Raw genomic sequence first — 144,179 nt, 5'->3', positions numbered from 1 at the left:
AGACACTGAAGCTGTGAAAACCATAATGGACGCATACCTGAAACGATACCAGAACCTGAACAGCAGCTGTAGTTCGCATTAGAACTATTCAATAACCCAGAGCTCAGTAACTCGACACTTGACAAATGAAAATAATAAGAATCCGAAGAAAAGGGATGGGTTTATAAACCTACCATGTCTATGACCGGTTCGTGGCACGATCGCTCTCCGTCGATCTGCCTTAAGCCTTGTCCACCGTTCGATAGCCAGTAGAGATGGGCGCGAAAGCAAATTCACCGAGAAGTCAGACGGTAAAACCTCGAGCTCCGGGAGCACATGGCCAAGTGCCATCGCACCGTCCGCCTTGCCAACTGGACGACGCAGGGTTGAGCAGATGGTACCAAGTACAGAGGCCGGACGATCGTGATGAATGCAGGTAAGTTCGGATGTGGAAAAGATCCGAGTGGTAGCTGTTACTAATTAATGAAATTGAATTCGGTGCAATGTATGTAAGCCGAAGGTTTCGTGGTGGCAGAGTTTCAAAGGGTTATGTAATATATGCCATGTGTATATGCACAAAACATTTAACCTTAATCAATCAACCGGATTAATGCAGCGTGTAACCTTTATACCTGCCTCACGGGGATATGGTCATATTTCATTTAAGCTGCCACCTTATACATATATAGATCCGTTGTTGATGTTAACAAGTTATTATTAATACCAAGTAATGTAACATATATGTTTTGATATCGACTAATGTTTTTACCATAGTACAATGTTAAGGTAAGTGATTGCCTAGTAATATTAAAAAAAAAAAAAAAAATTATAGAGGTGCGTGACATTTGAATAGAATTGTAATCACTTGAGTTATTTTTCAATAAATTTTCCGCTAAACTTCGTGACTTTCCCAGGTATAATTTGTTGCTACCTCGATTGAGTTAAAGCTTTTCAATAATTTTGTCGAATAAATTTTTGGTTTGTCATTTTATATAAAATTATATACTTAATATATTCTTGTGGTGACCTGTCATGAAATCATGGAGGTTTCAAATTCCCTCAATAAATCAGTTCAATGTTAATGCGGATATCTGTGCATCTGAATTCATGGTTATTGTATTTTAACGATAACGAAAAGATGATTAATTTCAAAATATAAAATGGAAGACAATAAATTAGAAAATATAGGAAGAATTCATTATAGTGCAAAGGTGAAATGGTCGTTACAATGCACATGAGTGCATGGTTCACCGGCGGGGTTGCCGGCTTATTCGCGCCCCGATTTCGACTCACTATCATGAAGCTGCTCTGCAGCCATTTGTATGATCGTCAGTGTATATTGATAAATGATGTTTGATTGATGTGATGCTTATAAGCCTGAATACATGTAAATATATTGTACATATAACCTAATATATATTGTACATATAACCTAATAAATGCTTCTTCAGGGGACTAGCCACCCCTATTTTAAGAAAACAATGACATAATTTGGCGATCAATGCTGGAATTTCCAACACTGCGAGAACACATTTACAAATTCGCGTGAAGGAAGAGCAACATGAATCCACGACGTAAGGTCAACCGGTTGTACATATATTTATTACGGTGGTAAATGTGGTCCAAAAAGTTGATCGAACTTTATTTAACAACGTAAGAACTATAAAATAACATAAAGATTTACTTGATTTTATGATGTTATTCAAATTAGTTTTGTCTAAATGTTAATAGACGGTCTAGGAGTCAAAACAAGATGTGTTTTTACAGAGTGTTTTCTCTGCAAAATATGTCTTTTGATTTTCAAATACTATACTAATTTTTTAATAGCTACATACATCTAATAATCACAAAATTCTAGTAACACTAGCAATCTTATCTTCCCTGATCACCCATAAAAGGTTTTTGTAAAAAAAATGTTTTCTTTGCAAAATATGTCTTTTGATTTTCAAATACTATACTGTCTTTAATAATAGTCATATATATCTAATAATCCATAAAGTTCCAGTAACACCATCCCCAATCACCCACTTATATTTAGATACTATACTGTCTTTAATAATAGTCATATATATCTAATAATCCATAAAGTTCCAGTAACACCATCCCCAATCACCCACTTGATATTTAGATAAAAGTTCTGGTAAAAAAACAAAAACATGTGAGTCAAGAAAGGAACAAAAGACGGTTAAGTGTAATTGAGTGCAACAGTGAAAATAAATTTTGGTATAGGGAGCATTATTAATTTTTAATTACGAATTATATATATATTAAAATGATGTATTTTTTAGGTTAAAGTAAGTCATATATAAATATTTTAATTTTTTTACCAATATTTAAAATTGTTGAAAAATAATGTTAAGTTTAAAGGTTTTCAAAGAATTTATTTTTATTAAATTGTTAATTATGGTCGTTCACAAATTATAATATATGGTGATTGAAAAATTACAATATATTGGATTTGAGATATTACAATAGGGTAATAATAATGTTTTTTTAAGTTATAAAATTATTTTATATTAATGTACAATTTGTTCATATAGTTGGATTTTTTTAAATAAAACATTAATAATTTTCTTACCAAAAATTGCTCAACAACTTGCATAAATTTTGGTGGGCATTAACCATGGTAAATCTACATATTGACATTCTTACTCAAAGTTAAATTATGCAAAAAAATTGCATAAATAATAGTGGGCAATAACTCTTGGTAGATATGCTTCTTTACCTAATGTAAATAATATTTCAAATAACTCTTGCACTATTCTAGTCATTTACTCTTCATGGTTGTGCTAGTTTAACATTTTCATAATCATTACATTCATTTAATTATTTAATTATTTTTCCACAAAAATAATAGAATTTATTATTATATATTCCTTCATTATTAATACTTGTTCTTAGATATCTTATATACTAAGGTATAACATTGTATCATACCATAAACTTTTAACTATGCAAGCACTTATATACAAATAGTTATTAATGTAATTCCAAATTATCCATTGTTTCCAACTAGTATCTCTATCATACATGCATGTAATATGATAATTACCCTATTTTAGTCGTATGCTATATAACACAATATTTATCTATGCTTATTATTAATATTAGAGTTTTTGGTACTTCCATTATTGAAATCATACAACGTTAGAAACTTATTCTCTCTCTCTCTCTTTACTAATGATATTCTCAGTTTATGTTATGATAATGCTACCAACCACCTCCACCATTTACATGACATAATGTAGTCTAAGCCTACTATGTTGAGTTAGATTGATCGTATCCTTATGATTAAATCTTACAGGAAGGTTTGAAATTGATATGTGAATTATATCATCAAGAACTTATAAATGCATTAATTGTTCCTTTGGAAGTATATAATAATAACATTAAATTATAGAACCACTCAGGTTGGTTATAATTTTTATTTGATTGGTTTTATCTTATAAGGAAAATCGTGTTAAATTGTGGCAAGATTCATTGGTGAACCATGGTTAGAAGAGGTACAGGAAGGAGTGGGGCAACTAAAGGGCGCAACATGGCACCACCACAACAACCAACTCCTGCCACCCCCCCCAATGATGGGGAAAACATCACAACACAAGAACAGATACCAGCTGGAGAAGTGTTGAACTTAATGAGATCATTTTAGCACATGTCTCGAGTATTAATAAACCATATGGAACAGGAGCATGGAGGACCTATCATACAAAATGAAGCACCCCAAAATGCTACAAGAAATGATGTATGTCGAGATTTGGAAAAGGTAAAATTTCCAGAGTTTTGGGGGTCCACGAATGGTCAATCTGTAGAGGCATGGTTAGAAAACATGACTATGTGCTTTACCCTGAGAGGTTACACCTCAAACCCAAAGGCCAAGATGGGTATATTCCAACTAAAGGGAAACACACTACTTTGGTGGAAGACATTATTACCCCAATTGGGGATGGATATCTGAGAAATAACTTGGGAATTATTTGAACAAAACTTTAGAGAGAACTACCTATCGAAAGACTTCCTTAAGAAGAAACTAAACGAATTCAATGCACTAAAGCAAGGGAGTCGCTTAGTACCAGAGTATGAGGCTTGTTTCATGGAATTGCTCTGTTATGCCCCTCACTTAAACACATAAAGGCTCAAGGTGAACAAATTTGTGTATGGATTAAATGTTAACATTTGGGCCAAGGTTAGGATCTTAATGCCTCGCACCTTACATGAGGCAATTCAACAAACAATCATTGTAGAGGAGGAGATCATGAACAATGGACTTAGTAAGTTAACAAGGCCCACAGGATCAGGAGTACCAAGTGGAAATAGTATGGAACGTAGAATTTTTCAAAGGGGTCTTGTGCTCAATCATACAAAAATGGTCAACAGGAAATCAAAGAACACCATATAGGCATCCAACTCAACAACTGCACAAGGTACCTCAACAAACTTGTTAACCACAACAACATCTTCCTATGTGACAACACCAAGTCACACCACCTCAGCATCGATCCCAACAGTCTGGCTCTTTCCAGCAGAGTTCCAAGCCAAATCCTGGTTCAGTCGGTAGTAGGAGCTAAGCTTCTAAGAGGCGATGTTGGACTTGTCGAGGTCCTCAATACGAGAGGGATTGCCCTCAAACGACAGGTAATGCCAACTCAACTCAAAAATCAAATACGGTGGGGGATCTAGGGAAGGCTCATCGCATCCATGCAGTGGTGAACAATCGCCAGGTCGAACACTAGTCCACTGTGTTGGAAACCTCTAGTAATATTGATGGTATGAGTTTTGTCATTTTTATAGATCCAGGAGCTATTGATTCTTTTATTTTTCTAAATGCATTATCAAGGATTAAACATAAAGCAATTGTACAACATGATTTTAGACATGTAGAAATGGCATGTGGTATATAAAGAAATGTAGGAAGGATGGTAAAAGATTGTGAGGTGGACTTGGGTGTATGTAAGACTAAGGTATCCTTGTACTCTACGATCTTAGGAGTCTATGACGTAGTTTTAGGAATGGATTGGTTAGAACGACATGAGGCACTCCTAGACTGAAAAGATAAGGTACTATATTTCACATACTATAACGGCCAAAGAAAATCATTGAGGGGAAAGAACCGAAGGGTGTCCCTAAGGTTCATCTCCTCCATGCAACTAATGAAATGTAGGCGAAAGGGATGTCAAATGTTCATGGTGATAGCTCTAAACAATAAGGGTGATTCTGAAAACCTTGATAAACATCCAATTCTTGTTGAATTTAAGGATGTATTTCCCGAAGAACTACCTGGGCTACCCCAAAAAGGGAAATTAATTTCACCATCAACCTTAAACCAGGCATTGATCCTATTGCAAAGGAACCCTATCGTATGTTAGCTCCAGAGCTAAAGGAATTGCAAATCCAATTAAAGTAATTGTTGGAATTAGGGTTCATACGACCCAGAATATCTCTGTGGGGGGCCCCTATGATTTTCGTTAAGAAGAAGGATGGGTCTTGATGATTGTGCATTGACTATTGCCAGTTGAATAAAGTGACGATAAAAAATCAATATCCTATACCAAGGATATATGACTTGTTTGATCAAATGAGGGGGGAATCTTTGTTTTCAAAGATAGACTTGAGGTTAAGATATCATCAGTTGAGAATCAAGGAAGAAGGTATCTTGAAGACAACCTTTAAGACAAGATTTGGGCATTATGAATTTGTAGTTTTACCCTTTGGACTGACAAATGCCCCAGGTGTTTTCATGAGTTTGATGAATGGAATATTTATGGATTACTTAGGCAAGTTTGTACAAGTCTTTATCGATGACATTTTGATCTACTCAAAGACCCCAGAAGAGCATGACAAACACTTAAGGATAGTTCTACAATGTCTTAGAGAAAACCAATTGTACGGGAAGTTGTCAAAGTGTTCCTTTTACCAAACCAAGATTCATTATCTTGGGCACATTATCTTTGGGGATGGTATCATAGTAGACCCAACAAATATCGAGGCCATCATGGAATGGACAACGCCAACCAATGTTCATGAAATACGAAGTTTCATGGGCATGGCAAGGTATTATCATAGATTTGTCGAAGGGTTTTTGAAGATAGCAAGCCCCATTACCGAGCTCCAAAGAAAGAACAAGAAAATCATTTGGACTGAAAAATGTGAAGAGGCATTCCAAAGGTTAAAGGTGTTATTAATGATGGCACCAATTTCAAAGGTGCCAGATATGGAACAAAAACTTTTGGTTTGCACTGATGCCTCCAAGGAAGGGTTGGGTTATGTATTGATGAAAGAAGGAAGAGTAATAAGTTATGCATCAAAGAAACTTAGAACCTATGAAGATAAATATGTAACCCGTGATCTAGAAATGGCAGCAATTGTTTATGCACTAAAGATTTGGAGACACTACCTTCTAGGAAGGAAATTTGAACTTAGGACTGACCATTATGGGCTACAACACATATTCACTAAAGTCCACTTAAATGCAAGACAAAGACAATGGTATGAGTTAATCAGTGAATATCATTTTGATATTACTTACATAAAAGGAATGGTAAATAGGGTGACTGATGATTTAAGTAGGAGGCTTCAAATATTTTCAGTGGTTCCCTTAAAGACAAATTTGAGGGAGAATTTGCTTGACTTATAATTTAAGGACACTTGGTACCAGGAGGTTAGCAAGAGTTTGAGGGAGGACGAAATGATGATCCCAAAATATGAAGAATATTACCTTGATAGTGATGGGCTACTACGATTTCGGGGAAGGATATATGTGCCACCGAATAAATATATACGCCAGTTAATCTTGAATGAAGCAGATCACGCTGTATACATGGCACACCTTGGTGTTAAGAAGACGAGTGCGGACTTGAAACCACTCTTATTTTGTAAAGGGATGACGAAGGACATTATAAAGTTTGTAGCAATATGCTTAGAGTATCAGCGAGTAAAAGCTGAACACAGACATCCAGCAGGGTTATTGTAACCCCATGAGATACCATAATCTAAATGGGAAATTATATCAATGGACTTCATTGTGGGACTAATAATGACCTCAAGAAGACATGATGTCATATTTGTAGTGGTGGACACGTTGAACAAGAGCGCCTATTTTATACCAATTAATACTACATATAAGGCGTCGGAGATAGCCATCTTTTTTATTGATGAGATTGTGAGATTGCATGGAGTGTCTACGAAGATCATATTAGATAGGGGAGCAGTGTTTACAAGAAGGTTTTGGACCAGTTTCCAAGAATCCTTGGGAACCTGGTTGAAATTAAACACTTCTTATCACCCTAAGACAAATGGTTAGACAGAGAGGATTAATCAAATCCTCGAGGACATGCTACAAATGTATGTGATGGACCAAAAAAATAGAAGGGAGGAGTTTTTACCCATGGTGGAATTTGTTTACAATAACAGTTATCAGAGTTCCATCAAGATGACACCATTTGAGTTCTTGTACAGAAGACCTTGTAGAACATCTCTCAGTTGGGACCCACTAGAGGATTGAGTATTAATAGGACCAGAAGTGGTGCAAGTGATGGAAGAACAAATGACTATGATTAGGGGGAGGCTAAAAGAAGCACAAGATCGACCAAAGAGCTATGCTGACGCTCATCAGATAGACCAAAGTTATGAAGTGGGAGATAGGGTGTTCCTGAGAGTAAGGCCCCAAGAGAGCTCTATAAGATTTAGATAGGGAGCAAAGTTGCCTCCACGGTTTGTGGGACCTTTTGAAATCTTAGAAAGAAAATGGTTTGTGGCATATAGGCTTGCTTATCTCCATCTCTAGCGTGTATGCATGATGTGTTTCACATTTCCGTTTTGCATCATTATATTTCATATTCTTTGCAGGTTATTGACTTAGGTCATTTGCAGGTTTCAGACAAGGGAATGGCGATGGCCGAACCACTTCGCATACTGGACCAACAAACTTTGAAGCTTAAACGACAGTTAGTGGACCAGGTTAAGGTCCAGTGGAACAATTATAGTCCCAGTTCAGCCACTTGGGAGGATTTTGAGGAAATGCGTCACCGTTTTCCTTATCTATTCCAAGGACTTTGAGACGAAGTCTATTATTAAGAGGGGGTGTATATAGTGCCCCACTCTAGTTGACTGAGTATGATATGACATTAACATTTTTTTAGCCCTAAGGCCTACACTTTATTCTTTGAGGACCTCGAGATGAGACTCAAAACACATAACTCTATTATTCGAGGATGTGATGGTTATGTATGTTCTCTATTGATATTATGATGATTGTAGCATTAATGGTTATGCATGTTCTCTATTGATATTATGATGATGATAACATTAATGGTTATGTATGCTCTCTATTTATATTATGATGATTGTAGCATTAATGGTTATGTATGTTCTCTATTGATATTATGATGATGATAACAGTAAAGGATATGTATGCTCTCTATTGATATCATGATGATGATAGCTTTGATGGATATGTATGTTTTCTAATAATGTCATGATGATGATAACTTTGATGGATATGTATGTTTCCCATTGATGTTATGATGATGATAGCCATGATAGATGTGTCCCCTATGTTAGCTACTTACATTAGTTATGGTTCACAATGAAGAACGATGCAAATGACTAGGTCATGTTGATGATGTTATTATGACACTAACCAACACTAAGAAAATTTGTTACTGATGATTATTGAGTATGACAGGAAACCACTAGAGCACTCACATATGATGAGTTGACAACGCCTCATTTGATGGAAATTAATATTTTGTCTTTGAAATTCTATGTCCATTTTGAAACCTTATATATATATATATATATATATATATATATATATATATATATTAGGATGATATATTAGTGGATGTAGGCATATGTTAGTTGCTTGGTTGAATGACTCACATATGGGTGATGGGGTTGTACAATTGGATGGAACTGCATGGGAGGGGTGGGACAGTGTCCCTGATCTCACCCGCTAGCATTCCCACCGTGACTTGAGATGGAAAGGTCGAAACACCTTCACCTTGAAGATCACGATGTCGTGGGGGAAGGTCCCAAATTTGGATCGTTCATGAGGATTTTACTGGGGGGCGCGCATCAAGGCAGATTCCTTGATCCCCAGCACCATTAGTCTTACTATAGCGGGCAACATAAGAGATGATAACGATATATGTTGTTACACCTAGACTTTCCCTCGTAGCCACTTGATGATTGAAGGGAAAGTGGCATGGCACCCTTGGAACTTCAAGGGAATTTATTGAAGGGCATGACCAAATTGGCACACTTGGCATCACAAATGAACTATTAGGCGTAACAGCCTTGGAACTTCAAGGGAAGTTCTTGAAGGGCACGACCAACTTGGTACCCTTAGAATCATTAAAAAAAAAGAATTAACAAATATAATCAAGACATGAAAACCCTGCAAATTCACATCAAGTGGTAAATGACGTTAGAACTGAGGCAATTAAATCAAGAATAAAACTTGGGGTAAGGGGAGAATAGGAAGAAATAAAATATTTTAATTTTATTTCAACCAAGGATCTTCACAGTCCCCGCGCACCATATGATGAAGCCATTCAACAAATTCCATGGCGTCTTCGCATGTTGTAGGAAGATGATGTTCGGGAGCTAGCCTGTAATTTATTGAGACACACAACACTCTGAATTACTTGACAAACCAAGAAAGAAATAAGTTAAGCAGGGGGGGTTTGGTTGTTTCTGACCTCAAAGCAACCACCATTGACTTTCCAATCTGATCTACCCCGGCCAAACCCATCATAGGAACACCTTCGATGTAAATATAGAATAGAATCAATGATTAACTTTGCTAAATATTCAAATCTACCATAGAATTACAATGATCGATAAAATCTACATAAAAAATTAAAATTACAAGTCAACCATGTGTATCTTTTAAAAACATGTCTTTAAATTCAACCATAGGTTACATCTAACACTTAATTCATATGTGGATTGCAAGAGAATGTTGAAATGGCAACAAAATGTATCATATTGCAAGAAAAGTGATGTGGATGCGATATAGGCAATAAAAGACACAAACGTGTTGTCGAGGTCAAGAAAAAGATGCAATATTTTCATAAACTTCAGTGTAATCCCACTGTTCCAACATGTGCTTTCCTGTCATACTACAAAACAACCACCACCTCCTGCCCTTTCTCCACATAAAACCATTATTATAATCTACTATGGCATCATCTTCTATTGCGCATCCTTCCCAAAAACCATAGGATGACTTTCTTTTCCCCTCCCCTACTAATTTTCCATTCCTCCCTCACCAGTCTCCACCCGCTCCACATTCTCCGCCACCTCCCACCTATCCTCACCCCAACCCACCACATTCATTGCCTCGCCACATCCCCCCGCCTCCGCCTCCTTTCCACATCGCACCACCACCTCCACCACACCACAATCCTCCCTTGCCACCCCATATTCTCCCCCTCCATCCTCCTCCTCCGTGTCCACAGCCAAGCCCTCCATTTTCTCCTCCGCTCCCTCCACGACCACCACATAACCATACGATAATCATCATTGTGATTTTCTTTGGCAGTGTGTTTACATTTCTAATATAACCCCTGTGTTTTTTTCTCAGGTGTGGGAAAAGATCAAAACCTCAACCTCCTGTGTGTTCCGCCACCGAAATTGTGGAGGAAAGCATTGAAAAAGTTACAGTAGTGACAGTTGAAGAGAGAATCGAACACATTAAATCGAACAGTGGGTGTGATGAAATTATAGCCATTTCTGCGGAGGAATCAGAAAGTGTTGGGATTCAAGAGTCCGTTCATGAAGTAAAGGTGACCACTCAGTCCTCCACCACCACTGAACACAAAACCTCTGAAATGCGAAGTGAGGACAAGAATGAAAGTGCATTTAAGGAGGAAGAAGGGGATATTTTTGACATTCAGACTTTCAAGTAACAATTTGATATGAATTGCCATACCACAAAAAATATAATCACAAATTGTATGAATTGTTTCATTTGCAAAGAAAGGCAAATGTTACTACTTTCATCAATCCATTTTTGGTTATTTTTTGAAATCGAGCTCTGCAAAATTGTATCTAAATCTTTGTAATGTCTCTATGGATATAATTGCAATTCAAATATCTATGGTTGTTCAACCTTAAATTACTTTGAATTATGTAGCTTGGATTGGGATTTATTCCGTTATGTTGTATTATCAAACACAAACCCCCTTCAAAATACATCGCGTGAAATCTCCATGGGAACTCAACCACAAATTTTCATAGTCCTCGCATGCCATACGATGAAGCCATTCAATAGATTCCTTTGTGTATGCGCATGCTACAGGAAGACGATGTTCCGGAGCCAACCTGTAATTTACTGAGACGCACAACACTCTGCACTACTTGACAAACCGAGAAATAAATAAGTTAAGCGAGAGGGGTTTGGCTATTTTTGATCTCAAAGCAACCACCACTGACTTTGTGAATCTCGCAGGCAGAAAAAGCTCATGGTACCATACATGGCGTCATCGATCAAAATCTAATCGTTGGACAAAGGAAGATGAAAACTATCCTCTTTGATTGGCTAAATCTGCCCAGCCAAACCCATCATCGGAACACCTTCAAAGTAAAAATGTATGCATCTGGATGTTTCTTGCAACCATTTTAGCAAGTCCAAGAAAATGGATGAACCTTTGCTTCATTTACTCGTCTCTATAAATTTTAATGTATATCTTTGTGGAATATATATATATATATATATATATATATATATATATATATATATATATATATATATATATATACACCTATGCACTCTTCATTAGAGTTTCAATCTGTCAGAAACACAAAAGTGATTTGAATAATATTTGAGTTTACTAAAAGGATTGAAAATTTCATTTAAGTCCCCAAAGTCACTGTTGAGGAACATAATTTAAAACCTCAAACATTCATGGGGATTAATTGAATAGCTAGGGCCATTTGCAGTTGTCTTGTAGACGTAATTAATCTCATGTTAAACATAATGGAAGGCGTTATTTGACGTTCACAATGCCCTAATTCTAGAAAAAAACATAACTCGAGAAGCCTCTCTTCAAACATGTTTACATCCAAACAACAAAATAATTTGAAAACCTAAAGCAAACTTAGTTTACATTCACATGACAAAAAAATACAACAACCCAATGCAATTTGAAAGAAGAACATCATTTCAATTTGAGTTTGAACTCCTTCCCCAAACAAACACTACATTCAACATACTATTCACACATCAAAATCATTCATTATTGAAGTTGAGCTTGAAACCATTCGAATTTATGCCAAAACCAATAAATCAACGAATGTGGAAAAGTTCTAAAAAGTATATCTCCACTACCTTGAGAGAATTATGTACTCCATTTTCTTTGTAAGGTGTTGTGTCATGTTATGGAAAATTTCCAAAGCTTCATTAGATTGTCCCATCTTGCATAATGTGTCCACATTGAAATGATAACAATTGTCCTCCTTGCCTTCACATTCAAAAAAGTCTTGTTGTAAAACTCTTGTTTGCAACACCTATGATAATGGAGGTGGAGGTGAGTGTTGTAAGAAAACAAGTTCTTACTCTTCTTCTATTGCAGAAATGATAGGATACAAATTTATAATCCTTTAAGTTATTGTTCTTTCTACAAAAATGTTTGCAATACATTATTAAAATGCTTCATTGTCTATCCATGCATTGTGTAAATAAACAAAAATGAAAAATGCAATTCTTCTACACTAGGGTCCTATAGAAACATCATGGGAGGATATAGCTTCCTCATAGTACCCGTGGTGAACATAACCAATGATCCTCCCAGTCCATGACACTATACTTTGTTCAAACACTTTTTCAAACAGAGTGCATGCATCCAATATGTTGCCATTATGATTATACCCAACAATATGAGCATTCCAGAATTTGGAAACTATTTCCATCCACCAGACCTGGAAGCAGAGGACAACTGCAATCTTTTGTTTCTATTTCAACTTCATCCAAATCTGGAATGAAATCTGAATTCCAGATTTGCAGTCCCTATTTCTATATGTTATTCTCATTTTGATTTACTTTTTCCATATAGGAACCAAAATTATTGTTGGCATGCTCTCTTTTGCTCTGCATTAATTCCTCATATTTCATTTTCCTTACATTAAATTTGTTTCATTGTTGGAACTAAAATTTTCATTTTCCAATCCAATTAGGGATCACTCAATGTAACCCTAACTTGCGCTCAGATCATTTCTATGGTTTCTTATGCTTGTGTGACAATTATTTTTCCTTGTAGTGAAATTTAAGATCACACGTTATGTATGTTTGGCATGGTGGAAAGAGGCATGAAATTTCCATGCCATAGGGGTAACAACAAGTTCTAATATGGGTCCCAAGGGCGCTCTCAGTCTGGAGGGACTGTCGCCCATTAATTCTTTGTTGCCAGTTATCTACCAAAAAACCCTCGCATAGTTTATAGAATTAATGGAATTCAGAGAATAATTAGGTGACATTGAAATCATGAAGGATAAACAACATTGTTATAATTTCTATAAAACATTAGAAAGGGTACTGTGTAGTTTTGTATAATTTCTTAAAACTGGAACTAATGGCTCATGAAAGTGGCTTCGAATTAATTTTAAAAAATTGAGAGACAACTAAAATTCTAAACAAAATATCATGGAATTTGAAAGTCACTCCAGTGAAATCCGCTCTCGATTTAATCCCATTATCAACACATACTGACTTTAGTTATTTCACTTGTGCAATTACATTTTCCATATGTCAGTGCCCACTGGGACCTACGGTAATGTTTCTTCCCAATTCCTTGCATGTTATAGTTTGGATATAATATGTACATAAGATTTTGACATAGTGGTATGATTGGAAAAAAATGAACAATGGTTCGAGCAACAATTGGGTGTGAGACCATTGCAAGCCCAGTGCAATCAACAATAGTAGAAGTGTGTGGGTGATTGTTTTTTTATTATTATATTTACAAATTAAATAAAATGCTCTAAATTTGTAGATATATATGGGTATTTTTTCTTGTTTGACTATTCTCATGTGTTTGGTAGGCATTATGAGCATGCATTCAGCATGGGCTCTCTTCTTACGAGATTATCTTCTCAAACATTATATTCCTTCGATGTATCTTTGCACCTTTAGGGGAAATTGCTAATTATTATTATTATCATTTGATTTAATGCTTCACTTTGTGGACACTAAATCTTTTCCATATTGAGTGGAAATTTAAATGTTTACACTTATTTACAACTCTACAACATTTCTCCTATATTGAGTGTTGGTATTATGGCTCTAGTGTTGTCCTTGATGGCAACCTGCATTAATCTCTACCCTAGCTTGATGATTGATGCCTTCATAGATTAGAGCAGGATTATACGGTTAATGGAAGATGTTCTATTAGTATGTCCACATGCAATACTATTTGTTCATCTACAAGGAGGATTATTTGGTCACTTGTTCGTCTCTTATATGTCTCCATGATCTGAATGAAGTGTCACAATTGTTTACAGTACCTAGTGTAGGATGATGTTTTTGAATGGTTGATTGAGGTTTGGATGATATTTGGATTGAAATTACAGAGGAAAGACATGGATATAGGTGCCAAGGATCATAAGGGACCATGACTCAAAGTTTCTCAAAGTTCTGGATGACAAAAATAAGTTTCTCCTAGTCCAAACCACAATTGTAGGGAAGCAGGCTTATGCTTGCGATTGGGAGGCTTTAATCACAATTCGCCAGGCTTGTGTGTGTGAAAGTAGTTGATATTTGGTAATTCTATGGGTGCAATAAGGCTTGTAGGTGCAAAAATAAAATAAAAAAAGTTATGCACGAAACCATAGTTTTACCCACAAGAATTCGTGCACCCGATGGATTTGATTTGGTCAAACAAATTACATTGGTTTAATGGACTATGGTATTGGAAATACTTTGGTTTTGACCTAAGGTGTTGAAGGAAAAAAATTCATGTATAAAGATGATTGAATCAAAGCAATGAGCATGCAATCGATGAGGTCTTTGTGAGATATATTTTGCAAGTGCACACCAGTGGTGGATCAAAGCTCAAATCTAAAGGTGTGAATTTATGAATAATTTCTTATGTGTTGATTGCATATCTAATGACAAATGGAGTAGATCTATGTCTAAATACTTATTGCAGGAAGGAATCAGGGAGATATCACGTGTTTTTATTTATTGATTAGTTTTATGCAGAGAACTAATTCCTTTTGACAATATGAGTTTATTACTTGTTGCAATGTTTTGAGATCATAAGTAGTGACTATAGGAAGTGGTTGCATTCAACTCACAAATCGTAACATGGTATCTATGTTGCAAAACATGTGAACATCTTGACTCATCTTGTGTTTGTATAGGTATGTAATATGAAGAGGTCCTTTATATTAATGTGTGATCTCAGATTTGGTGCATAGATTGAACTTGTTGGTTTGATTGCTCCTTAGCATTGATATGCAATGGTGGTAAATGTTGATGGCAAAAGTTGTTGTAACTTAAAATATAAATGTCACTTTGGTAATGATATAGTTAAGTATTGTTGAAGTTACTCTCATAAATATATATGCCTGGACAAAGTATGCCTTGACTCTTCATATGTTGCAGAGATTTTTATGGAGATTAGAATATGTTTTGTTGAGACAAAGATATTATATGTTGCTTGTTCTTTGCTCATGATGATTTTAGTTTGATTCTTGACAATACTAATCAAATTGTTTAAAAATTGAATGACTTGTTGTGAAACTAGTTGAGATAGACTTGATTGGATTCTATTGCATTTAGAATTATTGTTCTTGGCTTGGTATATGACAAAGGTTTAGCTTGATATTTGGATCATAATGTTTTGAGTGAGAAGGGTTCTGTATGAGTCTTGTATGGTGAATTTGTACTTGTTGAAGAATAAGTTTGGCATTATTGAGACTTTTGGCCTTAAGATAGGAACATCTGTTTGTTGTTGCTTGGTATACTCTTGGACAACCGGTATGTTGAGAAATCCAGGGCATGAATAGTTAAAATATTTCTCTGCTTGATAATTCATTGTGATATACTTTTACTTCTTAGCTTATAGTCTTTTCTTCATTGTGTTGTTATTGTGTTCTTTTCATCAAGACAATTACCAATATGCACAATAAAAGACAAGTGACATAGTATGTAGTCTTGTCAGCCAGGTCCAAAACCTCTCACCTCTTGAGAGGAAAACTCGATCAAAATTCTTATTCTAAATCTTTAATTGATGAGTACCAAGACCATGAAAAAGACCCTTGACTCTAGTATCCTTACAGGAACCTTGTTACGAACCTTGATCCTCTGCCTCTTCCCTTTATCGACTTTCTTCTTGATCTCGAACTACTTTCCTCGACTCCTTTTAGAGAAACTTGGTCTCTATACTTCACACTGCTTCTTCTCGACTTCTCCTAGAGAAACTCGATCTCTATGATTTCACTGGCTTCATCTAGAGAATCTCGGTCTCTAGATATCTATCTTGGTTACCCAGGAGCAAGTATCCTAGAAGAATCCTTCCTTCACTGTCCCGGAAGAAACCTCCTCTTCACTGCCCCAGAAGAATCTCTTCTTCATTGCCCCAGAAGAAACCATTTTCGTTGTCCTAGAAGAAACTTCTCCTTCACTTGCCCAGAAGAAACTTTCTTCGCTTTCCCAAAAGAAAACTTTCTTATCACTTCATCACAATTCTCTTTGAATCCCTTCTTCTTCACACTTCTTCACCGAATGAATGTCGAGTTGCTTTTCCCTTTGAGTGAGGCCGAGTGTGGTTATATATACACTTCATCTCATGTCCTTTAGGCCGACATGATCACAAGAGTTAGGCCGACTTCTTCTAGAAATTTCTTCCATCATTGTAGGCCGACTTGAAGAAGATAAGTGACAAGGTCTTGGAGGATACTTTACATAGACAAATTTGACTCTATACAAAGTGTAACATGACTTCTTTACATGACAATAACTCTATTATTTTATGACTAGATGACAAATAATTCCTAAATACTCTTAATGGGAGTCTTAACTCAAAAATAAAATCTTTGCTCATGAAACCCATGAAGCAAGCAATACAATAAATTTATTTTTCTTCTTTACATCTCATTACATAAAATCATATTTACATGTCATAATGAAGACCAAACCTAGTTACACTTTTTAATACTCCCTCTTAACTAGGTAGGTATTCATAATGGTACTTGGACTTTCTCAATTTGAAGAATTTATCATAAGAATAATTCGGATTTGTAACTCATTTGTATAGCATCATATCAACCAACATTGTTACATATCAAGGCCTTGAATAACAACTCCTTATCTCCACGAGATCTGAGCTCAATGTTGGTGAGACCAATGATTTATAGATAGTCTCATCATTGTCTCTCTCGGAACATCCTTGCCTAGGCACTCAGGGTGTGTTCCATGAGGACTATTCTTATCTTGGACTCCCCAGCCCTCAAAAATATCGGCCCTCGACGACTAATCTCCTATTTGATGCCCTATATCATCCTCAAAGAGTATCGAATGCCAAAGGATTACCCAAACCTCCATTCTGTCTTCCCCGGTGAAGACTAGAATGACATGTATATCTGTCCCTCTCAAATAGGGAGGAAATATTCCAATATAGGAATGTACTCATTCCTACCAAAAAGGAATGTACCTAAGCTCCCTCTTGGCTTAGGAATTTCCAAGTTTCTTCCAAGTAAGAAACTTATTTTTCAGGCTCCCTCTTAACTAGAGACCTATAACAGATCCTCATGTGGAACAACCAGTTCCCTGAAGAACTCCTCTCTTCTTCAATGTCATCAATTTCTTTTGTCATGGAGTCTTCATATTTCAAGGACTTTTTCATAGGGCACAAGCCATCCATCAATTTCATCCATGAGTTAGTCATGTCCTCATTTCATCAAAAGGTGATCCATTAGTTTTCCACCTGGCTTTTCTTCATGTCATTCTGCTTTCTTTCATGCCATATTTTTCAGAAGGATCTTACATCCTTCAATATGGTTTTCTTGGAAGTCATCCAGAGATCTTCCAAATCTTCCCTTTAGCAGTCCTACATAAGCCCATCCATATTTTAGTTCAAAAATAAGAGATGAACACTTAAATCAAAATTACCTTCGTCATGGTCTTTCATCATGACATATTCCTGTAGGTATCAACATCCTACTTGTAGATTGACACATCTCCCACAAATATCCATTGTCAAGGGTCTCTATCTTTTTCCTACTTCCATCAGAGTCTCCATATCTTTCTTGGAGATATTCTAGTCAAATATTCTTGGTCTTTTGGATGTTGATTACCTTTATCATGGTTGGATATCTGACAATCTCTTCCTTCCTTTCTTCACACATTCCATTCCTAGGAGATTCCAATTAGAGTTCCTTAATTGTAGTCAACCGCCTCATACTCCATATGAGGAAATATTATGTTGATTTGATCTAGTGTGACTTATGAATTCTTGCATCCTTTCAGAGGAGGAGATCCTTTTCCCTTGATCATGCTTCTCAAGATAGAAGTAATGATCCATGTTACCTGCAAACATACGACATGACATTATCATAATAAATACAAGCATACATACCTTATTTATCTTTAGGCCATATAGGATTCTTTCATCAGATTCCTCGATTGAAAATATCTTCAAACCCTTGATCTGCTTCATCTTTTTTTTTGTCATACCATCATCCCATGAACTCCACAAGTTGGAGTTCTTGATGAAACACTTGTTTCCACTCTAGATCGGTGGATCCTCCCATGAGGGTCGCATCAGAGAATCTTGAGGATCTCACGTATCCTTATTCAACATATGTTTCCATTTTGATTTGATGTATGATGAGCCTTGCCTTGGATGACTTCTTCCTTTCCTTAAGTTTGCAATGAGGTTCCCAAGAGCTATATCCTTCATATTTGACTGCCATGATTTTGTTTTAGACATCCTTCATATTTTTTTATGGTGACGTCATGAGCTCTTGTTTCTAATGCTTCCATGATGCCATGATGCATCTTATTATTTATCATATCCATATCCCATAACATAAGATTTAGAAGTTATGACAAGGCCTTTTGTGAGGGAGACTATCTCACTCATAGTAGAGATCTCTTACTTCCTCCTTTCTTGGACTTCTTCTCTTCGATTTCCTCCACTTCTTCGGTGATATGGGATTCTTATCTTCCTCTCTTGATATTGTCTCTTTAGGACAATATTTCCTGTAATGTCCATAATTTTTCCATCCATAGAATTGAATTTGAGCTATGCTCTTTTTTCTTTTCTAAGGAGCAAAATTTTCAAACTTCCCTTTCCTTCTTGCAAATGTTTGAGTCGTTAACCTTCAACACTTTTTCCCTCAACTTGTCTTCTTCTATTTTGCATAGAAACCATAAGTTGTCGAATGAGGTAACTTTCTTATCCCCATGGACATTTGTTACCTTGTTCATCAGTTAGTGCATTTAGAACAATGATGATTATCTTCTTTATCATCTTGCCCAGATCTCGTAGTTGAGATATTATGAAGATATCCCTTCATTCTTTGATACCTTCAATTTTGTGTAGATTAGATCTAAGTCATGTGACCTTATTTTTCGCATTTTCAGAGAATATTTTTACGAGCTTATCATATACATCTCTTTGATTGCTCCAATATTGTTATATGAGGGGTCCTTCCATAAGAATCCATTTCCATGAATTCAGAGGAGACCTTTTTCATTGATGTGTTCAATGTCTTCACTTTCTTCGAGGAATATGTCTATCCTCCTTTTTCATGCAAGGAATTTCGATGACGCAACCAACTTGTAGATCTCCTTGCAAACACGAAGTCATTTTACTAAATTTGATTAAAGAATGAAAGAAACTTACTTGGCAAGTGAAGATGAAATCTTCATCTTGACCACTTCGATGATGGTGGAAGAAGATGTATTAGTGCTCCCTTTTGGACGATCTTCTTCCAAATGAAAAAGCCTTTCTTCGATAAATAAGACAATGCCTTTTGATCTATCTCCTTTTGATAATAGTGATTGATGAGGATTTCTTTGTTGCTTCCTTGGATGATCTTCTTCAAGGGCAAGGATAGTATCTTTGCTTCAATGACAGGGAACTTGCCTCATAGCTTTGAAGATGATGATAATGCATTCTCTCTTTCAAGATACTTCAACTACTTTTGGTAGTGAATGAGTGTAGATCAAAATTGCTTCTAGGGTTTTGACTTTGTCCAAGATGATGTGATCTTCATCTTTAAAGTCCTTTGAGATACCTTGATTTGTAGATAATTTTATGATGACTAGAGGATCCAAAAACTTTTGTTGTTAGACTCCTTCGATCTAGGGTTTTATTCTTCAATGTAGGTCTTGATCTTTTGCTTTGATAACCTTCAACTTGCTTGGATGCCTTTCTTGAAACTTGATCCTTGAGTGTCTCTTTGATTAGATGCCCTTTGAATTTATCACCCTAGCTCTGAAACCATGTTGAGAAATCTAGGGCATGAATAGTTAAAATATTTATCTACTTGATAATTTCTTGTGATATACTTTTACTTCTTAAATTATAGTCTTTTCTTCGTTATGTTATTATTGTGTTCTTTTCATCAAGACAATTATCAATATGCACAATAAAAGACAAGTGACACAGTATGTAGGCTTGTTAGTCAGAGCCAAACCTCTCACCTCTTGAGAGGAAAACTCGATCAAATTTCTTCTTCTAGATCTTTAATTGATAAGTACCAATACCATGACAGAGACCCTTGACTCTAGTATCCTCCCAAGAACCTTGTCACTAACCTTGATGCTCTACCTCTTCCCTTTCTCGACTTTCTTCTTGATCTCGAACTGCTTTCCTCGGCTCCTTCTAGAGAAAATCAGTCTCTATACTTCACACTGCTTCTTCTCGACTTCTCCTAGAGAAACTCGGTCTCTATGATTTTACTGGATTCCTCTAGAGAATCTCAGTCTCTAGATCTCTATCTCGGTTACCCAGAACAAGTATCCCAAAAGAATCCTTCCTTCCCTGCCCCAGAAGAAACCTCCTTCGTAGCCCCAGAAGACACCTCCCCTTTGTTGCCCTAGAAGAATCTCTTCTTCGCTTCCCCTAAAGAAACCATTTCACCGTCCTAGAAGAAACTTCTCCTTCACTTGCCCAAAATAAACTTCCTTCACTTGCCTAGAAGAAAACCTTCTTATCACTTCTTCACACTTCTCTTTGAAGCCCTTCTTCTTTGCACTTCTTCACCGAATGAATGTCGAGTTGCTTTTACCTTTGAGTGAGGCTGAGTGTGGCTATATATACACTTCATCTCATGTCCTTTAGGCTGACATGATCACAAGAGTTAGGTTGACTTCTTCTAGCAATTTCTTCCATTGTTGTAGGTTGACTTGAAGAGGATAAGTGACAAGGTCTTGGAGGATACTTTACATAGACAAATTTGACTTTATACAAAGTGTAACATGACTTCATTACATGATAATAGCTCTATAATTTTCTGCCTATATGACCAACCATTCCTAAAGATTCTCAATGGGAGTCTTGACTCAAAAATAAAATCTCTTTCTCATGAAACCCATGAAACAAGCAATACAATAAATTTATTTTTCTTCTTTACATCTCATTACATAAAATCATAATTACATGTCATAATGAAGACCGAACCTAGTTACACTTTTCAAAACAGTACATGATGAACATGATACTTTATGTTTTTACACCTGCTTGTTGATGTGATGGATAATGACTTTTTGGGATTCTGCTGAAAGAATTTTCCTTGACTTTATTTTCATTGTCAATGGTGATTAAGATTCAGTACTCAGTATTGGCATCCTTGGCATATTGAAATTGGTTCTTGACATTTGGTGATTTAGATTTTATGATTGACTTGATTTTCATTTGGTCAATGAGTCTTGACTGTATGATGTATTTAATGATTGGGATTGACATCCTTGGCATGATTTAGTTATATGGTTACAATGTGGCATTGGTAGTTTTGGTCTGATTGTTGTGGTTTGATACTTCAATGATTCAGTTAGTATTCATTGAAACAGATTTGTTGATTCTATGATACAATGCTTGGCATATCAACATTGTTTATTGTTGGTGACTTACAATGGATCAGTTCTGGCATATTGATTGGTATTGTATGAATTGATGATTTGGTAGATATTCATATTGGCACATAAGTATTCAGTATATCAATTTTCTCCAGTTGGTATTAGTATTGGTCCTCAGTGATTCAATGGTTGGCATATTGGTTTAGTATTGGTTATTCAATGATTGATTTGCTTCAAATTGATTCAGTTGGTATTCATTGCTTTAGTATTTAGTATTCAGTTGACATATTGGTTTGATCTTATTGCAGGGTGCGGGTCTAGTTTGAAAATTGATGAAAGGTGGCCTACAAGTTTTGATGATTGTTTGAGGCAGGTGGATCCAACGTGAAAGATTGTGAAACGTGGTCCATGAGGAGCTAAGGGTTGGAGCTTTCAGTGAGGGGGTAGGAGCCGGTAAATTGATCAGGGGGTTGTAGCTCCCTTCTAGCGGGTGTTGGAGAATGAGAGGAGGTTATAGCCTCCTGTAGGTAGGATCATGCATGCTAGCAAGATTCCGCGCTAATACAAGACAATGGTGTAATGCATGATTTTTCATTATAATAAGAGAAAAAGATAGAATGACAGTAGTGGCCGTTTTCTCCCACATTGGGTTTCCACCTAAAATCCTGGTGTCTTTATGTCTGATCAATATATTGATGTGTTGTATGGTTTATATGGTCATGGTTCACTGAATATTGTTCATGGTTAACAAAATAAACTCTATATAACATTGTGATCTGCTAAATGAAGTAATGGCTTAAAGACAATTGTGAATTTTTGAGACAAGTTTTCGGCAATAATCACATCAAAATTCATTTGTCGACGCGTTTCGAATCAACAAGTGTGGTTCATCGTCAAGACAAGATGAAGAACCAGATCCAAGTATAGGTTAAATAGAGAGAGATCATTCGTATGGTTAGAAAGAAACGACTATAATTGACCACACGGATAGGGCAACAACTAGATTTGACTGGTCCAAGAGTTAGTTAATTCATTAATTAATTTGTTAGATATATTTATTAATTAATTTGTTAGATATCTTTATTTTTAATTCATATGTACCTAAATAAATCTAATTGATTTTTTTTTTTAACCTAGGAACTATAATTCTAGTATTTTGATTACCCTCATTATCTTTACTAGTAATAAAAATTAAATAACTCATAACAAGATAGGGATTAAGATATTATGTTTATTCTAATTAGTTAATTAATTAGTCAATTTTATTACTCGACCTATTTTTATATAACCAAATATGAATAATTTTTATTAAAAATATATATAAACTCATAATAATTCCAACCTATGAGGAATTATGGTATGAAATTTATAAAGGATTATTAATTATTAGATAAATTGGTTAGCTCTTTTATTCAATTTATTAATTGAAAGCAAAATATAATAAGGGAACAATAAGGTATAAACTAAATGATAATCAATTAACTAGTTGATTTGCTATGATCATAATTTAAACTTATTTATTAATATATCAAATTACTAAGTAAAAAATATACTAAAGTTTTAGAACTTAAACTCAAATATTCAATAAATAATAAGGGAGGCTTTTTATTATCCACTTATTTTCAATAGATGAAAATAAGTAAATTAATATGAATAAAAACGATAAAAAAGGAAAGAAAAGGTCACACAAAAACAACAAAACAATAGAAAGGGAAATCTACACAATCAAGAAGACAAGGGAAAAAACAAAAAGGAAACAAAGGGATGAAAAGGGTTAAAAGCGGGGGGGGGGGGTGTGGTTGGGGGTGGAGGGGGGCGCAGGGGGGGAGTTAAGAGGAAAGGGCAGGGATCCAACAGTTGCTAATATTCTAGCTGTCGTCCCTATTGAGATTGCTTGACCTCCTTTCGATTTCTATGGCCTCCCTAAACTTCCGATGATGAAAATGAGAAATCTTAGCAATAACCTTAGCCTCCTCAATACATATATGATGCTTAGTCTTCTCTGCATGCTCAGCTAAGGCTGAAGTCCGGGTCCTCCCATGCTTGATGTCAATTGTGTGCTCATGAATCCTCTGATTAATAGAGCGCCCAGTTTCACCAACATAGGGGGTCCCACACGAACAGGGAATAACATAAACACCTTTCATGTCCTTGGGGTCAACCAGGTCTTTAACAGATCTAAGGGAGCTACAAATGGTGTTGAGGGGTCTAAAGGTAGAGGGAACATTATGCTTTCTGAGGATTCTCGCAATCCTGTCAGTGGTCCCCTGTATGAAAGGGAGATGCACCCCTGAGGCCCGATCTATGGGGTCTTTTTTAACCTTGGGACCTTTGCTAGCTTTGAGGAAGGATTTCAAACCTTGGTGCCTACTATAACCGTTATTAACAAAAATGTTAAGAAGATGGGCTTTCTCTTTATCAAGGTTCTCTTCATTAGAGATTCTCAGCGCACGAGTGGCAAGCGTGTTGAGAACACCCCATTTTTTAGCATGGAAATGATGAGAGTTTGCATGAAGATACTGCTCAGTATGAGTTTTCTTCTGAAATACCTGGTGGGAGAAAGAACCATCATCCTTCTTTGAAATGAGAACATCAAGGAAAGGAAGGCACCCATCAAATTCCTTCTCCATAGTAAACTTTATGGAGGAAGATTGATTGTTGAGATGTTGAAAAAATAGATCTAACTCATCATGGCCATGAGGCCATATGACACCAATATCATCCACAAATATTTTCCATAGCTTAGGCAGGAGACGGGTTGATGCCAAAGCCTTGGATTCAAAGTCTTCCATAAAAATATTAGCAACAACCGGGGATAAGGGGGAGCCCATGGCCACCCCACATGTCTGCTCATAGAATTCCCCTTCAAAGCAGAAAAAAGTAGAGGTAAGACAAATCTCTACTAAATGAGCGGTATCAGGGTCAGTGAGGTGATTGATGACCTCAATGGCCTCCTTAATAGGAATGCAAGTTTAAATAGAAACCACATCGAAACTAACAAGAATGTCCCCAAGATCACACTTTATGCCCTTTAACTCATTGAAAAACGAAGAAGAGTCTTTGACGAAAGACTCTGTAAGCCCAACAAGGGGTTTAAGCTTCAAGGCAAGATATTTTGCTAGGAGGTAGGTGGGCCCTCCTATGGTGTTGACAATAGGTCTCAGGGGGACCCTGTCCTTGTGGATCTTTGGAAGCCCATAGATCCTAGGAGTGATGGGGCTACTCTCAATAAGTTTGTGACCGAAGGAACCCACAATGTTACTAGATTTAATAGCTAGAGAGACTGTCCTGGAGATCCTTTTTAGGGGATTCTTATTAAGCTTTTTATAGCTTCCACTATTACAAAGATGATCCAACATCTTCCTACGATAATCCTCTTTGTCAAGGATAACAGAAGCCCCACCTTTATCAGCTTTTAGAATGATGATGTCCTTGTTTTGGTTCAAGGATTTAAGGGCATCAAATTCATCCTTGCTAAGATTGTTCTTAGGGGGCTTTGCCTTCTTGAGGATGACATCACAGTCTTGCCTAATAGTGTCCTTGATGTTATCAGGCAAGCCCCTAATTCCAAACTCCACGTCACACATAATGTCTTCTACAGGGATTTTTCTAGGTGCCAGGGCAAAGTTTAATCTTTTTATGGAAGAGTGAATCCAAGGCTTTGGCATCAACCCGTCTCTTGCCTAAGCTATGGAAAATATTTGTGGATGATACTGGTGTCATATGGCCTCATGGCCATGATGAGTTAGATCTATTTTTTCAACATCTCAACAATCAATCTTCCTCCATAAAGTTTACTATGGAGAAGGAAGTTGATGGGTGCCTGCCTTTCCTTGATGTTCTCATTTCGAAGAAGGATGATGGTTCTTTCTCCCACTAGGTATTTCGGAAGAAAACTCATACTGAGCAGTATCTTCATGCAAACTCTCATCATTTCCATGCTAAAAAATGGGGCGTTCTCAACACGCTTGCCACTCTTGTGCTGATAATCTCTGATGAAGAGAACCTTGATAAAGAGAAAGCCCATCTTCTTAACATTTTTTGTGAATAATGGTTACAGTAGGCACCAAGATTTGAAAGCCTTCCTCAAAGCTGACAAAGGTCCCAAGGTTAAAAAAGACCCCATAGATCGGGCCTCAAGGGTGCATCTCCCTTTCATACAGGGGACCACTGACAGGATTGCGAGAATCCTTAGAAAGCATAATGTTCCCTCTACCTTTAGACCCCTCAACACCATTCATAGCTCCCTTAGATCTGTTAAAGACCCGGTTGACCACAAGGACATGAAAGGTGTTTATGTTATTCGTTGTTTGTGTGGGACCCCTTATGTTGGTGAAACTGAGCGCTCTATTAATCAGAGGATTCATGAGCACGCAATTGACGTCAAGCATGGGAGGACTCGAACTTCAGCCTTAGTTGAGCACGCAGAGAAGACTAAGCATCATATATGTATTGAGGAGGTTAAGCTTATTGCTAAGTGCTAGTTTTGTTGGCATTTGGCCCAAAAATGGATCCAAAACACTCCCAAATTCTCCAAAGTTTGTTTAAAATCATGCAAATGGATCCAAAAATGCTCCAAAGCACTCCCTAAGTCTTCAAAAGTACTTAAGATCCTCTAAAGATCCAAACAAGCGAGGGAGGAGAGCACTTGGAAGGGTAGAAATGCACTATAGGGAGGCTAAAAACACATTTAAACAGTCAAAAAACCATTATCGTAGGCTTAAAACCAAGAATGCACAACAGTCGTTAGATCTGGCCGATCAACGGCCCAGATCTAAGCGGAAAATCGCAAATCGGCTGTCGCAGGCAGTGGCAATCGGTGCTGGACACCGTCGATCAGCGATCGCCAATGATTGGATCAGCGAGTCACAATCAACGGAGGAAAATCGGTGGTATTGGCGCAGACAATAGGGAAATTGCGACTGCAATCGGCGATTAAACGTGGACCGTCGATCGTGTGCGCAGATCGACGGCCCATGTTACATAGCTGGATCGCTATCGACAAAAACCAAAGGGGCGGGGCCTTTACATATATATGCATGCGACCCGATGGGCCGGACTCGATGGCATTATAAATGATTTCTTATAAAATTTCAGGTCCGCGCCAAAGCCTTGTTTTAATGCATTTTTGTGTATTTTGTTATACAACGAAATACAAAGGAACCTTGGGGTAGCGCTAATAGCGATGAAGCCTGGACCCGAAAGGGTTCGGGAAGTGAAATATATATATTTTTTGAAGTCCGCCAAAGGCAAATTTTCCCGTGTTTTTAGTGTTTTTCAGGGGTAAGTCAAAATACAAAGGAAGCAAGGGACCCGGGCCGAATGCGACTTGTGATAACCCTAAGGGCGAACCTGATAGGTGAATAAACCATTTTTTAGGACTTTTGAAGTCCGAAATACATAGAGAAGGCGAGATTTTTACAAAATTGTTGTGTTTTCTGTTCATAACAGAAAGTAGTCACTGTCCACGTTTTAAAGGGATTTCATAGGCCCGAAGAGCCATTCCATCACCTGAAAGAGGCCGAGAGACAGAGACAGGAGCCCAGAAAGGGAAAGAGAAGGGCCACAACACGCTGCAGCCCGAAATAGAAAGATCAGGGAGCATAGACAACGCAACACAACCAAATCAAACAAGAACAATCATGGAGCACGCTTAGCTAGCCCAAAGCATAATCGGCCATGAGGCATCAACAACGCAACTTATCCAAAACCAACAAACATTATGGGGCATCTCTGGCACAAGAGAGCTCCCAGACAGCGCAACAGACTATCCAAAATATCTGAATGCGGTTATTCCTCTGTCAGAAGGAGAAAAACCTCCAAGCCATGCTTGCCTTCAGGGAATCAAACAGTTAAACAAGACAGAGGGATAGATTAAGACCTCTCAAGCCTTAGAAGGCTCAGTATCATTGTAAACAGGCTATAAATAGCTGAAAGTAAGATGGAATACGGGTTCAACTTCTGGAGATTATTCCTCCTCTGCTCCTTCAAGCTTCTCATCTTCATTCTAGCAATAAGCTTCTTTTGCCATTATCTGTTCAATGTCCATTCTCTTTGCTGTTCTATGCTTGCACTTGAACAGTTTGTTCATGTTTTCTTTGTGTCTAAGGCCAGATAACTGTCATCTTATCTTTGCTTTGATAAATTAGATTTGCAAGCTTCTTTGCTGCCTGTAGCTAGCCATCCATATGTGGTCATATATGCATTCGCCAGTACAATCAGTATTTTCTTTTGCTACATGTAGCTAGCCATTCATTTATGTTTATGTATGCAATCTACCGGTATAGTCAGTATTCTCCATCTATCCATTGAAATTATAAATTATTGGGCATTAGTGGTCTAAAGCCTTGTATTGGTGAGAGCGTTCATGCATGCCTTGAGTGAAAACAGAGCTGAAATGGTTATCTAACTTGATTCAAACCATCATTTATTCCGATAGTTCAGAGAACAATATTGAAGATTATATGTTACGAGGCATATCCGAGCTACAACCTAGGAGAGTTTCCTGGAGTGATAACACTAAGATTGCTCGCTTTCATCACTGGAAGTTTAGGGAGGCCATAGAAATCGAAAGGAGGCTGAGCAATCTCAATAGAGACGACGATTGGAAGATAAGCAGTTGTTGGATCCCTTCCCTGATCCCTCCCTCCTCTCCCCCCCGCCCCTCCCCCTTTTAACCCTTTTCATCCCTTTGTTTCCTTTCTGTTTTTTCCCTTGTCTTCTTGATTGTGTAGATTTCCCTTTCTATTGTTTTGTTGTTTTTGTGTGACCTTTTCTTTTCTTTTTATCGTTTTTATTCATATTAATTTACTTATTTTCATTTATTGAAAATAAGTGGATAATAAAAAGCCTCCCTTATTATTTATTGAATCTTTGAGTTTAAGTTCTAAAATTTTAGTATATTTTTTACTTAGTAATTTGATATATTAATAAATAAGTTTAAATTATGATCATAGCAAATCAACTAATTAATTGATTATCATTTAGGTTTATGCCTTATTGTTCCCTTATTATATTTTGCTTTCAATTAATAAATTGAATAAAAGAGCTAACCAATTTATCTAATAATCAATAATCCTTTATAAATTTATTCTAGTTCATACCATAATTCCTCATAGGTCAGAATTATTATGAGTTTATATATATTTTTAATAAAAATTATTCATATTTGGTTATATAAAAATATGTCCACTAATAAAATTGACTAATTAATTAACTAATTAGAATAAACATAATATCTTAATCCCTATATTGTTATGAGTTATTTAATTTTTATTACTAGTAAAGATAATGAGGGTAATCAAAATACTAGAATTATAGTTCCTAGGTTAAAAAAAAATTCAATTAGATTTATTTAAGTACATATGAATTAAAAATAAAGATATATAACAAATTAATTAATAAATATATCTAACAAATTAATTAATGAATTAACTAACTCTTGGACCAGTCAAATCTAGCTGTTGCCCTGTCTGTGTGGTCAATTATAATTGTTTCTTTCTAACCGTTTGAATGATCTCTCTCTATTTAACCTATGCCTGGATCTGGTTCTTCATCTTGTCCTGACGATGAACCACACTTGTTGGTTCGAAACGCGTCGACAAATGAATTTTGATGTGATTATCACCGAAAACCTATCTCAAAAATTGGATATGGGTCACAAAAGCCTCAGTTCAATAATTACAATTGTGACTTGTAAAGAAAAATTAAATGAAATTTAATTTATTGAATGAAATAGTGATTCACCCCCTTTCAATGTTTCTAACATTAAATCAATAGTTAAATATTTACACTTATTTATAAATATTAAAAAATTTCCTATATAATAAATTATAAAACACTTCTTAACACAATTATAAAATAAAATTTAACCCGGTTAATATTATACTAAATTTTAAAATGAACAATATTTGTGAAATAAAAATAATAAAAATTTAAACCAACTATATATTATGTCACACACAAAATTTATGAAATATTAAATGTTTCATCTAACCAAAAAAAAATACCCACCATCATTTATAAAATAAAATACAATAAAAGCAAGTTGGATTTTTATTAATGTTATTTTTAATAAATTACAATAAATAATGAAATTTATCTAGAGTTCCGGTGTTTTAAATATATAAAAATCAATTGATTTCCCTTTGATTTGAAAAGAAAACATTTTATGGAGATGGAAGAAGCGCCAAGCGAGGAAGGTCGGGCAAGGGTTTTGAAAACCTAGGGTTTAATAGAGACAAAGCTGGAAGAGGAGCAGCATCGGTGACAAGGGTAGAAGGGTAAATCGCTTGCGCGCAAACAGACCTACGAAGACACAACACGAAGAGGAGGGTTAATAATCCAAATCAGGACTGAAAAAAACCATGGAAGGGGAGCTGGGGAGGGGAGAGATCCCCTCCTACAAAAATATGGTGGCGGGAGAGTCAAGTGGGGGAGGGATGCAGAGAAACCCAAAGGAGAATAGAAAAGATGCACCAGTATTGGGAAACCGATGGCAAACAAAACTTCGAGGCAGATGTCTTCCCAGAGCTCAGAAGAAACGAAGGTATGTAATACCCAACAACAAACTTGAAGAATACAGATGTTATATGAGAGATCATGCCTTTATATGCAAGTTTGTAGGTTTCTGGCCATCAAAAAGAGACCTAGCTAGGTGGATACAACAAAGATGGAAGCCGAAAGGGCATATAGATCTAAAGTTAGGGGCAAAGGGTTTTTTTACAGTGATATTTGCAAACCTAAAGGATAAGGAAAGAAATTTTGTAGGAGGGCCATATTTTATGAATAATGCTGGCTTATTTATGAGACATTGGGAGGACAGATATTACCCGGACCATGAAAGGATGCTAGCAGCACCCATTTGGGTAAGACTATTTGGTCTACCAATGGAGTTCTGGGACCCTGATATCCTGGAAGGCATAGGAAATACAGTTGAGACTTTTGTTAAAGTAGCAGATTCAACAAAAAGAGGGAAGTATACATCCTATGCAAGGATATGCATCTATATGAACATAGCAGAACCATTGCCGGAGTATATAGAGCTAGAGTACCATGATGAAATATGGCAGCAACCAATGGACTATGAGCATATACCGTTCAGATGTAGAAGGTGCCATGAATATGGACACCTCTTCAAACAATGTCCACTGAATAAAGAAGAGGAAATAACAAAGAAACAAGAAGAAGAGCAAAGGAGGACAGAAGGGACAGATGAAGGGGAATAGGGTTTCCAAGAAGTCCATAGGAAAAAAAGGCCAGGAAAGGAAATAACAGGGATGCAACAACCCACAAAAGTAGTAACAATAGAATGCCAAAATAAATTTCAGGCCTTACAAGAGGAAGAAGAGGAGCACGGAGATGAGGAAAACGCGGAGGAACCAATGGAATTTACAAAGGAGACAAAAGAACCAGACTTGAACCAGAATAGTAAAGCAAAAGGAGGAACGGAGGAGAGTATGGAGATGACAATAGAACAAACCCAGATGGGGAAAGATACACAGAAGGGCAGCGAGAACGAGGAGGAAAGAATCATGAGAATATTGTTGTAGGACTGGAAAAGCCTCGATGAAAGGTTTATCCCGGAAGCCCAAAAGAATTTGTATAAAGAAACATTCCAAAAATACAAGGAGAAGAAAGGAATTAATTTAGAAAATTGGACAGATCAAACAGGAGCGTAAGAAACTCAAAATATGGGAATGGACACTTCTGGCAAAGGAGGAGGAAAAGAGGTCGATAGACATTGAATGAAACCATTCAAGTGGTTGGGGAAATATTGGTCAACTCAGGAAGGGTTATACCTCTTTCAGAGGTATTTCAACAACCATCCAAAAAGTTATAAAATGATAGTAACAAGTTGGAACATTAGGGGACTCAACAGAAAAGGAAAGTAGAGGTATCTAAAGGAGAGGATAAAGAAAGATAAGCCCTGCATAATGATAATCCAAGAGACAAAAATTAGCTCCCAGCAATTAGAAGGAATAATCAAAAAACAAAAAATACAATATGAAGTGATGGGCCAGGATGCGAATGGCACAGCAGGGGGTCTGGCAATCCTCTGGAACCCTGAGGAGGTAGTGTTTGAGAACTGGATAAGCTTTCCCAGAATCCTAATAGGCTTATTCAGAAGGATAGGATCAATGGAGTGGTCACTCATCTCAGGAGTCTACGGGCCGCACATACCAAGGGATTGGAAAAATTTCCTTAAGGACCTGCAATCCACAAGGAGGATCTTCCCTGGAATACCGTGGATAGTAGGGGGAGGTTTTAATATGATCAGAACAACGGAAGAAAAAAGGGGAGGCATAAGTAGACCGGATCAAAACATGGAGGAGTTTAATGAGATGATTACAGAACAAAAACTAGTAGATATACCAACAATCAACGACATCCACACATGGAATAACCGAGGGGAGGAAGAAACCAAATAGCTTCCAGATTAGACCGATTCCTTATATCAGAACAAATAATGAACTGTGATGTATTCATTGAAGCCAAAATCATGCCAGCAATGGGTTCAGATCATTGGCCGATCAGGTTGGAACTAGATATTAAGAAAAACTCCCGCAAAAGACCCTCTAGATTTGAGGTTTTTTGGCTCAGGAATCCTGAATTCTTATCTAAGGTAGAGGAATGGTGGACTCGAATTAGACAAAAAGGAAAAGGAAAGATGCATACCTTTCAGTTAAAACTCAAAGAACTCAAAGGGAAAATAAAAAAATGGAATAAGGATGAGTTTGGAAATATAATGGTGGAAAAACAAAAGCTAGAGAAAGAAATGGAAGAGATACAGAAAAAAATCATTACAGAGGGCAGAGATGAAGAAAGAAGTAAAGAAGAAGGAATTATAATGAGCCAACTTGAAGAGCGGAGGAAATAGGAAGAGATTCTATGGAAACAAAAATCCAGGATAAACTCGTTACGAGAAGGGGAAAGAAACACTAAGTTTTTCCACCAAGTTATGATTCAGCATAGGCAAAGGAACATGATCTTTTCCAAAAAAAATGAAGAAGGAGAAAGGATAATAGATCACGAAGGAATTGAGCAAGTATTGGTAGGATACAATAAAGATATATTAACAGAACCACAAGTAGATAGAGAAGCAACTACAGACCTTATCTGTAAGGAGATCCCTAGAATAATAACAGAGGAACAAAACAGGGCACTGATGAGGGCAGCCACTTTAGAGGAAGTGGAGGAAATTGTGAAGGGTATGAAGAAAAACAAAGCGCGAGGACTAGATGGATACACAACGGAGTTTTATCGAGCAGGATGGGATTTTCTTGGAGAAGAGATTCTGGAAGCAGTTGAGGAATCCCGCATAAAACAAAAGGTATGGCCGGGTCTCAATTCCACTTTCCTCACTTTGATCCCTAAAAATACAAATTCAGAAACTGCCCAAGGTTTTCGACCAATTACCCTTTGCAATGTAATATACAAAATAATTGCCACTCTGATAGCTAGAACATTAAAACCCATTCTCCCTAGCATAATCTCCCTAAAGCAAACCGATTTGTAGAGGGAAGGCAAATTATTGATGGACTAGTAGTCACCCAGGAAGTGATCCATTCTCTAAAACAGAAAAAACAGAGAGGAATGATGATTAAGTTAGATTTGTCTAAAGCTTATGACCGATTGAATTGGAAATACCTCATGGCAACTCTAGCGGCCTTTGGATTTAGCATTAGATGGATAGACTGGGTTTACAATATGATATCAACTCCTATTTTTTCTATCATGATAAATGGGGTGCCATTGTCAGCCTTCAATTCCACTAGAGGAATAAGACAGGGGGATCCACTATCCCCTTTCTTATTTATAATGGCAACGGAGGGGTTGGGAAGATACTTCAAAAAAGAGTTGAGGGAAAGGAAAATTAAAGGATTAAGGCTATTTGGTAACAATTTGCCTATCACCCACCAGCAGTTTGTAGATGACATCATGCTCTTCTGTGAGGTCTCAATAAAGGAGGTAAGGGGGGTTAAAAAAATCTTAGATCTGTTTATGGAGGCATCATGTATGGAAATAAACAAAGAGAAATCATGCACCATCATCTTCAACACTCCGGACCCAATCAAGGCTCATCTTACCAGAACGCTAGGTTTCAGACATGGTGAACTACCAACCAAGTATCTGGGGAATCAACTAGATATAAATCCCACAAGAATGGCAAACTGGCAGCAAATCATAGAAAAACTCAAGAATAGACTTGCGAGTTGGTCTTTTAGATCGCTGAACATAGCAGACAGATTGGTATTACTTAAATCAGTCCTTCAAGCGATACCAATTTACCCCCTATCTATCATGGCTGCCCCCAAAGGGGCTTGCACTAAAATGAAGGAGATCTTGGGCAAATTCTTATGGGGAGGACCTAAGCAACAGAGGAAATGGGCACTGGTTTCATGGAAAAGCTTGACAAAAAGAAAAGAAGAAGGGGGGTTAGGACTTAGAGACCCTGAAATTCTGAACAGAGTGTTAGGGGCAAAGTTGTGGTGGAGGTGGATGAGGGGAGGAGATGACTTATGGAAGAGAATATGGACCCAAAAATATAATATGCCCACAATAGAGGCAGGTATCCTCAGAGCTGAACAAACCCCAAAAGGCTCCACAATATGGGAATTAGCAAGCCAGAGCAGAAACATCATAAATAATTATGCATTTTGGGAAGTAAGAGGAGGAGGTACAGCTAGGTTTTGGGAGGAGGAGTGGCAACAAAGAAACAAATTGGTCAGCATACAAGCCTTGCAAAGCATACATCAAAAAGCAATAAGGGAGGGGCGAGAATGTGTAAGAGACTATTGGAAAGAAGGGGAGCCAGATGGGCTGTGGAGAATATGGAGAAAACCAGAAGAATGGGATGAAAACATCGATCAAGAGCAACAAGGAATATATATAAAGGAATTGGAATCAAGAAAGATCAAAGCCAGACCTGGACCGGATATTCTCAGGTGGGGAAAATCTACAAAAGGGGCCTTTACTGTCAAGGAAGCATACTACTTAACAACATATCAAGAGAGGGAGGGAGAAGCCGTAGAGTGGGAAAGAATCTGGAATGGTAAATGGTGGCCAAAGATAGCTATATTCGCCTGGCTAGTAGGAAGAGAAAGGATACTAACATGGGATAAGATTCAAAAGAGAGGGTTCTTCGGACCCTCGAGATGCAGCCTTTGTAAAATGGAGATCGAAACTCAGGAACACATTTTGAATTCCTGTCCATTCGCTCAGCATCAATGGGAAGAGATCAGAAGTCTCTTCAGAAAATCAAACAGAGATCCCAGGGATATCAAAAAGACTATCTTTCAATGGGGTAAGGGCCAATACTCATGCAAGGTTGTAGGGAGAATTTGGAATCTAGCTATAGGATTTGTGATATGGTTCCTGTGGAAGGAAAGAAACCGAAGGATTTTCCTAGACAAAATCTACACTCCAGAAAGGATATGGAAAGGAATTCAAAAATCAATTAGAGAGACCGTTCTGGCTGAGACCTGGGAGGAGGACGACTGGAAAGCGAATCCGGAAGAAGGAAGAATCATAACAAAACTAAATATGGAATTCGGCATGGTGTATCCTAGAAAAAAAACACAGCAAAGAGCTCAGACTCAAAGTCCAGCACAGTTCAGATACCCGGAACGAGATTTCATTAAACTGAATTTTGACGGGGCTTCCAAAGGGAACCCAGGGCCGGCAGGCTTTGGGGGCATCTTCAGAGACAGTGAGAAACACACAAGGTGGGTGTATGCAGAATGGGGTGGCGAAATGACCAACAATGAAGCCGAACTGTGGGCTGTCTATCAAGGTCTAAGGATAGCAGTAAGGAATGGCTACATGAATCTGGAAATCGAAGGTGATTCACAGATAGTAGTGGAAATGTTGCGAAACCTCAACAACGGGAAAGACTGGGAGCATGTAGCTAGAAGCTGGAGGACGGCAGGGATCGTTCAAGACTTGGCCGAAATTTTAAAAAGGATAGAATACAAAATCATTAACCACGTCAGGAGAAAAGGAAACAAGGCAGCAGACTACCTTGCAAACTGGGGAAGTACAGAACGGGGAGAAAAGATCGATAACAGCTGGCTAACAATAAGGAACAAACCGGGATGGGATGAACTCAATACCATAATCACTCAAGATCATAATGAAACCACAAACCTATAAAAAAGACACCCAGAGACCCCCGATCGGGGTGATAATGACGTCGCTCAGAGCAATTAAGACAATTCAGGTAAGGGAGGATGACAAGGTAATAGAAATTCGGGTAATGATGAAGGAGGACAGAGAGATCAGCAGAGAGGATATCATATAGAGGAGGAACGGAGATGAAGTAATGAAGAATGAAGCAGGTGGAGGGAATACGGTAGAGATTGGACGTGGGTGCAAAGGCACAGAGGAAGGATGAAGAGAGGTGGGTTGCCATGAAAACGACAGGCGGCAGGAGAATCAGGAGAAGAGAAGGGAGGAGATTTGGCAGAAGAGATATCATAAAGGAGGAAGGCGAGACAAAGGAAGGAGGATGATAAATGAAACTGCAGAGGATAAGCGAAGAGCCAAGGTGGTGAGAACACCAGGTAAGCTCACAGAAGGACAGAGGAGGCAGAGAAAACAATTGGGCAGCGCTGGAAGAGGGAATCGAATGGCAACGGGGAGGAGAAAGAGAAGCGAGGCGGAGGAAGAGAACAGAGGCCGAAAAAGTTCGGAAAAGAAGGGGAAAGAAATCGAGACGAAAGACATGGCAGAGCAGTATCAGACAATTCAGGTCGATACTGAAGATGATGTGGAAATGTTTGATTCTGATGAGGATAGAGCTGAGCATCCAAAAAAGAGAGTATGGAAGGATGCGGGGTCAGCAAAGGACAAACTACAGGAGGACAGAGAGCATGCAGAAAGGAGAAGCAAAGGGCGAGAGGAGGGTGGTGACCTCGGGAGTACCTCGGGTATGAATAGTCGGAGAGGCAAAGGAAATTGCAGGAGTAGAGGAAGAACAGGACGGGGGAGAGGCCGACGCAGTAGAGGAAGAGGATGGGCGGAAGGGAAACGGGAAGGGCATGAGCCATTACCGACAAGAAAATATAGAAAGACACTGAAGAAGAAAATACAGTTTGCAGAGCAAGCCTACTGTGAAAACACTAATAAAGATATCAGAAGGATAATACAGCATCTGGAGGAAGAAGCAACCCAGGGTCAATCAGGATCAGAAATGGAAGATTGGGAATACCTCCTACCAGATCCAGGGAATACTAGAGGTCGCATGACTCTGTATAAACAGGCCTTGCATGTATACTGGGTCATGAAAAGGCTATTGGCAAAGGCTATGGAACAAGTCGCCATGGAAATGGCTGAAATGTCCCAGGGAATTCCTAATCTGAAGAAAGAAATGCAGAATATTCAGATCACCCTCATAATGCAGGATAAAAAACTGGAGGAGATACAACAGCAGATAAAGAAAATCAACCCGGGTGTAAAGAGAGAAGATGATCAGCAGGAAGCCATGGCGGAATAATATTCGAAGATACGTACATGCTCTCTGTAGTTTTTTGAATGTTGATGGATAGTTTGTTTTCCTTTTTTCAGTTTATAATGCAAACAAGAAGCAGTAGTAATCTTTTTGACTGTTTAGTTTACATAGCCTGGACAACAAGGATTAGTATTTTTTGCTTTTGGATGGCTGTCAAAAATTTAAGGTGGCCAATAGACCCGGTTTCCCCTCGGGGCGGGTTGAGGCCACCATGAAAATGTACTGGTTTCAATTCGAATTAATGGAAAAAGAATGGTCCCTCCTTAGCTTACAAAAAAATATATATATAAAAATCAATTAATTACTATGAAGGTTATTAATAAAGATTATTTTGAAAATAAATTAAAATAAATAATAAAATAAAAATTTAGAGTTTTAACTTTTTTAATATATGAAAATTTATTTTTTACTGGGAGAGTTATTAATAGAGGATATTTTAAATATTAGTATACTATTATGTAATTATTTGTATTTTGAGTATCTACAACTATATAAAGTTTAATTAGGGCTAATATGTATATTGATATAATCACTATTATAGTATACAAACTCCAAGGGGTAGCTCAGTTGGTCAAGTCCTTGTTGTTAAGTACTTTGAATATCAAGAGGTTATGAGGTCAAATCTTCTCGACGCCCTTGAGGTTAGGCTTTTCTAGTTTGGTTGGTGGGTAGATCCCTTCGAGTTGATCTATCTGGATTTTCCCGTGGATGTAGCGGTCACTCAGTGTCCATGAACCACACTAAAAAAACCAATATCATAGTATACAATACAAGTTCAATCACCCTCTTTTTTTTATAAGCTTTAGGAATATATTTATATTATGAAGTAACTGAGATTACATTGATAACATTTTCTTCCCAAAATCTCAGTGGGATCTCATAAACAACTATCTTGAAAAAATGGCAAATTAAGCATATGAAAGGAATTCCCAAAAAATCCACTTGTTGTTGAACCTAATCGGCCCCCATTCCAAATCAATGTTCACTGGAAGGTTGCTGAGAAATTAACCTCCACCAACAACCAAGTAACCGACTTGTCCATGGCGCAGAAGCTTTTTGGATCCACGTACACAAAGCGACTAATTGCATTTCCAATCTCCTCAATTGCCCTTCTAATCCAAAACTCCAACGACTCATCAGGTAATTTAACCCATATAAATCAATTTCAAGGAGTCTCCGACAGAGGGTTGAAACCCACATACCACCGATACATCTACTAAAATCTATGACCGCTCACCCAAGGAGAATTAAGAATAAAATCCACATCATCCTCGTGCAAGAAATGTATACCAAACCATTTATTTAGAAGAATAATTTTCTTGGGAGTATATCACAGGATAGGAGTCTATTGTTGCTTGACCCAATCCTACATACAACATTCAAACATGTATGCAAATGCCCATTGACCCACTAGAACATGCTTCTACAGGCTAGCCACACAATCCCAGAGCACGTCGTGACCGAAATTGAGGAGTTTTGTTTCTAGTATAGCCTTTACCGCCTTTACATTCATTCTACCTTTTTTCTTGCCATGTTCCTCCTGATTCTTTAACCCACTGGCATCGACATGCAAAGTGGGTGGGTTTGGAGGGTTTCCACCAAATAATTCCACAATAGGTGAGGGAGAAGGTTCCAATGTCTGACCATTCAAATGTGATTTGACATATGCCACATCAGTGGCCATGGTGGTGCAGATGAGGGCATTTGGGTCTGACGAGTTAAGGCCAAATCAGGACATATCATACCAAAAAAAATCCAAAAGCGGACCAAAAGGAGATTTGGATCCCGAGGCAGTGAAAACCAAGGGAACACTCAACAACCAACTCAAATCTAGAGTAATAAAGCCAATATCAAATCCACCTACCAGGTCAGTCCTTGAGATGATAAAAACCGTATATGCCTCCATAAATGAATGGTGACAAGAAAAAATGAATATATAACTGTCTGGAAAAAACCTCGAGATATGAATCCCAAGGAATAATGTATACTCCAAGGATGTTACCACCCTTAAAATGGAATGTCAAAATGATGAAAAATGTCTTATACAACTACAAATACATAAATGCCAAGATCTCCCAGCATGCCTTTCTTAAAACTCCTCGACTCTAAAAAATAATAGGCGAAAGAGTTCATAAATGCTACTCACCCAACTTGATCAGAAAATGATCACCATAATGCAAAAAATACACCACAAAACATCCACCACCAGCGTCGTCACTCAATTCTTTGGAGAGGTCGAAAGAAACAATGAATGAGGATCGAAACACCCAATCGCACACCTAAACAATCCACCAATAACTTAGTATAGATACCAATAACCACCAACAATTGATACAATAAACTAAAAGCTGAGAAACACGACTAGTCAACACTGTCCAAAATGGTAGAAGATAAAAATAATCGCCCCCCACTGAGGAAAAATGAATGATGAAACTCCAAAAAGACCTGCGAAAATACTACTAACAACACCAACAACACCAACATCCAAGAGACCTCCACCAGCAAAGGCAACAATTCCATCCAAAACTTTTACAAGGTTTGGAGAAACATAGTGATTTTGTATGTTTTGACTTCCTTCTAGCTATATCCGGGTTACCCTTCGCAACTCCCTAAACCCAAAATGTTGATTGAGGGTTCGGCATCTACTTCATCGAAACAATTCGACTAAGAGCGTCACAACATATCAATAAGAAACATACTATGTTTCATATGAAGTCATCTTCTCCCTAGAAACTGATGGTTGCTCCCTAAGACCAAAATAAGTGTGGAATAAACAATGAAAAACAGACTCAATATCAACCATCATAGGAATGTGGAAATGGAAAAAAAACCACAAAACAACACAACCATAAAGACTATCACCACATTAAGATTACAAACTCCTCTAATCCCCTTTTCATGTATATATATAAATTAATTAAAATGTAATACATTATATATAATTTGAGTGGGCTTAATGATTGTGTATATCTTTTCTCATAAAATGTTACAATTTTAAATTTAAAAAAGGTAAGGTATATACATTTTTTTGTAAACTTTAGTAATTAAATAATTTTCTTTAATTACAAATAACTTTTATTCAATTAAAAATAATTTTTATTTTTTATTTTTTTGACAATAAATAAAATTACAATGGTTAAAAATATGTGTTTCTTTTTAAAAATCACAAGTTTAAATTTAAAAAGGTAAAGTATATGCACTTTCATAATTTTTAATATAAATAAATATATATATATATATAAATAAATATAAATATAAATATATATATAAAACAAAATATTTAAATTTAATTATAAATAGTTTTTATTCCATTAAAAATAAAGATTTATTTTTGTGATAAATCTTTTGAAGAAAAAAAGTGTAACTTTCTATTATAAGTGAAAAGTTATATGTAGTAGATTTATCAAAGTGCATTAATTAGTTGTCTCATGGACCCATAGAAAACATGAAGAGAACTCAAAACATGTAATTTAGCTCTTGGGATAATCTATTTAGCGAGGGGTTTGTCGAGAAGCTGGGAGCATTTATTTTGAAGCTTCACAGAAAAATGGCCAAATACATCAAGTAGATGAAGAAGCAATCTGTCCCATAAGCTATCTTTAGCCTCGTAGACATTAAAGTAATTTCCTTCCTTCCTTAATAGAGACAATGTAGGTGGCGACCACAATAAAATTGTTAATTTTCTCTCGAGTTTAAAATTAGACTACAATGATTAAAAAAGAAAATGACAAATAAATGCATCTCACCTTTTAGTTTAGAAACTCTCTTTCAATTCCTAAATATTCATGCCTATTAAACTAATTAACACTAAGAATCCACAAACCAATATTAATTAAATATTCATGCCTATTAAACTAATTAACACTAAGAATCCACAAACCAATATTAATTAAATAGCATAATTTATAGCTCGATAAAAATGGAGAAACGTGTATATATATGTATATAAAACTCATTAAAAAAACATTAATTTTAATATATATTGCCAAATTAAAAAAAAAACACTTTGTTACCGATACTATTTCTTTTAAGTAACAATAGAATTAACGACCTTAGCACATAACGCTTTCCATGTGTATAATACATTAAAATACATCTGTCTCTTTCAAATTTGATATACACCTTTATTTTCACAAGCTTTTAAATACATATGGCAAATTCGCAGAAATATTAACATTAAATATTAAAAGTTGAGATCTACAGACTTCCATTTACGCTGGCTAATAAGCTTTTCCAAAACCAAGGAAACACATGTACATATTCCGAGCAAAGGGGCATTCCAGGATAGCGAGTATGGGCTGGCTGATAAGATTTTGCGCTCGAGATTACAAAGCATGGATGCGTTTTTCCAAAACCAATGAAACATATATTCCGAGATCGGCATTATTGAGTCATGAGCCATGGCACATTTGAAGATGATGTTAAAACTAGTAATCTTACTGCAATTGCTTTTATCAGTAACTGCCATTACTTACGACCCCCGAGACCTCTCGGAAGATGGTCTTCTTAGTCTCTTTGACAGGTGGTGCAAGCACCATGACAAGACTTACACTGCTGGACAAAGGTCGTTGAGATTCCAAGTGTTCAAAGAGAATTTGTTATATATAAACCAACACAACACCAGAGCTAACCACACCTTCTGGTTAGGGCTCAATGCATTCGCTGATCTTACCTCCGATGAGTTCCGAGCCCAGCAGATGGGGTTAAGAGGGCATCCGCCATTGTTGAGAAGCGGGAAAACAGAACCCAGCTCGGGATTGATTGAGCTCTACAACATCCCATCTTCTCTGGATTGGAGGGATAAAGGCGCAGTCACAAGTGTGAAAGACCAAGGATCTTGTGGTAAGTTCAGGATTTATGTGAAAGCCGAGTTTGGTCTTATGTGTGTGTGTTTTGTTTTGTTTTTGTGTGCATGATGAATGGCCATATTGAAAGTTGAATGTTTGTTGTTATGATGAATGCCCTTTTCTGATAATTTATGTTCAGAATACCATTTTGATTGCAAGACCTGGTTCCCACCGTTGCATAATGTTGCATTTGCCATTTTGATCATATATATCTGAATGTAGGATGAATGACCATGTTGAAAATTGAATGTTTGTTGTTATGATGATTGCCTGTTTGGATAAATTTATGTTGAGAATACAATTTTGATTGCAAGAGCTGGTTCGCACAGTTGGGTCATGTTAAATTTGCTGCCAACATTAACTTAGCACATTATCCAACTAATGTATTGTTGTTGAAATTGAGCTTGACCTTACAGGGATTATAGGAAAGTTGGGTTGAATAGATAGTGTAGCAATGGGCCATCTGAGCAAAGTTATAACATTTTAACATAATTAGCTATGATAATCAGGCCAAGTAAAGTACTAATATGCTTCATATACCTTGTAATGACAAAAATGTGTTGGGTCATCTTTCTCGGCTGTGCTCATGAGCATATACATGTATATTAAAGCTTGTGAAACACCCCTTTTTTTAGAGAGACATGATGTCAAAAATGCCAGTGTCTGATAACCAACGGTGAGGAGGGTGAGGGGGGCACTGGTTCACTGTCCGAGTCCTCTGGAGCTATCTGGGAATCGGGTTGCACGATTCGGGGGAAGGAAGGAGCGAGAGATACTCATAACATCTGAGGCCGAAAGAAAAAAGCTCTGGATAAGTCTTTGGCTGCTCCACTGCGGCTGAGAAGGAATTTGTCCTGGGGGGCAACCTTCTCTAGATCTGCCTAGAACTGATCCCTCTGGTGTTCTGGACATGTATAGATTGATATGCTATAGGACACGGCCAAACCGGTGTTGGCATAGTTTTCATTGATGACAAAGGGTTAGTTGTTAATGGCATGCTTATGTTGATGCAGATGTTGTCATGCTTATGTTGATGCAGATGTTGTTATGCTTTGCATGTTGTTGAAGCAGCTGAGGAGCTTTGCTTACTGTTGATAGAGTAGCTTGGTATGCTTGATATGTTATGCTTGCAGAGTAGCTTGGTATGCTTGATATGTTATGCTTGTAGAGTAGCTTGGTATGCTTGTTATTGATTCTGAGTAAGTGTTGTTGATCATAGGCTTGTTATGCTTGTGATGCTGCTAGTAATTTTATATTTGTTGGTTGCATGTGCTAGTGATTGTTATGATGATTGTGATGATCAGCTGGGTGAGTATGTTGTTGAGATGATGACAAAATGTTGTAGAGACTATTGGCAAAGGAGCAGAGATTGCTCACTGTTGTGATGCAAGGCAAAGGCGAGGGCATGAGCACTGTTGTGATGCAAGGCAAAGGCAAAGGCTAACTAATGCAATCATTAATGTTGGTTTATGTTATTTCAATTTTTCGAATAGTATGAGGTTTATTTGTCTTGATTTATGCTTCAAATTTGAAAATGAATACTTGGAAATGAAGAGACACCCTAGAATGAGAAGAGACATCTCATTTCATATTCATGTTTGGTATACTAACAACCATCAAAGCTTGTTTATAAAAATATGTGAGGTTGTAAGGCTGTAATGTTAGAGAGTTAGAGAGTGTGAGAGCTGATTGAGTTATTGTTCATGAGTTACCCGGCACATATGAAGCAAGTGTGAAGCAGATTTGAAGAGGAGAAGAGGCAGAGACAAAGATGGAGGTATGCTGAATTTAAGACCGGGTAAACTAACAAATTGTTTTTATATGTATCTACTATCAGGGGATTGTAGTCTCCTTTCAAGTTGTAGCTTGAAAAATGACAGGTTGGAGCCTCCTATAGGTTATAGCCTGCAGAAAATTTATGTGGGAGTAGAAGCTTCCCGACAAGTTGTAGCTTGCAGAATAGCAGAGAGGTTGGAGCCTCCAAGCGCTGATGTAATAGAGGAAGTACGAGTTTGTCTTTGCATTGCAACAACAACAAATTCATGGTTTTCTCCCTTTATGGGTTTCCACTTATATCTGGTGTCCATATGTGTCCAAGTTGTAGATTGGCATGCCTTGATATTGATTCTGAGTAATTGTTGTTGATCAGAGGCTTGTTATGCTTGTGATGTTGCTAGTAATGTTATATTTGTTAGTTGCATATGCTAGTGATGTTATGATGGTTTTGATGATGAGTTGGGTGAGTATGTTGTTGAGCTGATGACAGAATGTTGTAGAGACTGTTGGCAGAGGAGGAGAGGTTGCTCACTGTTGTGATGCAAGGCAAAGGCAAAGGCTAACTAATGCAATAATTAATGTTGGCTTATGTTATTTCAATTTTTGAATAGTATGAGGTTTATTTGTCTTGATTTATGCTTCAAATTTGAAAATGAATACTTGGAAATGAAGAGACACCTTAGAATGAGAAGAGACAAGACTTGTCATTTCAGATTCATGTTTGGTATACTAACAACATCAAAGCTTGTTTATAAAAATGTGAGGTTGGAAGGCTGTAATGTTAGAGAGTTAGTGAGTGTGAGAGCTTATTGAGTTATTGTTAATGAGTTACTTGTGGCACATATGAAGTAAGTGTGAAGTAGATTTGAAGAGGAGAAGAGGTAGAGACAAAGATTGAGGTATGCTAAATTTAAGACTAAAGAAACTAACAAATTGTTTTTATATGTATCAGGGGATTGTAGTCTCCTTTCAAGTTGTAGCTTGAAAAAGAACATGTTGGACCCTGTTGAGGTAGGAGCGTCCTTTAGGTTATAGCTTGCAGAAAGTTTATGTGGGAGTAGAAGCTTCCCGACAAGTTGTAGCTTGCAAAATAGCAGAGAGGTTGGAGCCTCCAAGCGCTGATGTAATAGAGGAAGTAGAGCTTGTCTTTGCCTCACAACAATAACAAATTCATGGTTTTCTCCTTTTATGGGTTTCCACTTATATCTGGTGTCCATATGTGTTGCTTTTATGTGCTGATTTGATGTTATGGTTTACATATTGCATGCTGTTCACATATTATATATGTTTAATATAAGGTGTTATGCTGCTCATTTAATAGTTCAGTTAACCGTTGAAAATAAAAGTAATTTATGTTCATGAATGTACTATACTGATTCACCCCCCCCTCAGTTTAGTCAAGTTTTCAACAGTCGATCTCGAGGATATGAGTCAGTCCCCTTTAGTGGAGAGCTGGGAGGAGACCTGACGTCTCACTGCTCTACTATTTGAAGTATTCTGGAACTCAACTCGCCACTTATTACTTCAAGCAATTGAATAAGCCTGAAAGTATGATGTGACCGTTTAGGTCACCCCCACACGATGCGACATATGTAGAGCCATAGATTTGTGGCTGAATATCTCCCTGATGAAGAGGGCTAAGCAACTCTGTTCTAGGTATGGTAAGAAAGTAGAGAGGGAGCCCCCTGAATCCCTATAGATGCAATGGAAGCGTCCTTTGATTTCATGGTATACGAGGCACCTAAAAATGAAGTGTTGCTCTGTCGCTCACTCCTGTAGGTGACACATCTAGCAGATCTTCTGGGTATGGAAAGAAAGTAGAGAGGGAGCCCCCAGAATCCCTATAGATGCAATGGAAGCGTCCTCTGATTTCATAGTATATGGGGCACCTAAAAATGAAGTGTTTCTCTGCCTCTGGTTCCTGTAGGTGACACATCTAGCAGATCTTATTAGATCATGCTATATGGTGGTCAGTCTCTACTCAGAGTCGATGCGAACCAACTTGGAGCTGTCCTAAGGGGATCCTGAGTGAGTGCATCCAATGTCTACGTGTGTATGGGGGGTGGACAATGATACCGTCCTACAACTCCAAGAAGTGCTCAGGGTAGAAGGACATCTTTGGGCCTAGGCTCGTCGAGGGTGAGGCCTAAGTGACCTAAATGTACAATCTGTAAATATCCTCTCTGATGGACTAGTTTAGTATTTGCCTGGGCGAAAGACGATGGTTTGGAGCATCGAGAGAGAATCTGAAAGGGGGGAGGCGCTTTGGAGAGATGGTTAGTGATTGGAGAAGCCGAGATACCTCAGAGAACCAACCATGTTTAGAACTTTGTGTGAGGAAAGAAGAGAGAGTTTTGGGGCCTTTCAAGGCACTTGGAGGCACTTGATGCTAAGTGGGAATGATGCTTCATTTGTGCAAGAAGATGGATGCTCCAACCGAGGAGGTCCCCAATCTCCAAGCTAGAAGAACCTGTACAACTTATTATCTTGCCAAGAAGTTAGTAGTCATAGGTGTAGCTTGCATAATGAAAGGAGTAAACATGTTATTTAACCGAGAAATACATGTAATATTCAATTCAAGAAAGCAAGCTAACAAGAAAACAAACAATTGTTAATCTTCTCCTTTGGCCAACAATGCCCCTATTTAAGGCCTAAGCTACAAACTCAAAGGAAATGAAATTGAAACAACAAGAAGGTTACCTCATGAATCTTTAAGCAAACCACACAATACACAACACCATAAGCCCCTAAAGCTTTGTTTTATTAATCAAAGATAGACAATTACAAAATAGCAATATTTCCCCAAGCTCTCAAGCTTCCATACTCACTAGCGATGGAGGAGAAACTCCAATTTGTAGAAGAGAAAAGGGTGGATATCTCATGAATTTGATGATCCCAAGAGGTATGAATCCCCAAAGTGTCAAGGATGAGAATCCCAAGGTACCTTGAGTTGATCCAAGTGTCCAAAACAATCCGAAGTGGGGTTGCGTTGGTTGACTTGAGCTAATGCATATTAGTCCAAGTTGAATTTGCGTGGGCCAAGTGTAAGTGGTGTGTAGGATTGGGAGTGGACTCCCACATACTCTAGTCAACTAGCACTCACTAGAGTACCAACTTGGCCCCCAACTCTAGTCTTGAACTCAACCCATTCATGAGAGACAACTCGCACTCCAAGTTGGCAACAAACTCGACCTTGGGGAAGCCACCTCATCCTTGATTTGTAGGACTTCAATTTGACCTCCATTTGTGGCTTAACTCAACCTCAAGTGCTTAGTCACTCCTCTCAAGTGGTTGTGACACTCAGTTGACTAAAAACATGTTCCCCACATGTTCCTAGTTTATTTAATTCTGATTTTTCTTATCTTTTTCTCACTTTTATGAGTAAAAAGGATTTTTCATGAGGAAAGTTTAATATTTTCCACCCCAAAGAGGGTACTAGGATAATGTTGGTACTTTGAGCATGAAAATCGAGTACTCACATGCCATACAAGTTTTCTTGGTGCCACTTTTTTATTTGTTACAACAAAATTAATTAAAAAATTCTTGTTTTGAGGCAAATTTTAATTATTAAAAAGTCCTACGAGAACCCAATGCAATTCCATGAGACTTAAGATAATGCCTAACATGGTAATATGCATTGAGCCTAGGCTTAGAAAACACACTGAAGGCCCAATTATTAAGACACTCCAACTTTGGAGGTTGTGAGTGAAAAAACTCAATTAATTATTTATTGTTGAAAAGCAAAACTAATTAATTAAGTAAAAAAACACTCTAGAGTGACTTCCTTAGTAACCAGGTCCCAAGGATCTAAGTCTAATACATAAGTTTATTATTGTTTACAACTCCCCCATGGGGGTACATAATTTGCATAGAGAAAGAAGATAGAAGAATGAGAAGAAAAGAGAGAGAAGAAGGGGCAAGATTTCCCTGCTGGACTTTTGATCTTGAAAAATTTGATTGGTGCTTTGTCCATTGGGTCATGGAGTCTTCATTCCCTGCTAGGTACCACTGAGGAGGTAACAATAAGAAACCTTAGGTTTCAAACCCTAGCTATCACTTTTGTGAAGGAGCAAAGTCAATGGGGAGACCTAGTTTAAGGGTTCACCCATGTGATTGTCATTCACATTCTATATATGGGTAATGCATGCAATACTATTATCAAGAGTCCATAGAATAATTTCCAACCATAAATTTGCACATAAAACCCCTAGATAATCAACCATTCCATACAATAGCCACAAATAATAAAGACTTATCAAATACAAGGAACACTTACAAAATAGAAACCATGGACAAGTCCTTTATTGCTCGAAAATGACATCTCCAAAGCTAACAAATAACTCCATTAGCAAAATCCACTATAGATCACATCTCTTCCACAAGATACAAGAGCATAATTCAGCTAGGCCGAGTTTCTCTAAGAGGGCTGAAAATGTCACTAGTGATGATGAACAATGAAATGAACCTATCCTCTACTTATATGAGGATTAGGACAAGTAATTATGCCTAACAAAGCCTCTAAAAACAAGTTTGATTATTAGATGTACTTGGGTTACAATCCAACCCATTAACTCACAATGAAATAAGCCTAATTTTCCCACATGTGTGAGCCGTAGCTTCCATTATTACCGACGTCATCCATAATTAATGCTCCAAATGCCATGTCCAAGGATGATGAGGTGTCCAAGAAGATACAAATGCCTGTAGGATCCAAAAATTAAGGGTTGGCCCTCAAATTTACCTCAATATCTCTTGTGGGGTCCCAATATCTAGCTAGGGTGGCATAGTGTGGTCCCATGAGTCTTCATCTATCAAATAGGGTCTTCTCTCTAGTGTTAAGGCTTCCTCTGGTGCAACAAGCCCTCCCTAGTTTCTCAGTGTGAGACCATCCTCATATGGGCTTTAAATCAACTCTTGCCCATCAAGTTGTGTCAAGGCCAACTTGGGAGCTTGCTGGGTCTAATGGAGGGAGGGGGCAATCATGGAGGGATGAGTTACCCTACTTACCCTGCTTTTTCCATCCCTCTAGTGCATCGTTTACTTTTTCTTGATAATGCTTTGTATTACGGTGCATATCTCATCAATTAGAGCTTGTTCTTAATGATGTAGCATTTAATAGCACCCCTTAAGATGAGACAATTCATCGCTCATTAGGGTTGGGACATGTAAGGGTTCCTTTTGATGTAATGGAGCGTCGTGTGCTCAAAAATCAGGGAATGGCCAAATGAGGAGGGTAGAGCTCATGCTAGGATTTTTCCCACGTGCAACCATCTTTTGCATTTTCATTTTCTTCTTTTTCTTTCATTGTGGCCATATTATTCTTTTCCATTCTTTTAGCTGCATCAACCTCCAAGGCATTGTTTCCTGACCCTACTTAAAGAGTGTGGACAAGAGGGTGCCAGATCCAATGAACCAATGACAAGTTAGACTCGAAGAATGGAGGTGGTGTAAGGGGCTTGTAATGTGGCATGGAGAGTGTGTGGACAAGAGGGTGCCAGAACCCAATGAACCAATGACAAGTTAGACCTAAAGAATGGAGGTGGTATAAGGGGCTTGTAATGTGGCATGCAGAGTGTTAAGTATTTTGTAGGGAAAATGAACACGCTATCTCAATTCGGGTTTTTCAAGTAGTGCCCCTCCTTTAACCCTAAGGCGTTAAGGGAGGTCCCACTGGACTAGGGCTAAATATAAACCCCCTTGGTAAGGTGAGAGAACAGATATACAATCAAGATCGGTCAATCTTCCAGATCACCCTTGTATGCATACTAATTGCTCTTAACAAACTAGTATTAGCACTCAATTGCATAATGACCAAAGTACCTTTTGAACAAAAGCCCACCTTCATCCAAGTGGAAATGCTAGGTGGCGAGAGGTATGTCGTTGATGTAGATGGCAGAGGCACATGAGATATCATCATCAATAAGTGAACGTTAGGGGTTGTTGGCTCATTGGCTATCCAATGTAGGAGAAATGTTTTCTCCTACAGGGTTACCTATTTTGGTGGGTAATAGTCCCCATGTGCAAGACTTAAGAAACAACAATAGGGGCTTCATCTTTAGCTCCACTACCACCATCTACTTTATTGCCACCATATGGAGGCCCACACAACGGTCCTGTTGATTTAAGGAGGAGAGATTAGTAGATGGATTTATAGTTCACAACTTACTTTGTCATAGTCTATAGATGATAGATTAGAATTTAGTATTATGAATTTGAACTTTACAATGTTGCGAAAATCGCGATTTTTCTCAAAAAATTGTAATTTTTATATATATATATATTTTTTAATTTTGCCGATTTTTACGTTTTTTTTTTTCAACCTTTGGACCCTCGCCGATTTAATCCCGATTTCGATTATCGCAACATTGCTTGCTTTTCAGCAGTGTTGCGAAAATCACGATTTTTTCCTTGAAACAATTAAATCGGCCAATTAAATCGATGATTTTTTCATTTTGAAAACATACCGATTTTTTTCCCCAAAGAATTGTAATTTTTGTATTTTTTTTTTGCCGACTTTTACTGATTTTATCCCGATTTTTATGATTTTTTTCTTTTTCTGGACCCTCGCCGATTTAATCCTGATTGCGATTATCACAACATTGCTTTTCAGTGTTCCTACATGAGTGTACAAATGGCCTATTTTGTAAAAAATACTATTTGGTCACGTTGATAGTTGCTAAATAAGTTATTTCAATGTTTTAACTTTTTATGGTATACTTTGTAGCACTCCTTCCCATCCCCCTGGATTATTCTCAAGCAATGGAAGGGTTACATCGACTTTAACCTGACCTTGCTTTGTATCAAGGTGCAAGATTTTACAGCGACAATAGTTATTGTGTTAGGTGGGCATGCATGTGAGCTATCATGTTCTGTCCCTATTAGGTTATGGTGGTGAACTTCACTTTTCCTTAGTTCCTATATTTGTGAAGTTCACAACTATTTTAAGTAGGTGGCATGTGGAAGAAGAGCGTGGCGACATTAGGTGTCTTTTTTATTGTCTAGTGGACTTTTGTTTTGTTTGGTGCAGTTTGATTTGGAGTCTTGAAAACTGCTAAGTTTGCTAAATTTTGGATGGGATGTGAAAATCCATTATCTTTACCATGAGGTCTGATGAGGTTGGAACCCTTCAAGCATCCTAGCATCTTTAAGAGTATTATATTATCATAATGGGAGTGCTTCTTGATGCTTCCCACAAGTACAAGAAGTGCCTCAAAAATTCAGGGTGCATACTCTTGAAAAACGCTTTCAGGAGGGAGTGATGCAAAAGCGCACTTTTGAAGGTACTTTGGGATCGAAGTGGGGGGGTAGGTGCTCCCCCAAAGCTTAGGTATATACAAAGATCCACCGTAGAAAACCTTAACTGGGAAAACCAACAAAACAAAGCTGCACCTAATCTATCAAGTGGTATTAGATTATGCTAGGTATAAAACCCATGGGCTGAAACCACCCAAAACCCATAAATACACCTATAACAACCTCCTTAAAAAAAGGAGCCAAACCATCGCGCGGAGCTGGAGAACGCGGGAGCGCTGAAGACCTACTGCGAGCAGCTGCAGCACCGCCGCCTAGGCCTGGGCCGCGAGGTCTGCCTTCCGGGGCCTGGCCTCAGCCATGGCCCATTCAGATCCTTCCCCTGGGGATGCAGAGAAAGCTTTTTCTGACCTGGTAAAGTCTCTGCCCCCTGCCCGACCGAAACCAGCAACTTCAAAATTTGTCAAGAAACTGGATATCCTCCAAGAAGTTCAGCTACCTCCATCTCTTCCTCGAATGGCAGCTCTATCTTTAGCAGAAAAAGGACTCATAGGGCAGTTTACAGGCTTATGGCCTTCACCAAAGACAGTCCAGCGATGGGTGGAAAGGAATTGGTCTGATAAAACTCAAGGAAAGATTTCGATCCGCTTCTGTGGCAAAGGCTACTATACCTTTCATTTTGAAACCAAAGCAGACAAGGACTTGATATTCAGGAACGGGCCCTATTTTATGGACTCTCGAGGGCTATATCTGAACAAGTGGACCCCTGACTTCGACCCCGAGCTAGATATTCCTAATGCGGTTCCGGTATGGGTCCGTCTGCCCCATCTGCCTTTGCATTGTTGGGGAGACGAATCGGTCAAAGCAATAGGGAATGCAGTAGGTAAATATATCGACAGAAGCGAGCCCAAAGATAACATGCAAGCCTGTGCAAGGATTTGCGTAGAAGTGGACCTCGGGAAAGGCCTGCCAGAAGCCATCAAGCTGAAGGTGGATGACTGGAGCTACATACAGCAGCTGGACTACGAGCAAATACCCTTCAAATGCAAGGTATGTCACGAATACGGCCACTTTGCTAATAGATGCACTAAAGTAACTAATCTGGAATCTGAGGACCAAGGAGGACAATGGGAAAATGTGAAAAAAAAGAAAGCAGCACCTCAATCAAAACAAGATCTATCTTCTGAACATCCGGGCCCTTCCTCCCCCCGCCCCATCTCTCCTCCTTCCAATCCTCCTGGACCTTCCCAAGAACCCTCCTTCCCCTCATCCTCCAACCCTTTCCTTATTTTATCTGATGATCCTCAGACTGATCAGCCCTCTCTGGAACTGATCGATCCTCCCTTGAATTCTTCGATCCCCTCTCAGCCCTTCACCGACCCCCCCCCTCCCAGAACCACCAGAAGTACTTCAAAAGACATTGGCGCCTCCAGTGACATTCACAAGAAGCCGGGACCAGGAAGAAAGTCAGCCAAGCAGCATCGGGAAGAAAGCACGCAAAAGGATATAGCCCTAGGGATCCAAACCCCTATGGATTCTTTCATTACAGGATCCCAAGAAAAAGAAACAGCAGGAAAAGACCATGAGAGGCGAGCACCTCCTCGCTCGAATGCCTCATGATGAAGCTTCTATCTTGGAACAGTAGGGGTATGGGGCACCCCTCTAAATCAGCTGCCCTACGAGATCTTCTTCAAACAGAAAGACCTGAAATTGTTCTGATTCAGGAAACCAAACAAAGTCAGAGCGAAATGCAAAGAACTGTAGATGCCCAAAAAAACTTCTCAGGGGCCAGTAGCAACTCCAGAGGAGCATCTGGAGGAATTACAACCATGTGGAACAATCAGTACTGGGACTGTAAGTCTTCCGTCCTCAACCAAAACTGGGTAAGAACTGATCTTAGTAACAAAGAAGAGAGCTGTGACCTCATCATTTATAATGTTTATATCCCCAATCATTATCGAGAAAAGGAACAGTGCTGGAAGGAATTGAAGGAAGATCTAGACAATGAGCAGAACACAAATGTCATTCTAGCTGGAGACTTCAATTTAGTCCTCCATGCGAATGAGAAAAGAGGGGGTAATTTCACCTCCGACCCCTTCAGAAGACAGATGGAAGTGATAATGTCCGAACATGAACTGATGGATATCATCCCAAAAAATAGAAAATACACCTGGAATAACAGAAGGTTGGGGCCAGGCAATATTATGGAAAGATTGGACAGAATTTTGGTTAATGTCTCCCTCCTTTCCTTCTTTGCTGCAGGCCACACAAAAATTCTCAGTGCCACAGCTTCAGATCACTTTCCCATTCTCTTAACGCTGGACTCCCATTCTCATTTGGGACCAATTCCGTTCAGGTACAATCCTTTGTGGAGAGACAACGCTGAGGCCGAAGCCATCATAGAAGCAACCTGGAAGCATCATGTAGAAGGCTCTCCAAGCCATATATGGGAAACAAAAATCAGAAATACAAGGAAAGCTCTCAAGGATTGGGCAAAAGTCAGCTATCAAGAGCCAGAAAAAATTAGGAAAAAAATACAGCAGGACTTGGAAGAAATCCAAAAACAAATAGAAGATCATGGATTCACCCATCAGCTGAAAAGTAAAGAATGGGAAGTTCAAGGGCAGCTAATGCAAATCAAGAGAGCGGAAGAAATTAAGTGGAGAATTAAATCGAGACAACTATGGCTGAAAGAAGGTGACAAAAACACGGCTTACTTCCACAAGCAAGCCACTGCCAGAAAAACAAGAAACAATGTAAATACTATAATGGATAGCCAAGGCAGCCAACATAACGACCAAGAATCCATCAAAATAGCTGCCTCCCTTCATTACAAAAGCCTCCTCACGGAAACTCAAGTAGAAGCTGACTATTCGGCGCTTTTACAGCATCTACCGGAAAGAATCTCTTCAGAGGAGAATGACAGTCTAAATCGGGAAATAACAGAGGAGGAAATCAGAAAAGCCATCTGGACCCTGCAACCAGACAAGTCTCCAGGTCCAGACGGGTTCCCAATCAATTTTTACAGGGATCATTGGTACTTGATTAAAAAAGACCTTGCAAAGATGATGAGGGGAATTCAAAGAAAAGGGAAAATGGGGGGTTTCACAAACTCGACCTTCCTTGCCCTCATTCCCAAGGAAAATCGCCCCACTTCCTTCTCCAGGTTCCGACCAATCTCATTGTGTAACTCCTCTTACAAGATCTTCACAAAAATTATAGCTACTAGACTCCAACCCCTTCTTCCTTCCCTTATATCCGAAAATCAAGGAGGCTTCATGTCAAACAGGCAAATCCATGACACCATCACCTTGGTCCAAGAAGCTATTCATTCCAGCACATCAAGGCAAGAGAAAGGTTTTGTTCTTAAGCTTGATTTAGCCAATGCCTTTGATCGAGTAAGACACTCCTTCTTGTTTGCTGTCTTGAGGAAAATGGGATTCAATTCTGCCTTCATTAGCACCATTGCTGCTTGTATCTCAGGTCCCTGGATTTCGCCTCTCATAAATGGGCGCCCTTGTGATGCATTTCAATCCTCAAGAGGGTTAAGGCAAGGCTGCCCTCTTTCCCCTTATCTCTTTATTATTATGGCTGAATCATTCAGCAGTACTCTAGATCACAACAGAAGAGTTGGCCTCATCTCTGGTATCAAATTTGGAAACGGAGTGAAGAACATCAATCACTCTCAGTTTGCTGATGACACTCTGCTCATTGGAGGAGCTTCCACTACCATAGCAAGGCGCTTCAAGGCCCTTCTCGATCAATTTATGGAGTACTCAGGGGGAGAGGTCAACTTCCAAAAAAGCTGCATCTATGGATGGAATATCTCCAATCAAACTGCTCACAGCATAGCTAATATCTTTGGAGTTGCCTATAAAGCAAACTGGGATCACTTCACCTACCTGGGGATGCCGGTCACCCTGGGTTCTTTAAAAGCTGCTACCTGGAATGAAATAATAGACAAAGTCAAAAGGAAGATCCAGCAATGGGGAACTCAATGGCTTAATCCAGCGGGCAGACTAATTCTGCTCAAATCAGGTATATCCTCCTTACCTCTATATCGCTTTACTCTTTACCAAGCTCCTGCCACATTCTATCACAAGCTGGAAACTGCCCTTCGCAATTTCTTATGGCAAGGAGGGAAAAAAGAAAAAAATAGATTCAATCTGGTCAGTTGGAAAAGCGTAATCCAATCTCAAGATAGAGGTGGTCTGGGAATTAGAGCCCCTAAAATCCTAAATTTAGCATTTGGGATCAAAATGGCTTGGAGGCTAATTAATGAGCCAAAAGCTTGGTGGAAACAGGTCATAGAAAGCAAATACCTTACAGACAAAAGGCAAAAACTTCTTGAAATTGACATTCCCAGCAGAGACTCCACTAAAATTTGGCATCTCTGCAAGAAAGCAATTCCCACCCTCAATCAAAACATCTCAAAGATCCCTGGGGGAGGGGACAGTATTAATTATGCCACTGATAAGATAATGGGTCTACAACCTCTAAACACTATTGAAGAAGCCATTCCTTTCATTCTCCATCTCAATAGTAAAGGCATTCAGAGACTTGATCAAATATCAAAATGGGATGCAGATACAGGAGCTTGGATTAGTTGGGAATTTCCAATCATCCCCTCAAATCTAGAACCAAGCTTCCAAGTCCTTCAAAAAAATCTCCAGAACAGAGCACCCATCAAAAAAGGAGCAGCAGACGGATTTCGATGGGATCCCACGGGCTCAAGCTACACCATCAAGTCTGGCTACCAATATATCTGCAACAGCACCTATCAGTCCCCTATTTGGAACCAATGGAGAACAATCTGGAAATCCGAGGCCATCCCCAAAGTTAAATTTTTCATATGGCTGTTGTTAAAGGGCAAAGTCCTCACTTCCGAAAATTTAAGAAAGAGAGGGATTAATGGACCCTCAATTTGCCCCAACTGCTGCTCAGCAGAGGAAACCATCCAACATCTGTTCCTTGATTGTCCCTTCGCGAAGAGATGCTGGATCAATTTGTCCAACTTGGGCAATATAAAATGGCAACCCCAACAGAACATTGCAGAGGCAATTCAAGAATGGAAAAGGAACTGCCCATGGAAAGATAAGAGGAGCAAGATTGTCAAAAGAATATGGGCTATCATACCTCACAATCTTTTATGGAAAATTTGGCTCACTAGAAACAAAAAAATCTTCCGAAATAAAGAGAGCAATGCCCGGATAACATGCAACAAAGCTCACATCCTGGCGCAAGAGACAATTGTAGCAAAATACACAGGAAAAATTAAAGCAGCAGATTACTCAGTTGAAGAGAGATCAGTCATCAGGCATATTCTAGGTCAACCAAGTCATCAGCAGGATACCCAGAGAACTGATAGACAGCAACAGGATCAGATCAGAGAGTGGGAAATTAGACTTCCAACCCAGGACTATAAGAGTTGGATCCAGAGCATCAATTGTCCAATCTTATACTTCGACGGTGCTTCAAAGTCCAACCCAGGACCAGCAGGAGCGGGAGGAGTAATATTAAACGAATCAGGGGAAGAAATCTGCAGTTATGAATGGAGCCTGGGGAAAAAAACAAACAACAATGCAGAGGCCTTAGCTCTCTACCAAGGTTTGTTGCAATTAAAAAATCTGGGTATTAGAAAAGCATTAGTATTTGGAGACTCTTCTATAATTATTCGTCTCATGAATCGTAATCAGAGATCTCCGAACAGTAGCCTCCAGCAACATATTCGACGTATTAAACTCCTCCTCAAATCTTTTGAAAACATCAAATTTTACCACATCCTTCGCACGCTCAACATGGCAGCAGATAAGCATGCGAATAACGCAGTTGGAAAACATGAAGGTGCGTTGAGGCACAACAAAAGAGATATCTTCCATCCCCTGCCATGACACAGGGAAAGCCTGACATTGCCCAGATCCGCAGATCCATCAAATGCGCGAAGGGCATGGCTTCTACAGCATCAGGACAATTTGCAGAAAGCACGAAATGCACAAGCAGTCTAATCCAAGCATTGACCCAAAGAATAATCTACCATCCAAGGAAAATAAATCATTACAGCGCTGGCCTGAAGATCGAAAACTCTGCAACTGAAGATCGCATAACAGATTTTGAAAAATATCTCATCACTTCCGAGGGTCCGGCTCCAGCTAGGCATCCTGTCTATCGTTGGCTTCACTCTTTAAATATGGGCAGAAGCAGGCCAAGAGTTGTCATTCAAGGTCATGCAAAAGAGCAGCTACATCGGCTTGACGAAGGCGCTCTTGTTCAGAATTCCAGAAGAAACCAGTCTCTGGTATTGTCTCACTTTGCTTTGTTTAACTCCACTCTAACTTCAGTTGTGGTGTTTTTCAGGAACCGTCTCTGCGGGGTGGCTCGTCTAGCTGTTCCACCATCCCTGCTCTCTTCGCTCTCCCCCCATCGCCTCTGCCAGCTGCCTTCAATATCTTCCTCTCGCCCCTTCTGCATACCTCCCCCGCTCCATCCTCCCTCTTCTCCTTCGTTCTCTTCTCTTAGTCACCCCTCTGCCCCATCTGCCCCTTTTCCCGCTGTCTCCTGGTCCTTCCTGGCTTGCGCGCCTATTCCCCGCCCAATCTACCCTCTACCCTTGTCGCTCAGGAAGCGGGAATTTCTTTCTCCCCTAACAGCGACTCCAATCTCCGTCTTCAAGACAGCAAATTCATCATCTCTCTATTCTCTCCCGCCTTCTGGACTCTTTTCCCTTATTATCTTCCTTTCTATGGCGCGCAGTGAGGATTGTTTACATTGTGCCGACCTTCAAGCTGAGCTTGAAGAAATAAGGACTCAGCAGTCACTGATAGAGGAAAAACAGGGTCTGCTTGCTGCAAGATTAGAAGAGCACGACAGGCGCCTTGATGAGCACAGTAGGAGACTCTATGAACAGGACCGCATCAACACCGAGAAATACAAAGCAGAAATCCAGCTTTTCAATCATAGGGTGTCTTCTCTCCAAGAGCAATTTGAGCAGCTCTCAAACCGCTGTGGCCATGTCGAGGAATCGCTCTCCACTCTGAAATTCTGGCTGGAAAAGAACACCATCGCCACCAGCTCCTCCAGTGCACATCATGGAGCCAAAGATGAGAAGCCAGAAGAATCAACAGCTAGACACATTCAACACATAATGATTGACTGAATGAAATTCAAATGTATTTTTCTGTTATCTTCCTTTATCAGAATCTATACTAGCGCTATCTCTAGCAGTAGTAGGAAAAAAAGTAATCTAAGGATCAAGGGGGCAGCCTCATTTTGTAAACCCCTTGCCTCCTCTCAGTCTGCGAAATCTATGTACAAGAGGATTCTACATCCTCGTTTTTTTTTAGAATATAATATATAGCAACCGACCATTTCAAAAAAAAAAAGAAAAAAAAGGAGCCAAACATTTTTCCTTCAGGGCTCCCATCCTTGAAATTTGTTAGTTTTCCTTAAACCTAGCGCCTTGGCATTTAATTCCAAGCAATAAATAACTGAATAAATGCACAACTAGGTTCTTAACAAAAATATTTAGTGGAAGCAAATAACGATCACAATCACATGAATACACTCAAATTTTTGCCCAACAAATCAATTCTTCATTATTAAAACTCAGAACCTGTTAATTTTGGCAACTAGGGTGAAATTTCCTAGCCCACACTGAAGTAATTAAATAAAAAGAATTTTGTTATGGTCATCAAGTCGACATCAATCTATTAGAGGGAAAAATATTAATTTGAAAATTTGAAATTTTTATAAGTCGGCATGACCCCAAAGAGACACCTATTCATGTTGGCAAACAAGTATAAATATCCCGTTGGGGTGATCTCCAAAAGCAATTCGGGTGACACTGAGATTTTCGAAGGTTTCTCTCTCTGTGGATTCTCGCAAGGGTTATGGTTCAGAAATACACTTCGCTCTGCCTTAGGATGACTCTGTCCCTTCGCATTGGTTACAAGACTTCGCATTACAGGACTATACTCTCACAAGTCTATTCTCTCGCTTAGAACTATACTTTTATGCTCTCTTGTTCTTGCAAGACTATTGCTCTTGGACTATACTACTCTTGCTACAGTCTATACTCTTATGTTACAAGACTTCTCTTGTTTGAGTGACAAAATCAATCTCTCACTCATGACTATCTTGCATACGCTATAGGACTTTACTATCTTGCATACTCTATGAGACTTTACTATGCTCTGCTACAGGTCTATTGTTTTGCCTAGATTTGGTTTCACATCTTTGTTTTATGATCTCTCATTGGTATGATAGTCTGGCATCTCTGTTCTATGTCTGGTCTCACATCTCTGCATTGGACACAATCTCGCATCTTTGCAAAGAGAAATGGTCTTGCATCTATGTAATGGATATAATTCGCATCACAATATTATGTATGACATCAATTTATTATTCCTCTGTGATCTTGTTGGCATCGATACACAATGTTATGTATGGCATCAATTGATTGTTCCTATGTGATCTTGTTGGCATCAATACACAATATTATGTATGGTATAGTGTGGTATCTCGATTCTCTACAGTAGTTTATTATTGTGATAGCTCTACTGTGACTTTATATTATCCTCTACAACGACAATACATTCTTCTTAGCAGTGTTCTATAACCCTATGCTTGAATGATTTATGGTTGTCAACAGTGACTATAACCTTGATGTAAATACAAAAATAAGGGCTTCTTCCTTGATAGTGAACTTTGCTCATGGACAACAATGTATGACAGATCAAAACCCTTGATGGCAGTAATGATGAATAATGGGTGTCATATATGGTGGTGTGATTTGGCAACAACCTTCTTAGATTATTGAATGTCAATTCACAAACGAAGTTGTGAACTGACCTGAGTAGGCCTTAGGTGGCCTGATGTAATGATGAATCTCACTATAGTTGTACTTTGTATATCTGCTGAATAATTGATGAATATCTAATAAAAGGAGAATTTGGATGGGTTTTCCCCCTTGTGGGGTTTTACCTTGGTCTCCGACCAAAATTTCGATGTCCCTTTGTTGTGCATGCTTTTCTTTTGTTGTTCCTGTATGTTCCGTTGCAAATATTGATGTTATTGTTCTTTCTACATAATTGCTAATGATATTAAGATGTTATGGGGTGAATGTGATATCTAAATGATGAAAAGTTTAAAATGCAATTATCTACAATAAAGAACAATCTAGACCTAAGGAAAATTTACATGGAATTAGAATTGGGCTGAAGAAAAGTCATTGAAGATCACCTCCTGTGAAGACACTAATGTATCGTGTAGAGTGAAAGATGGCATAGACCTAAAAGAATGCTAGGGTTTGAAGAAAAACCGAGGGAAATCCTTTTGTTCTTTCAATGGACATTAGGGTTTGTGAGAAAACCCTTAAAGAAGCTTTGGATATGGCATAGGTCTACAATAATGAAACTCTAAAGTGAAACTCGTTGATATGATATGATTTAGAAGAAACCCTAAGTCATGATCTTTTAAATCGAAGCTAGGGTTTGGAAGAAATCCTAGGAGTGGCCTTGATATAAAAAGGAGCTTGGTATGATTCATAAGCCTTTTAGTTATTCAAGCAGCCCATGATAAATTCAGAAAACCCTAGAAAAAGGTATGGTGCAGATTCAAAGGTCATTGATGGATGGTCTTGGCTACTGATGAAAAAGATAAAAGATACAGGTGTTGCTTAAGAGGATAAATTTCTTCTACCGATGGCATATGGTTGATGGATAGTGGAGACTCATGGAAGCCAGATCAAGATGGAGCAAATAGCTTCCTACAATCCCTGTTAAGGATAAGTATATTCAACGTTTATGATATTCTGCTATTGTTTAAATTTGTCATTTTTGGACTTTTGTTTATTCTTCCTGCATGAATATTTGAATGCTTCTTTCACTAACTTCTTAAATGAGGAAAGTTGATCCTTCTCAAAGATCATCATAATGTGGAAGCATTGCAAGAAGAGTTAACACTCAGAGGGAGCTAAGAGCCCCCTACAATCCATGTCAAAGTTAAGTACTTTCTAAACTTACATCATCTCTTTGTGTCATTATTCTTGTTAATTTATTCTTTTCGATTATTGGTGATTCTGCTTGCATGAGTATTTTATTTGTTTCACTAACTTCTTGGATGAGGATGTGATCCATCTTGATGATCATCAAGATGCAAAGTAGTGCAGGAAGAGCAAGCTCCTAGAGGAAGTTGATGCAGGAAACTTCAGAGAGAGTTGGTGCAGGATAATGCAAGAGCCACTCTCACATCTAGAGAAGGATGATAGTCCCGCTTCAGCACCAAGTATACTTTCATTATGATTATTCACTTTGCCATTATCGCTCTTTCTCTTGTTCTAGGATCACAAGTATATCTGATGAATGTATATCGAGATTGAGAAAGATGTGGAGCCATCCCATGACTTATGAAATGGACAAGAGCTCAAGATCTTAGAGGAAGGATTGTAGTTCCACTAGTTGAATGAAGAGGCTTCCTATTCAGAGGGAGTAGATGGAATGCAACATAAGAGTGATATGTCCATGCAAGGACTATTCTAAATGATTGAGATGTAGCAGTGTCTAATGCTTTCACGATATAATTCATTCTATGATAAGAAATATGCTCTTTGAAAAGAAGGCTATGATGAGATCCTAACATCTGTTGACAAACACATTATTATCAGATGTATGTGGAATGAGCTTCCTTTTTGATGTATTTAAGAAAGAAGCATATTTACAATTATCTCAGGACCACGAGTGGCATGAGTAGTAGACCCATGATTGCATAATGAAGAAAACTTCATATGGACTCTAACAAGTCCCTTGGGCTTTGCATGCTTGAAATGATGTGACTTCTGATCTCTCTTCATGATTGAAGGTATGTCTTTGATATTTGATTTAATAAGCTAACCAATGATTTCTGACAGAATCATGATCATCTCAACATTCAGCACCAAAGGGAGTTGACCCTTGCACCCAAGATGATTCCACTTCTTGAGATCAAAAGTTTAACAAAAGGAAGATGAGGGCTTCCTTGTCAAGGGAAGCTTGTTGGCAAAGACTTGGCATAATAAGTTTACACTGAAGCAGTTGAGAGAGCCTCCTCTTCAAATACAATTTTGATGAATTCCCACGATGAGCTGATAGTTAGATGAATTCTTGATTTGCATTCTAGTATGTTGTATAAGTTGGTAATTTATGATTGGAGACCCACTGCTGGATACTTGAGACTATATGGGTATGTTGATGATATTGAGCACATTTGAGTGCTATCGTAGGTCTGCCATGATTTCTTGATGAGATAGATATTGAAATTTGTTGCTTTGAGTGGCAATATGTATTGATGACTAGTTGCAAGTCAGTATGATTGAGAAAGCTCTTTGAGAGTTGTTTGCACATATGTTGGGCATGACTATGACATGTTAGAAAATCAAAAGGCAGTAAAATATTTTCCTACTTTGATAATAGCTTGTGATAACTTTAATTTTATGTTGTCTTCTTTTATCTTCTCTTTGTCAAGCAACTATCAAATCGAAACGAACATGAAGATCACAAGAACAATAGAACATCATATGTAGGCTCTCAGCCAGGGCAAAACCCCTCTTCTAGGGGAAAAACCCAATCAAACTCTTCTTTTATTATAGAACAAAATCAAAATGAGACAACCAACACTTGACCAGGATTTCCATCACACACCAAGTTAACCCTCCAAAAATGTCTTCCTTTAAAGGAGTCAATGTTCTTTCTTCAAGGAGTCAGAGTCTTCTTTAAGATGTATCCTTTATAGAGTCAAAGTCTTCCTTCAAAGATGCTTCCTTCAAGAGTAAAAAAGTCTTCCTTCAAAGAGTCAAATTCTTCCCTTTCTTGAAGAGTCAAAGTCTTCCCTTTTGATGAGTCAACGACTTCCTTTAAAGAATCAAAGTCAACAAGAGTCGGAGAGTCTTTCTGCAACTTAACAAAGATTTTGGCTTCCTGCTTTAGGTCTGCAATTCGACCTGCAATTTTCGGCCTTTCAATTCACACAAAGACAAAGAAAATTTCGCTCATGTGAGCTTGATTAGGTCAAAATTAGGGTTTCTTCTTTCTCGCTTGGATTTTTCTTCTCTCTCCTTGTTTTTTCTCTTGATTCTCTTCCTTTTGGAGTGCAGATCGAACTTTATTGATTGATGGATGCCAAAGAGGTCGAGTAATCCTTTAATATATATCCTTCTTGCATGGTCGAATGGGCCTCTTCTAGGTTGATTTTAATGTTTCTTTCTTGATACAATGTGCTCATAAGGGTCTTATACATATGACAAGGATTATGTTGACTCAATAAACCCTAGAGCATGAAGTACATGCTTGACCTAGTTGACACAAAAAATATAGAGCATGAAACCCATGCTTTTCAATATATATATATTTTTCTTTCTTTTTCTTTTTCAATATATACAATATTAATTATGAAGACTGAGCATAATTACATTTTCCAACATGATATACTATGACATATTGTGGGATCTGACATGCAACGAATCCTGTGTTTCATGATAGGTTCCAGTACATTAAGATCATATATCACTATATCTGGATATGGTGCAGAAAGGAGCTATGAGACTCCATTACATTTTTTGATTGATGAACAGGCAGGCAGTTGGATTCTTGAGTTGCAACATGTAAGCTTGTGGTTGACCTGATATTCTCTAGGTGTCATGCACTATGGCTAGGACTAACAATCGTAAGCATAGTGAAGGCATTGATGAGAGGAAGGGATCCCTGGCTGATCAAGAACACTGAGTGTGCTCTTCCCTCCTGTTGAGCTCATAGGGCGAAGAATGGAGCAGTAAGGGCTCCTAGGGTTGAGGGAACTCTAGACAATAGGCTAGGGTGTGATCCTTACCCCTATGGTAAGTCTATCTCTCTTATTGTCACTTTGACAGAGTATACCCTAGTTGGCATCCTACCCACAAGCTGGGCTTGTTGGGATTGGACCTCCCCATCTAGCTAATGGGTTGAGGTGACTTGAGATAGGGTGTGATCCTTACTCGACCAGGTAAGTTGATCTCGCTCAAGTCTTGGGATGCAGGTGTTCTACCACTTGGCTCTTGAGGATCTAGATGGAGGATCAACTGACAATAGGACAAAGTGTGATCCTTAAGTCAATCTCGCCTATTGTCACAGGTCAATAGGATAGAGTGTGATCCTTTCCTTTGTGGTAAATCTAGCATATTGTCCTTGGATATAGGGTGGTAGCCATAACTCCCTATGGTGATTCTTCTTCTTTAGATATAAACATCGTTGTTCAACTGATGATCAAAGGAAACAAGTTAAGACGAGATGTGATGAGATGGATATTTTGTTGATATAACGAAGATTAAGGTCATGGGTCTTGACCTGCAGTAGTAGGGTTTGGAGGACCAATCCCCCCTACCATTGATTATGGACTATTCTTCTTCTATATGATGAGATGAGAGGTAGTGATGATGCAGCTGTGAGCCTTATTATATTGAGTTATGTCATAAAAAATGACACTGTTCCGAGAGGGAGTCGAGCGGAGCAGAGATGAAATGAGACTATTTATGCAGATGGAAATTCCTCCCTAGCTGAGAGGGAGTGTTAATTTTGGTAGCTAGGGAGAAATTCCCTAGCCCACATTTAATTATGAAATATAATTTCAAGTGATTAAATAAAAAGAATTTTATTATGGTCATTGTTACCCACCATTAATGGGTGACTCCTATAGGAGAACTTTTCTCCTAGATATGTCTTCAGTGGACAACCAACAACCCCTTGTAGCCACTAGCTAGCTCTATATGCCACCATTCTCTGCCACCTGAGCCGGCTATTATGTGCCCTCGCCCATCTGTTATGATTTTATGTTTGAAGGTGGGCCTTCCAACCCTGAAGGTATGGCTTTCATTATGTAGTTGGGTATATTTGCTTGCTTTTCTTGGATACATTTGGACATGCATTAGTGGGGGGATTCAACGGAAAGAATGGGTTTGGTTTGTATCTTGTTCGACTGTCCCAACTTGGTGGTTAATCTTGTATCCTAGTCCTGTCGGATCCCCTCTACTGGTTACTAGATTTAGCAATGGCACTACATGGAAGACCCTGATTTTGGTTGCGTGGTCCTGCTTCCTGACACCATATATATCACTCCCTTCCACTCATTATGATCCCTTTTCACACTTTTCCTATCTGGGTCCACGTTTGTTCACTGGGTCCACAAGGAGTTAGCTTCCCCTTCCCCTTGTCCACACTTTAGGTTGAGCCTAGAACGATGCCCCAAAGGTTGGTGCAACTAAAAAGAAAGCTAAAAGCATAATTTGGGCACTTATAACAGGAAATGTGCCATAAAATGCAAAAGATGGCCGGGACATAAGAATTTAGCATGTGGGCAAAAGCCAAGCATGAGCTCTACCCCCTATCATAATGGCCATCACCCTGGTTCCTAGGGCCCATATGTGTGCCCCCTGCATCATTAAGGAAACCATGATTGTCCCAACCCTTGTTGGGCGATGAATTTCCCAACCTTAAGGGGGTAATCATTGCTTTATCATACACATCATGCTTTCATCCCCTGGAGCCTCGAGTAGTTAAAAGAAAGAAAAATCAATAAAAGGCGAAAGGCATATGAAGAAGGGTGGAAAAACAAAGGCTGGGGTAACTCATGCATCATGATTTCTCCCTCCTACATTCATACACCCATGTGTGGGTTTCCTTCATTATAGCTACCCTTGTACCATGGCATGTGGCTTGGAGCCTCCCTATTGCCCCATTCCATTCCAACACTATTTCACATGACACCTACCATTTGATGTATGTACCATGGACCTGTCACTCCCTTAGAGGTTGAAACCACCTAATAGGGTCCTTTATTAACCTCTCTTGTTGAGCAAGGAAACACTTGTACATTCTAAAGCCCATTTGGAAGGGCATGCCACTATGAAGTGTCCACTTTTGCCCTTGATTTGCAAGCTTATTTACTCAATTTCTCTAATGAATTGTTGTACTGGAAGGTGAGGAGACACATTGGATCTTATACAGGATTGTAGGTGGGTCTTCATCTTGGGATTAGCCTCCCTATATGGGATCCAAGCCCTCTAGAGGGTCATAATGGCATTTGTAGGGTGAGTGTTGAGAGTCATGGGTCTCCTCGACAATAGAGCATTGATTGCCACACCATGGGCTACTTCAACACCACATATTACTTGTTTGTGCCCCAACCATACAAAGACGATGATACACTTGGACCACGTTGCCCAACTGACCACACCCTTTTACTTGACACTTGGCAGCTGATCCATAGTCAAAATAGGGTTTTGTCTCATTCAAAAAAACATGGGAGGGCTTGTGTCATCATTCTAGCCCTTACTGATGGAGCATCAACATGCTTGATCCAGTTGGAGACCCATGAGACCATTCATTGTGCCCCTTAGCCACTTGGGAACACCATAGATGTTTTGCTTGGAAACCAAGGGGCCACCCCCTTGGTTATCATTTTGGGAACCCTCCTCTTCATCATGGCACATGGAGGACTTACCTTGGCCTTCCAACTGCCCTTTGCACCATTACTTTATCATTTCGGCCTCATTAGGAAGGCTTGTTGTATACATTTGAGCTACTTGGTGGGCTTTTCACCAATAGGGTTGTTACTTTGCACATTAAAGTCATTTTTAGGGGTTTATTACGCTAGTTAGACTAAATCGAACTCTTAAAGGCTCATATAAATACAAGTAGAGTCTCATTTGTAAATCATCATCATTTGGATTGGGATTTCTCTTGCAAAAAGTATTCAGACCTACAATTGATGGACAAAATTGGAAGTTGTTGATGCATTTTGATGTTTGGATTTTTGCTATTCTTGTCTTGGTGCTTCTAATTGCAACTATAATGGATGGATATATTTGATTTGTTTTGTAAGTGATATTTTGATGCTATTTCTTTACTTTATTGTATGATTAGTGTATGGAATATCCTGTCATTATCTTGTATGTGCCCTAAATAAATGCGAATTCATAAAAACACTGGGATTATCAAGTATTACATGCATTACATGTTAGACAAATGCGAATGAATGTTCCTAGAGGTTTGATTATCTTTCATCCTCGAAACTCCATTGTTGCTTGCCAAGTGAAGTATAAATTCCTTTGTTGCTGGGTAGCTGCCTCATTAGGGTTAGTGAAAGTCACATAGGACTCCATGATAGAAGGAAATTCCTTCATCAAAGCTAATCTTGATTTCATTTCTCCCAATTGGCTAGGCACTGGTCCTAATCCTAGTTGATCAACCCTAAAACTCATCTTTCCTCCCTTTTCCTATTTTTCTTCCCTAATCCTAGAATGCCAACTAGGGACTAGTGCAAATTGCATTAGAGACATTATCTTGGGGTGCAAGTTGGTATACTACTGCACTGTCCTTTTCTCTAGCTACCCTCAAAGTTTCAAGCAATTCCCGTGGCCAGTTTGAGAGAAATCTCAAGCCCTAGCTCCTAAACTGTTTCTATCCTTCACCTTCTTTGGTTAGTGGCATTTTCATAGGTCATTCATTCTCGAGAACTCGTTCGAAGTTAACTATTCGTTAACCTATGTTATCCTTGCTTGACCTAAGGCATCTTATTCCTCTCTTAATTCTGCAAACCCTAGGCCTTGCTTGGATTCCCCTAGGTCTCTCTTGTGGTCCCAAATCTTTATATGATCACATCTCACAAAACCTTGAGAGAGGTCCTTTTATTCCCTTAGGAAGCCTTGATTTAGGTTTATCCTTTGTATTTAGTATCCTTCCTCTTAGGTCCAGGGCTCCTCTTAAGCCTTTCTTGGAGAGCCATTATCTTGCCTTCGAAGTAACCCAACCATTATCTGAGCCTCTCCTTTGAATGGGCCTTGGAAAGCACACCATACCTAGCCTTTAATCCTATCATCTTAGTGATTTCCTCTAATATCGGGACATTGGCTGAGGTGGCAATGGGTCTTTGTCCCATTGTTGTCATTTGGTCTAGTAGTTGTCCCTTAGGTACCCCTCCTAGGACCCTTGCTAGAATGTGTGGCAACAGTCACAGGTCGGCTTCAATTTGTTGGAGGGAAAAATATTAATTTGAAAATTTGAAATTTGTATAAGGCGACCTGACCCCAAAGAGACACCTATTTAGATTGGCAAACAAGTGTAAATACCCCATTGGGGTGATCTCCAAAAGTAGCTCGGATGGCACTCAGATTTTCAAAGGTTTCTCTCTCTGTGGATTCTCGCAAGGGTTATGGTTCAAAATTACACTTCGCTCTGCCTCAAGATGACTCTCTCCCTTCGCATTGGTTACAGGACTTAGCATTACAGGACTATACTCTCACAAGTCTATTCTCTCGCTTAGAACTATACTTTTATGCTCGCTTGTTCTCACAAGACTATTGCTCTCAGACTATACTACTCTCGCTACGGTCTATACTCTTATGTTATAGGACTTCTCTTGTTTGAGTGACAAAATCAATCTCTTGCTCATGACTATCTTGCATACTCTATGAGACTTTACTATGCTCTGCTACAGGTCTATAGTTTTCATGGATTTTGTTTCACATCTCTGTTTTATGATCTCGCATTGGTATGACAGTCTCGCATCTCTGTTCTATGTCTGGTCTTGCATCTCTTTATTTATTGTATGATTAGTGTATGGAATATCCTGTCATTATCTTGTATGTGCCTTAAATAAATGCGAATTCATAAAAACACTGGGATTATCAAGTATTACATGCGTTACATGTTAGACAAATGCGAATGAATGTTCCTAGAGGCTTGGTTATCTTTCATCCTCGAAACTCCATTGTTTCTTGCCAAGTGAAGTATAAATTCCTTTGTTGCTGGGTAGCTACCTCATTAGGGTTAGCGAAAGTCACATAGGACTCCTTGATAGAAGGAAATTCCTTCATCAAAGTTAATCTTGACTTCATTTCTCCCAATTGGCTAGGCACTAGTCCTAATCCTAGTTGATCAACCCTAAAACTCATCTTTCCTCGCTTTTCCTATTTTTCTTCCCTAATCCTAGAATGCCAACTAGGGCCCATTGTAAATTGCATTAGAGACATCTCCTTGGGGTGCGAGTTGGTATACTACTGTGCCGTCCTTTTCTCTAGCTACCCTCAAAGTTTCAAGCAATTCCCGTGTCCAGTTTGAGAGAAATCTTAAGCCCTCGCTCCTAAACTGTTTCTATCCTTCACCTTCTTTGGTTAGTGGCATTTTCGTAGGTGACTCATTCGCAAGAACTCGTTGGAAGTTAACTATTCCTTAACCTATGTTATCCTTGCTTGACCTAAGGCATCTTATTCCTCTCTTGATTTTGCAAACCCTAGGCCTTGCTTGGATTCCCCTAGGTCTCTCTTGTGGTCCCAAATCTTTATATGATCACATCTCACAAAACCTTGAGAGAGGTCCTTTTATTCCCTTAGGAAGCCTTCATTTAGGTGTATCCTTTGTATTTAGTATCCTTCCTCTTAGGTCCAGGCCTCCTCTTAAGCCTTCTTGGAGAGCCATTATCTTGCCTTTGAAGTAACCCAACCATTATCTGAGCCTCTCCTTTGAATGGGCCTTGGAAATCACACCATACCTAGCCTTTAATCCTATCATCTTAGTGATTTCCTCTAATATCGAGACATTGACTGAGGTGACAATGGGTCTTTGTCCCATTGTTGTCATTTGGTCTAGTAGTTGTCCCTTAGGTACCCCTCCTAGGACCCCTGCTAGATTGTGTGACAACAGTCACAAGTTGGCTTCAATCTATTGGAGGGAAAAATATTAATTTGAAAATTTGAAATTTGTATAAGGCGACCTGACCCAAAAGAGACACCTATTCAGATTGGCAAACAAGTATAAATACCCCATTGGGGTGATCTCCAAAAGTAGCTCGGACGGCACTAAGATTTTCAAAGGTTTCTCTCTTTGTGGATTCTCGCAAGGGTTATGGTTCAAAATTACACTTTGCTCTGCCTCTAGATGACTCTCTCCCTTTGCATTGGTTAGAGGACTTCGCATTACAGGACTATACTCTCACAAGTCTATTCTCTCGCTTAGAACTGTATTTTATGCTCGCTTGTTCTCACAAGACTATTGCTCTCAGACTATACTACTCTTGTTACAGTCTATACTCTTATGTTATAGGACTTCTCTTGTTTGAGTGACAAGATCAAACTCTCGCTCATGACTATCTTGCATATGCTACAGGGCTTCACTATCTTGCATACTCTGTGAGACTTTACTATGCTCTGCTATAGGTCTATAGTTTTGCATGGATTTAGTTTCACATCTCTATTTTATGATCTCGCATTGGTATGACAGTCTCACATCTCTGTTCTATGTTTGGTCTCGCATCTCTTAATTTATTTTATGATTAGTGTATGGAATATCCTGTCATTATCTTGTATGTGCCCTAAATAAATGCGAATTCATAAAAACACTGGGATTATCAAGTATTACATGCATTACATGTTAGACAAATGTGAATGAATGTTCCTAGAGGGTTGATTATCTTTCATCCTCGAAACTCCATTGTTTCTTGCCAAGTGAAGTATAAATTACTTTGTTGCTGGGTAGCTGCCTCATTAGGGTTAGCGAAAGTCACATAGGACTCCTTGATAGAAGGAAATTCCTTCATCAAAGCTAATCTTGACTTCATTTCTCCCAATTGGCTAGGCACTAGTCCTAATCCTAGTTGATCAACCCTAAAACTCATCTTTCATCTCGTTTCCTATTTTTCTTCCCTAATCCTAGAATGCCAACTAGGGCCCAATGCAAATTGCATTAGAGACATCTCCTTGGGGTGCGAGTTGGTATACTACTGCGCTATCCTTTTCTCTAGCTACCCTCAAAGTTTCAAGCAATTCCCATGGCCAGTTTGAGAGAAATCTCAAGCCCTAGCTCCTAAACTGTTTCTATCCTTCACCTTCTTTGGTTAGCGACATTTTCATAGTTCATTCATTCTCGAGAACTCATTGGAAGTTAACTATTCCTTAACCTATGTTATCCTTGCTTGACCTAAGGCATCTTATTCCTCTCTTGATTCTGCAAACCCTAGGCCTTGCTTGGATTCCCCTAGGTCTCTCTTGTGGTCCCAAATCTTTATATGATCACATCTCACAAAACCTTGAGAGAGGTCCTTTTATTCCCTTAGGAAGCCTTCATTTAGGTGTATCCTTTGTATTTAGTATCCTTCCTCTTAGGTCCAGGCCTCCTCTTAAGCCTTTCTTGGAGAGCCATTATCTTGCCTTTGAAGTAACCCAACCATTATCTGAGCCTCTCCTTTGAATGGGCCTTGGAAATCACACCATACCTAGCCTTTAATCCTATCATCTTAGTGATTTCCTTTAATATCGGGACATTGACTGAGGTGACAATGGGTCTTTGTCCCATTGTTGTCATTTGGTCTAGTAGTTGTCCCTTAGGTACCCCTCCTAGGACCCCTGCTAGATTGTGTGGCAACAATCACAAGTCGGCTTCAATCTATTGGAGGGAAAAATATTAATTTGAAAATTTGAAATTTGTATAAGGCGACTTGACCCCAAAGAGACACCTATTCAGATTGGAAAGCAAGTATAAATACCCCATTGGGGTGATCTCCAAAACTAGCTCGGATGGCACTAAGATTTTAAAAGGTTTCTCTCTCTGTGGATTCTTGCAAGGGTTATGGTTCAAAATTACACTTTGCTTTGCCTCAAGATGACTCTCTCCCTTCGCATTGGTTACAGGACTTCGCATTATAGGACTATACTCTCACAAGCCTATTCTCTCGCTTAGAACTATACTTTTATGCTCGCTTGTTCTCACAAGACTATTGCTCTCGGACTATACTACTCTCGCTACAGTCTATACTCTTATGTTATAGGACTTCTCTTGTTTGAGTGACAAAATCAATCTCTTGCTCATGACGATCTTGCATATGATACATGACTTTACTATCTTGCATACTCTATGAGACTTTACTATGCTCTGCTATAGGTCTATAGTTTTGCATGGATTTGGTTTCACACCTCTGTTTTATGATCTCGCATTAGTATGATCGTCTCGCATCTCTGCATTGGACACAAGATCAAAATCTATTTTGAACTCCTCTATTATGACCATAGTAAAAATGCACCCATCACTCAAACAAAATCTCAATTTGACATGTTAAGCTTTTTCTATCTTATTTTAATGCTTAGAGGGTGATGTTGATGATGAGGATCCTAATATAGGGAATGATTTTGATGATATATAGTACTAGTTATTTGTTGTAGCATGATTTTTTTGGACTATACAGGCCATTTAGGGCCTCTTTGTTGATGTATTTTTGGTTTAGAGATGGATTGCAACTGCACTCAATGTTATCTTGGTTATATGCATTAGTTGTGTATTGAATTTTTATAATAATCGTTTAAATGTTTGGATACTGGAAACACTGCTCCCATTTCCCAGAAATGCCATTTGGTGTTTTAGATCCTGAAATGGGTACGAAACAGTTTGGAAATAGACTTGAAACATTTCAATGGCGTTTCACTTTTTCGGAAACGACCAGTGCGAGAATTGAAACTTTTCAACGGAGTTTCATGAAAAATTTATCTGTTTGCGGAAAATATGGATATGTATCACGATTTTCGTATCAAAATTGTGATACGGATCCGTATTTCCCGAAACGTATCAAGAAAAAATTTATGCGCCAGGAACGGATTTCATGATTTTGGCTTGGGTTTCGGTCATTTTATGCACCGCCTTCTTAGCCTAATAACCAATATGTCTTTTGGGCCCCTTCTTAACCTTTTCATTGTTTTATTCTTATTTCATCGTTGCTTGGAGGAGCTGCCAACCCAGAGCCATCGCTGATTGGTGATAACTTGAAGCTTGTTTCATCGTTGCTTGGAGAGTTGCCGACCCAGAGCCATTGCAACAGTGATAATTTGAACCCTGAAGCTTGAGTCGACTTGGAGACTGGAGTTGGTGAGGAGACCCGAGACTTCTCACGTGTTAATGTTCCCCTTCCTTCACCGTCGCTCGCCATTTAGCCAACACGTTTCTTTCTTTCATCTCCTAGCCTCGGTTTAAACTTTATCTTGACCAACCGTTGTTTCTTGGGCAAGTAACGAACTCGAAGCTAGCTGCCAGTTAAGCAGGTCTAGCGTCAAAGCAATAACACCAGTTATCACGTGGTGGGCGGTTCCAGGAAAGCGAACAAGAGGTAAATGCCTACAACCCTTAGCCCTACACTCATCGAGGTGCCAACGTGCTGTTTTGTTCTTAGCCAAAAGTTGAATGCATTAAGGATTTTATCATGACATTTATGCACAAGAGTCCAAATTAATATGGTGTATAAATAAGAAGACAAATATTGTCTGTGAACACTAATTTCAAACGTTCGAAGTATATGTAACTTATATAATACACATATTAAGCGAGTGTAGGTTTTAGAAATAATTTCTCTCTACTTCTGTATCATAAATTTTCTACAGAAACTAAAATAAACACCTAAAAGAGAATGCCTAGACAAAACTACAACTGTTTATTAGAAATCAAGCTGCAAATGATTTCCCACAGCCACATGTTGATGTTGCATTTGGATTTGTGAATGAGAAACCCCCACCAATTAGAGCGTCATTGAAATCTAGTTGCATCTAGTAAAGAAAGAGAAGACTTTTGGGATCGCAAACTGTATTCACACAATTGTTAAATTCCATTTAAGTTCAATAAGACATGTCCCACATCCAAAATTATAGAAATGTAAAAATTCACTAATTTAATGAAGCATCCCAATTTCAAAGGGATTCATTTACCTCTACATAATTATAAATTCAAAATCTGCTTGCCCATTTGTGTTTTTTATATTTTTACAGTTATAAATTTTAAAATTATTTGAGTTTGAATTTGTAATTGTCAATTTTATTTTGCAGTTTCATTTACATCATCATCATGGCAACTTCAAGTTCATCCATTTGTGAGGAACAAGAAATTGAATTTGCCCCTAAAGTTGATCCAAAGTCATCACTTTGGAAATATGTAACTGTTGTAGGGAATATCCAAGGAGGGGGATCATTGGTATGGGTTTGCAGTGAGTGTCAAAAGGAGTTTAAGGGATCATACACCCAGGTTAAAGCACATTTACTTGGGTTAAGAGGCAATGGGATTCGAATATGCATTGGCCCACCTAAAGAGAATGGGACAGAGGGAAAAGGTTTAAGCAAGGAAAAACTTGTAAAATATTAGAAAGAACAAGACGAGGCTAATCCTAAAGCAAATGAGGCAAATCCCGTCTCTCAATTCAAACAACTAACAAGGTTGGGAGCATTTTCATCAAAGCCTCCACTTCCCTCTTATGAAATTGGCAACCCTGGTTCAAAGCCATCTAATTTGGGACCACTTGAAAAGAGTTTCAATAATGATGCTTGAGAGAAGGCAGATGCAGCTATACATTAATGAATTTATGCAAATTGCCTTCCCTTTAACCTTGTGCGATCTCCTTACTAGGAAAAGATGATCAAAGCAGTGAATGAAACCCCAAAAGGGTACAAGAGCCTTGGATATGAGAAGGTTCACACTACATTGTTGGGTGCTGAGAAGTTAGATTTGTGTGAAAATTCTATTACTACAACAATTGATTTATTTTACCTACTTATTTCCCGATAAGTTATTTATGAAAATCCTTCAGTAAACATTAAAATAAATTCTGCTACATATATCACATCATAATACAGAAACAAACATATGCACAAGAATTAACACATCGACACAAATATTTTGGACAATTAGTCCCCGGAAAAACCCAATGTAGGAAAACCGATGCAGCAAGGGAGGATTTTATTATTCAACAATTCTTCAGTACAATTGGGTGCCAAACTGGCTTACCCAATAGAGAGAAAAATTCTTTAGCACTTCCCCCAGTCTCAGCGTCAGCCTGGCTGACCTCTGCGTAGCTTCCAGACCCTTGCGTCAGCCCCTGCCTCTCTGCGTCAGCATTGGGCCTCTCGTCACCCACACAGGCCCTCCAGTGATTGCGCAGTCTGCAGCTTCTGCGTTTGCCTCTCCAACCTCTGCACTGTTCCCGACTCTCTGTTCTGTACTTGCTACCTCCCGCTGCTCTCCAGACCACTAGTTCGAATTTCTCAACTAACCTCGCTCCAGAAATCGAACTGATTGGTCTCCCTCAGTGTGTTCTCCAATTGACCCTCAAGCCTCTTCTTATACTTTTCCTGTTGGTCCTTCAACGACCGAGATTAAATCTCTAATCAACGGCTAAGATTAGATTTGGCTTGATCCATGACTTTTGGAACCTTCTAACCCAATTTTATATTAATACCCATTAATATTTTATTTTTCCTAAGTTTAGGCTTAGGAACTCCATTAAAAATATTAATTATTTTAATATCTCCCAAACCGGTTAGGATTTGCCCAAACCATTTCTGGGTCTTGGAGATCTCATGTGCTTTAGCCTCTCCACCAATTTTCATGGCTAGTGCACATCCGATGCTACCCCAAATCAACATTCCCTCTTAGCGAGAACTGTGCTCTAGTAATACTCCACACTGAGCATTACTCTGATCATACGACATCGGTACTTGTGCTGATGCTAAGCCTCCTGTCCAACATCTTCTGCACTGCTGCCCATGGCCCTATAACTGCCACTGCTACATCTGTACTGCAACTCCGTCTGCATCCGTACTGCTGCTGGGCCATCTTCCCAACACGGCATCTGCACTATAACTCCCTCTGCATCCGTGCTGCTGCTGGTCCTTCTTCCCAACACTGCATTTGCACTGCAAACTCCTTCTCATCATGTTGCATTGTGCTACTGCAACATCATACCCATTTCTGCTACTGAAATGGATACTTTATCATTCCCATCTTCTCTCTGAAATAATCAAACTTGGTTCTCCCAAGGGTCTTGGTAAGGATGTCTGCCACCTGTTCTCCTGTAGCAGTGTAGCTCAATTGTATAGCTCCTCGTTGGACACAGTCTCTGACAAAGTGACACCAGATAGCAATATGCTTTGACCGATCGTGAAACACTGGATTCTCAGAGAGCTTGATGCAACTTTGATTATCACACATGATCTTGGTCGCCTCCATCTTTCTTCTAAATAGGTTCACAAGTAGTTTTCTAAGCCATATGGCATCGCACGAAGCTGTGCTTGCGGCCATATATTCTGCCTCAACTGAGCTCAGAGCCACGGATTTCTGTTTCCTACTGCACCAGGAGGTCATTCTTGATCCAATGTTGAAACAGTACCAAGAGGTACTTTTCCGATCCACTGAACTTCCTGCCCAATTTGCATTAGTAAACCTACTCAATCTGATATCCTTACCCCTGGTGTACAAGAGTCCATAATCGATTGTTCCCTGTAAATACTTGAGAACATGTTTGGCTGCTGCCCAATGCGCTCTCTTCGGCTCCAGCATGAACTGACTGAGGGTGTTAACAGCGCAGCAAATGTCTGGCCTGGTATTGACCAGATACATCAGGGACCCTATGAGCTGTTTGTATAAGGTGGGATCAACATCTTTGTCTTCTGATGCATCAATCTTCTTCCAGTTGGTTATCATTGGAGTAGTCATGGGTCCATAGTCCATCCTGAATCTCTTCAGGATTTCTGTAGCATATCTCCCTTGCCCAAGGAAGATCTCCCCCTTTTGCTGCCAAACTTCCAACCCCAGGAAGTAATGCATTCGTCCCAAATTCTTCATGTTGAACTCCATGGCTAGATTCTTCTTGCATTCCCCTATGAGCCTGGATGATTTTGTCAGGAAGAGATCATCCACATATAATACTAAGATTAGAGGCTCATTCTCTACAACCAAATAGTAGAGATTTGGATCTGCGTCACTCTTGATAAATCCCATTTTCTAGAAGTAGCCATCGATTCCCCATACCACGCCTCTAGGTGCCTGTTTCAGCCCATACAAGGCTTTCTTCAATTTGCAGTCTCATGTGTCTCAAAGCCCTCTGGTTTTTCAATGTATACCTCTTCTTCTATCACACCGTTCAGAAATGCCGTTTTGACATCCATCTGATGAATCTCCCACCCCATCTGTGCTGCAAGAGATATCACAGTTTTGATAGATGTATCCCTGGCTAACGGGGCGAAGGTCTCTTCGTAGTCAATTCCTTCCTTCTGAGCATGCCCCTTAGCCACAAACCTGGCTTTGTATCTCTCAACACTACCATCTGCAACGTATTTAATCTTGTAGATCCATCTCGAACCTACCAGTGATCTGTCTTGAGGCCTTGGCACTACCTCCCAGACATTGTTCACCATTATGGAGTTGTACTCCTCTACCATCACATCTAGCCAAACTTGATGTTGAGCTGCCTCCTGAAAACTGGTAGGCTCCCCATCTTGAGCTACTAATGCTTGATATCTATTTGGTTGTTTTCGCTCCCTCTTATTGTTCCTTGGCACACCGATGAAGTCCTCTGCATCTCGCAGAATCTGACGAAGTTCCCTGCTCGTTCTTCCTCTGCCAGTAGGTGCTTTTGTTAGCTCCTCCTCATCCTGTGATTCTTCCTGACCCGAGGAAGAATTCTTTTCTTCTGTTGGTTGAAGAGGTTTGACCAACGGTTCCTCTTTTGACTGCTCCTCGGAAGGCATTTCTCGAGATTTTCTGAAAGCCCTGTCTTCCATGAACTTCACATCTCGTCGAACTACTACCTTCCTGCTCCCTGGAAGATAGATTCTGTATGCCTTAACGTTCTCGTTATATCCCACTAGATATCCTTTCTCTGCAATTTGATCCAACTTCTTCCTCTTTTCCTCGGGTATGCGACAATATGCTAAGCTCCCAAATATCCTGAAATGACTGACTTCAAGTGTCTTCCTTGTGAAGACTTTCTCTGGAGTAATCTTGCCCAATGCTCGATGAGGAGTTCTATTCTGAACATAGACTGCTGTGTTGCATGCTTTTGCCCATAGGAATTTTGGCATATCCTGATCATACATAATGGCCCTAGCTATTTCTACAATAGTCCTGTTCTTTTTTTTTGCTACTCCATTCTGCTCTGGATTGTACAGAGCTGGTCACTCTCCTTTGATGCCCTCCTTAGCGCAAAAATCAGTGAAGTCCTTATCGACATAGTCTCCACCATTATTTGAGCACAAAACTTCTATTTTCTTCCCAGTCAGATTCTCCACCAGAGCCTTGAACTCTTTGAATTGATAGAAATCCTCGTCCTTGGTTTTCAGAAAATAAATCCAAGTTTTCCTTGAGTGGTCATCAATGAAGGTAAGGAAGTACTCGGCACCACTAAGAGTTTTAGTGGACATGGGTCTGTAGATATCTGAGTGTATCAATCCTAGTACACTCTTGGGCCTGTTTTTACTTCTAGGAAACGCTGCCTTGGCATACTTTCCTAGAGCACATCCTCTGCATACATCATCTCGTTTCGTACTAAGATCCGGAACTCCTGTTATAGTGCTCCTGAGAATTCTCAGAACTCCGTGGTGCAAATGTCCCATTCTTCTGTGCCATAGTTCGTTCAAATTCTTGTCTCCATGACTGCCTATTAGTGCCATTGGTGATTCTAGTTGTAGTTTGTACAACCTGTTACTTTTGATCTTGATCTGCACTTTATTTTTCCAACTCGGGTGTTTGACGTATACTTTCTCCTTAATGAAGAAAATGTCATAGCCTTTGCCTTGAAGTTGTGACACGGAAAGTAAGTTCATCCCCAATCCTGGTACATGCATCACATTGGTAGCATGGAACCGCTCTCCCATTTCTGTTTGAAAAACTATGGTACCCCTCCCTACTGGAGTACATCTTGCCTTGTTCCCCATGGTGATCTGAAAGTTCATCTTCTCCTCTTGATAATCTGAGAAACATTCCTGGATTCTCGTCATATGCCAAGAGGACCCATTGTCTATATACGATACCTCTGATGATGTAGAGCTAGTCACACAAGCCACTTCTTCTTCTAGCCTAGAAGCCAACATAGAGAAATCGAAATCACTTTCTCTTGTGCAATTTTCTGAAGATCTGTGCGAGTCTCCTGACGTAGATGCCTCTGCATCATGGTCTCGACCCATAATTGATTTTCCCTTCCTGTCTCTGATTACTTGCTCTGATACCATGTGAAAATTCTATTACTGCAACAACTGATTTATTTTACCTACTTATTTCCTGATAAGTTATTTATGGAAATCCTTCAGTAAACATTAAAATAAATTCTGCTGTAGATATCACATCATAATATAGAAACAAACACGTGCACAAAAATTAACACATCGACACAAATATTTTGGACAATCAGTCCCCAGAAAAACCCAATGTGGGAAAACCGGTGCAGCAAGGGAGGATTTTATTATTCAGTAATTCTTTAGTACAACTGGGTGCCAAACTAGCTTACCCAACAGAGAGAAATTCTTCAACACTTTCCCCAGTCTCAGTGTCAGCCTCGCTGACCTCTGCGTAGCTCCCAGACCCTTTGCATTAGCCCCTGCCTCTCTGCGTCAGCACTAGGCCTCTCTGCGTCACCCACGTAGGCCCTCCAATGACTGCGCAGTCTGTAGCCTCTGCCTCTCCAACCTCTGCGCTATTCCCCTGGTGCTGTTCTCGACTCTCTGTTTCCGTACTTGCTGCTTCCTGCTGTTCTCCAGACCATTAGTTTGAATTTCTCAGCTAACCTTGCTCTAGAAATTGAACTGATTGGTCTCTCTCAGTGTGTTCTCCAACTGACCCTCAAGCCTCTTCTTATACTTTTCCTGTTGGTCCTTTAACGGTCGAGATTAAATCTCTAATCAATGACTAAGATTAGATTTCGCTTGATCCATGACTTTTGGAACCTTCTAACTCAGTTTTATATTAATACCCATTAATATTTTATTTTTCTTAAGTTTAGACTTAGGAACTCCATTAATAATATTAATTATTTTAATATCTCTCAAACCGGTTAGAATTTGCCCAAACCATTTTTAGGTCTTGGAGATCTCATGTGCTTTAGCTTCTCCACCAATTTTCATGGTTTAAGCACATCCGATGCTACCCCAAATCAACAATTTGGAGGCTAAATTAAACCCCATTTGTAATTCATGGCACATTTCAGGGGTGTCCATCATTTCTGATGGATGGAAAGATCAAAGGAATAGGTCTTTGATCAATGTGATTGTTTAGAGCCCAAAGGAGGCAATGTTTTTGAAGGCAGTGGATTGTGAGAGGCAACTGAAATTTCCCAATTCATTGTTGACATCTTGATAGAAGCAATTGAATTGGCGGGGTCAAAAAATGTTGTCAAGGTAATAACTGACAATGCAATGATGTGTAGAGTAGCAGGCTTAATTATTGAAGGCATATTTCAACACATCTTTTGGACCTCGTGTGCTGTACATTCATTGAACTTCATGTTGAGCAAGATGGGAAAGAAAATTGAGTGGATTCGAGCTATTTTTGAAGAGACAAAAGAAATTCAAGTCTTCATCACAAACCACCACATGTCCCAAGGATATATAGGGAATTTTGCGAAGTTGGAGCTCCTTAAGGTACCTAAATTTTGAAGTTTATTTCATAAATTCTAATTTTTATGACTAAATTCAAATATGTAAATTGGATTCTCAAATGTCATGATTCGTGAATCATAATAGGTATTCAATCAATTATGATTTTTAATTTATTGAAACATTGGCACTTGCAGGTTGCCGAGACTTGTTTTGCTTCTCACATCATAGTCTTAACAAGGTTTATGTAGGTGAATGAAGCATTACAATCAATGGCATTGCAGTTCTCTTAGGAATCAATGGAGGCAATCCCAATTTGAAAGAGCACAAGCAGGGAAATGGTTGGTTGTTGATGATGAATGGTGGGATAGGGTGGAGTACCTGTTGGAATTTACTAAGCCAATTATGGATTTGTTCCGCATGTTTGACACAAATATGCCTAATTTGGGAGAGTTGTATGAGAGCATTGAATCCATGATAGAGAAGATAAGGGTGGTTATAAACTTATAAATGCCAAGGAGAAGAACCAAGATGAAGTCTTTGCAGAGAAGTAAAAGATAGATTGACAAAAAGGTGGAACAAGATGACCACTCCATTGCACCTTTTGGCCTATGCAATGAGTCCAAAATATTATTCTGCAGAGTTGCTAAGTGATTTAGAAAGAAATGCACTAAACAAAGGCCCAGAAGTCTCGCAAGGATTTAAGAAAGCTTTTTGTAGATCCTGAAATTGGTATTCAACTTCATTTAGAGTTTGCTCATTTTGTGTGATCAGAGGGTTTGGGCGTTGATATTGATTCTATGCGAGACAAGACTAGATTAAGTCCAATTGATTGGCGAAACTACTATGGTGGGGAACTTCCATATATCCAAAATTTGGCCATTAGGATCTTGTCACAGGTTGCTAGTTCCTCTTTAGCAGCAAGGAACTGGAGTACATATGGCTTCATCCATTCGATGAAGTGAAACAGATTGGGAGTTGCCTGACTTGGATATGATGTTGAATGCCATGTTTCATATGACTTTGTTTGATGTGGAGGCACCAATAGTTGGATCTTCAAGTGGACATGTGTTAAAATTGGCAAATAGGGCCAAACTCCATGTGGGTCATCTTATTAATGGCAGTGGATATTTTTCTTGGATCTCTCTCATCGAGAGGTGTAGGATTGATCTAAAGATCATCCAATTCCGATAAGTATTCATGGAGATATGAATTTATTTGTGTTATGGGACAATTTGTCAAGGTCGGCCAGCAACCAAATGAACCCCACATGTGCTCAACGTTTTAGTATAAATAGAGGTGCCTTGAAAGTCATTTGGACACACTCACAACTCTCTCGTGATCTCTTCCTCTCCTTTTGTTTGGGTTTTAATGGAAGGAAGAATCCCTAAGAGAATATGTTGATCAAGGAGTTTTGCCCTAGCCCTAGACGAAGAGATCTATACGCTGCCCTCATCTACATTCATGGAGAAGAATCTTTGCTGCCCTATGGAGAAACCCTAACGCTGTCCTGTGGAGAAACCCTAACGCATTCATGGTGAAGAGACCTACGCTGTCCTTACAAATCCTAATGCTGTCATAAAAGACAACCCTTATCTCAATTACAAGAAGCCTAACGCTGCCCTATCTAACATAGCCATGGTAGAAGCCTAAGTACCCTATGTGGAGGAGAAAGAGTCCACCTATAGTAGCCCTAATCCCTAGCCACGACAAGAAAGGGAGGCTCTAAGACAACATGAAGGAGGCTGAGTTCATTAATGGAGGCCGAGATAACTGCTGGAGCAGTAGTGACACTTTGGTGGAGGCCAAGAGACTGTCATGGATATCGCAGGCTGTCTTGAGGGCCGAAGGCATAGTTTTATGGGGCTACAACCCTTGGAAGGGACTACCGCAACAAGGGATAGGCTTGCTGTAGCTAGCCACAGTCCCTATTACACCTATAGGTCTACGTTAGGAGGGCGTAAGGCCTGCTGGGATATGACAAGTCAATATGGGATGTAGGAGTGCTGAAGAAGGGTGACCGTAGCCTTGGTAGGGATGTTGCAGCTGATGTGTGAAGGCTGGTTGGACTGTCATTGATGCCCTAACCAATCTATGACCACATGATGAAGGCTGTCCTAAATGCAACAAACAATAGCATGATATGATGATGTGACAACATTGTGGCGAATGTTGTAGCATGATGATGGGTATAGTGATGAAGTGTATCACAACACAATGGTGAGGTACAATAGTGTGATATATTGCAGGAACATGATGTATTGCAACAACAACCACAAGTTCATGGTGCTGCAATAGTATAGCACATTGGGACAATAGTATGGTACTTGGTGTAGCAAGTACACAAAGCATATGGCAACAACAAGAACATATGGCAACAACAAGAAGGTATTGCAGTAATATAGGATGATGAGGTATTGCGACATGCATTTGGGTGCAGCGTAGTGCAATGAAGAGCTCAACATAGTGCTGCAAGAGGAGATGCAGTATAGTGATGGGTACAGTCATGATTAGTAAAGCATGATGAGATGCAGCATTGTGATGATAGGTGCAGCATGGTGCAACATGATGACGAGATGCAACATGATGATAGGCGAAGGAGTCACCTTGGAGAATCAGTTTAAGCAGCATGTCTTCAACTGATCTCACCTTCTTAGAGATGATCTATGCTCTTATCTAGATAAGTCAAAGTGTTGACTTCTGTTGTAAGTGTACTCTCTCTCTCTGCTGAACTATTGAAGAACATATAAGAAGAATTGATCAAGGGTTCCCCACATTGGGGTTTGTCCCTGGCTAGCGCCACATCTTGTGTCCTCTTGTCTTGGCTTGTCTTCTGCCATTTATGTTTATGTTCTATCTGCAGTTTACTTTATTGCTGATGTGATTGCTAATCTGGAAAAGATATTGAGCTAACTGTGAAAATTGAAATAAATTGCTCTAAGTATAGAACATACCTAAAATTAACATGGTACCAAAGCTGAGGTGAAGACAAAGCCCAAGCAAGAGTGAAAGAGCAATCATCGAAGACAGTTGGGAAAGGACAAAAGGCTCAATGGATTCTTCATCCCTCTTCAAATTCACCAAGGGTGAAATCGAAGCAGAGAATATTATCAGAATGGCATAATGGAAGCTTCTGATGGCCTACCTATAGATCACTTCAATGGGAAGTCCGGATCTATGGAAAGAAAGGCAGATGCCTTGTTTGTAATAAGTTCGGCCATTATGCGAAGGAGTGTCCGAATTGCCGGAACGCATCACTTGATGATGATAACAATCATTCCAGGGACATCTTCAATGATCAGAGGAATGACAGGTAATGCAGGTCATCAAGGAAATGGTCGACTCTTCAGAGAAAGCAAGGAACCCCAGGTATGAAGAATCAAATGTTGTTTCTGATAAGATAAAGAAGCGTTATCTTGTATTGGCCCTCTCCTTCAGATTTTGTGGGAATTTGGCTTATTGATTATAGTGCTTCAAGGCACTTCATCGGATAGAAGGGTGATCTCTCTAATTTAGTAGAGATGGAAACAATCGTGGGATTATACTTGGAGCCGATGCCACCTATCCCGGAAAGGGTGTGGGGAATATTACCCCTCAATTGAATGAGGGTAACTTGTTTCATTTACATAATCTCTTTTATGTACCTGATCGCAAGAAGAACCTGGTGTCCATTTCCGCAATGAAAGTCAAAGGTTTAAGGGTGGCATTCATCGATGGAAAGGTACGTGTTTGAAAATAGAATTTTCAAAGATGCTTTTTCTCATGGGTTCAGGGTTGGAAATTTGTATCAAGTTGCAGGATGGTCCATTGGTGATCCAGGTGGATGTTGGTGGCCACCCACCTATCCCACTTGGATCCCCACAACTGTCTCTTTCAATTTCCTTAATTGTAGCACAATGTACTATTTTTAGCAGTTTTTTTGGGTCCTGAACTTCTGGAGCCGTTTTGAGGCCCTAAATGACGTTTTTTGGGAAATCATGGACCGCTGTTGCTCATCCCAAAGTTGTAGTCTTTCGATAGATCTTTCTAACAAGGTATTGTGCGTGTTAAACGAAGATCATATGCCAAAGTTACGACCCCGGGAAGTTGATGTACCAATTTATCCAAACGGGGCCCACAGTTTGGCGTTTCATCTCCTAGGGTTAGGTTTTTGGATGTTTAGGGTTTTCCATTGTTTCTCAACAATAAATAGGTCTTTGAGTCTCATTGTAACACAATTCAGAGGCATGTAGCCACCACATCTCTTTTCAGAGATAAGCTGCCATCGCCCTAGCTGATTTATTTCCATTTTTGTTTGTAAGCATATTTCAGTATTTTACATTAATGAAATGAAGTATTATTTTTGTTGCATCTCTGTGTTTATGGTCATTTCTATAATTTGTTGTGTTCTTGTTTAAATTCGGATCAGTGGTATCAGAGCGGTCTGCTCTGTCTCTGTTTTTCTTTGCATGTCCCTAACGAGGTCAGGATATAAGGAGTTAGGGCTTGAACTGGTCAAACCTTTACAAGACCAACCTCGCAAACTCCGAAGACCTCCGATGGCGGATGAAAAGAAAGACGAGGGGGCAGGAGATCCTATCAAAATCTTGCTTGAAGAAGCTCTGGAGTGACAAAGGAACACGATGACAGACAACTTTGCCCAGATCCTTTAGCAGCTACCCAGGGGCGACACAGCTGCTTCCAACAGCTACTCTGGAAACGCCACACCCTTTAAGGTACAAGTTAACTTTGAAATCCCCATATTCGAGTGTCAGATAGATGTAGGTGCCGTAGATAAATGGTTAAATCTGCTATAAGGGTATTTTTCTGTTCATGATTTTTCCAGTCGGGAAAAGATCACTTTTGCACTTCTCAAAGCAGCCCCCCACGTCAAGGACTGGTGGGAAACCTACTGCGAGCAGAAGGATGAAAGTACAGGCTCACTATTTTCAGCCGCACCCACTTGGAATTCATTCTGGGATGCCATCAAGGAGCAGTACTACCCTGTCAAAAGCTATGAGGATAAATACATGAAGTGGACTACGCTGCGACAAGGAAGGGACCAAGACGTGTCGGAGTTCACAAATATTTTTCATACCCTTCGCACAAAGTTGGGTATCAAGGATTCTGAGCTGCATTTGGTACTCAAATACTGCGGCTGCCTACACAGGTACATCCAGGACGAGATGGAGTTCCTGAACATCTCCTCGCTCGACACGACATACCGATATGCTGTCAAGATCGAGTAGAAGTTTAAACAAAAGAAGCGAGACTTTGGATCTGCAAATCCGAAGAACAAAGGACAAAGCTAAGGTGGGGTGACCCAAGACAACTCGTCGAAGATGCAAGAAAAGAACAACACCACGAAGTCAAAGAAGGACACAGGAAAGTGGTGTGAGTTCCATAAGAGCCCCACTCATAACACAAGTGAGTGTCAGACCAAGCAGTCGTTGGTGGCTGAGTTGAAGGCTTCAGAATCAAATGCATGTTTCGACCCTGAGTCAGAACTCGACAAGGGGAATGACAAAGGGAAGCAAATCATTGATGTGGAGCCCAACGCCACTGTTGCCATCGCCAAGGTCCAAAAGATTGAGCCCGAAGATCCAGAGGAGGGGGAGCGTCTTTTCCACTCACAAATGTGGGTGAAGGGTTTGCCACTGCAATTCATTGTCGACAGTGGCAGCCGAAGGGACCAAGACGTGTCGGAGTTCACAAATATTTTTTATACCCTTCGCACAAAGTTGGGTATCAAGGATCTGAGCTGCATTTGGTACTCAAATACTGCGGCTGCCTACACAGGTACATCCAGGACGAGATGGAGTTCCTGAACATCTCCTCGCTCGACACGACATACCGATATGCTGTCAAGATCGAGTAGAAATTTAAACAAAAGAAGCGACTTTGGATCTGCAAATCCGAAGAACAAAGGACAAAGCTAAGGTGGGGTGACCCAAGACAACTCGTCGAAGATGCAAGAAAAGAACAACACCACGAAGTCAAAGAAGGACACAGGAAAGTGGTGTGAGTTCCATAAGAGCCCCACTCATAACACAAGTGAGTGTCAAACCAAGCAGTCGCTGGTGGCTGAGTTGAAGGCTTCAGAATCAATTGCATGTTTCGACCCTGAGTCAGAACCCGACAAGGGGAATGACAAAGGGAAGCAAATCATTGATGTGGAGCCCAACGCCACTGTTGCCATCGCCAAGGTCCAAAAGATTGAGCCCGAAGATCCAGAGGAGGGGGAGCGTCTTTTCCACTCACAAATGTGGGTGAAGGGTTTGCCACTGCAATTCATTGTCGACAGTGGCAGCCAAAAGAACCTCATTTCAGCAGAGGTCGTGAAGCGGCTGGGCCTACTGACCACACCACACCCGCAACCGTACAACATCAGGTGGCTTCACCAAGGACGAGATCTCTGAGTCCGCCAACAGTGCCGCCTTCCCTACAACATCAAGCCCTTCACAGATGAGGTATTGTGTGATGTTGCACCTCTTGATGTTTGTGATGTACTATTAGGTCAACCATACTTATGGAGGCGACATGCTGTGTATGAGTCAAGGCCTCGCACTGTTATTATTTCTTTGGGTAATTCATTATACAGGATACCGGAGGTAGCCCCACCTACCGCCACCTCTTTGATCACTGCTAAGAAATGCAACAAGCTCATCTCCCAGACTAGGAAATTCATTTTCTGTCTGGTTCGCTCCCAAAGTAAGGGGAAGATCGTTGCCACATCCATGACCCTCGCGAAGGGTTCCTCCACACAGCAGCAACAGCAGAGGGATACGGTCATGAAAGAAGACAGGGACATCTTCTCCTCACCCACAGGGGTACCATTGCACTGTCAAGTCAAGCATTCGTCCGATCTGACTTCCGGAGCACCTCTACCCAACGGGCCGATCTATCACCACTCCATTATGGAAAATGCCAAGTACAAGCAGCGACATGATCAGCATTAGGTACCACACAAGTTTCAAGTGGGCGACAAAGTCTAGTTGCATCTGCAGAAAGAATGCCTTACCAGAGCCCATCGGAAGCTCAGACCACTCCGATATGGTCCTTACACCATTACCAAGGCTATGGGAAACAATGCTTTGGAGCACAACATTCCCCCATTCCTTCGCTTACACCGAGTGTTCAATGTGGACCACCCTCGACCATGCTTCCCACCATTACTGGACACATCAGAGGTTGCAGAACAACTCACCAGGGACCAAGTTCAGCAGAAGTTTCCTCATCTCATGGAGGAACTCAACGCAATGGGGACCATTGCTTCCTAAGGGGGAGGAATGATCCAGGTGGATGTTGGTGGCCACCCACCTATCCCACTTGGACCCCCACAACTGTCTCTTTCAGTTTTCCAGTTTCCTTAATTGTAGCACAATTTACTATTTTTAGCAGTTTTTCGGGTCTTGAACTTCTGGAGCTGTTTTGAGGCCCTAAACGATGTTTTTTGGGAAAACTGGATTGATGTTGCTCATCCCAAAGTTGTAGTCCTTGGATAGGTCTTTCTAATGAGGTATTATGCGCGTCAAACGAAGATCGTATGCCAAAGTTACGACCCCGAGAAGTTGATGTACCAATTTACTCAAATGGGGTCCACAGTTTGGCGTTTCATCTCCTAGGGTTAGGTTTTTGGATGTTTAGGGTTTTCCATTGTTTCTCAACAATAAATAGGCTTTCGAGCCTCATTGTAACACAATCCAGAGGCATGTAGTCGCCACATCTCTTCTCAGAGATAAGCTAGCATCGCCCTAGTTGGTTTATTTCCATTTATGTTTGTAAGCATATTTCAATATTTTACATTAATGAAATGAAGTATTATTTCTGCTGCATCTCTGTATTTATGGTCATTTCTGTAATTTGTTGCGTTCCTATTTAAATCCGGATCAATTGGGGGCCATGTCAGCGATCACATGTCATCTATAGCACTGGAGGTCTACTTATTATGGGGCCCTAACCGATGTGAGTCAGATGGTGACAGGGATGCCTGAATTCAAGAAGAGCATGAAGGTACATGTCTGAGATGTACCAAATGAAAATCTTACAAGGGGACCATTCCCCTTGTGTAGTAGGTCCACAGGTTTGGAACAACCCGAAGAGTTTGAGATTCATGATTGGGAATCTCATGTATACAGGTGGAAGAAAGCCCTCTATGGCTTGAAGCAAAACACCCTGGGTATAGTATGAGAGGATTAATAACTGTTTGATGAAGTTGAGATTCACTAGGAGTGAAACCGATCCAAACCATTGCTAGAAGGTTGTGGATGATAGACCTCTCATACCGACACCTTCTAAGGACGACCTATTTCTGATAGGTGCAGACCCTCTCATTTGCAGAAGTAAGAGGGAGTTGGATTCTGGACGTGGAACGGTAAACTGCAAGCCCATAACTACCTCGAGGATCTTAACTTTCAAGGAGTTATATGGTAGTGATGTCGGACTAGATTTGAGAAATGCCTCTGAGTTTCATAAACTCATTTGCATTGATGTTTTTGGTGAACTTCCGTCCGGACATATGTTTTGCAATTGGCATGATGAGCTCATATATGGTTGAGCCTCACTAGATTGGTGCCAAGAATCTTCTGAGATATCTTCGGGGCACAATCTCTCATGAATTGAGATACACTGCCAGAAATGTGAAGCTGCATGATTATTCGAATGCTGACTAGGCAGGCAGTGTGGAGGATTGCAAGAGCACTTCTGAGTGTTGGTTCTCTTTGGATTCTGCTTCGATATCAAGGATGAGCAGGAAGCAGAAGTCGGTTGCTATAAGCACCGCCGAGATAGAATACATAGCTACGAGTATGATCTCGTATGAAGCTGCTTGGTTGTGGAGGCTCTTCAGTGAGTTGTTTGTACACATGATGGATACCACCGTGATCTTCTGTGTCAACCAGGGGGAGATTTGATTGTTGAGGAATCCTGTATTCTATGGTTGCTCCAACAGATAGGCATCAGATACTACCTTATCAGGGATATGGTACGTCGATGAGCGAGGAGGCTCCATCGCATTGAGACTGATGTACAGGTCGCAGACATTTTGTCAAAGCTCCAAGGAAAGGTCAAATTTGTGACTTTCCCAAACGACTTGGAGTCGTTGAGAGACCTTCTTATAAGGGCCCTGCATGTTACATGCATTGAGCTCTGGGAGCTCCGGGGGGGCTTGGGGTACTATTGGAGCAACACACGACCATAGGGCGACTCACCCTCCCCTAATGGTGCATTGTGTACAGGGTGATTGGTTCAGCCTTCCCCCGTGATACCCCGAGGCGACTTAGGGACATAATGATTAGTTCTCTTGTCGAGGCATCCTACCCATGCAGTCTGGGACTCATGGGAAGTACCTCTCATTTGATCAATGAGCAGGGAAATGGGGTTAGGGACCATAGTAGTACTATCGATGGACGCATCATTGTATCTACCGTACTCCCTATGCTAGGATGACCTCCATTGATCTAGGATCAATGAAACTGATCTAGGATCAGTATGAGTGGTTTGAAACACTCTCTCGTGATATTGATCTGGGATCAATAAAATTGACTTCGGGTCAGTAGAGAATGGTATGAGACATTCTCGATCAATTCTTCTTCTTCATGGTTCGACAGAGCAGATCTCAGCAAAGTAGAGCAGAGCAGTGCAAGGCACTGATGGCAGAGATAGTACAATCAGACATATGGATCAGCAGATGGAGTTCTCCCTAGTTGAGAGGGAGTGCTAAAATTGACAACTAGGGCCAAACTCCATGTGGGTCATCTTATTAATGGCAACTGATATTTTTCTTGGATCCCTCTCATCGAGAGGTGTAGGATTGATCTAAAGATCATCCGATTCCGATAAATATTCATGGAGATATGAATTTATTTGTGTTATGGGACAATTCGTCAAGGTCGGCCAGCAACCAAATAAACCCCACATGTGCTCAACGTTTTAGTATAAATAGAGGTGCCTTGAAAGTCATTTGGACACTCACAACTCTCTTGTGATCTCTTCCTCTCCATTCATTTGGGTTTTAATGGAAGGAAGAATCCCTAAGAGAATACGCTGATCTAGGAGGTTTGCCCTAGCCCTAGATGAAGAGATCTATACGCTGCCCTCATCTACATTCATGGAGAAGAATCTTCGCTGCCATATGGAGAAGCCCTAACGCATTCATGGTGAAGAGACCTACGTTGTCCATACAAATCCTAATGCTATCCTAAACGCTGTCATAAAAGACAACCCTTATCTCAATTACAAGAAGCCCTAACACTGCCCTATCTAACGCAGCCATGGTAGAAGCCTAAGTACCCTACGTGGAGGAGAAAGAGTCCACCTACAACAGCCCTAATCCCTAGCTACAACAAGAAAGGGAGGCTCTAAGACAACGTGAAGGAGGCTGAGTTCATTAATGGAGGCCGAGATAACTGTTGGAGCAGTGACACTTTGGTGGAGGCCGAGAGACTGTCATGGATACCGTAAGCTGTCTTGAGGGCCGAAGGCATAGTTTTATGGGGCTACAACCCTTGGAAAGGGCTACCGCAGCAAGGGATAGGCTTGCTGTAGCTAGCCGCAGTCCCTATCACACCTACAGGTCTACGTTAGGAGGGCGTAAGGCCTGCTGGGGTATGACAAGCCAACGTGGGATGTAGGAGTGCTGAAGAAGGGTGACCGTAGCCTTGGTAGGGATGTTGCAGCTGATGTGTGAAGGCTGGTTGGACTGTCATTGATGCCCTAACCAGTCCATGACCACATTGTGAAGGCTGTCCTAAATGCAGCAAACAACAACATGATATGATATGATGTGACAACATTGTGGCGAATGCTATAGCATGATGATGGGTATAGTGATGAAGTGTATCACAACACAATGGTGAGGTACAACAGTATGATATATTGCAGCAGCATGATGTATTTCAACAGCAACCGCAAGTTCATGGTGCTGCAATAGTATAGCACATTGGGACAACAATATGGTACTTGGTGCAACAAGTACACAAAGCATATGGCAACAACAAGAACATATGGCAACAACATGAAGGTATTGTAGTAACAGGATGATGAGGTATTGTAGCATGCATTTGGGTGCAGCATAGTGCAATGAAGAGCTCAGCGTAGTGCTGCAAGAGGAGATGCAGTACAGTGATGGGTACAGTCATGATTAGTGAAGCATGATGAGATGCAACATTGTGATGATAGGTGTAGCATGGTGCAACATGATGACGAGATGCAGCATGATGATAGGTGAAGGAGTCACCTTGGAGAATCAGTTGAAGACATGCTCAGCATAGTGCTACAAGAGGAGATGCAGTACAGTGATGGGTATAGTCATGATTAGTGAAGCATGATGAGATGCAACATTGTGATGATAGGTGCAGCACGGTGAGGTGCAACATGATGACGAGATGCAGCACGATGATAGGTGAAGGAGTCACCTTGGAGAATCAATTGAAGCAGCATGTCTTCAACTGATCTCATCTTCTTAGAGACGATCTATGCTCTTATCTAGATAAGTCAAAGTGTTGACTTCTGTTGTAAATGTACTCTCTCTCTCTGCTGAACTATTGAAGAACATATAAGAATAATTGATCAAGGGTTTCCCCACATTGGAGTTTGTCCCTGGCTAGCACCACATCTTGTGTCCTCTTGTCTTGGCTTGTCTTCTGCGATTTATGTTTATGTTCTATCTGTAATTTACTTTAATGCTGATGTGATTGCTAATCTGGAAAATATATTGAGCTAACTGTGAAAATTGAAATAAATTGCTCTAAGCATAGAACATACCTAAAATTAACAACATGGCAACAATGCTCCCACTCCTGGAGAGGATGTGGATCTTAATTACATGGATGAAGACATATTTGATGATATGTAAATGTAATTTATGATGATGTTTTAAACTTTTGAACACTGAACATTGAATAACATAATATGCCATATGATAGTTGACTGCTAGTCATATTTCATTTTGTACTTTGTGCTATGTAGTGCGTATTAATAATTTTGGTGATGATGTTGTCATGTTTTTGATTGAAATTTGAAACATAAACTTGATGATATGTTGAATGTTATAATATTCATTAATGATGATGACAACGTGTATGCTGAATTGATGATGATGACTTGCTTGTGTTGAATTCATGATGATGATTATTTATTTTTAGATATAGAGTATAGATTTTAAAAGATGAATGGTAATATGAAATCTTGTTTTGTTATGTGCGTGTGTGCCGTTTCCTTGCTGTATCGTATCTAGATTTTTTGAAAATTTGTCGTATCCGTTTCAAACCCCGTATTCGTATCCGTTCCTGTATCCGTTTCAGTGCAACTTAGTTTAAATGGTTTATATATTTCATATTTTGTGTAATTCACTAATTTTTTATATTTTTAAATATATAATATATAACATGTCCTTCATGTCTTGTTTTGCGGGGTCATCGTGTCACATGTCAGATACTCATATTTTCATGTCCTACATCTCCCGTGTCCTCATGTCAGGTGACTTAGGTTAACACTAATTTCAAAGTGATTGACGACCGAGATTAGATCTTACCTCACTTGAGATCAATGGCTAAGATTGAAACTTACTAATCGAAGTAAATTACTTTACATTTCCTAAGTTTTATTAACTCAATGAGACAACATATTAATGTGTTTTTTCCTAAGTTAGACTTAGGATAAGTTACATTAGCAACTTGCTCAACCTAGAGTAAGTGTTTTAAGCAAGGCTACTTGGAAGAGGGAGCAGAAGTGGGGAGCAGGGAGGGACAATTTATAGTCTTCATTAACCACGGGTCCACAAGTTACAACATTTCGATTCTCATCATGTTGGGTGTGGACCCTGTTTATATTCTTGATTCATAGGTCTTGTTTTGGTCGCGCTTGGATCCCAATCCCTAGCGAGAGGTGTGGTGGGGGGAAACAACCTTTGAGCCCCCCCACTGGCAGGGGTTTGGTGGCAGCGCCCTTGTTCTGAAATATTTTAATTTTGTAGTCAATCTGGACTGTTCATTAGGTGGAAGATATAACTGTAGAAATTATGTTAATTTAGGGTTGTTTGCCCTAGAAGACAACCCTTGGTTTGTATGAGGCAAGTGTATTGTGGCTGGGTATTATTTTGTATCTATTCCTATCTTTTGCTAGCACTTGATGACGAGTTTTGACTCATACAGTCTTATTTTCGTCACATGGCATAATCTTGTAGAGATGCTTTCTTACACAAGTATATGAACAAGTGTAGGTTGTTTAACAATGGGAGCAGGTAAAATTTGCTGCTCCAACCCTTTTCCTTCTCACTAGCTTTGTCACATACTTTTACAAGGTTGTTGAACAGTAGAGCGAATTTTTTTGTGAAGAAAAGAAAAGAAATTTGCTTCCAATTCTTCTAAATGTAAGGCTCCATCCTCCATATTATCCTCCTTTGGGTTGTTGTTCCAAGTGATATATGCTCTATGAAATCGAGCTTGCTCACAATAATGTGTCAACAACGTCAAGTTGTAGTGTACATAAACCATGCTTTCTGCTCAGTTTTGATTGAGGCAGTTTCTTTTAACAATGTGGATGAATCTATAGGTGCTCCAACGCCTCTCTGCAGAAAAAGTATTAACCCTTTGTGAAAGCACTAGGGACGGAGCGATTTTTTTTTGGTGGGAGCAACCAGGGAGCAATTTTTTTTGGCGGGAGCGCACTCCCGAAAATTGCTCCCAAACGGGAGCGATTTAGGAGCGCACTCCCTGGGTTGCTCCCTAAGCGCTTCCATTCAGAACATGCTTTGGGAGCGGGTGCAAGGGGTGAGGGGGTGGGGGCGCTCACTTGCAGCCCTGGTTCTAAGGAGATGTGGGTGACTTCTACACACCTAGACACAAGATTTGTGCAGAAGTACATGCACGAGCTACAAACTTCAACAAATTCTCACTTGGGGGGATATTGATCCCCCCAAACCACCCAGCCAGTCTCACAACCCCAGGCGCCACAAAACATGTTGGGGTGCACAATCTATACCTGCAAAAATCCAACACTTTCCTTTAGAACTTTTTGACAGCAACACTAAGCAGATTTATCCCAACTGGTAAGACTTAAAATGGATCTGAGAGTCATCTTTTAAGCTACCCACTGGAACGGGGTTGAACAAATAACAAATCTAATAGAAGGGATAAACAGACACTCTGGTTGCGTGCTTCCCTTAGGTGCTCAATGAAGTCATTAATGCCAAAGCTTGCAATTGTTTTTCCTTTCAGAACTGCTTTGTTCACCCAAGACAATTTCCTCAGGTATCAAATATATGAATACACACAACAAGTGGGACATGGGCTTAAACAATTTGAACTTGCTCATGGTCAGTCTGTCAGTAATAAGTATAAACACTAATTTAAACCATTATATGTGACAAATTGGATTATTTTTTTTAACTATTGAATTGTATGTAGTGCAAAATCTTGTTGTGAGTCGTGACCCATCATTTCGATTACTTTAAAATATCGTGCATCTTCATGAGGTTAAAACAACAAATTGATAAGAAGCCTATGATTCATATCTGAGCACTAGCAGTCATCACCTATAAATGTGCAGAATTTATCTTTTCATGATTCGTTGCATGATGCCAGTTCACTTGGCAACCCTTCCATCTTCTCCAAAGATTATTCCTCAAATATCTTTGAACCAGAAGGTTTATAGTTTATACAGCACCAAATACCACAACTTATTGAAACATATTGTGAAAGTAAGGGTATCTGTCCAACAAATGTCCACTGGCTATAGCTTGTAGGCTGTCATGGGTTATGCCTGGTAATAGGAATGCAACCCTTATAGCATCTGTGTGAAATAAAGTTGTCTTCGACATACTTCCAAAACACTTTTCCTTGTGTCTACCTTTGTCATGGCAAGAGCTCCCTAAGTCCTGTCTGCTTCCTGTGTGAGGGGTCAATGTCATGTCCCACCTGTCCTTTAGGAGTCAAAAGTCTCAATGCATATTTTTAGAGCTGAAAGTAGAATTGTATCAATGCTCATGCATTTGCTCAGTAATTGGATTTCCATTGTGTCATTCCTGGAGCTTAATAAGAGCCACTTAATCTAGACTGGTCCACTTGTTTGCTGAGAGCATTCATGGTTTTGGCCAAGTAGGTAAAATTATGTAAAAGTAAACTTAATTAACATTTAATGTATCTGGGCAGGTTTCTGTTTTAAGTATTTTTGAGGATGTAGGTTGTGCAGTTGAAACTTTAACCAACCCAACTCTAGAGTTTGTGCTTCTAAGCCTCACTATAAAAAAAGGGCATAAATTCAATCTTCATACCTCTTGTTTAGGGATCATAGTGACTTAGGTTTTCTATCTGTTCTTATGTTAGAAACTGTAAACTGTGGAAGTGTGAAACTGGATAATGAGAGTAGCTTTCTCTGTAGACCAAGCTTGTATGGGCAGATTTTCCATGACTGTCCGATTTCTTTCTGTACTGAAAATATAGATTGTCCTAACATCAAGTACTGCATTCTGTGTTCTGTGAGCTCATATAGTTAGCAAATTCGGCTGCATACCTTTAAAGCTTAGACCAAAGTTATCTTTTCTTCATGTTCAAGGAAACCTGCTATGGCATGAGTAATGAATCCTTTGATTTATCTTTGTCATGGACAGCCATTTAACTTGATGTTAGACAAAAAAACACTTGTTTGGTTCTTGCATAATTGCATGTTGATTATTGTGATCTGTTTATAAGTGATCAAATACTTGCCTACCTGCACAGGTGACTGTTGGGCATTTTCGGCAACTGGAGCAATTGAAGGCATCAACAAGATTGTTACAGGCTCACTGGTTAGCCTTTCTGAACAGGAGTTGTGTGATTGTGACACATCTTATAATAATGGCTGTGACGGAGGACTTATGGACTATGCTTTTCAGTGGGTAATCATGAATGGTGGGATTGACACAGAGGTTGACTACCCTTATAAAGGTGTCCAGAAGGCTTGTAACAGCAAAAAGGTGTTGCCTTCATACACTCTTATTTTTATTTATCACGTAGTTACATCAATCAGCAAGCAGAACAAATTTCAGACAATTATTTGCATTGCATTAGGGCATAGTTTCTAGCATGATCCATGTCATATTGTTCCATTGTTATTTCTCTAAGTAGCTGACAAAAGCATATAAGCTACAATTGTTGCATGGTTATGATTTGAGTTGGTCTGTAACATATATGTTTCAAGATTACAGGATTTAGTCTCTCCATGATCTAACTTCTTGGATTAAGAATGGATCCTTGCGAGTGTACATATGTTAAGAACATCAAGAACTTATGTTTCAGGTGAATAGGCGTGTGGTAACTATAGATGATTATAGAGATGTACCAGCAAACAATGAGAAGGCATTGCTACAGGCAGTTGTACGTCAGCCTGTAAGTGTGGGCATTTCTGGTGGTGAAAGAGCATTCCAGTTATATTCTGGAGTAAGTGTTGATGCTAAACCTGTTGGAATGAATTTAAAGCATTGTTAAATGTGATTCTTGAATGGTTCGTTATGGGTTGTTTTGAGGTTTTAATGGGTATGAGATGGTAGTATACTTAATTGTGCTCAGAAGGAAAAAGTAATTTTCCCCCCTCTAACAGGGAATCTTCAATGGTCCGTGCTCAAATTCTTTAGACCATGCTGCTTTGATAGTTGGATATGGCTCAAACAATGGGCTTGATTACTGGATAGTAAAAAATTCATGGGGAAAAAGTTGGGGCATGAATGGCTATGCATACATGGTCCGAAACAGAGGTGATCCTGAGGGTATTTGTGGAATCAACACATTAGCATCCTATCCCATTAAGTCAAGCCCAAACCCTCCACCACCCCCGCCTATCCCCACTCCAGTTAAATGTGATGCACTCTGGTACTGTCCAGCTGGAAGCACATGTTGTTGTACACTGTACATATTCAGATTCTGTATAAATTGGGGTTGTTGTCATTTGGATTCTGCGGTGTGCTGCAAAGATCAAAAGTATTGCTGTCCTCAGGATCATCCCATATGTGACTCAGTTACTGCCCAGTGTCTCAAGGTTGGTGAGCTTCTGCAAACTATCCAGTCAAGCATTTGGTAGTAGAACAAATGAATGAATTCCCATGTAATTGTTGATAAGCCTCTATATTAAAATGGTGTAGCATTTTGTCCTAACTTTAGCTTTTGGTGTTACACATGTTTACAGGCTGCAAGAAATATGACAAGTGTAACAGGCCTTGCTCAAATGAGTGCTTCAATTCTATGATACTTTATGGGTGAATATATTCTTCTACTAAGAGCTTTAATGAAGCCTGCAAGATGGAGCTTAACTTCTGTTGAGATTACGGTTATGTTCAAACCCCAAATGAAAGATTGCACACAAGCAATGTACTGCTTGTGCTTAAACAGAGAAAAGATGTATTATCTGAGGCTGATATGAGACTTGTTAGTCATTGTTTAATTGGACTTTCAAGATCTGTATGTTCAAAGTTGCGACAATTCTTTGATTGTGCGAGCCTGTATGAAACTTGCTAGTCTTTGTCCAGGGAAGATACATGTTGAGACCTATATGTATTTTTGAGAAATACTGCTCGTAGAAGCTTATAGCTGTTCCTTTGGCTAAGCTACTACACTATGAGGGGTGTACCAATGCTGTCAAAATCATTTAGGACTTGCACCAGGCCTTATCCATGCCCATTAGGGGTATTTTTTACCCAGGTGTTTGTGCTTTATAAGCCTGATCACCTTGCCGCTAGACCAGTTCCCATGGACCAAGAGCTATGTCTTAAGGTTGTTTAATCCTTTTCTAATGCAGACGTTGGGGCTACTGTGAAGGGTACTTCTATATATTTGAATAATTTGGAAATAATGCATAAAGTTCATTGTTTAGCGTATTGAAATAAGAAGTCCTCAGTTCATTTTAGAGATGAGAAAACCAAACCCCCACAGAAAGAAAACAGATTATCGGATCTTAGTTAATGGAAAGAATTATTGAGATAGCCATTTGACATACATATAGAACTTTGTATTAATTTAAACATGATTTGAAAGAGAGGCTTCGTAATAGAGGTGCACAAAAAATCGAGGGCCGGGTAAAAATACTTAAAAAGGAAATGCAAAAGAATAAAACAATAGATCTAAGATAACTTGGAGATATGGCTAAGAGACAATTCAAAACGCCTCGAAATAGTCAGTGGTAGTTTTGTTCGTAATAAAATGCACATTGAATTCTGAGCAGAGGTTATGCTATCTATAGCTTAGCCTACATAGTTGAATTCCCCGTTCTGGTACCGAATTTCAGAAGACTTAGGGCTGCTTCCTACTGCCTGACAAATCAATGTAATTTGAACTAAGTTCTATTAGATTACTGGCAGGTCTGCATAGGATTGTGATGGGAGGTGCTGTTGTAATTTCATTGTGAAGTGAGGTGCTGTACAGCCCAGGTAGGGGGAGATGTTTACATGACTGTCTTTGGGTGTCAAATGCTCCTACTGATCCATCTTTATCCCAAATCAATTAATTTCTGAGCTTTCACACATTAATTTTTGTTATTCCATTAAAGTGGATAGATCCATTTTTATCCCAGATTGATTAATTTCTGAGAGTTTGCACCTTAATTTTTTTTATTCCATTCAGAGTTTAATAAATCTGGGGTTAAGATGGACAAATTATTCCATTCAGAGCTTGATAGATCTGGGGTTAAGATGGATCTATGGCCATGTGAATCAACTAAAATGAATAGCGCACATTTAAATAAGCTCTGTTGGAGAATGATTTGGTTTCTTTCCTGTTTGTAAAGTTGGTACTCAGTTGACATTTCACAATTAATTATAAAATATCAGACGTTGCCACTCAGCTGGACAACTGTCTCAACAAGTGAAAGTGTCAGCACCAATGTTTTAAAACTCCGATTCGGCCAAGGGTCGACTCCGACTCCGACTCCGACTTGGTATCGACTCGGCCGGCTCGTTGTAAAAAATACATCAAATATTTATTTTTTTATAAAAACACATAATTTTAAAGATTTTCATTCATGTTTCCAAACACACAGCATTAGAATATAGATAGAAGACAACATATGATCAAAGTAGGCTCATGAATATATCCATTATATTAAAATGGCACCCAGTGCACTGTCCAATACATACACGATGATGATATAGAGATCAAAACAAAAACACATAACCAAGGAGGCTAGAAATGGCCTCTACAACAAAACTGTGACCAGTACCACTGGCTACTGCTAGAGTTGCTAACGTCATCTGGCTCAGTGTTACTTGGGAGCGGGAGCGACATTTTCAGAAGCTCCCAACATTAAGGTACATAGAGGGATTGGTGCTCTTGATTAAATACGAGTTCCATACCCTAATACATGACAAACTTCAATGGAAACATTGCAATCCCCCAATCCTGAAACCCTGAAAAGCCGATAAGTCTGCTGGATTTTGAATGAAATCTAAAATTCTACTTTCTCCATATGAAATCCAATGAGGTTGGAACCACTCTCAAACATCCCGAGTCATTTCATGGTAATGTTAAAAATTTAAGTAAAAGGATGAAAATGAAGATTAAGGAGAATGTCACTTAAACATTACTATGAATAACATAGCCTTGGTAGGGCAATATGATCAAATACTAGGGTTTGGGAGAGGGGAATGGATTCCAAATAGCATTTAACTAATTTATAAAACACCTTGGAATCGCAAACACAGCTAACAGTTATTTTTTTTTTTTTTTTGTTTGTAAAATATGAAAAATCACATTTATTTTTGGGTTACAGGCCGCATTCATTGACTCGACCGAGTTATTGCAGAACTGGCTGGGTTGACTGAGTCATGACTGACTCGGCCTCCCGAACTGGTATTTCTGCCGGGTCGTAAATTTTTTAGTGACTCGGATCAACTCGGTTGAGTCACTAATGACTCAGCAGTCAGCACTGCACTTAGCAAAAACTCCATATCACTTGAAAAAAATACATAAAAAATGAACAACAAAAAAAGAAAGAGAATTTCATTCCACGAGGAAGCCATCATTGTGGCATTAAGATTGACCTATGCTCGTGTAAATGGTCATAACATTGTAACCATAGTACATACATGATATTATACATTGGAGCCGCAGACGCTGATAGTGATGATCTAAAAACTGATAGCAGCCGCAGACGCTGATAGTGATGATCTAAAAACTGATAGCAGATGGTTAGCAACTAGCATTACAAATTAAAATTTAAAAAACACGAGAACAAACTACACATTGCATAACGTGAAACAAGTAAAACAAAACAAATGGTGAGTTTGACCAAATTTGCTTCAAAAGACTCGTGAGTTTGACATAGTTTGACTTGTGTGTTGATCATGATTAGCTTCATAAGGGGCATGTGAGCTGAGTTAACTTGGTGGTGGTCTCTAAATTGATTGTTGATCATGATTAGCTTCATAATGGGTATGTGGGCTGAATTAACTTGGTGGTGGTTTCTAAATTGATTGTTGTCTCATTTTACTTTATTGGAACTTACCAAGCTTTTGGTTTCACATATTAATAGGAAGCCAAAGCCAATTTGTTTGAACTCCCGAGTCCACTCTCATTAACTATTTTCATGAAATGGGTGCAGCATGTTCAATTGGAGAGACATTCAGCAGCACATTAAGGCTTGTTATTTACAGCCACTGAATCCTACAACTGAAATCAGCATCGGTTATACCCAATTTGATAATATTGTGCATATATATATAGATTCAGATTTGCAAAAAATAATAAAAATCATGAATTGCTATATTGAATATACATGAATACTTACAAAACGAGATCTATACAAACACAATTTATAAAGCCTCATATTGCAAACATTGTATAATCCCTTCCAATTTATAAAGCCTCACATTGCAAACATTGTATCATCCCTTCAATTTGGAGAATGTATTTGGGATTTCGTTTTTAGTTATTTGTAAAAACAAGATGTGGGGTCAATTATTGAAAACATCGTTGTAAAGTTATTCTATTTCCTATGAGTTCATCAACATGCTTGCTAGAGTGAGTGATATGATGGTCTTCATAGCTTTCATGCATGAGAGCTTTCTGAGTTTTGTTATTCTTGGTATGTTGTAAGCTGTACTTATGTGTTCTTTGAGGTAATATATGAAAATATTAAAAAAAAATGTTATGCCAACATTTCACACTCACACATGCCTTTTATGGGCATCTTTCGTTTGTTATTTGAGGTAATATATGAAGTATTTTCATAAAAAAATGTTAGGCCAATGTTTCTCACACACGCCTTTTATGGGCATCCTTCATTGCCTTGGATTTGGTTGCAAATGCGTTGCCATAGTGAATACCCTCTTTTCTAATGCATTAGAGCTTTCTTAGTTTTGTTATTCTTGGTATGTTGTATGCTGTACTTATTTGTTCTTTGAGGTAATATATGAAATATTTAAAAAAAAAATGTTATGCCAACATTTCACACTCTGCCAACATTTCACATTCACACACGCCTTTTATGGGCATCCTTCATTTGTTATTTGAGGTAATATATGAAGTATTTTCATAAAAAATGTTAGGCCAACATTTCTCACACACCTTTTATGGACATCCTTCATTGCCTTGGATTTGGTTGCAAATGTGTTGCCATAGTGAATACCCTCTTTCCTAATGCCTTAGCCTTTGTTTTTCTGAACAATGCACCATAAGATTGCGTCCAACTTCATCATTGGATTAGTTAGGGGTGATCTCTTGCTCCCTATTTGAATATTCTAATTGTCGATGCTTTATATTCATTGGAATCAACTAAAATGCAAAGAAAATTGTGGTATATCTCTCTTTCTAATGGGTTTGAGATGGTTAACAATCATTTTGTTAATGATTCTAATTGGTGGAGGTTACTAGGGGTTGTTGGAACTCTATTGCAATTTTTTTGGACTAGTGGTTAGCAAGAGGAAAACCAACTTTTGGGATGCTGGGGTTGATGATCCTCTAGTTTGGATCTCCTCTTTATGGAATTATGTCAAGTTAGGGGTGATTGTCCTAAGTTATTCCATTTGGAACAAGACTTTTGGTTGAGGATATGTGGGATTAGTGCTTATAGAGGCTTCAGAGAAAGCTCCTCATATGATAGTTCAATAATTTACCTTTTGTAGGCAAGCTAACATATTTTTTTTGCAGATTCTACAACGTTCCCAACTTTATTATGTTTCACACTATCTACTTAGCATGGTGTAGTTTAAGAAATTGAAGCAAATTCTAAGACTTTTTTCCATGGTCCAAGTATGGTGATGAAAGTGCCCTTTTTATGGTTACTTTGGGTATTATTGTAACACCCTCCTCCCACATTTATCCATGCTAACTAGTCCATCGGGGTAAACATGTGACGAAGAGTTACTGTGTTAAAATTGGCAACTAGGGCCAAACTCCATGTGGGTTATCAAATTCATGGTTGATAATATTTTTATTAGATTCCTCTCGTCGAGAGGTGTAGGATTGATCTAAAGATCATCCGATTCCGATAAGTATTTATGGAGATATGAATTTATTTTGATTATGTAATAGTTATCAAGCCTACCAACAACTCATGTAGGCTCAGAAGCCCAACAATGGCATCTATTCAATTAGCAACAGATGTGTATAAATACAGAAGGACTTTTCCTCATTTGGACTCACTCAACTCATAACATCTCTCTCTCTCTCCAGTGCAGAAAAGAGGCTCTTCTCTCCTGCGTAGAAAGAGACTCTTCTCTCACACGTGTGGAAGGAAGGTGCAGAACTTGAAGCTGCAACTGCAGATCCAAAGTTTGACCAACGTTGACCATCAGACTCCCTCCTTTGAACTGCGTTGTAGGTGTATCTGGATCTCCTCTGAAGGCCGCATTTTTTGGTGAAGGAATCAAGCCGATCCAACTGTCTGCCCTAGTTTTGATGCTGATGCGCTAATGCTGATGCTGTTGATCTAGGGTTTGCTACTGCTGATATAAATCAGATTTTTGTACTATTTCTCTCTGCTGAATTATTGAAGATAAAAGAAGATTTGATCAAAGGGTTCCCCATATTGGGGTTTGTCCCTGGCTAGTCGCCACATCTTGTGTCTCTTGTCTTGGCTTGTTTTTTGTTGATCGTTTAATGTTCTATCTGCACTTTACTTATGCACATGTGATTGCTAATATGTGAATAATAATAAGAAAGAGAAGTAAACTGCTCTAAGCATAGAACATACCATAAATTAACACTATGATATGGTTCAACTCCCCATGTGCAGTTAAGGAAGTGGAACCCACATGACAAGACCAATCTAATTTTCCTCGAGAGCTACAAAACCTTTGGGAAACAACTGACCCTTCCAGGCGCCAAACCCTTGTGACAACTTGGTGTTTTGCTGATCTAAAACCCCAGTAGCTCCCATGAGAAGACATTAGTGCGACTGAGACCCTCCAGTTGCTCCTACATCAAGGCATCCATGCGATTGTGATATTTTTGAGGCAATTCTATGCCAGCGACCCCGAATTCTAAGCCACTTTTTCAAGGTTAGGACTCAGGCCTCTGCCCGGAAGTTCATGAGATTTCCAGAAATGATAAATGACATTGAAATAATGCTACTAATGCATAAACTTCAACAAGGACTTGACCAAACCCCTACCAACCATGATAGGAATTTCGTCAGGCAAATTATAAACATGTAATCTACAGGTCATAGCAACAAATCGTAACATAGGGATCTCATACTTATCTGAGAATCGTCAAGGAGGATTGATGTCTCCTCCCAATCGCTGCAATGTTATCTATTAGGTCATTCATTCATTAACATTTCATCAACTAACCAAAACATGATGAGAGCCATAAATCAAAACTGTCATAAAACATGCTTATAACTAGCAAATAACCAGAGATGTATTCATGATGAAACAAACATTAAAGCCACATAATGACAAGCACATTTACTCATGAAATAGCAAAGGAAAAGGAGCTCTTATTAAAATATGCAAATCCAACCAAGTCAAGGACTCCCGCATACCACCAAACCATATATTGAGCTGAACCAAATCTCTCTTTAGGCCAATCACCCCTGTGCCATATTCCAAGTATGAATGTGGGATCTCATGGAATAAACCAAGAAAACCAAACCAGAGCTTCTAGAAGCCAAACCAACTCAACCCTGAACCAATGATTCCACCTCATGGTCAAACATCACTAACCATCACTATGTCAGTCTCTACCCAAGTTGTCCAGGGCTCCAAAGCGTTTGTTCCAACCAAGGTTTTTAGGACTAGTAACTCAACCCACAACCGTTGTTCGGCTTAGAGTGTTTTTCCAACCAGGGATTCCAGGACTAGTAGCTCAACCCACCAAGCGCTCCAGGGCATTTATCCAACCAAGACTTCTAGGACTAGTACTCAACCCAAGTTGTTATAGTGCTTCCAGAGCATTTGTCCAACCAAGGCTCTAGGAACTAATAACTTAACTCACAACCATAAGGAACATGAGCACCAACCAGAAGACAAAAGTAAAACCCATAACATCATGGCTATCAAGGAAATGGAAGGCTAAGAAAAATCACTGTTAATCCATGCAATCCTCCATGCCACTGACAAATTATAACCAAGAAACCACATGCATATGCCACGCATGCCAAAACTAGCAAGGAAATCATACATGCAACTAAGTACCTGCAAGCAAAACCTGCTGCAACTACTAATCCCGCTATCCTCTTGTGCTTTCCTGCTCTTCCTTTGCCTTCTTGCTTCAAATATCAAGTATGCCACACTCCTCCAAGAGTGCTCCAAGAAAACTCAGAGAGAGTAGAATGACAACTCCAAAAACTGAACTGACAAAAATCTACCAATTGATCCTCATAAGCCTTTTTACTAATGAGACCTCTGTTTTCCTCAATTTCCATTATTTTTCCTTCATTTTCCTCCTCACATGCAACTTGTGACCTTTCACCTGCCTTTTCTCCTATTTTCCATTATTTTCATAAATAAAATGCCAATAAATGCTTCATGCCTTTCCAAATCTTTTGTCAATTTCCATAGCCATTAATTAATCACAAATGATCTCCATCACTATGTTTTTCCCCAACATTCAGATTGGAATGTGTCCCATAACCTTGGTTATTATTTTGTCTTTATTAACTTTATTACATGGATTTTTAACCAGGGCTATTACAATTATGCCTAAGGGTTGAATCATGAAAGGTTCATTCACATTAAAGGTAATACAAAAGACACTTTTGATGTAGGGTAGAATGTAACTTTTTAGCATCATACTTTTGAATTTACTTCCCGAACTTTCACGCTCAGTTGTTCCATGAAGGTCCATGTACATCAATATTCAATTAGTACAACCCTTCAAGAAGAATCAACCCTATAATATCTTTGATAACCATCTTACCAAATTGATTCGGACTTATGCTGGAACGCAACAAAATACAAATATACACATAAACACAGAGATGCAGCAAAAATAAAACTTCATTTTATTAATATCAAAGTACTGAAATATGCTTACATACATAAATGGAAATAAACCAACTTGGGTGATGGTAGCTTATCTCTAAGAAGAAATGTGGCGGTTACAAACCTCTCAACTGTGTTACAATGGGGCTCAAAGGCCTATTTATTATTGAGAAACAATGAAAAACCTTAAGCATCCAAAAAACTAACCCTAGGAGATAAAGAGCCAAAATTGTGGGCTCCGTTTGGGTAAATTGGTACATCGACTTCTCGGGGTTGTAACTTTGGCATATGATCTTTGTTTCACTATCATAATACTTTGTTTCGAAGATCTTGAAGAGGAGGTTGAAAACAATTTAATAAATTGATTTGGGACTTTTTTGGTCTCTCAGTTTTCCATAAAAACGTCATTTATTATCTCAAAACTACTCCAGAAGTTTAGGACCCGAAAAACTGGCAAAAATAGTAAGTTATGCTATAATTAAGGAAACTGAAGAGAAACAACGGTGGGGGTCCAAGTGGAATAGGAGGGTGGCCACCAATATCTACCTAGATCACAAATGACGTCAAAGCATTTTGCCGAGCCAACAATCTCTAATTCCTCCATGCCCTAGTCCCAAAATCCTAAGAAACTCCCCAAAAGAGGATGCTTTTTTTCACTTGTGTGTTTAAATCTTGGATGCTCATTAATACACTGACCTTGATGAATCCATATCCAAATAGAACACCATGACAAATCCCATCTTACACAACAACCAAAAAAATTCTACTTGACGAACAAAACAACAAACTTCTAGGGCTTTCACATGCTCTTACTAATAAAGGACCTAGAAATCCTAAAAAGGTGTAGGGAAAAGAGGATATCACAAAATCCAAAGTTATCTCTAACCATAAGGGTATCTTGAGCATATTGAAAATGATGTTAAAAAACGATTTTCGATTGAGTGGATACCTCAAGAAATTTGATTATCCATTTTATTGCAAGTACTTTATTGAGTTGTAATGTCAACTAAGGCCCAAACCCCACTTGTCCTTGGGTATAATAGCTTCTCATATCGTAATTCAATGATTTTCCTTTGCAAGTAAGCTAAAAGTGCTTTTATGAATTATATAGGTTTCCTAACTTTATTATGTTTCATGCTATTTACTTAGTAAGACGTAGTTCAAGAAATTGGAGTAGATTCTTGGGATTTTGTTTCGTGGTCCAAGTATGGTGGTGAAAGTGGACTTTCTATGGTTCCTTTGGATGTGTCTATTATGACCAAGAGACTGAACATTTGTTGAACCTTTCTCTTGGTGAACCCTTCCCCTAGTGCATAAGTTACTCAACATTGATGACCTATTAGGGTTGTATGCTATTTGTTTGGGTTTTGTTTGGTCCTTATACTACTAGTGTAGCCCCTTATTTTTATTAGTGCAACCCCCTTATTGTATTGTTGTGCCCATGTTGTCCCCATATTGTTATTATTGTGCCCCATAGAAGCCCACTATTGTTATTGTTGGACCCTTACAATATTATTGTTATGTCAGCTCTGATTATATTGTGACCCCTTATATAGAAATGAGGCCTTGTCAGTTGTATCATCCAAGAATTGTTCATTTGTGTAATGTAAATGATGTTGCCCCCTCGAAGAGGCTTATTTTGAAGTCGTTGATCGATCTCTTCTTCTATTTTGTGAGCAGGTTGCATAACATTTGGTAGCAGAGCTTTAGATTCTAGGGTTTCACTGCTTCAAACAGGTCATCGTGGAATTTTCGCTATAACTTATTTTTCTACGAAGTTTCAGAAGTTGAAATTAAAACTCATTTGAGCCGAAATCGTGATGAACCTCGTGTCCAAATTTAAGATTTTGGTTCGCTATATTTTCAGAGATATGACCTGAAATATTTAGGGTTTTGCCGGCTCCCGAATTCCATCTGAAACATGTGACCTTGGGAAAATCATCATAACTTTTTCTTTGAGCATTAGATTCAAATTTTGTAAAAAGGGATAGAAAAAAGATGGACTTTAGTTTGTTGGGTATCGTTTTTAGAGCCGAAGGTTTAAACAATGACACGTGGCACTTCGTACAAGTTTGCTCTACTGAACCAGTCTATAATCAGGTTATTAAGGAAGATTGGACATAACACTTTCTTGGAGAATCTAGTCTCGATCAGACTTGTGGGGTTGGAAAGAGAACTCAGAGGGCTACCACAGGACGAAATTTCAGAGCTTGGAGATCCACCATTACAGACATATTATAGATTCAAGATTGAACTCCTAAAAACAAGAAAACGATCGATATGAGGAAGTTTGATGACAAGGATTCCGTAACATGGATACTACAAATGGAGAAATATTTTGATCTACATGATGTGCAATTGTTACAAAAGGTACGCATCTTTAAATTTAGAACCAAACTAGTTTGTATGGTATAGAGGGCTTTGTTCTCATAAATCACTTGTCACTTGATCAATTTTCACAGAGGAAATGATAGCACATTATGATGATACAAAGAGAAACACCTTCTTTAGCCAATTGATAAATCTTAAACAAAAGGGTTCAATAGTGGAGTGCATTGAGGACTTCCAAAAATTGAATATAAGGGTAATGATTTTCCAGAGAAGTAGAGGATTGATATCTTCATAGGGATTTTAAAGGATAACATTCAACATGAGGTTCGTCTTTGTGAACCTGATTCATTGGAGAAGGCATTCAGGTTGGCAAGAAAAATTGAAGGAAAAATTATGGAAACAAAGAATCCTACCACTCACAACTACAAATATGGAAGTGTTGTTGCTCCTAGCCTTCCACAACCTACAAGGTTGACACCACAACAATTGGACGTAAAAATAGAAAACAGGGTTTGTTACAGTTGTGTTAGAAAATACACTAAAGGTCATAAGTGTGATGAGAAGAAATTATTTTACATCGATTGTGAAGAGGAAGAAAATGAACAAGAAACGTAAAAAGAAGAGGATATACACCAAGAACCACCCCAGAGAAAGAACAAATGAATCTGACAATATCTTGTAGTGCATTGGCAGGAATTACCACTCAAACTCTCAAGATAGATGGACAAACGGAGATAGTGAAAAAATGATTGGAAGGATATTTTTGTTGCTTTGTATCTAATAAACAAACATAATGGGTCAAATGGTTACCTCTGGTTGAATGGTGATATAACGCTTCAACAAAAATGACCCCATTTATGGCACTTTATGGATATCATACATCATCCATCACATCATCTTTAAGAGAAAATTCTAATGTTCAAGTAATGGAAGATCACATCAAGAATCAACAATAAGTTCTCCAACTCTTAAAGGATAACTTCACTTTGGCGCAGAATCAAATGAAACAACAGGCAGATCAACATCGCAGTGAAAGAAATTTTGATGTAGGCGACTCAGTATTTTTATGGCTACAACCATACAAACAAATGTCCCTCAAGCAAGCTAAGAAAGATAATAAATTATCACCAAATTACTATGGTCCTTACAAGGTGTTGCAAAAGATTGGTACTATGGCATACAAATTGGAGCTTCCTGCATCTTCTTGAGTGCACCGTGTTTTCCATGTTTCATGCTTAAAGAAGGTTATAGGTGACAAGATCCTAGTTCAAACAATATTGCCGGAACTTGATGAGGAAGGAAAAATCATAGTGGAATCTGAAGCAGTCACAGAAACAAGAACTAGATAGCTACGAAATCGATCAATTTCAGAGTATCTCATCAAGTGGAAGAACCTACCCATTGAAGATTTCACATGGGAGGATGAGAATTTTATATAGAAGTATCCAGAACTACTCAATTATTGAGGACAACACTTTTTTAAGGAGAGGGGCATGTTAGGTCCCTATACTACTAGTGTAGCCCCTTATTCTTATTAGTGCAACCCCCTTAGTGTATTGTTGTGTGCCCATGTAATCCTCATATTGTTATTATTGTGCCCCATAGAAGCCCACTATTGTTATTGTTGTGCCCTTACAATATTATTGTTATGTTGGCTCTGATTATATTGTGACCCCTTAGACTCCTATATATAGAAAGAAGGTCTTGTCATTTGTATTGTCCAAGAATTGTTCATTTGTGTAATGTAAAGGAGGTTTCCCCCTATAAGAGGCTTATTTTGAAGTCGTTGATCTATCTCTTCTTCTATTTTGTGAGTAGGTTGCATAAAAATCTTCTTCACTCTAATGCCTACTACCTAACCTACTATAGTTGTTGCGTAATCAAGATTAAGCTATACTAATACTAGGTGCTTTATCGTGTTTGATGTATCCAATAGAGGTAGAAAGTATAAGGTAGGAAGTATTTTGAAGACACGCTGTACGGAAAGATACAATGGAATATTAAGCACATAACCACTCTCCCACTTGCTTTGTGATGGTGTATGAACCTTAGTGGAGTGGCTTGATCATTGTGTTTTTTTGCCCTTTAGAATCTTTTATTACAAATGCAACCACACTTGATCAATTTCCTTGCATCAATGTGTGGCACACAATGCTGATTATGGCGTTGTTTTTACTTGGCACTAGCCTTTTGCAATATGTCATGGATTTTCTGTTATATATGTTGGATTTGTGTCACAAACCTTGATTTCCTACTTCCTTTTGAGTTTGGGTAGACTCCCATGCGAATGCAGGGCACATGACAACTAATTGGGGCAAGTCACTGGAACCCCAAATACACTAGAAAGAGGAAAACTTACATCCCTTGTGCAAATATACCTTGATTCATTGTACATTTTGACATGGTGTATTATCATGTAGTTGACCTCCTCCCTTTTCTCTTTGTATCCATTGTGGACCGAAGGATAAATTGGAAGATCCTCAAAATTCAGTCACCCCTATTTGATGCAATGTTTCCAAGCATCCCAAAGTGACCCTAAACATGCTCATAGAAAAGCTTGACAATTCCCATTTTGAGATGCTCTTCTTACATGGTGTCAAAATTTCCAATTTAGAGTATTCATAATGATCATATAAACATAGCCATTACCATCATTGGTAGAAGTCGAACCTCTTTAGTAGTCCATGAAAGTCGACTCCCAAGGCTTCTTAATTGTTGGTAGTGGGGTGTAGAGTCATTGCTTCTTGATCACTAACTTGACATGGATCATGTTGCACATGACTTGATCTATCTACCCACATTTTATTAGAGCTTTGAACAATAGAAGTACTTATGCAATGTTAAGGCCCTTGGGCCACTATGTTAAGGCTCTAATAAAAATTCATGATTAGTTATATGTTATATTAGTAGGTCAGATAAAACATTTCATTATACCCTTTTATTATAACTATACCCATTTTCTTCTATATATAAATACTAAGAAGACCTAGCCTTATGATTGTCATATCTTGTCTTGTGCATTGGATTAGTTGTAAAATGATATTTTCCCCTCGAAGTGGATTCTATTCATTGACTTTTTATCATTTTCAAGGTCCTTGGATCATAAAATTTGGTATCACAACTATGATCCTAGGGTTTTTATTCTTCAATTGAGACATTTTGGCATTTTTACTATCTTTTTTTGGGGACATTTTTGAGAGAGAAATTTTGAGGTATTAGAGGCGAAATATTTGTTCATTTTTCAAGATTTTCTAGACTGATATTCACTTCCAATGATTACTTCAATAATTTGTCTTGTGCCACATCCATAATTAAGCAAGTACACGTATAAAATTTCAATAGTATAAATAATAAAGCCAGTAGGATCATAAAGAGACAGCCAAACAAGAGACATTTATCTTGGGAAACCCTAACCAGGGAAAAACCCATCAACCTTTTATTAAAGAAATTGTCCAATTCAACAAGAGATGCAATCCTATCTTCTAATAAAAAACAAAGTCAAACTGACCACAAACATACCCAGGTCAAACCTGGTTAAACAAAGACAAATTCAACCTCTTGAAATTTCACCCTGCTTCAGATTCATCCTTCAAGTTTGCCTTAGATTCGTCTTCTTATTTTGCCTCATATTCGTCCTCTTATTCTCACACGTGTGAACAAAGAAAATAGGAGATGGTCATTTGAATTGTGTTCTTTGAGGAGGAAGTCGAGTGCCTTTATATAGTAAATTGATGAACCTAAATATTTGTGTCAAGGGTCAGAGCAACTTGAAGCTTTGGGGCTGGCTGAATTGGTTTTGGAGGCAAGAATCATTTGAATTTCAAAATTCGTTTTCCCTCTCTTGAAGGTGACTTGAAAGACACTTTCATATTTATCATTTTATTTTATTTAGATGGCTAAAATAAATTATGAAGGTTGACCATAACTACAAAAATTCAACAATATCAAGGTACAAGTGGTCAAAATTTCACGTTTTGGTTTGTTATACTTTTGGAGATGTAGCCTATGGAAGTTAGGGCTTGTGACTAGACCTAAAATCAATGTTAAATGAACCATCTTAGAATTTTCAATATATATATATATATATATTGGGAAGTTTCAAACAAGGAAATTTTATAGAAACTGAGGAGAAATATCATAGTATAGGTGGTCAAAATTTTGAGTTCTAGTTTGCCATCTTTTCAGAGATAGAACCTATGGGAGATAGGGTTCTCGACTAATCTTGAAATCAGTTTTGGAAGTCATCTTGGAATTTTCACTACAATTTCTTTTTTGATGATGTTTTAGGCTTAAATTTCTAAAATCTTGAGAGGACACAATGAATTACAAGTGGAAAAATTCCCATGTTTTGAATTATATATATATATTTGGGAAGTTAGGGTTTTATATTATATTTTATGATGATTTTAAGATGTTTTTTTTGTCTGGGTTTATCAAGCTCATTTTAAAAGATTTTTTTAGAGACATGTTTTAACGTCTTTAAATAACAAAATGATATGTTATTCAATAGGTAAAACTATGGTTGAAGAAGAATACATGCTGGAACTACACATGGTTTCCCCTAGTTGGAGACCCTTGTAACCCCTATTGGTATCCTTTTAAGTAGTACTGCATCAAACAATACATTTATATAGAATCTCACTTCCATGTACCTTTAGGTATATAGGAAGTCCCCTAGCTACACTTGAAACTAGCTTTAGATAACCTAACTGACCGTCTTGTTGTTATAGCACATTGAGATTAGCACTTAGAAAGATCACTCTCTAGTACCTAGGTAGTCAAGTAGTATGATTAAAGGAACGATTGAGCCTCCTTAGTTAGTTCCCTGAGATATTGGGCCAAATACTATTATTGGACCCTACAAGTATACCAAAGAGCTGCAACATATGTCACTTCTTTGTACTTAGGACCTATTTACCTTTTCTTGCATGGATCCAAAGAAAGATCCAAATATCACTTTACCAATTAAACCTCCATAAAGCTCATCCATGACTCATGAAGAAATAGAAGATGTGTAGTACAAGGTATCCAAATTGGAGATTCAAATTAGGAAAATAAGTGATACTAAGAAAGTTGAATTGTTATAGATGAAAAAATCAATTGATCAAGATATGGAGCAAAAGATGGATGAAAATAAGAAATAAATGAAGAGGAAGATGGAATAGTTGGAACATAAGATTATACCATCCCTAGATGAGAGGCTTGTTATAGACCATTTTGTCACATCTATTCAATATGTCTACAAACTGGATTAATTAACATCCATGAAGACTTTGTCATAATCCTTTCACAAATCCCTAAGAATCACTTCTCCAAAAAGTGTAAGTTTCTAGGACAATTAGCTCAAAAAAAATGTTTTTAGCTCTAACGCTCCTTGCATGCTTGGCCACCTGCGTTCAACGCATGTTGCATACCTGGTAGCTGACGTTGGTCAACACCCATTGCTCCCTTCTGCAGGTGCGTTGATTCTAGAAATTCGGGAAAATTAAAAAATATTTATGAAGCTTCCTCTTCTAGAAGCTCTAAGGTAGTTTTAACTATTTACCATAGATAGAGAGCTCAAATTCCTATATGATCATATCTTGGAGATCTAACCTATTATCTCTTGAGCTCATCCTCCCATCATATGTGGATCTCAAGCCTAAGGTGGTAATCGTAAACTACCACACGCATCTTATAATTTCACTGCCTCCCATAAGGTCTGGATTGGCTTTTGGAGAGTTATAGTGCCATCATGTTGCTACTTTGAACCTAAAGGAATCATCACATTCATCCATTAGGGTTGATGTTGAGGTGTGCTTTGTGACAAAGAAGGACAAGTCAACTTGGGGAGACATCTACAAAGTCAACTTCTATTTATGGTTGCAAACTCTCTCCTATATTTATTAATACAAAGAGTATATTGTTTTCCTATATTTGATGTGTTATGGTTTGCTCTCATGTATTTCAATGCCATGCTGATTCATTGAATAGAGATTTTAGACTATGCTACGTGGATTGTGGTTCCTTTGCTTGTTTTAGTCGTGTCTGCAGGTTCTAGTTATAGCTCTTGGAGCTAGAGTTGGAGCTTACAAGCAGGGAAGGAAGGAAAGCTTGCTACATATTTCGGGTAGGTTTCTTTCCCATTTTCAAATTTTTGTAAGGGAAACTCAAATCTTTTTGTCTTTTGTTGTTCTAGATTAGACCACTAGATCTAGGGGATTCACCTTTGTCCACAATAGTGAAAATTTCATATAACAAATTGATGACCATACTGGGGATCGATTTTACCCTTAGTGGTTCCTTGATCTTAGCACCATTTCATCCCTTAAAGTGACCTTAATTGACTCACTTAGACATTGATTGACCTTAGGAAAATATCCTTTGGAGCTTGGTTGGGTTTTTTGTGTCATGTTTTGACTAAAACTACCCCAACGCACACCCTCATTTGAGACAGAGCGCTTCAACACACTTAAACCTTCTATGTACTGCGCTACAGTGCACTGGTGCCTATTCTGTGCCTCTGCTGATCCTGCAGGATGAAAAAAATTGCATTCCTTGGTCTTGCTCTTCATTTTTCCTGAGTTCAGAAAGTTTTCTTTGTGTCTTTGAGTTTCTATTTACCTTTGAAAAGCCATCGTAATGTTTGTTTTTGGTTTTATTAGCCTTTGGTAAGAATTTCTTTGTTTTTTTTCCTTCTTATCAATTAACTCTTTGGTGCCTTTTTTGCTTGATCGTTGATTGGATTGAAAAAATTGATATTACTTTTAATATTCTGTGTGATTTTTGTTATCTGTGATCTTGCTGCATCTTAGTTTTAATTGCATTTGTGAACTAAAAGGAAAGAAAATAAAATCTCATCATTTTTCATATTTTGCTTTGCATTTAGTGTTTTGAATGATATTAGGAAATTGGAGCAGTTGCAGTTGAAAATTTTGATAAGGAAGTGTTGTTTGCTGCATTCTTGTTTGAATCTTTTCCTTCTCTTAGATAACTTTTCATCGAAAAGTAAAGAGTTCTTATTATCATGCTAGATTGCATTGTTGGGATTTAGGTGAACTCATGATGAGCCTTGAATTGAAATCTAATTTAAGACAAAATTAAAAAAATTACTGAATCAATTTTAAGGAGCATTTGAAACATTAACGCAAACATCTAGAGGTCTAGGCTAGGGACATGTTTCGACGTCTTTAAACATAGGATCTACATTTCTTGTCAACATTACATTCTGAGGGTCATATCCTATTCCCTCTACGTAAGTGTATCATATCGTTCTCCACGGACCTTTGGGAATATCAAATGGTGCTCCATGCATGATAAGTATATGGGAACACTCTCATCAGGCCGTTATGCATTAGACAACACTACTACAGATTGTTGTTTCACGTACCTCCGGGTATATTTTGAAATTCCCCACTAGGTTTCTATCCCACCATCGGTAACCAAGTCGGCCGTCTTGTACACTGTGATACACCGAACATGGCATTCAAGGAGATTGTCTGCCCATACGTAAATCCTTGGTTCACCAAGATGGTATATTGTAGTTCACAGTTTCTTGGTAAACCCTTTTGCCTAGTTACCCTTTTTGATTTATTTTTGTTGTTAATTTCTAAAATTTATTAACCCATCTTGGAAGAACAATCCCCTCGACTTTGTCGTTCGCGTAGGATGCAACTATTGCCTCCTTTACCTCCTGAGGCAACACCTCGACGTCATCAAAAGAACAAAAAGATGTAAACTAACAAAACTAGTGCTTCAAAAGCGTCCCCTTTTGGTGTTACATATGAAGTTAATCAGCCAAAATATTTTCTTCCCATAAGCACTAAGCCCGAGGTTACATATTTAATTGCTGTTGAGTCCAACACAGTCGAAATCAAAAACCTTGAAACTACACTACTTGAGGTCATTGAACCTGAATTATCAGATTCAGATACTTTACAACCTGAGGAACCCCAATTAGTTCAACCTGTTACTTCAAGGCCTTCTCTTTCTCTGCCTCTATCTTTGACCCAATCGCCAACTGTATATCTCGGCCTTGACGGTGAAAAACTTCCTCCTGGTCTCTGGAGTATTGAGGAGATTCCTAAAGAATAGTCTCAACCTTCCTCTCCTATTCATTTATGAGGGACTCATCTTTATCAAGCCCATCCTTTCCCTCCTCCTCCTACTCTGATACAAGCTCCTTCACCTCAGATTCCTCATTTTAGTTCACCTTTTAATTTCTCTTAGCAAATTCCTTAAATAAGTTAAACCATGACTGAGTCATCAACAATTTCTCAACTCGTGTTTACCATTATGATTGAGTCAACCGAAGTTGCATCTACCTCCATGTTTGCGACTTTGCCAAAAACACATTTGTACGACGGACCATCTATGCCACCTGGTTTTTAGTCTTTATGTGGAACCTTTTCTGGTGCCATGACTAGTCCATGGACTTATACTTCTCCTTCCTCATCTGGAATGTCATATGGAACCTCTATAATGAGTGCTTCACAACCTGTTGCATTTGTTGTGCCCTAATCATCCATGGAGCAACAATATGGCCCCCATGTTACTAGAATGGGACATGTACAACAACCTACCCCTCCATATACCCACTACCCTCCTCCTGGGGGGAAGCCACCTCTGTATAGTACTTATCCCCTACCAATGGGGCAATCCATTGATGGGATATACCCATTTCTTAATCAAATGAAACAAGTTGGTGCTCATACCTATTAAAGTCAAAATCATACTGGTCCTCCCTTTCCATGAATGGCTACTAGTCCCTGGTAGTCCACATTGCCCATTCAACCTAGTTTGACCTAAAATCAACTCCATACTTCTCAATCTGTTGTGTCTACCCCTCAAGTTCCTACTTTCCAACCCATGTTTCAATATGCCCAAGTTTTATCTAAAGTAAGTCATCTTACCTAGGCTGCATCCCACTAGTATCTGGGATGCCTCAAATCCCCGTTACTCAACCTCCTCAAGGTATCTTACAACTTACACCACTTGGTCATTTTACACATCAAATGCAAGTACAACCTGTGCATGGTATGGAACAAGCTCAAACTAATCAACCTAATATAGGGATGTTGCAAAATCCCTATGGGAAACCGTACCAAGGTATTCCGCAAGCACCTGGTGGTCAAAATACTATGCAACAAATGCCTTATCAAGGTCAACAACTTTAGATGCAACCATTCACATCCTATCAAGGTTAAACTTATCCTGGACAACCTGGTTACACATATCCTGATTTTCAACCTATTCCATCTTACCAGAGATATCCTACACCACAGGTTAATCTTTTTCCTCAAGGTTAACTTGCACAGTAAGAATTCAATAGGAAGTTGTCGTTCGTCGCAACTCTTGAGATTTCAGATTTAACCCAGCTTGAAAATGATCCCATTTGTCACTCTCCTTGGTGGAAGCCATTCCTACGAAGTTGCCGAGTGATATTCCCAAATTCAACAATTTTAGTGCCTTAGAAAACCACATTTCTAACTCATTTTCAGTTACTCATTCATTATGAAACAAAGACCGAGCTTTTGAACTCTTTAAACAATCGATTCCAGTCATACATCAGATCATATTCATGAGTGGTGATGTCGCTGTCCATTGGTCAAAACCTTAGTTCCTGACCAATTATTAGTTCAATGGTTCATTAAATCTTTGTTACCATCCGTAACTGAGGATGTTGCTAAAGGTGGAGTTGTGACCAAAGAGCAAGTTATTGCTCGTGCCCAGTATCTTGATTTGATCTACACTCAATACGACACGCTCTATGATAAATACCTAACGCTCTGAGACCTCAACACACTATTCCACCACCTCTTAACAAAAAATCACATGCCGCCAATGGTGTGATTGGTTATGCTAGTCAACATTCAACGAGTAAACTATCTGGTACATCTCCTGCTGCGGTTGCTTAAAACCTGTCCCTTGCTACTCCTACGACTTCTTCCAAGATCAATGCCGTTCAATCCACGAAAGACAAATATCAACAACCAAGAAGTAAGAAGAAAGGAAAAGGAAATTAAAAGAAAGATAATCCTTCGTAGGACAAACAAAATAACCAATCTTCTGAAGATAAAAGGAAACCTCATTATCCTTGTTTGATATGTAACGAGGAACACTTTACTCGAGATTGTCCACATCGGGCAAAAGCCAATTAATTTATTAAGTCGTCATATGGCGCACCTTTCGTATTGAAAATTCCCTTTCCTAATTAGGAGACAAACATGGTTGCCCGAGATCTCGCTTCCTCTTCCCAGGTTATGATGCTCTCTTCCACCAAACAAAAAAATGAGATTATTGTGGTTATGAGAAATAAATATTATGTAAATTCAAATCCCTTGACTGGTAGGGCTACTAATCAAACTTCCAGTTTGGATTCATCCACCTCGGATCCTACTCCAAATGTGGTTCCAATTGAATTAACTATTAAACCTCCCAAGGGCGTTATTCACAAATCTGCATTCAAATCGCGTATGAGAGCTGTACAAAACTATAATATAGTAGAAGACTTGGCTCAAGCCCCTTTTGCCATGTCAACTTTGAAGATTTGCAGAATTTTCCTGCCCAAAAGAGGTCTTTACTTGCCTCAATTGGAGGTATCGATCCTTCAGATTCAAATCTTGTAGTCTATAATCATGAGAATCATACACCCAAACTTCCACCACAATTAGCATTTATGATCCAGGTCGTTGTTTGAAGTAAGTCTATTCATCGAACAATTGTGGATGAAGGTGCTTCCACTTGTATCATGTCACTTTCCTGTTGGAAGGCTATTGGTTCTCCTCAACTTAATCAATCATCTACTACTCTCAAAGACTTTGATGGACGAGGTTTCAAACCTTACAAAATTTTGAATACGTTACAAATAGAATTAGCAGGAAAAAAAATTTCAGTAAAAGTTGAAGTTATAGATGGACCATTGGATTACAACCTTTTTCTAGGTCTCACATGGATTTATGCTATGGTTGCTATCGTTTCAACCTATTTTAGGATGATCACTTTCCCTCACCAAGGGGGTATAATGGCCATTGATCAACTTACCTTTTTCTCCAATAATTCTCAGACTACTGGAAGCATCCCTCTTGTGGGTGAATCCCCACATTCTTATCAACATGTTAGAGTTGGATTACTTAAGGATTCCTCTTTGATGAGAACTTTTTCACTTCTTCCTCTTGACATTCCAAATTTGGTTGTCTTCATCAAAATGATCTCTTCTTTTGTTATTTCATCTGATCCTTGGATAGTACCAGACATTAATAATATTGATACATTTGGCGACCGTATGCTGCTCAGTCTTGTTGAGATCGAATATGAAGCCATTTATTCAGCTTGTTCGACACATTTTGATTTTCCCTCCTCAATAGATTGGGTTGATCATTCCCTAAATTATGGTTCATCTTCTGATCCTTTCTCCGGTACATTCCCTCTTGATAAAAGCATCATGGTAATCACGATGTCACATGATTCACCGTGGGATGATAATCACCATCGTTCCTCCTTAACTTCAAATTTTGAAGATGTTCTTAGGAATGTTTACTCACCCAATATTGTTGAAACATCTGCGAATTCCCTATCCATTCACAACGTCGATTCTGAGAAAAACTTATCAAATATTGAAGAGATTGTTCTTCTTGATATTTCGATTAAACCCGAAGTTGTTGAGAACGTACACATTGATTCATCTTGTTCTCCTAATGAGGGCAAAACCTACAAAGCCTTTTTTTAGTAATTTTGAGACATTTTTGCTTGGACGTATGAAGAGATGTCAGGTATCGATCCTAATATCATTGTACATGAAATCAAAACGTATTCGAACGATAATCCAGTTTGACAACGCTTGCGTCCGGCTCATCCTAAGAAAGCTACTACAATTAAAGCAGAGGTTGAAAAACTTCTGCGGACTGGTTTTATTTACCCAGTTCCTCTTACTGATTGGGTATCGAACATTGTTCTTGTAATAAAAAGGCAAGGAACAATTCATGTTTGTGTCGATTATCGGGATATCAACCGTGCTTGTCCTAAAGACAACTATCCCACCTCGTTTATTGACCAAATTGTTGATGATTGTGTTGGGAGTGAAGTTTTTTCATTTATGGATGGTTTTTCTGGATACAACCAAATCAACATACTCCAATTAGACTAACATAAAACTGCATTTATTTGTCCATGGGGCACGTCCGCCTACCGCAAGCTCCCTTTCAGTTTGAAAAATATTGGTGCAAATTTCGAGAGGGATATGAATTATTCCTTCCACGACATTAAACACATTATACGACCCTATTTGGATGATTTACCTTCCCACTCTAAACATCGTGAAGATCATCTGATGCATCTCAAGGCTATTTTCTTACGTTGTCGACATTATAATATCAGGCTAAATTTGCACAAATGCTGTTTTGTGTCCAATTTGGAAGACTTTTTGACTTCGTTGTGTCAAATAAAGGAATTCATATTTATGCACTTAAAGTACATACAATCCTTGATTTTTCTGTGCCTTCTTCGCTTGTTCAGTTACAACGACTCCATGGGAAGGCTTACTTTCTACAGAGATTTGTTCCCAACTATGTAGAACTGACCAAAGGATTCACTCACTTGTTGAAAAAATGAATTCCATTTCATTGGGACAATACAACCCCAAAATATTTCAATGCTTTGAAAGATGTCTTGGTTCGAGCATCGCTGCTGTATCCATCCGATTATCAACACGATTATCTCCTGTAACTTGCTGCAATTATGACCACCATTTCTATGGTGTTGGTTCAAGAAGATGACATTGGGGATGAACATATGATTTATTATTTGAGTCAAGATTTAAATGATACCAAAATCAAATATACTCACGTTGAAAAGTTAGCTTTGGAAGTTGTTCAAGTTGTCCAAAGGTTTTGCCACTATATTCTGCTTCGAAATACTATGGTCATTTCTGATTGCAACCTGATGACATATATTCTGTCATGAAAATTTCCGGGGTCAATTAATCTAAATGGATTGTTATTCTCCAAAAGTTTGATTTGGAATTCATCAAATCCAAATTGAAGAAGTCCCTAGTCTTTTCCGAACTGATTTGCGACCTTCCCTCGTTCAAAACTGAGTCCACCTCTGACGATTCTATTCCTGATGAGTCATTGTTTTTGATAGATTCGTTTGATCCTTGGTATGGAGATATCATCATCTATCTCTAGACCCAAATTTTTCGGCCCGATACCTATCGCTTTGATCAACGACGTATTCGATACCAGACTAAAAATTATATTATAATTGGCGACACACTTTATCATTGTGGTATTGATACTACTTTTAGATGGTGCCTCATTCATGAGGAGGTCGAGAAATCTCTAAATGAATGCCATGATGGGGCATGTGGTGGATATATGTATGGTTATGCCACCACCTATAATATTTTTTGAGCCGGTTACTTTTGGCTTACTATGTTTCGTGATTATATCCTTGCGGTCCAAAAGTGTCATGCTTGCCAAATCTATGATTGTAAAACCTGTGCTCCACCTGCTCCTCAACATCCTGTTATTGCCGTTGGACCATTTGCAAAAAGGGGCATTGACTTTATGACATTTAACCTTCACTTGATTGGGAGGCATGGCTACATCATTGTGGGGGTATATTATTTTACCAAGTGGGTCGAAGTGATGCCTACATATAATAATACCGGTGAAAAAACTACCTTTTTTGTTTTTAATCATGTTATTGCTAGGTTTGGTGTACCACAAGACATTGTTACAGACCATGGAAAACATTTCCAAAATCACATGATGTTTGAGCTTACTGCGAATTTAGGCCTTCAACATGATAGATTAAATCCCTATTACCTATAGCCTAATGGGAAAGTAGAAGCTGTTAACAAAATTTTGAAAAAAATGCTACAATGTATGATAGGGCTCCACAAATCGGATTGGCACCTCATCCTTTATGCGACCTCATGGGCATACCGAACCTTTGTCTAGATTTCCACTGGATTCACACCCTTCCAATTGATGTATGGTCTAGAGGAAATCCTTCCCATCGAATATGAGATTCCATCTCTGAAGCTTGCCATTGAACTACTCCCCACAACTTCCGTAAAAGAAGATCGTCTCTTGCATCTAGCTCGTTTAGATGAAACTCGATGCGATGTTGCAATGGCCAATGAGGCCCACAAGAGACGTATCAAAGCACAATATGACAAGAATGTTAAACTTTATGCCTTCTCAGAAGGTGATCTAGTCCTTATGTATGATCAAGAAGTCGATAAGTTAGGGGTTGGGAAGTTTGAGCCAACGTGGTTAGGCCCGTACATAATTAAGAATGTGCTTGCGAAAGAGGCTTACAAGCCTAATGATTTTGATGGAATTACTCTGGCGCAACCCAGAAATGGGTTGTAATTGAAGAAATACTATGCTTAGGTCATCTTTGCATGGTCTCTGTGTACACACTGTCTATAGGTGTGTTAAGTATGTTTGTAGTGTGTTCTACTTTGGAGTTTCCTACCGTCTTTGTTAATCTTGCTTTACATTTGGTTTGCAGTTGTCGGTGTTCCCTCAACCATATGTTGGTTATGTTGATGGCGCTAGTTGTAGTACTCATAATATTTCCTCTACAACATGGGATATTTATGCTCATAATCGCGAGTCAGTGAGTTTATAAGGGATCTGTATCGGTCGCTTAACCAATAATATTGCTGAGTATAACGCAGTGATTGAACTTTTCTCTGATGCTATTTCTCATGGAATCCGCCATATTGTTGTCAAATTTGATTGACAACTTGTAGTACTGCACTTGACCAACATCTATTCAGTACGAAGTCCAACTATGCTACGTATGTTTTTAAGGGTTCACCTTCTGGAAATACATTTTGCTTACATCAAATATCAACATATTCCTAGAAGTCTAAACACATTAACTGATGCATTAGAAAATCATGTTTCAGACAAACATTTGCGACATATGTAAATAAAATTCAATCCACATCACGTATTGAATAAAATAGAGAAAATAAGAAACACTGATAGATAGATAACTGTATATAAAGTTTTATTTTACAAAAAATCGTGTCTGAGACACACATGGCCACACAACCTATTATATTAAAAAATACATGTAGTCAAAATATGGCTCTATGGCCTCCTAGTAGAGTATTCCCGATGATGATCACGATAATAGAAAACCATGCGGGAAACCTTGCACAACAACTGACTAATGCGAAATAGCACTCTAATGGTGTAACACTGCAGTCTCATAGGGGTTTGATTGACCCTGGTCTCTGGTATGCTATGGGTCAATTCCTCAACATGATGCTCGAACTCTGCAAGAGTCTCAAATACGTTGAGATTCTGCATCTCCTCCTCTACCCCTGCAACTACATGTGCTCCAACCTATGCAAGTAGTGGCTCTCCTCATCGCTGAAGATAGGTTCCTCCGACTGGTCGAATAGGTCCAACATCTACGTATGAAATAAATAGTTAGTCTTGGATACTTGAAAAAACAATAAAAAATTAAAAAACCCACAATTAAAAAATTTCAAAATGATTTTGTTTTACCTATGTCACCCCATTTCTCGCCTTAAGGTAGCACGAGTTCTGGGTCTCTTGGAAAGGCCACTCCGGAATATGGGTAATCATCGATCATCATGAACTGCAATCACAGCCATAGGAAGAAAACCAGTGTGAAACTCATGGAAGAAGGACATGTTAGTTTTTGTAGCATCATATGTGTTCTAGTCACGAAACTTGGTGGAGAGGCTAGAATACATGAGATCTCCATAACCCGGAAATCATTTATGGAAATTCCACCTAGAGGTGGCTTCATTAGATTATTAACTTTTTTTTAATGTTTCCTAAGTTTAAACTTAGGAAAACTGGTTAATTAATCAAAATTAATCAAGTCAAGGTGAGAATTATCTAAAAACTCACACAGATCGATCTAGAAATGATTTGAACCATTGGTTAAGATTTAATATTGGCCGTTGGAGTCCCAATAGGAAGATATAAGAAGGGATCGATGTGGTGATGGAAAAGAGACACTAGAAACACTTGAGGAAGAGTTCCTTGTGCAAATCGAGCTAGCAGCACTAGAGTTCGATCCAGAGAGGGATGGAGTATCAATGAGGGGTAGGGATAACCGGAGGAAGATTTCCAGATCCAGAGAGGCAACAACAAGAGGCTGAGTTATTCCTATTGCAGGAACGCGCAAGTGCAAGAACGTGCTAGTGAAAGAACACACAGGTGCAAGAATGTGAGTGCATGAACATGCTAGTGCAAGAACACGCGGGTGCAGGGAAGCGAGTGCAAGAATGTGCAAGTGTAAGAAGACGTGGGTGCATGAAACATGAGTATAGGAAACTTGAGTTCCGAGGTTGATTAGAGAATATATTTTCCATATTTTCTTGTTGTGAATTGACAGTTTTTGGCATCCAGATTGTGCTCAAAATTTCACTGTTGCATAATAATAAAAACCCTCACTGCTACACCAATTTTCCCACATTGGTTTTTTCTGGGGACATTTGTCTAAAAAAACTATGTAAAATTTATGTGTGTGTGCTATATTTTCTCAGTTTCCAGTTCTATTTTCTTCCGCAGTTTATTTGTGAAAATCATAGTGTGAATTACTTGGTATTTGTCGTAGCAGTCAACAGGAAATTTGTTTAATAAATTAATAATTAGAAAAATAATTTCCAGTTACTGCGATAGTTGAAATTTTCACATGGTATCAGAGCGTGAGTGATTAACCGAGAAGCTTAGAAGCAGAGGAGCTAATTTCACTGTTCAGAGGGAGCAATAGGTTGAAATTCTCAGAGGCTGTGCAATACCCAGATTGGCAGTTCGAAATGCTAGGGAAGGAGTTCGACTTCCAGTTCCAAGCTTGCAGAAAATTCGAGTTGTCCAGAATAGTGATTCCAGCAGTTAGAGGGAGCAACAATTACTCAAATTTTCACTGAGAAGATTTCTGGTTGGACGCAGAGAGTTTTGCAGTAGTTTGTAGTTGCAGAATCAACATTGGGTGGAAGAGAAAAGAACACACAACAGAAGGAAGAATTATCTCAAGGAACTTCGAGTTTAATTAGTTTAATTTTCCATTGTAGATTAGCAGTTTCTATGAGCAGTTTTTCTCACTCCAGAAGGGAGTGCGAGTATTAGATTCAACAACTGAGAAGAGGGAAAGAGGATGATTTTCGAGGTTTGTTTCTCCAGTTTTGAGTTTCCAGATTTCGCAGCTCTGCAGGGATGGCCTTACAAGATTTCCAGAGGAGACAGTGCAAGTTAAACATAATGAAAATTTTGGCAGCATATCGAATTCCAGTTTTCGGAGGTAGATTCCAGAGGATGTGCAATTTGCAAAGAAAGGAAGGGTCCCAACCAAGAACTAGGCTTGAAAGGAGATAGTGGGGCACCAGATCTAGGAGGAGGAGGAGTATAAGACTCTGTTAAAATTGGAAACTAGGGAAAAACTTCATGTGGGTCATCTTATTCATGGCTGATAATATTTTTATTAGATTCCTCTCGTCGAGAGGTGTAGGATTGATATAAAGATCATCCGATTCTGATAAGTATTTATGGAGATATGAATTTATTTTGATTATGGAAATATTATCAAGCCGACCTACAACTCATGTAGGCTCTGAAGCCCAACAGTCACATCTATTCAAACATCATCAGTTGTGTATAAATACAAGAGGACTTTTCCTCATTTGCACTCGCTCAACTCATCACATCTCTCTCTCTATTGCGCAGAAAAGGGTCTCTCCCTCACATATGTGAAGCCGGAAGCTGCTGAAACTAAAGCTACAACTGCATAAGTAAAGTTTGACCTGCGTGGACTAGAAGATATCCTCATCTAAACTACACTGTAGGTTCATCTGAACCTCCTCTAAAAGCTTCAAATTTTGGTGGTGGAATCAATTCAATCCGATGGACGGTTTGCAAGATATCGATTGCCCTAGTTTGAAGGAAGCTGCTGAAACTGAAGCTGCAATTGCAGAAGTGAAGTTTGACCTACATGGACTAGAAGATCTCCTCATCTGAACTACACTATAGGTTCATCTGAACCTCCTCTGAAAGGCACAAATTTTGGTGGTGGAATCAAGTCAATCCGACGGACGGTTTGCAAGATATCGACTGCCCTAGTTTGAAGGAAGCTGCTGAAACTGAAGTTGCAACTGCATAAGTGAAGTTTGACTTGCGTGGAATAGAAGATCTCCTCATCTGAACTGCACTATAGGTTCATCTGAACCTCCTCTGGAAGCCGAAAATTTTGGTGGTGGAATCAAGCTGATCCGATGGTCGGTTTGTGAGATATCGTCTGCCTTATTTTGATGATGAAGTCGCTAATGCTGATGTTGTTGATCTAGGGTTTGCTACTGATGATATAAATCACATTTATTGTACTATTTCTCTCTGCTGAATTATTGAAGATAAAAGAAGATTTGATCAAAGGGTTTCCCCACACATTGTGGAGTTTGTCCCTGGCTAGCCGCCACATCTTGTGTCTCTTGTCTTGGCTTGTTTTCTGTCGATCGTTTAATGTTCTATCTACACTTTACTTTATGAACATGTGATTGCTAATCTGTGGAATATAGTTAGAAAAAGAAGTAAACTGTTATAAGCATAGAAAATACCATATCTTAACATGGTATCAGAGCTGAGGTGAAGACAAAGCCTGAGCAAGAGCAAGAGAAATCACTGAAGATAAGATTGGCAAGGCTATCCTAAAAGAACGATGGGGTCCTCAACACTCTTTCCTACCGAAGATAAGCTCCGTGAGAAAGCTGACTATTACGGATGGAAGATGTCTATCGATCTAACCGTAGAAGATCAAGGAGTGCTGGACCATATGATTGTGGAAGCTATCTCTATGATGATGTAACAATGCCTGATGTGGAAGAACCGATGGATCCTATTTATCCACTTGAGCCTTACTCTTCCAGGAAGAGGCTTTCATGGCTTAGGGGGATACTTGATGATGCTAAAAGACATGTTGCACCCCGAGGAACCTTTCGTGAAAGTAAGAAACCCAATAGGTATCGGGGATACCTGACTAGTATGAGCACAATCATACAAAATGAGTCTTCATCATTCTCAGATGCTGTTAAGCATCAAGTATAGAAGGATTCTATGACCATTATGGAGAATTATGTCTGGGAAGTAGTTCCCAGATCCCAGGACAAGACAATTTTTACTTCAAAATGGCTTTACAAGATAAAGCTGCAGTAGATGGAAGTAAGGAATAGTATAAGGCTCGTTTTGTTGCTCGTGGTTTCTCCCAGAAGGAAGGTATAGACTATGATGTGATATTTGCACCTGTTGCCAGATATATGACCATCCGCTTGATCATAGCCCTTGTGGCTTCACAAGGATGGAACCTACATTAGATGGATGTCAAGACCGTGTTCTTGCACGGTTCGATCAAAGAAGAGGTATATGTGGAGCAACCCAAAGGATTTGAGATTTAGGATTGAAAATCTCATGTATGTAGGTTGAAGAAGGCTCTCTATGGGCTGAAACAAGCACCCCAAGCATGGTATGAGAGGATCGATAGCTACTTGATGAAGCTTGGATTCACTACGAGTGAAGCCGATCCTAACCTTTACCTTAAGGTTGAAGATGACAAGCCTCTCATACTGGTGTTGTATGTGGATGACCTCTTTCTAACAGGTGCAGATCCTCTCATTCACAAATGTAAGAGGGAGTTGGCTTCTGAATTTGAAATGAAGGACCTAGGACCGATGCACTATTTCCTAGGACTTGAAGTGTGGCAAGGGAAATTTTCCTATCTCAAGGAAAATATGTGGTGAAGATTCTGAAAATATTTGGTATGATGGACTGCAAGCCTGTGACTACCTCAAGGATCTTAACTTTCAGAAGTTATATGGTAGTGATGTTGGACCAGATTTGGAAAATGCCTATGAGTTTCAAAAACTCATTCGCGTTGATGTTCTTGGTGAACCTTCGTCCGAACATATGTTTTGCAGTTAGCATTGTGAGCTCATATTTGGTTGAGCCTCACTAGATTGGTGCCAAGAATCTTCTGAGATGTCTTCAGGACATAATAACTCATGGATTGAGATACATTGCCAGAAATATGAAACTGCATGATTATTCGAATGCTGATTAGGTAGGTAGTGTGGAGGATCACTGGAGCACTTTTTAGTGCTGTTTCTCTTTGGATTCTGCTTCGATATAATGGATGAGTAGGAAGTAGAAGTTGGTTGCCATAAGCACCGTCGAGACCAGATACATATCTACGAGTATGATCTCGTATGAAGCTGCCTGGTTGGGGAAGCTCTTCAGTGAGCTGTTTGAACACATACCACTGTGATTCTCTGTAACAACCAGAGGTGGGATTCGATTATTGAGGAATCCCGTATTCGTCGATTTCTCCAGTAGATAGACATCATCTGGGATATGGTAAGTCAATGAGCAAGGAGGCTCCATCGCATTAAGATGATGTACAGGTCGATACACCTTGTCAAAGCCCTGAGGAAAGATCTAATCTGGGATTTTCCCAAACGACTTGCAGTCATCAAGAAACCCTTGTACAAGGGTCCTACATGTTGCATACATTGAGCTCTGGGAGCTCTGAGGGCCTGCGGTTCTTACTGGAGCAACATACGACCACAGGGTGACTCACCATCCCCTAGTGGTGCACATTGGAACAAGATGATTCGCTCTCTTGTGGGACAAGATGATTTGCTCTCCTGTGTAGCAGGATGATTAGTTCTCCTGTGAGGCCTGGATTGATGTGTTCTCCATGGCGATTGTAACAGGATTGCTGCGTTCTCCTGTGAGGCCTGGATTGATGTGTTCTCCATGGCGATTGTAGCAGGATTGATGTGTTCTCCATGGAGATTGTAGCAGGATTGGCGTGTTCTCCTGTGAGGCCTGGATTGATGTGTTCTCCATGACGATTGTAGCAGGATTGATGTGTTCTCCATGACGATTTTAGCAGGATTGATGTGTTCTCCTGTGGGAACAGGATTGATTAGTTCTCTTGTCGAGGCATCCTACCCATGCAGTCTGGAACTCATGGGAAGTACCTCTCATCTCATCAATGAGCAGGGAAATGAAGTTAGGGACCATAGTAGTACTGATGGATGCATCATTGTATCTACCGTACTCCCTACGCTAGGATGACCTCCATTGATCTGGTATCAATGATACTGGTCTGGGACCAGTGGTAGGAGTTGTACCATACTATGACACTGACTTCGGGCCGGTTGAGACTGGTCTGGGACTAGTGGTACATACTTTGAGACTGACTTCGTGTCAGTGCAATACTGGTCTGGGACCAGTGAGAGTGGTACATACTATGACGCTGACTTCGGGTCAGTTGAGACTGGTTTGGGACCAGTGGTACACTCTCTGAGACTGCGATACTGGTCTGGGACCAGTGGTAGGAGTGGTACTTACTATGAAGCTGACTTTGGGTCGGTTGAGACTGGTTTGGGACCAGTGGTACACACTCTGAGGCTGACTTTGAGTCAGTGGAGGATGATACTGGTCTGGGACCAGTGGAGTTTTACTCACTATGACGCTGACTTCGGGTTGGTTGAGACTGGTCTGCGACTAGTGGTACATACTCTGAGACTGACTTTGAGTCAGTATGATATATCCTCGATCATTTCTTCTTCTTCATAATTTAGACAAAAGCAGAGCAGAACAGAACAAAGCAGAGTAGCGCATAACAGAGCAGAGCCGTACAGATCAGTACAGGGCAGAACAGGTAGAATAGAGTAGAGCAGGGCAAGGGTCAGGCTGTATAAGGTAGTGCATTTGATGGATGAATATTAACGAACGATAGACAAATTGCAGATGAAGTTCTCCCTAGTTGAGAAGGAGTGTTAAAATTGGAAACTAGGGAAAAACTTCATGTGGGTCATCTTATTCATGGCTGATAATATTTTTATTAGATTCCTCTCGTCGAGAGGTGTAGGATTGATATAAGGATCATCCGATTTCGATAAGTATTTATGGAGATATGAATTTATTTTGATTATGGAATTATTATCATGTTGACCTACAACTCATGTAGGCTCAGAAGCCCAATAGTCACATCTATTCAAACATCATTAGTTGTGTATAAATACAAGAGGACTTTTCCTCATTTTCACTCACTCAACTCATCACATCTCTCTCTCTCTACTGCGCAGAAAAGAGTCTCTTCTCTACTGCGCAGAAAAGGGTCTCTCCCTCACACATGTGAAGTCGGAAGTTGTTGAAACTGAAGCTGCAACTGCAAAAGTAAAGTTTTACCTGTGTGGACTAGAAGATATCCTCATCTGAACTGCCCTGTAGGTTCATCTGAACCTCCTCTGAAAGCTGCAACTTTTGGTGGTGAAATCAATTCAATCCGACGGACGATTTGCAAGATATCAACTACCCTAGTTTGAAGGAAGCTGCTGAAACTGAAGCTGCAACTGCAGAAGTGAAGTTTGACCTACGTGGACTAGAATATCTCCTCATATGAACTGCACTGTAGGTTCATCTGAACCTCCTCTGAAAGCCGCAACTTTTGGTGGTGGAATCAAGTCAATCGGACGGACGGTTTGCAAGATATCGACTGCTCTAGTTTGAAGGAAGCTGCTGAAACTGAAGCTACAACTGCAAAAGTGAAGTTTGACTTTTGTGGACTAGAATATCTCCTCATCTGAACTACAATGTAGGTTAATTTGAACCTCCTTTGGAATCCGCAACTTTTGGTGGTGGAGTCAAGCCAATCCGACGGTTGGTTTGTGAGATATCGTCTGCCCTAGTTTGATGATGAACCCGCTAATGCTGATGTTGCTGATCTAGGGTTTGCTACTATTGATATAAATCATATTTATTGTACTATTTCTCTCTACTGAATTATTGAAGATAAAAGAAGATTTGATCAAAGGGTTTCCCCACACATTGTGGGGTTTGTCCTTGGCTAGCGTGCCACATCTTGTGTCTCTTGTCTTGGCTTGTTTTCTGACGATCATTTAATGTTCTATCTGCACTTTACTTTATGAACACATGATTGCTAATCTTTGGAATATAATTAGAAAAAGAAGTAAACTGTTATAAGCATAGAACATACCATATCTTAACAGACTCCATTGTACCATATTGGGCATAGTCCAACACAATTGCAACAAGGAGATTAGTTAGATCAGTTCGAGTTTGTTGCAGCGGGACCATCACCTTTGCTACATGAGCCCACAATATCATAATATTAGGTCCATTGTCAGCGGATGCAATCTGTCATTAGACATTTGAAAATATAGTTGCAGTTAGTACCGGGGAGACAATTGCAGATCTAGATGTAGTAACACAGGAAGTGTGAATTTCCCAGTTGTAATATGCAGGGGTAGTTCCAGCCAGAAGACTCCCAACGCAGAGCTTTGCAGTCCAATTTCTAGTGCAGGAGGACAATGCGGGTTTCTAGGAGGGAGTATAGAGACTTCCCATAGAGAAATCAAGACTTAGAGGGAGCAAACCTATGGAAGCTAGCGCTTCAGGATATGGGATAAGACTCATTATTGCAGGAGTTTTAGCAGCAGTGCAAAAGAATTTTGTAGAGCAGTAGCAACAACATTATGAGTAGATCAAATTTTACTATGCTTGCAACCATACCTCCAGGTGAGAGGTGTGGGGATATAGAGTTATACTCCCAAAGAGTTGCAGACATGGGCAATATCCATTGAGGTGTCCTCCTCATGGATCATTACCTGGCTATGGGGGCCCAAAATATTCAGTAACAAGATGGATTAGTTTTAGTTATGTAGTCAGATTCCAGAGTGACAATTGCATACTAGTAGCAGTCAGGTGTTGAGGAGCGTAGCGCAGGGTTAGAAGTAGTGAAAAGTGGCACAATGCAGAGTCAATAGTATTGCAAATTCCTTGGTGGACAATGCAATATCTAGTCGCAGTCAGGACTCAAGAGACAAATGTATCATACTAAACATAATTGATTCAATATTTAGGATGCTTGTTAGTTGCAGTTGTTGCTGTAACATATGAGAGAGAGTTATAGTGTAGATGCAAGGTTGGCAATAATATGGTAGTGTCAACAACACCACAGATGTGACATTAGAGTTGCGCAGTGGTTGGTGGGAAGTATGGCCATCCATCAACAACGTGATAGGAGATGGTACAGAGACAAGGTGTTGTGGTAGGATGTGCAACATTAAAACATAGTCCTTGCTAAGAGGGAGTGCTTGTTTTTGTAGCATCAGACGTGTTCTAGTAACGAAACTTGGTGGAGAGGCTAGAATACATGAGATCTCCATAACCCATAAATCGTTTCTAGAAATTCCACCTAGAATGGCTTAATTAGATTATTAACCTATTTTTTAATGTTTCCTCTTAGGAAAACTAGTTAACTAATTAGAATTAATTAAGTCAATGTGAGAATTATATAGAAACTCACACAGATTGATCCAGAAATGATCTAAGCCATTGATTAAGATTTAATCTTGGCCGTTGGATTCTCAATAGGAAGATATAAGAAGGGATCGATGTTGTGATAGAGAAGAGACACTAGAAACACTTAAGCAACAATCGTTTTTTGTAGATTAAGCTAGCAACAGTAGAGTTCGAGCCATAGAGGGACACATTGTCAGTGAGGGGCAGGGACAATGATCCAGAGCAATATTTCCAGCTTTCAGGAGGGCCTTGATGTGTCCCCCATCAATGAAACAGAACAGGTATCAATATTTGAGATGGAATGATGTTGATGTAGAACTAGTTCAGGAATGACAGACATGAAATGAAGGCTTAGGAGTATCGTAGCAAATATCAACCAAGGAACTTCTCTTGAAGTATCAACGACACTTAATGGGGTTGACAACATTGACTCAAAACCAAATGTCAAAGCTTTTTAACATGGTATGATGAACCAAAGGCGCAAGCAGATTTCCCAACCCAACGGCCATAGAGATGAAGTGGAAGAATATCATGTTCAAGAGCGACTCACTGCCATTAATAGGTCAAGTACCCTATTTTCCCAATTTCCCCAACCATTTCTGGTCAGTACCTCTTTATTTTTTACAAGCTCAAGGAGGATAACATATGCTTGACTTGTAATTTCATCCTTTAGATGAATCCTTCTGAGTATTTTTAATGAACCCTGAGAAGGAGTGGTTCGGTCTCGTTATGTTTGACAAGTCCATAGTTGTTTGATGTTTTTACGAGTGCAACGAAGGTGTAAGTCAGCTTATTTTTCATGTTTAGAAAGTTTGGAAAAGAGGCGAAAAGGAAAACTCCAAATGTTCCAGTTCGAAAATATTGCCTCTCCGAACCACTCCTTCTCAGGGTTCATTAAAAGTGCTCAGAAGGATTCATCTAAAGGATGAAATTACACGTCAAGCATATGTTATCCTCCTTGAGCTTGTAAAAAATAAAGAGGTACTGACCAGAAATGGTTGGGGAAATTGGGAAAATAGGGTACTTGACCTATTAATGGCAGCGAGTCGCTCTTGAACATGATATTATTCCACTTCATCTCTGTGGCTGTTGGGTTGGGAAATCTGCTTGCCCCTTTGGTTCATCATACCATGTTAAAAAGCTTCAACATTTGGTTTTGAGTCAATGCTGTCAACTCCATTAAGTGTCATTGATACTTCAAGAGAAGTTCCTTGGTTGATATTTGCTATGATACTCCTAAGCCTTCATTTCATGTCTGTCATTCCTGAACTAGTTCTACATCAACATCATTCCTTCTCAAATATTGATACCTGTTCTGTTTCATTGATGGGGGACACATCAAGGCCCTCCTGCGACATGTCGCTTCATGTTGACATCAACTCATTATCTCTGAAGTTGACTTAAAAACTCCCGTTGGTACCCTGGAGCTTGCATACATTAATGGAAAGTTTCCTCTCTTTCATCGACATGTCTTCATCATTAGCCTTTGACCAAAAGATTCTGTGTGGTGTTCGACTTCAACTCATCCATTCACACCACATAGATTGTATTATAAGTACCTTGATAACCATTAACATCATAAGTGATTTCTCTCGTATCTATTAATGACTTACATCATTGGACGGTAATCAGATGGTGTCTACCATATTCGACTCCAACTCATTTATTCGCATGGTTAGACTCTTACATCAAGCAAATGAGTGAACGAGATAGAAAAACCTCAGATCTGGTTTCATCCATCCGGGTTGCGTTTTCAGGATTCACACCAGATCACAAAGTATGATGGCTATGATCATACAAAAGATTATCCAAACATGGGTCCACACTTTGTCATCAATGGACGAAACTTTTTGATCCTTTTCACTTGTAATATGGTTTATATGCTGATTATGGGTATGCATCCCTCAACAATGATTTTATGATGAAAATATATTGTAACAAATTATGATTTCAATAGGCCTGCAAACTGGATCAATCAACATCCATGAACACTTTGTCATAATCCCTTCACAAAGCCCTAAAACATAATTTCTCCAAAGAGTTTTTGTGATAATTAGCTCAAAAACATTGTTTTCAGCCCCAATGCTTCTTGCATTCTTGGCCATCTGCGTTCAACGCATGTTGCATACCTAGTAGCCGATGCTAGTCAACACATATTGCTCCCAGAAGCTTCCAAGGTGGTTTTAACTATTTACCACAGATAGAGAGCTCAAATTCCTATCTGATCATGTCTTGGAGACCTTATCTATTATCTCTTGAGCTCATCCTCCCATCATATGTGGATCTCAAGCCTAAGATGGTAAATCCTAAACTTCCACACTCATCCTATAAATTTACTACCTCCCATAAGGTCTGGGTTGGATTTTGGAGAGTGAGAGTGCCCTCATGCTACAACTTTGAACCTAAAGGAATCATCACATTCATGCATTAGGGTTGATATTGAGGTGTGCTTTGTGACAAGGAAGGACAAGTCAACTTGGGGATATATCTACAGTGCCAACTTCTATTTATGGTTGTAAACTCTATCCTATAGTTATTAATACAAAGAGTATCTTGTTTTCCTATATTTGATGTGCTATGGTTTTCACTCATGTATTTCAATGCCATGCTGATTTATTGAATATATATTTTAGATTATGCTGCATGGATTGTGGTTCCTTTAATTGTTTTAGTCGTGTTTGTAGGTTATAATTATAGTGCTTGGAGCTAGAGTTGGATCTTACAAGCAGGGAGTAAAGGTAATGTTGCTATAGATTTCAGGTAGGATTCTTTCCCATTTTCTATTTTTTACAAGGTAAACTCAAATATTTTTGTCTTTTGTTTTTCTAGATCAGACCACTAGATCTAGGGAATTCACCTTTGTTCGTAATAGTGAAAATTCTGTATAACAAGGCTCCTTAAAATTGATAACGAGACTAAAGGGACTTATGAAAATAAAGAAACTGTCCATCTTGAACTACTTTCCAATAATAAGAATTTTCTGGGGTGGACTTATCTTCAATATTGGAGTTACTTATGGATGGTTTCCAAAATGAGTGAACTTTCCCAATGTTGAATTAAACAAGTTTGATAGAACATAGTTATTTACGTGGGTGAATTGAATAGAGAAGTATTTTTAGTTGCATAATATTGTGGATAGTAAACAAATGATTCACATAGAAACTTTGAACTTTGAGATAAAACCCTATCGATGGTACCAATGGGTAGTTAAAATAAAGTCCCATTCTTATTGTTATATTTGATGTTTATTTATTAGAGATTTAAAAGAACAATATGGGAATTTTTGGAAACAAGAATATTTTATTCAATTGCTAAGAATCAAGAACTTAGGTTATATTGAAGATTGTAATTTAGAATTTTTGGTATTGTCCATAAGGGTGGAAAACATATATGACGAACATTTGCTCGAAGATTTCATGGGTGGATTAAAAAATGACATTAAGCATGATATTTTCCTAAAACATTATGAAAATGTTATGAAAGCTATGCAATTTTATTGTCATATTCAAGCCATCAATAAGGCTACACATACATCTACTATTGGAGTAGATGCAAGAAGCAAAGATATTTTTTGGGTTCACAAAACAACCCCTTACCTCAACCTACTCGAATATCACATAAAGACATCATTGGAAAAAAAGAGAGCAAAAAGGACCATGCTTTGGTTGGAACAACAAATAGTCAAAAGGGCATAAAGGTCAAGAAACAAAAATGTTCACCTTATAAAATAATGACGAAGAGAGAATGGAGGCATTTAAACAAAGAAATGAAGAAGAATGATTGAGGAAAATATTTGAAGATTCATCTATCTCTCAATTCAGCCTTCAATTGCTTATTCTTGTTCAATTCTATGGCATGGCATCTCATGGAATTCTAACCCGTGTTGTGTTTTGGAGCAATTGCAGAGTATTTACATCAATTCAATTTGCTTGAACTTTTCTTCCTTCTCCATCTTTTACCAATTCTTTTCTTTGTTATTTTACTAGAGACCTTTTATCTACTAGAGATTTTTTGAGGGCTAAAATGGGCCTCAAAACAAAAATGTACAACCAAAATCAATTTTATAAGAACTGATACGATTCAAGATGATGATGCCAACCATGGGGGATGATTCACCATTTTTGGAGTAAAAAAGTAACAATATTAAAAAATAGAAAAAAATAAAAAAAATTATTTTTTGCAACTCGTATTTTCAACTTACCTCCCTACACTTTTACTCAAATTTCGAGTAGGAGTACTCGTTGGATGAAAATTTTAGTTCCTCATCCAAGGAGTACCCATGTCGCATACTTTCGATGGACCCTGCTACACGAAAAATGAGAATTACATGAAAAACTTGATTGCAATAACATGTTTTCATGTATTTCTCATTTTTCATGTCGTAGGGTCCATCTAAAGTATGCAACATGTGTACTCCTTGGATGAGGAATTAAATTATGCATTCAACGAGTGCCCTTGCTCGAAATTTGAGTAAAACAACAGGGAGATAAGTTGGAAATACATGTTGAAAAAGTACTTTTTTATTTTTCCCTCTAAAATTTGATGATGTAATTTAATATTATATTATTATTTCCACTATTATTTTATAATATACCTTAGGAAGCCCATTTTAGACCTCAAAATTTCTCTAATGGTCAATTAACTATGCCTTTTTGTGCCAATTAATGATGTTATATATTCATTAACAAACAATCCTTGTTCCTTGTGCTTGAAGTCAACTAAAAGAATTTGGATGTGCTAATTCCGATTTCTTAATAATTTTTTTCCCGTTACTGTCGGTTTTAACTTTGTACACAAATTCCCTGCATACAAATTCTAAAAAATAGAAAATAAACAATGGTGAGAGCATAAGACATAAAACATAAAACATATATACATAGAGATTTTCCCCTTGATCCAAAAACCAGGACTACTAGATTGATTTTTCATTATGTTTCTTTCAATGTTTCAATACATATATATACACACCGAAGCATCCATAAAACCCAATCCATTAACCCTGGATTAGAACATAACCATAGTTCCCTTGACCGGATCTACAAAATACCATGGACAGAAAACCATCCTGTCGAAAAAACCATGTATGAAGACCATGCACAAAACCACGGGTAGGTCCGTCCACCAAATATAGGGTCCAATTTTTTTTTCTCAGGCCACTGCTCCGGACCCCGTGTAGGGGGGCTACCACCCCATTGCATACCCCCCAACGGGGGGGGTAACCACCCCCCCATGACCCCCAGGAAGCGCCCGACGCAACATACAGGGGGGCTACCGCTCCCCCTGTGACCCCCCCTTGCATGGGGTAGTCGTGGAAAGAATATAACACGACCCAACAATTACCTTTTAATGCAATTTAATATATATGAATGTTAATCAATCCAGTTTTCCCCTTTTAGAAGTATTTTTCACAAAATCTGGATTCAAATGTTAGCCCCTAGGATTAGCTCAGTGGGTCAAGTCCGCGTCGTTAAAGTACCTTTGTTATAGAGAGGTTACATGTTCAATTCTCTCAACACTCTTGGGGCCAAGCTACATGGTTGAGCCGACAGGAAGTGATCCCTTTGGGTGTATCTTCTTGGTACAAATATTCCATGGATGTAGCAGTCACTGATCTCCGGGGACTGCGAACCACAAAGGAAAAAAAAGTGGAATTCAAGTGTCTTACCTTTTTACTAGTCCCAGAACCACAAAAATGGAACTTGATATATGGGGATCTAGATAATTAGAAATCTGAACATTCCTTTAATCAATAATATGGATGTTGGTTTAGCAGATCAAGAAAATCCTTTAATAGAATTTTAATAGAAATTTCATATTTCGGATCGTCTAGATGGCTTGTCCCTCAAGAACTTACATAACCTTGATTCAAATATCGAAATTGAGATTTTCTTTAAGTGTTTTTCTTAATAAATCTGAATCTTGGGTAGTGAGATAACCGAAGTTCTGCAAATTCAAATGATCCCTTTGCTCTCCTCAAATGAAAATAAGAATGTCTGAAAAACTCTCCTATTGCATGACCTAGTTTGCAGATTGATTTGTTTACTCCACAATTTAGGAATTAAGACACGTCTTCAAATCTAGTATGATAATTTATCAAATAGACATAGAGTTACAAGGGATTTTTAAAGATTTAACTTTGCACACATTTAGATATTTAATTAATTTTCCTACAAATGTATTCAAATACAAATATTATTGGGAAAGGAGAATTACACAACAATTTAGGTCTAAAAATTCTATTTTCATTAAAACCATGAATCTCCTCATACAACATTGTCCCTACTTTAGCCTTCTCAGTACTCTTATTTTTCTCTTCTCTCTTTCTCACTGTGTTTTCCTGCTACAACAATTTGATTTATACATAGTAATTAGGAATTGACTCATGCCACAAAAGATTGGTTTGTATTCTCCAAATCTAGAAGAAATATAAACAAAATCTAATCTATCCCTAAAATTGTTCAAATCCTCTAGTTATATAATGAATAAGTAAATTTATTACATAACATGGAAAAGCTTGATGAAAAAAAACTCCTCGCCATAGACCAATATAGAAACCTCTAGACCCTGATTAAAAACTTAGGAAACATATGATTTTAAATGATTCTCTTGCATCACACTTCCAAGGAATACAAAATTATTCATAGGCTCTTATCCATGAGTTATTCAATACTATTGCTATACTTATTTGTCCTCCATTTTCATCTTCAAGTACTGAACATATCCTCATTCCTTGTCTGCTTCACCGCCTTCCTTTCTAAGATTGATTCAATTTTCTTATGTAGTGACTTATGTAGTTATAAGTCCTATTGTCACCCAAATTGTATAGGTAAATGCGACAATGACTCAGGGAAGGGGTTGTCACTCTGATCCCTTCCCTCTCCATTCTAGCTATCTCCCTACAACAAGCTATGGGGATTAGTCCCTATGAAATGTGAGGATGAAAGACTTGTTGGGAACTGACAAGTTCGATAGACAAAATGGAATGGCCTAGCAACTTGGTTAATTATGATAGCAAGTTTAATTATTATCATGATTTAATTAGATTATCTAAGAGACCAATGCCTTATGGAGTCAAATCACTTGAAAAATATAAATTAAATCACCAAGTTACAGGATGAAAAATTGCTGTTTAGGATGCACACTATCCTATATGAAACATGACACCAGAAACTAAGTGGAATGGAAACTCTTGGTAAGTTTTAGATTAGATGTGTTGGACACCTAATCCTCAAAGGGTTGGTGTGGAAGCCGAATAGTCAAACGGAGTCCAAGAGACCACTTGGAATATGAAACCAAGGGTCGCCAAACTTGTATAAATATGTATATCATGTGAATAATGAAATGCATTCAAGGTTGATGTATCCTATCATCTGTCCATTGCATGTGTTTCTAACATGGTATAAGATCCAACCCCATTATAGCTTCCCTCCCCTCCTGTAACTCCTATTTACTTGTCATTATTCCCTACCATTTTGAGAGTGTTCTTTGCTTTCTAGATTGAACAGTTTGGTGTGTATGTGTACACTGCTCTCGGCAATGAAATGAATTGAAGGTTGGATTGTGTGATTGTGCGTTGAGTTAAATCTGTTGTTGCATTGAGGTTGATAAGGTCATGGTCTGCTGTGCATTCATTTCTAACTGCATGACCATGAAACTGTGGCTCCTGGCACTGTTGTTAAACATAATCTTTGCATTCACAAACTGCATGCGGCATATGTGCGTAACCGTTCATTGGTTGGCATGACATTTTATATGTGAGCATTGTTCATTGGTGCATTGAATTGAATATTGCGCAAACTGACTTGGTGAAGAATTAACTTGGTATGCATGTTGTTTACCTGTTGCTATGTGTTGAATAGTTTTTTTGGATGACCGATGTATGATGGACCGAGTCTAGTATGACGCATTTATCAATTGTTCTATCTATGATGTATGTTAGTGAATGTTGCGTGTATGCACATCATATGGCATCCTTTTAAAAATATATGCTTTTATATATCATGTGTTTTAAATATTATACTTTTGAAAGTGGGTATGTATGGCATATGAAGGCATACTGGGTGCATATGGTTGGTATGTAATAATGGAATATTAAAGTGGGTTTAAAATACGTTGTGTTGTTTTTTGAAATCCATATGGTATATGGTATGTATGGTAGGAGAGTTGAATGATGATTCTCTATGTTGAATCCAGTAAGCATCCCATACACTAGTTAGAACACTAGATTTCCCAATTATTATGAAGTTGTTGAAGCAATCTTGGAAATGTGTTGAAACTGTCCTATCTCCATGGCTAATTTCTACAGCACTGGTATTTTGTGTATACATTTGAGGTATAGTCTTTGTAGAATCTAGATTAATTCTCTGTTGAAGCTCTCCATTCAAATATGAGTTGAATAGTTAGAGCAGTAAGTTCGTTGAATCACCGTTGAAGTTTTTTGCGTAGAGTACAAGTGGGCTTTTGAAACTCTAAAATATATAAACTTATGTAATTACATTCATCTGTGCGTAGACAACTCTGTGTTGATTCTGTGTGCATTGAGGAGTGGGAATGCATAGTGGGAATGGTGCGTTGAATTTGCGCTACACCGTTCTTGGCATTCATTCAGGTTTCCATGTCGATTTCTACAAAAGAAATGCCCCACATTTTCCAATTCCAATGGTGATTTGTTTGAGTTAGACTGCTTTGTGGTTCGAATGTTGAGACATAATTGTTTTACTGAGGACAGTAAATCACTTCCCCGCATAATATTTGGTGTCTATGGCAATGAAGAGGTTGTCGACGCTAGTGGTGCGGACCTCATTTTATTGAGTAAATGATGTAAACTTCTAAATCGATATGGTACCCAGTGAGCACGAATTTATGAAATGGGTTCATCGATATCATCAATAATTAGAACCATGTGTTGGAGTGAAGGATTTGAGATATGTGTTTAAGCTTGGTTCTTTTGCTCTGAAAGCTAAGAAAAATCCATGCTTCACCATTTCCTTTGAGCCTCTATTGATTATGAATGTTGGTTTGGGAGAGTTCATTTTTGGGTACAAACATGTGGCCTTTTACTAATTAACATGACCCCAAATAGGGTGCACAAGGTATGAATTGGCATTCCAACTATAGCAAGGGAATTTTAAGAATCTCTTAACATAAGATTTCATTTGATGCAGCCTAAGTGAAGTTGTTGTATGTGACATCACTAGTCATATGCTCTATGTTTTAAAGTCTCTTATGTAAAGCAAGTTTTTGTGGTTTGTATTGAAAGGTGTGAAGGTAAATGTGAAAAAATAAAATAAAAATTGTCACCATTTTCGAAAATTGCAGTCACCATCAAAGTCTCACTCATGTTTTGGGCACATAGAGCTTGATTTTTTGGAGTTTCCCTTAGTCAATATTGTGAGGTAGTATAGCAAGCTCAAGCATCCAAGATTTTTCGAATCTCCTTTTTTTTGTTGAGTTTGAGTTGTTGATAAAATGGATAAAATTGACAGTTTAGTAGAGTTATTGAGAACTCTAATAGTATCTACTGCTGAAATCACACATAAAATCAACAAGGACACTCTTTCTGATATTCAAACCTATTTGCAAAATGCACAAGAGAAGATAGAGTTTTTACAACTTGAATCATAGTTACAGAGAGATGAGTTACAACAGAAAAGGCATCCTTCTGAACTTGTTTTTGTTCAGAACAATCCCCTATCTGACTTTGAAACAAGATCCTATCAGCAGCAAACAAGTCATCAAGTCAGTAAAGTTGAGGTTGATTCAGATCAAGTGCCCATTTCAGAAGCAGATTTGCATACATGTGTGGAAATTCAACATTCACTTCCCAAGCCAATCATCAGACCTTGGGAAGATCTTGTCCATAACAAGCACATAACTGGTCTTGGGTATGAAAATGATGCGTGCTTTCATATTCTGGATTACTCAAAGCCCATCCAGTTCCATAGTGTTGGGTTTCTTCATGACAGTTCACCTTCATCTATTCTAGATTCTGCTCCTCTTCCACAACAACCACAACAGATTGTTAAATGCCAACATTGTGACAGAGTTGGCCATATTAAAGATCATTGTTTTTCTCTTCATCCATGTGAGAAATGTCATAAAACCACTCATTCTTCAAACAAATGCTTCAAAAACAAGCCTCATGCAAGAACAAAGTTTCATCTTGGATGGATCGCTTCTTGGCAATGGCCTTCAACAACCAAGAAGATATTTCAGTCATATGTTAGAACTTGTTCTAGAGTATTGAATAGCCTTGCAATTGAGTTTTCTCCATCTTCTCACCTTTTATATGTCAGGGAGGGAAGTGATGGTCATATAAAAGCTTCAAATCCACATCAAGTGAGCATGAGCCACAACCTGCCATACCAGATTCAGAGTTGTAGCCAGAGATAGAGATGCCCCTGAGCATGCCTTTGGTTGATGGTTAGTCTTAAACCATCTATGTGGGGTTGAGACCTCCCTTTTCAAGTTGAGCTTCTCCCTCTTCAAGGAATTGGGGACACTTCCTCTAGTAGAAGACTTCAGCTTCTTGCCAGTTCTAGAAAAGTTCCAAAAATTGCATTAAGCATTCCAGAGTTGGTGGTCATCCTTAAACCACCATAGGTTGTAGACCTCCCTTTTCTAGGTTGAAGGTATCCCTCTCCAAAGCATTAGGGAAACTTCCTCTAGCAGAAGATTTCAACTTCTTTCCAGATCTGGAAGAGTTTCGAGAATTGCATTATGCATTTCAGTGTTGGTGGTAATCCTTAAACCACCCCCTTGTACTAACATTTTAGAGGGCACATTCAACCTAGTGTTGCTATGCATTTTTTGCACATTTTGTATTACAACTCTGTTCTTGGACTCATACATACCCCTTCAAATTAACGGCGGAATGTTAGACACCTAATCCTTTAAGGGTTGGTGTGGAAGATAAACAATCAAAGGGAGTCCAAGAGACCACTTGGAATATGAAACCAAGGGTCACCATACTTGTATAAATATGTATATCATGTGAATAATGAAATGCATTCAAGGATGATCTATCCTATCTTCTGGCCATTGCATGTGTCTCTAACAAGATGCCTATCTAAATGAGTAATTTATCTCAACTATTTTGAAGTTAGTCTCTAGTGTAGGTTGTAGAGAGAAACCTAGGGGAAGATAGAAATGGCTATATTAATGATACCTCCCCTGGAGTTCTAACCACCTGAATGCCTCCAACGTTGCAGATAATGGGGCTCTAAGGACTACAAGGTCACCGTGTTAACCACAAGTGAGAGTCTAAACTTCGCAAGTTGGGTGAGAAAGGTGGTCCTATCGCCTTTCAACCAAGCTTATTCTTGGAGGTGGATTAATTAATGC

The 144,179-nt window shown here is 38.9% G+C and overlaps 2 protein-coding genes across 2 annotated transcripts; one reads left to right on the top strand and one right to left on the bottom strand.

Moving 5' to 3' along the window:
- Positions 1-24,981: 24,981 nt before the first annotated feature.
- LOC149187963 (uncharacterized) lies at positions 24,982-25,596 on the bottom strand. Its single transcript, XM_089409836.1, has one exon. It carries the CDS (start codon positions 25,594-25,596, stop codon positions 24,982-24,984), a length of 615 nt encoding a protein of 204 aa, XP_089265962.1.
- A 16,135-nt stretch (positions 25,597-41,731) lies between these two features.
- Positions 41,732-98,451, top strand: LOC149187962 (cysteine proteinase COT44-like). The gene is made up of 5 exons (XM_089411516.1): positions 41,732-42,362; positions 96,476-96,711; positions 97,034-97,174; positions 97,335-97,769; positions 97,917-98,451. The coding sequence occupies exons 1-5, from the start codon at positions 41,921-41,923 to the stop codon at positions 97,974-97,976; spliced, it is 1,314 nt and encodes a 437-aa protein (XP_089267642.1). The 5' UTR covers positions 41,732-41,920; the 3' UTR covers positions 97,977-98,451.
- Positions 98,452-144,179: the final 45,728 nt, after the last annotated feature.

This window comes from Pinus tabuliformis, chromosome 3_1, assembly GCF_031772625.1.
Source record: "Pinus tabuliformis cultivar Carrire ecotype Pingquan chromosome 3_1, CPIR1, whole genome shotgun sequence".
NCBI lineage: Eukaryota > Viridiplantae > Streptophyta > Pinopsida > Pinales > Pinaceae > Pinus > Pinus tabuliformis.
The sequence above is the reverse complement of the archived record's forward strand: the minus strand, read 5'-3'. Positions and strand labels throughout refer to the sequence as shown.

Bases quoted from the DNA above. Each gene is read 5' to 3' on its own strand.
- LOC149187963 (XM_089409836.1), bottom strand. From the start codon at position 25,596: ATGTGTGACGTGGAGTTTGGAATTAGGGGCTTGCCTGATAACATCAAG.
- LOC149187962 (XM_089411516.1), top strand. From the start codon at position 41,921: ATGGCACATTTGAAGATGATGTTAAAACTAGTAATCTTACTGCAATTG. The intron at 96,712-97,033 runs GTGTTGCCTTCA...CTTATGTTTCAG, and splicing joins AGGCTTGTAACAGCAAAAAG to GTGAATAGGCGTGTGGTAAC. The intron at 97,770-97,916 runs GTTGGTGAGCTT...ACATGTTTACAG, and splicing joins TTACTGCCCAGTGTCTCAAG to GCTGCAAGAAATATGACAAG.